This window comes from Scyliorhinus canicula, chromosome 10 (genome assembly GCF_902713615.1).
Source record: "Scyliorhinus canicula chromosome 10, sScyCan1.1, whole genome shotgun sequence".
In the NCBI taxonomy this organism is placed as follows: Eukaryota; Metazoa; Chordata; class Chondrichthyes; order Carcharhiniformes; family Scyliorhinidae; genus Scyliorhinus; species Scyliorhinus canicula.
In genome coordinates, this window is record NC_052155.1 from 131,306,285 (window position 1) to 131,450,463 (window position 144,179).

Here is a 144,179-nt window from a genome sequence, read left to right on the forward strand (position 1 = left end):
GGTGATGTGCTGGAGGAGAAGAATGAACAGCAGTTCTCATGCAAGAGGAGGATGCTGGGGAAGGCGAGAATGGGCAAGACATAGGGCCCAGGCACGCACGGGAGGCCGCACGACATGTGCGCCAGGGTCAACGCACATGGTACGCTCTGATCGTCTCCAGGTTGACCGACCGAAAGGGGAGGGGGGGGGGGGAAACTGGCCAGGGGCATAGTCACTGCATCCCATCCCCCGCCGCACACCCTCTCTGGTCAACCCAGAGCAGCCCAACCCTCATACCTATTTGGCAGAGCATCAAGGCTAGCTGTAACAGTGGTAACAGGTTTGTAATGTGCACAAATATTTACAGAAATGTGCCCTAGCCCCTATAACTAAACAGTGACCTGCACCCGTGCCAACTTACCTAGTGTTGGCATCTCCAGGTTTACCGACCGAAAGGGGGTTGGGAAACTGGCCAGGGGCACAGTCACTGCATCCCATCCCCCGCCGCACACCCTCTCTGGCCTTATGGGCCCTAACGCTATGTCTAGGTGGATCCCCAGACTATAACGGGAATGGAGGCGGCCTGCTGTGATGCCCACCCTGCAATCTGGGTCCCCCCAGCAGGCGTTTTCTGAGGCATCTGGGTCTGGATGGGCACGGCTGCTGCCCGGGTGCTGTCCACCAGATACACCAGGGGCAGGAGGCGGAGGGGAGTCGGAGGTGCTATGGTGTTCCGGCGCCTACCCTGCAGAAGCCACCGGTACGGACCCCATCACCTCCCAATGGCCCCATGGGACGGGGGTGCAAGCTATATCCTGAGGCTCCCCCATCACCTGGCACTGCCAGTCATGGCAGCCCATTTTGGTCTCAACCAAATTCTGCATGCTCGCAGCCTTGGAGCTCAAGGAGTGGATTATCTCCATCTGGGACTGCGCCACATCAGATATTGACTGTGCCACCACCTTCTGGGCCTGTGTCACATCAGTCAGTGACTGCGCCATCTCACTCTAAGACTGGGCCACCTCTCTCTCTGTCTACGCCACGTCAGCCAGTGCCTGGTCAATGCCGCCGACATTCCCAGTCATGGCCCGTTGTGACTGGGCCACGCTCGGAAGTGCCACTGCAATTTCCAGGTGGCTCTCACACATGGTCGCCTGTGAGGCAGCAACCCTGTCCTGACCCTCGGCCAGCACCTGCACAGAATGCCCCAGGCCTTGGACATGCTGATCCATAGCCGCAATCCTTGCCCTCAATGCCTCCACCGCGGACGTCACCCGTACGATGTTGGCCTTGGTAGCACACATGGAGGCACCACCTCCTGCCCTTGCACACAGTTGGACTCCTGCACCTGCAGGTGCTGGATGCCCGCCGACAACCCTCGTCATCCCTCAATCTGTGACTGCATCTCCACAATCAATGGAACTGTCGGTTCCAGAAGCCGGAAACCTGGCTGGATGCCCGCTAGTCCCTGGGGTCGGCCCTCCCTCTGACTGCGTACCCCCTCGGGAGTTCTGACCTCTCCCTGATGTATGAGATCAGCTGTATGGTGCGCACCAGTGTCTCAGAAGCCTCTTCGCTAAAATGCCCAACCAACATGAGTGTCTCTGGGTTGGGGGAGGGTATTGTGACGGAAAATCTGTATCATCCTCGGACTCGAGCTCCAGGGTGTCTTGGGTCTCAGGTCCATGACTCGCTTCCGTACTGCTCCCCTCATCGCTGCTCGGCAGCTGGGGCACTGGCTATGGCATTGGCTGGATGCCAGGGACACCTGATGGACCAGTCCCACCACCAGCAGTGGCACCGGCCATTATGGATGCAAGACCCAGGGCAAGACCATGATTGGACCACAGACCGGGGGGTCATGGCTATGAGGGTGGTGTAGGGTGAGCGTGGGGGTGAGGGTGGTATGGGGTGAAGGTGGGGGTGAGGGTGGTGTAGGCACGAGGGTAGGGGTGAGGGTGGGGTGAGGGTGGGGGTAATGCAGGGATGAGGGTGTGGGGTGAGGATGAGGTGAGGTTGGGTTGAAGGTGAAGGTGGTGTGGGGGTGAGGGTTGTGTGGGGGTGGTGTTTGGAGGGTTGACAGACTTGCCATGATGGGGAACCGCAACTTAGCGGGGTCTCACTTCCTCCCTTTGCCCCGGGCCATTGACCACGTCCAGGGCCCTCGGCTCTGCCAAGGTGAGGCTGCAGCCTGTCAGCCTCCTGAGAGTGAACACGAATTCTGCGAATCCAACGCCATTTCTTATGGAATCGATTGTGTTCCATATGGTGCCGGTGCTAGCCCCTCAACAGTTGCTAAATCAGTCCAGGTACCGCACCAATTTTGCTGCCATGGAACCCCGTGAATGCTGCACTAGCGTCAACACTTAGTCTCAGGAACGGAGAAGCTAACCTGTTCTGTCTACCACACAACTGAGCATTGCTGTGTATGAATTTCAGTGCTGGTGTGATGCCAGATATATGGCCATCTATACCAATGACTGGCTGATTAAATGAAAGATCAGACATTCTTTCAGTTGTTGCCAACAGGCAGATCATACTGCAGCAACCCAAAATAAAATGTTTGCTGTTAGATGTGATTCCATGACTGGGCAGTACTTGCTGAATGATCTTGAGTGTGCTACACGAAGAATTAATTTAAATTAATCAATCAAGATTGTAATGTGCTTCTTTTACTCTTGCTGGAAGCAACATTTGTGTGAATAAAGGAATATGTTCAGGTTGGTGCCTTCTTTGAATTATCTGGGAACTTAGAGAGCCTATAGTTGCCTGTTACTTTCTCCATGCCAGCACCTTAGCCATGCAGGGTCGATGTGCAACTAGTCAGTACACTTTTCTACTGTAGTATAAATTTTTGTGATCATTTGAAATTTGACATTCTTGCATTTGTCCTAATGAGTGCAAGGTGAAAAGCTTCAGCAACCTTTTCAGAATATTTCAAGTTCTGTATTATCAAGTGACTTCTTTACAATCCTTTTTGTTATCCATTCATGGGATATGGAATCCTTGTTACGCTCAGGATTTGTTGTCCATCTTTTATTGTCCGACCTTTCATGAATCACAAGAAATCCCACTCCATAAATGTCCAACCGGCTTATGATCACCAGCAGCGCAACATTTAAGACTGTGTCCACTTTCCTGGTAACAATCACAAAATGTTGATCTTTTGCCAATCTTTCATGCTCCTATTCTTCACACATGCACAGTGATTAAATGTCTGTCTACTAAGGAAAATATCTAGGTCATAACTTCTCCCTTGACCATGATTTCCCACTTGGTTATGACTGCTCTTGTTGATCCATGCTCAATACTATCTATCACTATAATGTTTAACCCGAGGCTTCCTTGTGCAAACTATTGGCACATTCAAGTAATAATTTTATTGCTGAGTGGCTTCTTACAATAAACGTACAAAAACTGTCCTGCATAATTGTAGTTTGCTCTGATGCATAACTTTAATCTATGTTGGGGAAAACAAAGTTATGGTTTGACTTGAGAGAAAGGAGTGCAGCAGGTTCAGAAGGGGATAGGTTAGAGTGGGTGAGAGGAGCAGAGAAATTGAGATGGCCAAGGTCACGGTAACAGTTCTCAATGGAAATATCAATAGTAGGTCGGAGGCCAGAGCGAAGGACCGATTAGCGGGAGAAGACTGGAGGCAGGGAGAAGGATCCTTTGAACAGGAGAGGACACCTGCCCAAAGAAGTGAGCACAGAGCCAAAGGTGATGGACAAAGAAAATCATTGAGCTGAGGACTTAAGGGATGAAACTGAGACCTTTGCTGAGCACAGAACACTCAGTATCAGAGGGGGACTGTCAGAGGGTATGGTGAATACAAGGCAAGAATTGGGGTGAGAAGAAGGGATGTGGTGGTGCTAGATGGACATTAGTATCAATAATTTGCTGGAATGCGCTTTCCTTCAAACCTGAAAGGAAGATTAAGGGGTTAGATGATGAGGCAAATAAAGGAATGGAACTGGGGAGAAGGCCAGAAGGAAGTTCAGCTCTTCCCTGTGATGGGAATTCCATGTCTCTTTTACCATGTTCACTTTCATTGCTTCCCACTTCCCTCTGATGTTTAACAAGGTGTTTGCCAAAACTTGCTTCCACAGCCACATTTCCACCCCAGTGACTGCCTGCATCTCCAACTTACCCTCATGAATTCTAACTGAAGTTGAATCCCTTGTGTTTTGAATCCACACTGGATTACAGGTATGTCAGGGAAATACAACACACCTCGGAGTGCCATGTGCCACCATATGTACACACTCCGGCAACACCCATTCACCACCTCTCAAAGCTGTCCTCATCCATTTCATTCGTCGTCTTATCTGACATCCACCCCAGCAGATCCATCATACCAGCCTGTTCCTGCCCCATAGAAGGTGTTTCTTCCTTGGCTCACACACTCTCCCCTTGTTCAATCTCTTCCCACCTACATCCACGATTCCTCTGATGCCCCACGTCATATCAACAATTTTCAGTTTCCCAGCCCGAACTGCCTCCTCTTCACTGTGGACATCCAATCCCTCTGCACCTCCATCCGCCACCAGAAGAGTTTGAGGGTTCTCCGCATCTTCCTTGAGCAGAGACCCATAAAATCTCCATCTACCATTAATCTCCTCTGCCTAGCTGAACTTCATCTCTCACTCAACAATTTCTCCTTTGCCTCACTTCCTGCAAATAAAAGGTATGCCCATGAGTATCTGTAAGGGCCCAAAATATGCCTGTCATTTTCTGAGGTATGTGGAACATTCCTTATTTGAATCGTACTCAGGCCCTCTCCCACAACTCTTGCTGTTTCCTGCTTTCTTCTGGAACTCAAAAACTTTGCTTCCAATTTCTACTTCTCCTTCACCTTCACATAGTCCACCTCCATTATTTCTCTTCCTTTCCTTGAACTTTCTATCTCTAGTGATAGACTGCCCACCAATATTCATTACAAGCCCAGTGACCCCGACAGCTACCTTGAGCTCCTCACTCCCTGCTTCCTGTGAGGACTCCATCCCATTCTCCCAGTTTTTCTGTCTCCGTCACATTTGTTTTGAAGATGCCACCTTCGAAAACGGCGCTTCTGACATGTCTGCCTTTTTCCTCAAATGATGTTTCCCCTCACTGTGGTTGACAGGGCACTCAACCATGTCCAACCCATCTGCCTCACTTCTGTCCTCACCTCCTCTCCTCCCTCTCAGAACTATGATAGGGATCCTCTTGTCCTCACTTTCCACCCCACCAGTCTCTGCATTCAAAGAATCATCCTCTGCCATACCCGCCAGCTCCAACATGATGCCACCACGAAACACATCTTCCCCTTAACTCCCCATCAGCATTCTGGAGGAACCACTACCTCTGTGATACTCTAATCCACTCCTCAATCACCATGGTAGCTCAGTGATTAGCACTGTTGCTTCACCGCACCAGGGACCTGGGTTTGATTCCCGGCTTGGATCAGTCTGTGCAGATGTTCTCCTTGTATCCTGTATGGGTTTCCTCCAGGCACTCCGGTTCCCCTTCAGTGTACTCGAACAGGCGCCAGAGTGTGGCGAATAGGGAATTTGCACAGTAACTTCATTGCAGTGTTGTCATAAGTAGGCCTAATTATGACAATAATAAAGATTATTATGCCTTTCATCTCCTTCCCATGGCACCTTGCCATGCAAACGCAGAAGGTGCAACACCTGCCTCTTTACCTCCTCCCCCCTTAATGTCCAAGGCTCCAAACACTCCTTTCAGGTGAAGCAACATTTCACTTGCACCTCCTTCAGTTTGATCTACTGTAGTGGTTCCCAAACTTTTATATATCACAGCACAATGTTCTTCAAACTTTTTTTCCGGAGACCCATTTTTACCAACCGGCCAACCTTCGGGACACAACCTGGCCGACCTTTGCGACCCACGCCGGCCGACCTTCATGACCCACCATCTTCTCGTACCTTGTTTGCTACTGACAAAAATGGAGGAAATGGTTTTATGTCCCTTTGGCCCTCGTACACGCTCCTCCAATGGAACCTGTTGGATGAAAGTGAAGCCTTCCAGTGTCAGAAAGCATGGAGTCTCCATCCGTCCAAAGTTCTGCATATTTTTCCTGTAAATTTTTATTAAATAAACCCCCCCCCCCGAACTTGTAAAAGGAAATAAAATGAGTAAAATAAATGAAAAAAATTAATAAACCCCCCAAACTTGTAATAAAATGAATAAAATACCCCCCAAACTTGTAAAAAAAAATGAATAAAATAAATGAAAAAAATTTAAATTAAATGAATAAAATAAATGAATAAATACCACTACAGAACTTGTGAACCTAAACGTTGCAACCGTTTAAAAAAATAGCGGCCGCACTGTGCATTCGTGCCCGATTATCGGCGCGCATGCGCATTCCCGAACATGTTTAAAAAAACGTTGGCCGCATTGCGCATGCGCGCACGATGATTGGCACGCATGCGCAATGTGGCCGATTTTTTTTAACATGTTCGTGGCCATTTTAAAGGCCGCTTGCAGCTGGCATTATTAAAAGCCGGCTGCTGCGCAGGGATTTGCGCGATCAGGCGCGCCGCGGACAACGGCTCCAAGACCCTCCCAACACCCGCCCGCGACCCACCTGCGGGTCGCGCCCCCGACTTTGAAGAACACTGGTATAAAAGGTCAGCCAGTCGGGTACCGAACAGAAGAGACTCGATAGGGATCTACAGAGAAGTGTATGTACCGTAATTGCAAATAAATCAAAGTTCTTTCTTTCACTCAGTGTGGATTCCCCGTGTCCTAATTAAAGTTACTGCCTCCCTCATGGAATTTCTGCCATTCTAATTGGCAATGTGACTGGTTACATAACTTATCTTCCTTGTCATCTGCATTTCATATGCTTCAAGACTAAAACAAAGTAGAAGGATTTACTTATTGAAGGAAATGGGTAACTAAATTAAGGCAGGGTAAAATTTAGTTATCCTCTGCCAAGAGGTGACACACTCCAAGACAGCATGGATTGGAGAATTAGCATTGCAGTATTATGATGTCTCCCTTTGGGAACCCGAGATCATTAAATTTACCTTCAAAACACTGCCAGGTTTAATAGCAAAACAAAAAAAAAAGAATACTTGCGCATGCAGGAACCTTGTTATATTTTGCTTGCACAGCCCTCAAAGGATCAATAAAGTCAGTGCCGCACAATATTTACACCACATTACACCACACACTAAAATCAAAAAGTTGCAGAGGGATTTCAGGAATTGATGAAGTACTTGCCTGTTGCTTTCCAAAGATTTTAGACGAGATCTACCACCTGCGTTACACCCGAAAGCAGTGCAGTGCGGCACAACGCGACCCACCGGTACCGGGAGATCCCTCTTCCAGGGTTATGCGGCACGGTGGCACAGTCGTTAGCACTGCTGCCTCACAGCTCTAGAGACCCGGGTTCAATTCTGGCCTCAGGTGACTGTGTGGAGTTTGCACTTTCTCCCCGTTTCTGCGTGGGTTTCCTCTGAGTGCTCTGGATTCCTCCTATGGCAGGTTAGGTGTATTGGACATGCTAAATTGCCCCTTTGTGTCCAACTGGATTAGGTGGGGTTACTGAGTTACGGGCATAGGATAGAGACGTGGGTTTAGGTAGGGTGCTGTTTCCAAGGGCCGGTGCAGACTCGATGGGCCGAATGGCCTGTCTGCATTGCAGGGATCCTATGATCTACCTGCCTCACTACACTGTGCATGATCTAACACGATCGCATGAGACATCGCAATGTGACTCCTGACCATTGTGGGCAGGATCATGTTTTAGCAAATGTGCTATTAGGGTGAGACAGCTAATCTCACTCTAATATGCATTCCCATGATCTAACCAAGGTATGGGATCTAACCCCCTCAACTTGGAGATCTCGGGCAAGTGCCGTTCAGGCAGATCCGAGGACCCCCTTATTGGTGAGTTGGGGCATGGTGGGGTTCAGGGGGTCGAGAGATCGAGGCACCAATTAAAAAAGGCGAGCAGAGTTCCTCAGTGCAGGAAATAGAACTAACTGCAGCCTCGGCCATACATTCCCCACTGAGGGGAACCAGCTAATCGCGGCCATTATGGGAGTCTATTCCCATTCGGGCAGGTCGTACCCATTATATTGGGCACAATCTAACGGAAAAGTTTCCAAGCGTTATTTGTGGCAGGTATTGCTGGGAGCTTCCTGTTGGCTCTATCGGCGAGTTCCCCACTGCTTTCCAGGCATACTTCGTCACTGTTCTAGGCCCTGGGGAGTTTCTCCTGGGTCAAGCCCACACATTAATTATTTTCATCACTGGGGAGCTAACTCTCTAGCCAGATCGGCTCCTCAATAATCGGGCCACCATTTTGAAACGGTGCCGCAAACTCTAAAAGAGATTGGGGGTCCTCTACACCCACAAACCATGGGCAATGTAACAGCTCACACACATGGGCATTACCCCACACCACCCCCAAGTGGATGACACCCAGCTATGGGGTCATTGATGGTACCTCCTTTTCAGGACTTCCCACACTCCCTTTTGCCCGCCCTCCCCCCTTCGAGAACACCACTCTTCACACTCCCTAACCTTTCAAAAGCCCCTTCATACCGATCCTGCACCCCACCCTTCATACTCCACCGTACTCTCCTTTTATGGACATGGCTCCTCAGACCCTGACCATTTACAGTGTCACCTTGGCACCTGGTCACCCTGGCACTGCTATGCTGATACCCTGGCAGTGCTCCATTAAGCTTTTCAGTGCCACCCAGGCACCTTGGCAGTGGCATGGTGGCAGTGCCAAGGTGTCAGCCTGGCAGTGCCAAAATGCGTGCATTCCAGGAAGAGGGCCAGGGTCACACTGCCCTATCCTTGGCCTCCAATGGCACCGAGACCCACCCATGTGGTGTTCTGCCTGGTTGGGGACTCTCTGGGAGGTCGTTAGAAGGCGGGAGCTTGGTAGAACCTGGATGAGCACGCCCAAGTAGATCTAAAACCGACATTGGGAAAGCCAGGGGAGTCCTCTTCTGGCAACTATCGGCCACATCACACCCCCATTCAAGTGCAACGCAGCTGATAGGTCATGTCCAAAATTTCCTTTTGTCAGAGAGAGGAAGCATCGGTGTCTGCAGGGTTTTCAGGCTTCCCCATGGTGCAGGGTGCTGTTGGTTGCATGCACATTGCTTTGTGGACATTGAATGTGTTCTCTGCCATGTACAGCAACCTAAAAGGATTCCAAAGCTTCAATGTGCAGCTGATGTGTGGCCACAAGCAGAACATCATGCAGGTCAATAAATAGGGCATAATCATCTTAGAAAATCTGTATAGTCCAATATCAAGTGGGGAAAGCAATGTTGAGCCCACTGACCGCAAAGGTGGCTTATTACGCCGCAATGTGTGACACTCAAAGGAAATAATTAGCAAGCACGAGTTCCATGCCATAGTGTTGGTTTGCGGCATCTGATCCACCCACCCCACCATCACCTCACAGTTTCAAGGATCCAGGCGCCATATTTAAAAGCCACCGTCAAATAGAGCTTCAAGTTAGAGGATGTCATGGCTGCCAAACGCAGGTGACATTCTGCACCCAAATTTACAGATGTCTCCCTTGAGCACCTGCCCATGTTCTGGCTGAAGACTTGCAAACAAGGTCACCAATTCAGCATTGATCAGTGCCAATGCCCTGCAGAAGAGGATGAACAATCTCCTTTGTTTTGCCACGGTAAGGCACTCTTCTCATCACTGTTGCTCGTTCTGGGTGAGTGTGCTTAACACTCAATTTGGCTCTGTTTTGTTACTTAGCTTTGGAGTTGCCAGGTATCTTTAAGATACCGCCACAAGTTTCAAGGTCAAGTTCAAAGCAATAAAACCATACACCAATTAGTAAGTTCAAACAAGACACGTTTATTATATTACAGTAATCTACTAATCATGCATATAAACTATAAGACTAGGCTAATCCTACCACTACTAGGCCAAATACTTATCTGGTTAAGGGGACTGCCGGATCAGGGAACAACGGCTTCTAGCTTTGTCCAGGGTCCTGCAGGCTTCCAGTGGTTATGGTCTAAAGGGGTCAGGAGTGTCTATTCCCGTAGCATGCATTGTGACACTTACTTGTTGGCGGCTGCTTTTCCAGACCTCTCCTCCACAAGGTTATTTTGCTGCAACGGTGTTCTGCTGGGAGGGTTAGCTGGTCAAGGAGAGGCTGACAGAGAGAGCTGGTCGAGGAGAGGCTGGCAGAGAGAGCGAGCTGGGGTCGGGGTCTCTGTTTTATACTCCTATCAGGGTCTTGCGCCCACCTGGGCGGACCCTCTATACTCTTGTAATCAATTGGGTCTCTTCCCAATCGATTGATTTGAATTCCCCAATAACAGGACAGTATCTCGATCACTGGGGCCGTTCTTGGGACTCATTGTTTTGAGCTTCTTTGGCGCCGAAAAGTCTAGCCTTCCATTCAATGTATCGGTTAGTGCTAACTTGTGTCTTTTGTGCCTGGGGATCGCCCGGTATCGCCTCATTAATATGCTAACTGTTTCTTTTCATAGCGTTGTCTGGTTTCAGCAACAGCAAAACTGGTTTCTGCAGCAGTCCAAATATTCAAGCACTCTGCAAGCTGCTTGCTTTTTACAACATGTCCAATTTTCCCTGCATTCCTTGCAATCTTCCATTTTGTGTTTGGGCAGTGGTCACCCCTAGGTGGCTACATCACTCACTACTCTTGGACATATCACACATCTATGGCGATCTCACTCAATGCAAACTCTCCGACAAACATCTTCATCTCCCCTGCGGGTGGTGACTCCATCACCTCCCTGGCCCCACTCACCATCCACACATACCAGGCATTCTTAACATCTGTCTTAACACACGTCATGCTTACAATCCATCCATCTTTCTTCATGCAGAGAAGGCTGGTACATAAGAAGAGGGAGAGATCCCAAACAGGTGGAGGAATGCTGGAACTAAAGGTCCACAGACTTTGAGGAGCGATCAATTCAACTAGCCAGCGAGGATGTGGACCGTTCCTGTGCTGATGGAGAGGTTGGCGGTGCTCAACCAAGTGAGGATCCAGCACTGCAGCATCCATCATACTACCATGCTGAGAGTGATGTCTTTAGTGGCCTCTGCCATGCACTAATGACCTCTCCTTTCTTTTGCAGGAACATCTGGTAAGCAGCCGAGAGGGTTCATAACCAAAGTGCTCAACTCCACCACTAACAGCAATACAAAAAATCAATACAATTCACAGAACCCAACATTATAAATCTGAAACAAAAACGGGAAATGCAGAAAGATTTCAGCAGGTCTGGCAACATCTGTGGAAGGGGAAACAGAGTTAGCGTCTCGAGACATTGGCCGCAATTCACCGGGTGTTGCAATTCTCTGGTCCTGTTGGCAGTGCAGGTTTCCCGGCAATGTGGGGTGGCTTCAATGGGAAATCCCATTGACAAGTGGTGGAAATAGAGAATCCCATTGACAGCAAATGATGCATTGCCAAGAAACACGTGGCTGGGCAACCGGAGAATACAGCCATGTATGACTCTTCTTCAGACTAACTGAGCACGGCAGGCGAACTGAAGTGATTTCATTTGCGACAAATCAACTTTTCTCCACATCCAGTTCCAAAGATTTCTGCTGCTGAATACCATACAATTGATCATATTCTGGAGCTGAATTCAAAAAGCTCTGCCCAGCATAAAAACAAGGCAGCGGTGGCCTCAAAGTTAGAATGCTAGCTTTACCATCACATTTTCAGTCCTTTTTTTGTTTACCACCATCTTGTACAGGGCACAAAGTCCATTGGTGAAAACCAACCCCAATCTATATATATATATATACACAAGAATGCAGTTGGCTCTGTTTAAGTCTTAATTATTAGCCTTATTTTCTGTTAACATAGAACATAGAACAGTACAACACAGAACAGGCCCTTCGGCCCTCGATGTTGTGCCGAGCAATGATCACCCTACTCAAACCCACGTATCCACCCTATACCCGTAACCCAACAACCCCCCCCCCCCCCCTTAACCTTTACTTTTAAGGACACTATGGGCAATTTAGCATGGCCAATCCACCTAACCCGCACATCTTTGGACTGTGGGAGGAAACCGGAGCACCCGGGGGAAACCCACGCACACACGGGGAGGACGTGCAGACTCCGCACAGACAGTGACCCAGCCGGGAACCGAACCTTGGACCCTGGAGCTGTGAAGCATTTATGCTAACCACCATGCTACCGTGCTGCCCTATGTTAAGTTCATTCGAGGGCAGAATCACTTTCAAAGTATTGTTTAAATAATATAATTAACCATGTAGAATTTAAATTACTAGGACAGCACGGTAGCCTTGTGGATAGCACAATTGCTTCACAGCTCCAGGGTCCCAGGTTCGATTCCAGCTTGGGTCACTCTCTGTGTGGAGTCTGCACATCCTCCCCGTGTGTGCGTGGGTTTCGTCCGGGTGCTCCGGTTTCCTCCCACAGTCTAAAGATGTGCAGGTTAGGTGGATTGGCCATGATAAATTGCCCTTAGTGTCCAAAACTGCCCTTAGTGTTGGGTGGGGTTACTGGGTTATGGGGATAAGGTGGAGGTGTTGACCTTGGGTGGGGTGCTCTTTCCAAGTGCCGGTGCAGACTCGATGGGCCGAATGACCTCCTTCTGCACTGCAAATTCTATGAAATCTTCCCTAGCAACAAAGTCAAGCCATATTGAAATGAAATGAATGATAATCGATTATTGTCACAAGTAGGCTTCAAATGAAGTTACTGTGAAAAGCCCCTAGTCGCTATGTTCAGGCGGCGGTTCGGGGAGGCTGGTACGGGAATTGAACCGTGCTGCTGGCCTGCCTTGGTCTGCTTTAAAAGCCAGCTATTTAGCCCTGTGCTAAACCAGCCCCTATTGTATGGGTCAGTTGAGAGATTAATAGCCATTTATTTACTTGTACTATGAATTCTTCCACTGAATCAAATTATGAAATCGATAATACTTGCCTTTAAGTAAAAATATCAATATTCCCATACCACAGTAGTCACTGCCAACCTTAAGCTGATAAACCAACACCACAGGCTACTATCAGCTAGAAAGTCCTCTATTCATTATGATGCACTGATTATGCATTAACATGGAGAAATTTCAGTCCCTAATTGGAATGTTTCTTCTGGTTTTGATTTCTTTTTCCAAAATTGCTCCTTGCATGAAGTTGTTGGGAGGCACATTATTGGAGATTTTGCACTTAAGTATAGCTCAGCTTAGGACTTGAGTGATAATTGCCATTTAAAGGTATTTAAGTACTATTCTGTACCTTGCACAGCTGGTGCATTTAGCTGGCAAATTTAAAAGCTGGCAGCGCAGCAACAGCGACAGATGGTTTTGTTTCAGTGACAGCTTCTTTTCTTTTGGAGCACTGTGGGCATTGAGCACCATTAAAGAATAATTTAACAAATGAGAATCACGAGGAACAGCAGAGAAGGCAGTCCAAGAGGAAACAGGTCACAAAGACAGGTTGAAGCGGACAAGGACTGCTTCTTGGAGTTGGGATGCCCAGGTCTCCATAGCAACAGTGTGAGTATTCCAATCGACACTTTCGCTGCGCTTTTCATCTGTGTTTCTGATGTCTCCAGTGCAGATGTATTTTGTGTAATTTGAACCATTGCCGCTCATCCATGACTGTGAGGGAGCTCTACATGAGCAATTCTCCATGTTACAGTCTGTGTTCTATGGAAAGATGTGCTCGTGTAGACAGCTTGTTCAGACATCCTGTGCATAAGAAAACCCGATGTGGGGTTTTAATCCCAGTTGCCGCCTTATACCAATAACCATACAAAGCTACTTCCCAGTCTCTGTCTACTCTCCTGTACACAACAGCACTTGCTCTTCATCTTTATAGGCAGAAAATTACTGTCATTTTGGCTTTGTTTAAAGCTGACAATATTAACTTGGATTTAATAAAAGCAAAATACTGCGGATGTTGGAAATCCAATATAAAAACAGGATATGCTGGACAAACTCTACAGGTCTGGCAACATGTGTGAAGAGAGAAACAGAGTTAAGGTTTTGAGTCAGTATGACCCTTCTTAAGTGAATAAAAAGGGAGAAATGTGTTGGATTATACACTGTCGAAGAGAATGGAGCAGCTGGAGCAAAGTAGAAGGTTGGTGGGAGAGTTTGGACAAAGATGCCTTGGGTACGAGACAGAGGAGGCATTAGTGGCAGCTTTAAAGACTATGGAAGGTGCTGACAGGGGCAGAAAGGTAAGATCGAGAATGTGAATAGGAGAACAAAGATCAGTGCTCATTGAAAGCCAAACTTAAGAACAAGTGAAAGATGTCCCGCGGGAAAGGGGAGTTTGTTGGGAAAATGAATTTTGGGGGGTAAAAAAAGGGTCAACATGGAGGAGAAGGGTAAAACTCTAAAGCTGTTGTACTCTATATTGGAGCCAGAAGGATTCCGAATTGGAAGATGAGGTTCTGTTCCTCCAAATGGCTTTGGGCATCATTGGAACATTGCAGCAGGCCAAGGACAGGTGTATGGATATGAGAGCAAACTGCTGAATTGAAAGAGCAAGCAACAGGAAGGTTGGAGTCATGCTTTGCAGACTGAGTGAAGGTGTTCCGCAAAGCGGTCGTCCAGTGTCCACAATGAGATCAGTGAATACAGTAGGCCACATTGAAGGAGATGCAAGTGAAATGTTGCTTCACCTGAAAGGAGTACTTGAGGCCTTGAACATTTAGGAGGGAGGAGGTACAGGGACAGATGTTACACCTTCTGGGATTGCATGGAAAGGTGCCATAGGAAGGGGGTGATGAGTTGGGGCTGATGGAGGAGTGGACCAGGATGTCACTGAGAGCACGGACTCTGAAGAATGCTGACAGGGGGATGGAGGAGAAGATATGTTTCATGGTTGCATCATGTTGCAGTTGGCGGAAATGGTGGAGGATGATCCTTTGAATGCGAAGGCTGGTGGGATAGAAAGTGAGGATAAGGGGGACCCTGTCATGGTTCTGGGAAGGAGAGGAAGGGGTGAGGGAAGAATTTCAGGAAATGGGTTGAACCTGGTTGAGTGCCTTGTCAACCACAGGAGGGAGGAATACAAAACATTGGCTTTGCCATCCTGTTGAACACCTCTCCTATTTTTGGTTCCAAGGAAGTGAAATGAAGTGTAAATCAGGAGCGATGTTCAATGGGTGATGCAGCAGGTCAAAGAAAAACATAAATTTATCTATTTCCTTGTACTCTTATGTTCATCCATTTATGGTGAATGTAGGAATTTCAGCCATTTTGTATTCCAAGGTAAGCAACCACGCATAAGCAGATAAGAGCACAAAAAAATTTATCATTACTCACAGTCAAATCTCCACCACTCCCTGGAAGGTTTCCTTCCCCTACATGCTCCCAGGTCGGGGTTTTATACTATAGAGGTGATATACCATCAATTACAACATGAGTGAGATCAAGTGAATGAAGGCTTTAATACGCAAAGAATGTAGCTAGCCAGAGACCTCAGTACAAACTGAGCGCCGCCCACTGGATGCAACTTTATATACAGCTTCGAGGAGGCGGAGCCAGAGGCGGAACCCACCAGTGTTCCAACCCAAGCCTTAAAGGCATATCACACCAAACCTTAAAGGCATATCACCTGTCTGGTGAATACATTCACCACAAGGGGCTGCACCAATTAAGGGGAAGGCCGAACCCATTACCGGGGAGGTTTATATTCCCCAAAGGGCACGGGAAACTTGATGATTCCTATCCTGTGACCTCCGCTGGGGTTATAACAACTCTTCCCGGCCTCCCAAGTTCCAGAGATGTGTCTATGTCTGTCAAAACCATTCCTGGGCCTCTGGTCTGTTCGTATCGAGGTTGATGCTCTGGCGTAGTTTGTGTCGGCCCGGGGGGGTGTGTCCAGAGTGGAGAATGGTGTCTGTGTGATAAACATTGAGGTGGGGGAGGTGTTGCCGACGCTGGTGCTGGTGCAGATGCCTCGCACGGGGGCAACATGTTAATCTCGGTCTCTGAGTCAGAGATGAGTGGATCCTTGTCTAACATCTCCTCGTCCTCAGTTGGGGGGCTTTTGTCTTTGGCCACAACCGGGATTAGGCCGATGGGGGCGGTAGGGCCAGTGGTGAACCTGGTGGAGCTGGGACCGGGGGGGGGGCTGTTTGCCAGGGGCACCCGGCATGTGCCTCAAAAGGTGATGCACATGGTGATTGGATTTCCACTCGTGCCCTGACCTTGTAGGATACCTGCCTGGTGGCTGTCAAGATGACACTTGGGACCCAACCGGCCCCATTGCCGAATTCTCAGACATACGTGGTGTCGCCCAGTCAGAAAATTGCACTGGTCTTTGATACCCAGGTTCTCCATGCATCCCAACTCCACACCTACCTTCAGACTAAAAGGCTCCTGGAATGGGGCTGAGCCATGGGGGTCTACACTTATTCAGGCTTAGGCCCCCCTGATGGTCTCCATACCTTACTGGAATAGAGTCATAAATTTGGCCAATATGCCTTTGGGGTCATGTGGGTGCATTTGGCAAACCCTCTGCCAATCTAAGCGGAGATGTTGGAGCCAGTCACATCCCAACAGGCTTGGGCCGCGCCCATGTACAATGGCTAGTGGTAAATTTGCTGCCATATTCAACAGGGATGGTGGTCGTGCCCACAATCACAAGAACCCTCCCATGCAGGTCGCTAGCCTTGCATTGGTATCCTGGAGTCAGCGGATGAATCCTGGATCGAATGAGGTTAAAGGTGCATCAACTAATGACAGACATGGCAGCCCCCATATTGAGTTCCATGTGCGTCATGTGGCCATTCACCTGGAGCAAGATTTTGGATGGGTGCAGTTCTGGGTGCCACCACACAATGTCATTGTTGGTACTGGTCATCATTATCCTCCATGTAGTAGGTCCTGTCATGGGCGGGGTGGCCATGTCTTGTGGTGCAACGGGTGGGTGTTTCCTTGCGGGGCCTTCTGTGCCCCTATTCCCTGCCTCCTACTGCTATTGCTGCAGGCCGATAATTGTAATCCCAAGTCCTCCTGGTAAGGGGGAAGGTTCGGCAATGTTCCTGGGGCCTATTCCAGCATTTCGCCCATTTCCTGAAGGTGTCCCAATGCTGGGTAATGGGTTCTTCGCTCCTAGCGAGCTGCACATAGGGCCTGTTTTGGTGCCCGAAACTGACCACTGCCATCCCCTGGAGTTCTTGTACTCCTTGTTCAGTACTTTCCCGGATACTGCAATTTCTACAGTTTTGTGGAGGTGTAAATGGGCTTCAGTTAGTCGTGTTCATTGCGTGGCAGGATCACGGATCCCACATAGTAACCGGTCATGTAGTGCTTCACCCAGATTTGGGCTAAATTCACCAGTCCCAGCTAGTTTCCTGAGGTGAGTCAGAAATTCACTGATGCTTTCACCTTGGGCCTGGGCAGCCATGTGGAACTAGAAATGGTGCACTACCAGTGGCAGTTTCGGGTCAAAATGTACCACTACCAGGGAGGCAAAAGAGCAGGTGCCCGGAGGGTCCAGGTGATTTAGGATTTGTATAATGCGATGCATGGGCCCCCCACAAGCTCTCAGCAAGGATACACTTTGGCGCTCGTTGCCTATAATTGTGTTCATGCGGAGGAAGAATTGCATCCTCTCTATGTATAGCCCCCAGTCATCTGTACCTGCATTGAATGGTTCTAACTTCCTGATATGCGGCTTGATGATGGTTTCCAGTGGGGCCTAATGAATTCTAAACAAAGTAGACGGGCGCGTAGCAACCAGTGGCGACAGCAGCTCCACTGAATACTCATCATCAGTGTTAGATCTGAGGTAAGCAGTTAAACATAAGCAGTAGGTTAGAGCACAAAGACGTTTATTATTACTTACAGTCAAATCACCACCACTCCCCGGAAGGTCTCCTTTCCCGACCTGTTACACCTGTTAAGGGGAAGCCCTGCCCCTTTACCAGGGAAGTTCATATTTTACAGAGGGCATGGGAAACCTCCTGGTTCCTATCCTGTGATCTCTGCTGGGGTTATAACAGTATGTGACTGCTACAGTCATGTTTTTAAGAATCTTAGTTTGAAAGCCAGCTAGGCGTGTTGGAGACAGAGGTGCAATTAGAGCATCATAAATGTTTGAGCTAATGGACTTTTCATTATATTAAGAGGGGTCCTTGAAGAATAGTTAATTAGAAAAGTTAATGGGAGGAGCCAAGGGTTGAAGCAGTCAGGTGTTGAGGTTTTCAGAGTTAGTTTTTGGCTGGAAGGTGAGCTAAAAAGGTTTTTGAAGAATACAGTCAAAGGTTTTACATAGTACTGACACGGTGTCAAGTCTCTTTTCTTTCAAGAAGTCTTAAAAGATTTCTCTTTCTCAAAATGGAGTGTCGAAGACATCTCTGTAAAGCAAGAATTCCTGAGACTGCTAACTATTTAAAAATGAATTGCGACTTGAGATAGTTTTGCTGTTTGAGGAGAAGTAAAGATAGCAGTTAAGGGTTATGGTGTCACTGTATTGTTAACATTGTTCAAGGGGTAATTGTGAGCTATTTTCTTGTGTGATGTTGAAGATATTTTATTCTGTGTTTGTAATAAAGTTTGTTTTGATATCCCATATCCCTATTTTGTGCGAAATCACTCCTGGAGCGAGGCATCCTTTCCTCAGTCTTACAAAACATATGTAAAATGTTGGGGTTTCTGTCCTAACCACTGTTGGGGTCTGATCCAGGATCGTAATATATTGTGAAAAAATAAATTGAGCAAGCTTCCGATTAGAGTCATAGAATTTACAGTGCAGAAGGAGACCATTTGGCCCATTGAGTCTGCACGGCCCTTGGAAAGGGCAGCCTACTTAAAACCACACCTCCACCCTATTCCCATAATCCAGTAATCCCATATACCCTTTTTGGACACTAAGGACAATTTAGCATGGCCAATCCACCTAACCTGCACATCTTTTAACTATGGGGGGGAAACCGGAGCAACCGGAGGAAACCCACGCAGAAACAAAGAGAATGTGCAGACTCCGCACAGATAGTGACCCAAGCCAGGAATCGAACCTGGGACCCTGGAGCTGTGAAGCAACAATGCTAGCCACTTTGCTTCCGTGCCATCCAACCATTCAGTCTACCCGTCTTGGACCAATTGTACTCACGGTTCAGGTCATTTTGACTTTGGGTAATAGTATAAAATGCATGATATAAAGTTAACTGCTACATTGCTCTTGATGATTATTTTAATTTCAATTGAGGAGTCAGAAGTTGAAGTCTTGTGATCTGAAAGGAGCCCTCAAGTCTCGACTCTATCTTGGGAATTCCCTGTGGCCTCTGTTTTAGATAGAGTACAGTCCAACTCCAATCATGGGCAGTGATGCAGCAGGGCTTTGGATGGGTAGAGGAATGGGACAAGGAATGGAAATCCAAAGTCCAGCTTTTTCAATGTCCTTGGCTTCTCTGAGGTTGAGAGCATACTTGGCAGCTGGCCACTTCAGTACTGATGCGGGAACTACTGGTGAGTCCAGACTACTGGTGAGTCCAGGCACAGTTAATGGACTTGACGTTTGAAGAAAAAGCATTGCATGTTTTTAAAAGAGTTTTCAGTGTGGTTTCCTTACAAAGGGAGATACAGGAGACACCAGCCTCTGGCCTCCTCAATGTGACAAGTGCTAAGTTGCATGGGCAGTTGTCATTGCTCTGTAAATGGACATTCTGCAGTGCAAAACTTTAGGCTAGTCCATGGCAGAGCATCCATGTGGTTACAATTCCAACATATCTGTCTAGGTCACTGGCCCATCCATTTTCAATTCTGAAGGTTTTGGGGGAAATTGAAATGACTGCACCAAAACACTTACCAAATCCAGAACTATGAAACCCGATTTGAACTGAAGAGAACAATGTATTAGTTGCCTCTAGCTTTGCTAAAACAGAAAATATTAATTTCCAAGTGTGAGTTTTCTTTGCATTACAACTACTGACTATTATTCAATTTTGTATAAAGGTGCTAAAGCTATGATTGGCTTGGCTTATTCAATGTAATTGCAGGAACTTCATAGGTGAAAATGTCTTTGTAATACAATAATTGTTTTTGTGTTCTTCATTTTTTTGTTCCCAAAGGCAAAGTGATTATAGTTCTTTAAAAAATATGAAGTGCACATTAGCATAGAGTGAAAACCCTTTGGTTCAGCAGCCTAACCTAATTTCTAAATCAGTATGACTCTTCACAGCTACTCTGAAGGAGAGTTAAACAGCCTTGAAATGTTAACTCTCATCACAGATGCTGCCAGGCCTGTTTTTTCTGCTTTTTGTTTCAGTTTTCCAGCATCCGCAGTGCATTTCATTTTATCCAAACATAGTTCATGGAATATGCCACCCGAAAATTCCTCCACTGATCACAACAGAATTTCCTGAGTCAGGAGGAGCTTTCAATTCCAATTGTAACAGCAGTTGCCTGCATCACTTTAGACACTTGAGGCCGTGTTTTCATGGAGGAGGCGGGAATCAGGCGGCGAGTTTTGTTCTCAGTTGGGAAACCTAACCGGGAATGGTTTGCCGTTTTCATCGAGCCGGAACTAATTGGGAAGGTGATGCGCCTGCCAGCCAAATAATATCTGGGACGAGGGCAGGATTGGGAATGGAGGTGGACACCAAGTAAACAGTCCACATTTCTGCTACGACTGTGCAACCATGTCTGTGGCTGCCATCTGTGAAGAAAAATGAAAAACATATTGCACCTTCAAATTGGCCAGGACAGCTGGAACCCAAAGAGTAAAGCGTTAACTCTAATAATAGCTACTGAGCAGATGGGTAAGGAGACGATTGAGTGTGAAGCATCTCAGAGAGTAGCCCCAGCTGTGTCTTGGTCTTACTTTGTAAACAGTCAGTGTGCAAATATATGTGTTTTCAACAAATTATCCATGCGTCCAGCAAGATCTCGTCTGGAGAAAGAAAATAATATGTTCTGAGATAAAACAAGATAGGGTAGGGACATTTGAGTGTTATTAAAATCTAATTACCGTGCCATCGATTTTCATCAAAATATTAACTGTTTTAAATCACTTGCAACTTTTCCAATGCTGCCAACCCTGTTCCCAACAGGTTGGTTATGTTTGGCTTTCTGCAATAAACAATGGCTACCCTTCCTTATGAAAATCTCCTTATGAAAAGGCGACCCCCTTAATGAGCTGCTTAATGACATAAATGTACCCTGTTAATGAATGGGGGAGGGGGACTTCACTTTCCCGCCGTTTCCCCGCCCATGAGAATGTTGGCAGGTTTGGAAATGAAGGCAGTGGGTTAGCACACAGGCTGCCGGCACCATTTTCTTCTGACGTCTGTTTCTGCGACAACCTGACTTTAAGTGCTGAAAAATCCAGCCCAGAGCAAAGGAGGTAAAATGGAGAATAAGGGGACCAAGATGAGTGGAAAAATTATCATAACCTTTGGGGAGCCAGACCAGATGCTAGGTTGACTAATATCATATTTTATTTTTGGGGGGGGGGGCTAATCAACATGTTAAAGGTACCTAATGCCAGAAATTCAGTGCTGGGGTGAATGCCGGGCTAGCTTGGGAGCAGGCATTGACTGCTTTTCAAATATTAAAAGCTTTTAAAATATTTAAAGCAGCAATTTGTACCACCAAATGCAGCCGTTTACCTTAAAGGAGCCTTATCAGTTTACATGTTATACTCACAGCAGACTGGTCCTCTGGGATCACTTGGAAACATATGCTGTAATGTGATAGCACTGAAGAAAATGTCTTTAGTACCTTAAATGTCACATCAAAGAATTGTGCATCAGGCTTGGGCTGCTAACTGTCGAGGTGACTCCCTTAAGGTAAATGATTGCATTTGGTAGAGCAAATTGTTGCTGTGAATATTTTAAAAGGTGTAACTATTTGAAAAGTAGTTGATGGTCTGTGTCCAATCTACCCAAGCCTTCTTCCCACTACTAAAATTGTGACATTAGGCCCCAAGGCATGTAAATTAGGAACAACATACCGATTGAAGGACCCCATTCGAGAAATTAGTCAACCTGCCAACTAACCGGGCTACCCAAAGATAATGACAATATCATAATTTATTTTGGTTTATTTTATCAATTAAGTGCAGAAAGGTGGCAAGCAATGACTACTTCTAACATGGGAGCCTAACTACCAACCCTTGACATTCAATGGCATTACCATCATTCAACCCTCATTGTGGGCAGCATTGTAGCACAAGTGGATAGTACTGTGGCTTCACAGTGCCAGGGTCCCAAGGTTCGATTCCCCACTGGGCCACTGTCTGTGCGGAGTCTGCACGTTCACCCTGTGTCTGCGTGGGTTTCCTCTGGGGGCTCTGGTTTCCTCCCACAGTCCAAAGACGTGCAGGTTAGGTGGATTGGCCATGCTAAATTGCCCTTAGTGACCCAAAAAAAAGGTTAGGAGGGTTACGGGGATAGGGCTTAAGTGAGGGCTTAAGTGGGTCGGTGCAGACTCGATAGGCCGAATGGCCTCCTTCTGCACTATGTGTTCTATGTTCTATCAGATAAGGATTATTTGTGGTAGCTTTAGACAATACTCAGGGGACTTCCAGTCGAACTGAACAAGAGTGTATTGGTAACAAGTAAAAGTAAACTATACTCAGCCCTCGCAGTCACTAAACAGGTCTTCACTCTCTGGGCGGGATTCTCTAAAAATGGGGCTATGTCCTCATGCCGGCAGGAAAACCGGCACCAATGACTCCGGCGTCAATGGCCTCCAAAAGGAGGAATTCTCACCTTTCTAGGGGGCTAGGTTGCCGCCGGAGTCGTCCCCACTGCTCCAGCCGGCGGCGAAGGGCCGGCATGAGTTTGTGCATGTGTGGAATGACTGACGTGATCTCGCGCATGCAGGACGGGCCGGGGTATTTCCGTGCATGCGCGGGGGTTCACTTCTCCGCGCCTGTCCCCGGTTAATATGGTGGAGCCCTACAGGGCCCCAGCGCAGAGGAAAGAAGGCCCCCACGGACCCAGCCCACCCGTAGATCAGTAGGCTCCGATCGTGGGCCAGGCCACCGTGCTGCCCCCTGCTCCCCCCCCCCCCCCCCCCCCCCAACAGGGTCGGATCTCGCCGCCTCCCCCCAGGTCGGCGGGACTGGGCAAGACGACGGCCCATCGGGGCCCTGAGAATTGCCGGAGGGGCTGCTGTCAATGGCCCCCGGCCGGCGTGGCAGGGATCCCGCCGGCCCCCAAATAACAGCGCCGGAGAATAGGGAAGCTGGTATCGGGGTGGGATTCGCACCTCCCCTCAGGGATTCTCCGACCCGGCGCAGGGTCGGAGAATCCCGGCCTCTTTCTCCAGGTGCACTCTGCTCAGGACCCCACTCCTCTCATATTTTCCCAATTGGTTAGATTATCCCGCGCGATAGCCCCCTAGCTGGACACATGGACCACGAGGGCCTTCCTCTTGAAGGGGCCATGCTACCAATGTTAGGGGCCATGCTGGGGGGCATTTCACAGTAAGTTCATTTGAAGCCTACTTGTGACAATAAGCAATTATTGTTATTGTTACCATTGATCAGAAACTTAACTGGATCAGTCAGGTAAATACTGGGGCTACAACATAAGGGCTGCGATTCTCCCAAAAAGGATCAAAGAGCACATTTAGCTGCATGTTTCCCAGTGCTTGTAGCTGAGGCCACACAAAACCCTGCTTTGTACAGTGGGGAGCTCTGCTCACCGGAACCCCCGATTGTAGCAAGAGATCAGAACGCTATTTTTAAATGGCATCCCGACCTCTGAGGTCTCCAAAATGAGCCCCGACCTCCCAGCCCAAATGCAGTGTCCCTTCCAGCTGGCAGTGCCACCTGGGCACCTTGGAAGTGCCAGATGGTACCTGGGTGGCACTGCCAGGGTGCCAAGTTGGCACTGCCAGGTGTCCAGGTGGCAGAGTAGCAGAATACATTCCTGTCCAAAGGGCATGCAGCTGAGGGCCTCCGAACCATTTGGAGTCCCATGAGTGACGTTCTGTCTGGTCCCCATTTGTGCGGACCAGCAGCAAACGGTGCTCACCCAAGGTCTCTGAGGCAAAGGGATTGAACCCCAAAGCCTCAGGAACCTCAGGAATCTGAACATTGGAGTGAGGCTTGCTGCCTTGCTCTAATATGTTCTAAGGGGCTGGTTTAGCTCACTGGGCTAAATCGCTGGCTTTTAAAGCAGACCAAGGCAGGCCAGCAGCATGGTTCAATTCCCATACCAGCCTCCCCGAACAGGCGCCGGAATGTGGCGACTAGGGGCTTTTCACAGTAACTTCATTGAAGCCTACTCGTGACAATAAGTGATTTTCATTTTTTCATTTTTTTTCATATGTAGGTTTGCCAAAAAGTAATCCCGCCCATCGTGGGCAGGATTCACATTGCAACGTCTCGCAAGATCGTGTTGAATCTTCCGAGGCGTGTCGAGCCAGAAAGATCCCGGGAGTGGGATCTCCCAGCTTTCAATGGCCACGCTGCACTGCGGCGAGCTGCTTTCCAGGCGCAGCATGGCCGTTGGATTGCGCCCAAGGTCAGTGTTTGGATAATCATCATTGAGTGGCTCGCCTTCTGATTCCCCAAAGGTTTTCCAACATCTACAAGACACGTGTCAGGAGTGTGCTGGAATGCTTTCCACTTTCCTGGATAAGCGCCGGTCCAACAATGCTGAAAGCTCAACTCCATCCAGAACAAAAGCCCACTTGACTACCACCCCATCCATCACATTGAACATTCACTCCAGCATGCCCCAGTGCACAGTGACAGCAGTGTGTATAATTTACAAGAAGCACTGGAGTAACACATACCATAGCACTTCTCAAGCCAATAACTTCTATCAACGAAAATGTCAGAGGCTGCAGATACATTGATATACAAACCACCTTCAAATCAAAACCTTCCAAAGTAATACATTCCTTCACTCTAAATCAACACTCTGGAACCTTGCTGACACCACTGTTAAGGTTCACATACCAGACAGACGCATGATTCAAAAAGTGCAAGTAGGGATGATGAATAAAGATTGGTCTTGCCAGCAGTGCTCACAAGGCAAAATAAAGTGGTTGGACCACGAAAAATTAACTCACCAAATGAACATAAGAACTAGGATCAGGAGTAGACCATCTGGCCTCTCAAGTCTGCCCGCCATTTGATCATGGCTGATCTTTTTGTGAACTCTTCTCCACTAAGCCACCCCCTCAACATAACCGTAATTCCTTTACTGTTTAAAACAAATCTATCTATCTTTGCCTTAAAAACATTCAACGAGGTAGCCTCAACTGCTTCACTGGGCAGGGAATTCCACAGATTCACAACCCTTTGGGTGAAGAAGTTCCTCCTCAACTTAGTCCTAAATCTGCTCCCCCTTATTTTGAGGCTATGCCCTCTAGTTCTAGTTTTGCATACCAGTGGAAATAACCTCCCCGTTCTTACCTATTCCCTTCACAATTTTATATGTTTCTATCGGAAGCCCCTCTCCTTCTACTAAATTCCAATGAGTATAGTCCCTTTCTACTCAGTCTCTCCTCATAAGACAATCCTCACAACTCCAGAAACAACCCGGTGAATCTCGTCTGCACACCCTCCAGTGCCAGTATATCCTTTCTCAAGTAGGGAGACCAAAACTCCACACGGTACTCCAGGTGTGTGTGGTATTGTCATAAATGTAAGAACTAAGGATATTTAGCATGTCAGCTACGACTCTCACCAACTTTTACAGATGCATCACAGAAAGCATTCTTTCTGGTTGTATCACAGCTTGGTATGGATCCTGCTTTGCCCAAGACAGCAGGAAACTGCAAAAGGTCATGAATGTAGCCCAGTCCATCACGCAAACTAGCCTCCCATCAATTGACTGTCTACAATTCCCTCTGCCTCGGAAAGGCAGCCAGCACAATTACGGATCCCACGCACCCTGGACATATTCTCTTCCACCTTCTTCTGTCAGGAAAAAGATACAAAAGTTTGCGGTCATGTACCAACCGACTCAAGAACAGCTTCTTCCCCTCTGCCATCAGGCTTTTGAATGGACCTACCTCATATTAACTTGATCTTTTCTCTATACCCTAGCCATGACTGCGACATTACATTCTGCAGCCTCTCCTTCCTTCCGTATTTACGATACGCATTTTCTGTATAGCATGCAAGAAACCATGGGCACGATTCTCTGCTCCGATGGCAGAGTGTTAGCGCCGACGTTAAAACGGGAGTGTTTCACTCCGCAGTTGGTGCCCGTTCCAGGACCCCATTCTGAACCGTACAAGGGGGCTAGCAGGGGCGCGGCGGGAGGTGCAGGGACATGGCGTCAGAGCAGCATCGGAGACGCAATGCCACGAAATCGACATGGTGCCACGTCGCACATAAGATGACGCAAGGGCACAGGCTGCCGATGGAGCAACATGGCGTCACGGACATTAGCGCCCCGGTTCACCGACCACGGCCTGGAGACGCTCCTGGATGCCCTCGAGGAGAGGAGGGGGCATCTGCAACCTGTACCTGGCCATAGGGTCCCACCCAACGTGGCCCGGCGTTTGTGGAGGGAGGTGGGCGCGTCGTCAGTGCCATTGTGTTGACACCCAGGACTGGCGAGCAGTGTTGCAAAATGCTCAAGGACCTACTCGGGGCAGCCAGGGTGAGTACCCAGCAATGTGCCCATGGCAGCAACTCCCCTACCACCCACATGTGTGACACCCACCCCCTCCCCAGGGGGGGCGGTACAACCACAGCCGTAATCCGCATGGCTGCAGCTACCCATGCAAGCCACGTTGGCCGTGTGCCCTGTGCACCCAGGCCAACATAGATCCAACTGCATGCCATTGGACTGTCTAACAATGCTGTCATTCCCCCCCCCCCCCCCAGGAGAAGAGCGCCCATTACCAGAGGGGGTGAACCTGACTTGCGGCCGCTCACCGTGCACGAGCAAAAGGCTCTGGACATAGCTGGTGCACCCGAGGACCAGGAGAATGCCCATGCCGAGATCGGGGGCACGCCACCGCGAGAGATCCCCCTCCCCTGCCTGGCCTCTTTCCCCCCAGCGCCCTCTCCCCTCAGCACTCTCCCTTCAGCCCTCTCCCACTCCCATCAGCACTCTCCCCTCAACCTGCACCACGAACCACACCCCCTTCCACCCGCCTAAACATGATGGTATATTGTGTGTCGCATGGCCACGTGGTGATCGACCCGGAGCACCTGGCAGACACTGCCCGCATCCAGCGTCTGGATGGCCAGCCGACGCAGCTCAACCACTAACCAGGCAGACACTACCCGCATTGTTGCTCGTTCTGGTGAGTGTGCTTTACACTCAATTGGCTCTGTTTTATTCCTAAGCTCTAGAGTCACCAGGAATCTTTATGATACCGCCACGAGGTTCAAGTTCAAGTTCAGATCAATTACTCAATACACCAGTTAGTAAGTTCAAACAAGACACGTTTATTATTATACAGTTATTTACTACTCATGCACATAATACTAAGACTAAACTGTTCCTACCACTACTAGGCCAATACTTATCTGGAATAAGGAAACTGCCGGATCAGGGAACAATGGCCTCTTGCTTTGTCCTGGATCTGCAGGCTTCCAGTTGGTGTGGACTAAAGGGGTCAGGAGTGTCTACTCTCGTAGCGTGCGTTGTATGACACTTACTTGTCAGTGTAGCAATTGGCCAGGCCTCTCCTTCTCTCGTCCAAGTTCCTGGAGAGCTGCTGCAAAGATGTTCTGCTGGGAGGGCCAGCTAAGAGCGAGGAGGGCTGGCTAAGAGCGAGAGCTGGGGTCAGGGTCTCTGTCTTATACTGTTTTGGGTTTCGCGCCCATCTGGGCGGATCCTCTATAAACTTGCAATCGATTGGGTCTCTTCCCAATTGATTGATTTGAATTTCCCCAATAACGGGGCTGTTCCTCGATCACTGGGCGGTTCTTGGGGCTGTTTGTATCTTATTGTCCGGGACTCCTGCTGGCGCCGAAGAGTATAGCTTGGCCTTTGTTATTCTTAATTGTGTCCATTGTTCCCGGGAATCACCGGGAATCGCTCAATTAATATGCAAAGCTTGTTAGTTTCTATGCTGTCTGGTTTCTTTACAGACAGAATCCAGAGAGAGGTTCTGCAACCTGCTTGCCTCTCTGTCATTGTCCAATTTTCCCTGCATGCAACTCAATGTTCCATTTTATGTCGGGAAGTGGCCAGCTTCGGTGGCTACAGCATCCAGCGTCTGGACGGCCAGCCGACGCATATCAACCATCAACTGCGGGGTAGCATGGTGGTTAGCATAAATGCTTCACAGCTTCAGGGTCCCAGGTTCGATTCCCGGCTGGGTCACTGTCTGTGTGGAGTCTGCACGTCCTCCCCGTGTGTGCGTGGGTTTCCTCCGGGTGCTCCGGTTTCCTCCCACAGTCCAAAGATGTGCGGGTTAGGTGGATTGGCCATGCTAAATTGCCCGTAGTGTCCTAATAAAAGTAAGGTTAGGGGGGGGGTTGTTGGGTTACGGTTATAGGGTGGATACGTGGGTTTGAGTAGGGTGATCATGGCTCGGCACAGCATTGAGGGCCGAAGGGCCTGTTCTGTGCTGTACTGTTCTATGTTAACCAGGCGCATCAGGCTTGCATCGCCCCGGCCAGCGCCTGGGCGGCCAGCCCACAGAGACTCTAGCAGCGATGGGGAGGGCAGCTCCAACAACAGCCCTCCGGCCCAGAACAGTGACGGCACGACGACCCAGGACACCAGCACACAGGGGACAGACAGACACGTCACGACGACCCAGGACACCAGCACACAGGGGACAGACAGACACGACACAACGACACAAGACACAAGCACACAGGGGACACGCAGACACGACACGACGATACAGGTCACAAGCACACAGGGGCCACACAGACATGACACGAATGACACAGGACACTAGCACTCAGAGCTCAGATAGACATGAAAGAACACAACACGACACCACCACAGAGGGGATGGACATACAGGACATGGCACCCCAGGAGACCCCCGACTGCAGGTCCGATGAAGACACTGAGGTTGCATCACAGCTGTCCTCTTCACCCTCTGCCACCACAGATACTCTCACCTCGATTGGCCATTTTAGTTGTGAGGCTTCTGGGACACTAACTGGTGCGCACCACACAGCCACTCCGGTACAGCAGGTGACGGTCGGAGGGCAGCCCAGCTCCGGCAAACGCCTGCAGCCCAGACGGGTTTCGGATTCCTGGAGATCCCCCGCCCACCCATAGACCCGATGCAGTCAGGGACCCAGGGGCGTGAGAATGTGTTTGCCGGTTTCCAGCACCTGCAGTTGCAAGTGCAGGAGTGCACCCGCGTCCAGGAGCAGGAAATGGTACAAGTCATGAGTGCCACACAGGCCAACACCGCATGGGTGGCGTCCGCAGTGGAGACAATGGTGACAACGGTGTCGGGCACGGGTCTGAGTTTGCAAGGCCTGGGGCTAACTGCATGAGGCCTCCACAGCCCAGGACAGGGCTTCCCTCTCACAGGCAGCCATGAGCCAGAGCCAGCTGAACATCGCAGAGGTGCTCAATAACCTGGCGCGGTCTCAGCAGGCCATCGCTGAGAGCATCAGCACCATTGCCCGGGTGATGGACGGCATTGTACAGAGCCAAACAGGGATGGCCAACTCCCTGAGCTCCATGGCTGCGAACGACCAGACCCTGGTCGATACCAGCGCGGGCCTCCAGGACTGGCAGCATCAGGTGATGGTGGTGCCCCGGGTGCTGGATCCTTTCACACTCCCAGCCCAAGGAGAGCCCCGGGGGCGACCGGGCAGCCCGAGGGGGGAGGAGGAGGTGCTGGGGCCCGTTTCGGCTCCTGCTGCAGGGGGGGTGCCGGAACCCCGTGATGCACGATCAATAACTACTGAAACGAAGATGTTGTCCGATTTGAAGGCTTTAATCGACAAGATGTTTCCCCAGCAGCTCGAGTACAGAAAGAGGTCGGCTGCTGGGAAACGCGGGTTCTTATACCCCGCCTCACTGGGAGGAGCTACCTTGCGTTCCGACCAGTGAAATGCAAACATTTGGGCCAATGAGCAGCGAGCCTTTTCCACCAATGGTAGCTCACACTCCCAGGTACTGTAGTACCTCTAGTCATACTACCACACCCCGCGCCACCTCGGACTCCCCCTCTGCCGTATCTGGTGGGCAGCGGGCAGAATAGGGTGGCACTACGCCTCCCAATTGCCCGAGATGCAGCCTGGCCCATCCAGGCCGGGTCACCCCAGGAAACGGCCGCCAAAGGGGACCCTAGTCACATAGCAGGAATCACAGGAGTCCACCTCCAGTTCTGCTTTACCATCTAGGGAAACACCGAGATGTAGTCATAGGGCCCGTAAGGCCAGAAAGGTAGACACTGATTAATAAGTTGGCGCGGGTGCAGGGCACAGAATAGTTCAATGGGCTATGGCACATGTACAGGATGTTATTAAACACATTCCACACCTATGTGAGCTGCCTCTGTACTCTGCCCGATCCGTGCGGGGGTGGGGCGGGGACTGTGTGCCAGTGTGTGTGAGGGGTACTATGATAGAAGTTGAGCTCCAGTGCGTGTGACGGGCAGCCCCGCACCCCCTCCTTACCCCCCCCCCCCCCCCCCAATGGTTCTCCCACGGCAACCCGCCCTCAGCCATACACAGGGCAATGGAATGCAGTGTCTGGGCCGCCTGCAGGGTCCACCCAGGTGGAGGGTCTTGATGTGGCCATGAATCAGACATTGTTGAATGATGTATGGCTCAGAGACCATCGCAGGGCGGGCTGTCATCATCCTCCATACCTTGTACCAGACCCGCTTTCACTATCAACAGTGTGCCCCCATTCCGGTGTGCCGCAGGTGAATGTGTCATGGAGGGGTGGTATACGAGTGGGTGATGTGGTGGTGGGGGAGGTGAGAGTATGTGGTGGTGGGGAAATTGAGGGTGGTCGGTGGTGGGGGAGGTGCCGAACTCTGCTGTCTGTGCCCATCACTACTGACCCCCATCGTGGTCGCTGAAACGTGCAGCTACCAGCAACACCCATGCCTGCTGGCCAAGGCGGCGGCGCTGGGCAGCCTCCTGTTGCCGTCCATCCCCCATGTCCCATGCATCTGCTTCCCCCTCGCCAACCCCCTCAACTGGAGAAGTGTTCCCCTCATCCTGACCGCCCTCGTCCTCCAGCACATCGCCCCTCTGCTGGGCTATGTTGAGCAGGACGCAGCAGACTACGGCGATGCGGCCGACCCTCTCTGACGGGTACTGCGAACGGGTTGGGTGGATAGCCGCGTGCCTGCCGCCATGGGGTCTGGCTGTTGGATCTGCTCTGCTATGGCGGGCTGTGGCCGCCTGCAGCCTTTGTCGCCACATCACGAAGATATTGAGGGGGAGGAGGAGGGTGTGCCATGTCCTTCGAAGACCTCCCGGACAGGGTGTGCAGGATGAGACACCGGATGAGCCGGGAAACCGTCGCCCACATCTGCCACCTGATGGCACACCTGGCACCACATGGGACCGGGGGTGGACATGCCCTCCCAGTGGCCATCAAGGTAACGGTCGTCCTCAACGTCTTCGTGATGGGGTCATTCCAGTCGCCAAGTGGGGACCTGGCCGGGCATCTCCCAGCCATCGGTGCACAGGTGCATCCGGGCCATCACCGACGCGCTGTACGACACCGCGACTGGTACATACGGTCCCTGTGGACCGCGTCCACCAGGATGCCCACGCATCAGGCCCGGATAATCCCTGCTCCATTGGAGAATCGCCGCTATGGCCGTTTTCAACAATTCTCCGTGCGGCCGGGCACCATGCGCAGCCGCCCGTTTTGATACGCTTTGGAGAATGGTGTCCCGGCATCGGAGCGGCGTCGCGCGATTCACGCGGCACCATGGCGATTCCCCGACCCGGTGGGAGGTTTGAGAATCCCGCCCAGTACTTTTCACTGCCAACTAATACCTGTGACAATAATAAATCAAATCAAACTGCAAGGGTTAATGAAATGTATAACTCAACCACTAGAGGTAGGTAGATGTACAAGTACATAAGACATTGATGCTGAGCCGTAGGGGAGAGAAGTGAAGGAGATAGCTAGAGTACAGAGAGAAGGAAAGATTTTGCGTGTGAATCTCCGAGCCCCCTGCCGGGTCGGAGAGTCCCCGGGGAGCGGCGTTAATGCCGCTCTGATGCTGGCTGCCATATTCTCCAGCATCGGTTTTCGGGTGGGTGCCGGATTCACACCATGCTGGTCGGGTCCCTTTGGCAGCCCCCCCCCCCCCCCACCCCGGCTCTTCTCTGGGCCCTGATGGACCGAGCAGCCGCCTGTTTTTGGCCAGGGCCGCCAGCGTGAATTGGACATGGTCCCACATGGCGGGACCGGGCATGCATGTTGGCTGGTGCGGTCCTCAGGGGTTGGTGGTGGGGTGGGTGAGGGGGCCATGGTGCCCTGGCCTGCTATTGGGGCCCACCGATCTGCAGGCAAGCCTGTGCCGTGGGGACACTTCTTCGTTCCGCGCCGGCCACTGTAGAGCTCCGCGCCGGCCACTGTAGAGCTCCACCATGGCCGCTGCCAAGAAGACACCACCCCTCTACGCATGCGCCAGAATACGCAGTCCGGTCTGCGCATGTGCGGAACCACGCCGGCGGTTCTGCGCATGTGCTAACTCGCACAGTCCTGTTGTTGAAAACTCACTACTGTTCTTAAAATTCCCCCTATACCAAAAAGGGCCGACATTCTAAATGGTGAACAGGGATTCTCACTCCCTGACTCCGATGCAGGCTTCGGTGGGTGCTATTCAGGTCAAACTATATTTTCAAGTTATCCACTGGTATAACCCATACCTTCACCGAAGATTTCATCTACTTACCACTTAGTAGCATCGATCCTGGGTCCCGCATTGCTAAGTAAGTAAAGTAGACTTAGGAATTTAACCACTGTTTCAGGTTAAATTAAGTTATTTTATTATTATATTTTTTTCTTTTAAAAGCTGCAATCACTTTCTTTACAGAAACGTAAAAAGATTTTGCTTCTGGATCCTGCTGGTTGGTTGAAGGGACCCTCAGGCCCACCTTGACAATCAATCTTCTTTAAAGTCTGGTCTTCTTTAGATGTATTCGCTGGTTAGCTCGGTTGCTGTGTCATGTCGATCCCATGTACTGAGCTATGAGAGTTGGCTCTGCTGGCTATCTCTGAGCTGACTCTGACGGGGGGGCGGGGGGAGAGGTCAGACCCCCGTAGACTCACAATGGGAAGCGCATGCATAAATTTTTAAATAAATTTAAAACCCCCATCGTGGATCTAATTAAGACAACCCACAGAAACTTACCAGGAACTTACAAGGTCTTGCTGTCTGCACCCCGTCTGCCGCACGTGCTTGCACCCTGCGCTGCATGTCAGTTTCAAAGGCAAGGCTGTGTGAGCTGCTCCTCTCTCACTGAATCTCAGTGAGAGAGGAGCAGCCGGCAGTGTCAATTTCAGCCGGTAGTGTCAATTTCAGCGGCCGGCTCACTTTAATCTGGAGAGGGAAGCTGACAGTTGGGGTCCATAAGCCCCCCCGCCGTATATCGCGAACCGCGGTATTGCGGAGCGCGGTATAACAAGGGACTACTGTATTATCTAGGAGGAAGTGTCGAAGACAAATTAGTACTGTTAATAAATTTATAGTTTTGTTCAAGTTAAAGCTATTTTGTGGTCTATGTGAACACTACGCCAACCATCCTGAATTTAGCAACACCACAGTGTGGCCTAACCAGCACCCTATACAGCTGCATCATAATGCTCCCTGTTTTTAAACTCCATCCCTCTGGCAATGAAGGACAAAATTCAGTTTGTCTTCTTAATTACCTGCCTGCACCTGCAAACCAATTTTTTGTAATTCACGGACAAGGACACCCAGGTCCCTTTGCTCATAAACATGCTGCAATTTCTTACCATTTAAATAATCCACTTTGCTGTGACACTGTTCCTTTTTTGCTTTTGTGTTGTTCTTATGATTATTAAAATTCCTTTGGATTCTTATAGTGATATAGGGCAAAGTGTTCAAGAAGAAATATTGGATGCTTGTAATAAGAGGACAGCAATAATCATGGGTGACTTTAATCGACATTTATACTGGAAGAATCAGATTGACAGTAGTAGCTTGAATGAAGAGTTGTTGGGATGCTTTCAGGGTAGTTTCTTGGAACAGCACAACCAGAGAGCAGGTTACTTAGTATTGCGTAATACGACAGGATTGATTAATGACCGCAGAGTAAAAGCATCCATAGAATCATTACAGTGCAGAAGGAGACCATTTGGTCCATCGGGTCTGCACTGAACCTCCACCTAGGTCCACTCCCCTGTAATCCCATGCATTTATCATGGCCAAGGAATATGAAACACTCAGAGGAAACTCACAGTCACCCAAAGCTGGAATCGAACCTGGATCCATAGCACTGTGAAGTGGCAGTGCTAACCCCTGTGCCAGTGTTCCCTGAGGTAGCAGTAACCACAATATGACTGAATTTTACATCCAGTTTGAAAGTGAGAAGCACGAGTCTAAGGTTAGATTTTAAACTTAATTAAGGACAATTCTGTGGACATAAAAGCTGAGATAGGTGAGATGAACTGCAATACTAGGATAGATCAACAGAGAAGCAGTAGCAGGCATTTTAAGGGCTATTTCAGAACACTCAGAATAAGTATATTCCTGCTGTAAAGAAATTTGAAAGGGAGGAGCCACCATTGATAGTTAACTAAAGAAGTTAAGGAAAACATCAAAGTTAAGCAAAAAGCATGTAACCGCACAAAATAAGTCGTCGGTCAGATGATTGGTCAGAGAATGACTAAACGGTTAATCAGAAGAAAGAAATTAGAGTATGAAAATAAGCGAGCTAGGAATATAAAAACAAATAGCAAGAGTTTCTACAGGTATTTAAACAGGAAAAGCGTAAGTAAATTGAGCTCTGGAGAGTGAGAATGGGGAGTTAATGGCACATAATAAGGAAATGATAGATTAAATGAGCAGATACTTTGTTTTTGTATTCACTATCGAGTATACAAGAAACACACCAGTAACAGCAGTAAATTGGGAGGTGGAGTGGAGGAAGGAACTTCGTGAAATTATAATCACTAAGAGAATCATACTGAGCAAATTGATGGAACTGCAAGCCAACACGTCTCCGGATCCTGATGGATTTCATCCTCTGGTCTTAAAAGAGGTGGCTAATGAGGTTGTAGCTGTGTGGTGTTAATTTTCCAAAATTAGTTGATTTCTGGAAAGATTCTAAAGTCGCAAATGTGACACCTCTATTCAAGAAGAGAGGGAGGCAGAAAACAGGAAACCATAGGGCAGTTAGCTTGATGTCTGGCATGGGGAAGGGTTCAAATTGATCATTAAAGAGGTAACAGCTGGGCAGTTAGACAAACTCAAATTAATTGGGAGGAATCAGCATGGTTTTATGAAAGGGAACTCCTGTTTAACCAATTTACTAGAGATCTTTGAAGAGTAATATGTGCTGTGAGGGTGCCTATAGATGTATGGTACGTGTATTTCCTGAAAGCACATGATAAGATACCATACCTAAGGTTATTTAAAAAATAAGAGCTCATGGTGTAGGGGCCTGGATTGCAGATTGGCTGGATGGCAGAAAATAGAGAGTATACATAAGTGGATAATTGTCTGATTGACAGGATATCATGAGTGGAGTCTCGTATGGGTCCGTACTGGGGCCTCAACCTTTTACAATTTATATCAATGACTTGGATAAGAGGAACAAAGGCATGGGAGTTAAATTAGCAGATGACACAAAGATAGATAGGAAAGTATGTTGTGAAGAAGGCATATGGAGTTTGCAGATGGATATAGGTAGGTTGAGTTAGTGGACACAAATCTGGCAGATGAAGTATACTGTGGAAAAGTGTGAAATTGTTCACTTTGACAGGAAGACTATAAAAGCAGAGTATTGATTCAATGGAGAATGGCTGAAGTATGGTGAGGTGCAGAGGGATTTAGGTGTTTTAGTGCATGAGTAACAAAACGTTAGTACATTGGCACAGCACGTAATCAAGAAGGCTAATGGAATTCTGTCCTTTACTATGAGAGGAATTAAACATAAAAGTAAAGATGTTATGCTTCAGTTACACAGGACATTGGTGAGACCACATCTCAAATACTGTCAACTTATTTAAGGGAGGGTTGCCTCAGAAGGCAGTGAAAGTGGAATCACCTGAATATTTTTAAGGCAGGGCAGCACGGTGGCGGTGGGTTAGCCCTGCTGCCTCACAACGTCGAGGTCCCAGGTTCGATCCCGGCCTGTGTCACTGTCCGTGTGGAGTTTGCACATTCGCCCCGTGTTTGCGTGGGTTTTGCCCCCACAGCCCAAAGATGTGCAGGGTAGGTGGATTGGCCACGCTAAATTGCCCCTTAATTGGAAAAAATTAATTGGGTACTCTAAATTTATTTTACAAAAAGACAGGGTTATATATATATATATTCTTGTTGGGCAAGGGCGTTAAATGTTATTATGGGTAGATGGGGAATATGGAGCTCAACACAAACAGGTCAGCCATGACCTTATTGAACGATGGAACAGGTTTGAGGGTCCAAATGGCCGACTCATTTTGGTAGATCCGATTCAGGTGGGAGCTATAAACTAAATGGCAGAAGCATAGGCACACGGGAGAGATCTCGGCATGCAGGTCCACAGTGCCATAAAAGTGGCAGCACAGGTGGAAATTGTGGTAAAGAAAACATATGGCATTCTGGCCTTCATAGGATGGGGTATCGAGTATCAAAGCTCGCAAATTATTTCTCAGTTATATAGAATGCTGGTGAGGCCACATTTTGAATACTGTGTCCAATTCTGGTCACCGCACTACTAGAAGGACGTGGACGCTTTGGAGAGCGTACAGAAAAGGTTTACCAGGACGTTGCCCGGTACGAGGAGAGATTGAATGAACTGGGATTGTTCTCCCTAGAAAGACAGAGGCTGAGGGGGCGACCTGAGAGAAGTTTATAAAATTATGTGGGGTATAGATAGGGTTAACAGTTGGAGGCTTTTTCCCAGGACGTAAATGACAATTACAGGGGGCCACAAGTTCAAGGTGAGAGGGAATAGGATCAGTGGAGATGTGCGGGGGAAGTTTTTTTACACAGAGTGGTGGTGGCCTGGAATGTACTGCCAAGTGAGGTGGTTGAGGCAGATACATTAGCAACCTTTAAGACTTATCTGGATAGACACATGAACAGATGTTTGGTCCAGATAGGACACATGATAGGCTCAGGTTTGGAGGGTTGAAGGGCCTGTTCCTGTGAAATTTCTTTGTTCTTTGTATTCATGTTCCTGTTTTGTATGCTTTTATGGTTCAGATTGTACTCAACACTCACTTGTCAGGTTGCAAAAAAAGTTTAAATCTGCTTACAAACAGTATGAGCAGAGCCAGAATGCAATGCTGATTGATTGAACAAAGAAAATGCATGGTAGTTTATTGGTTTATATCTTCAATCACCACTGGAATATATTAAAACTATTTGTATTTGTTTCAGGTACATCTGATTTAAAATACCAATTCAAGCAAGGCAGTTTACAAAAAAAATACCTGTAACAGTGTCAGAATTATTTAAATATTGACCAAGGCAGGGTTTTCCTTGTGACCTCCCAAGAGCATCTAGAATCATAGAATTTACAGTGCAAAAGGAGGCCATTCGGTCCATCGAGTCTGCACCGGCTCTTGGAAAGAACACCCTACTTAAGCCCCACACTTCCACCCTATCCCCATAACCCAGTAACCTCACCTGACCTTTATTTGGACCCCAAGGGGCAATTTATCATGGCCAATCCACATAACCAGCAAAATCTTTGGATTGTGGGAGGTAACTGAAGCATCCAAAGGAAACCCACATAGACAAGGGGAGAATGCGGAAACTCCACACAGTCACCTGAAACTGGAACTGAACCTGGGTCCCTCAAGCTGTGAGGCAGTAGTGCTAACCACTGTGCTGCATCAAGGAACCTCAAGCATTTTCAAGGTGTCGACACTTTTCTCGCTCTTTCTACATATCAATCTGGTAATAATAGAACATAAGAACTAGGAGCAGGAGTAGGCCATCTGGCCCCTCGAGCCTGCTCCGCCATTCAATGAGATCATGGCTGATCTTTTGTGGACTCAGCTCCACTTTCCGGCCTGAACACCATATCCCTTAATCCCTTTATTCTTCAAAAAACTATCTATCTTTACCTTAAAAAAATGTAATGAAGGAGCCTCAACTGCTTCACTGGGCAAGGAATTCCATAGATTCACCACCCTTTGGGTGAAGAAGTTCCTCCTAAACTCAGTCCTAAATCTACTTCCCCTTATTTTGAGGCTATGTACCCTAGTTCTGCTTTCACCTGCCAGTGGAAACAGCCTGCCCGCATCTATCCTATCTATTCCCTTCATAATTTTAAATGTTTCGATAAGATCCCCCCTCATCCTTCTAAATTCCAATGAGTACAGTCCCAGTCTACTCAACCTCTCCTCATAATCCAACCCCTTCAGCTCTGGGATTAACCTAGTGAATCTCCTCTGCACACCCTCCAGCGCCAGTACGTCCTTTCTCAAGTAAGGAGACCAAAACTGAACACACTACTCCAGGTGTGGCCTCACTAACACCTTATACAATTTCAACATAACCTCCCTAGTCTTAAACTCCATCCCTCTAGCAATGAAGGACAAAATTCCATTTGCCTTCTTAATCACCTGTTGCACCTGTAAACCAACCTTCTGTGACTCATGCACTAGCACACCCAGGTCTCTCTGAACAGCAGCATGCTTTAATATTTTATCGTTTAAATAATAATCCCATTTGCTGTTATTCCTACCAAAATGGATAACCTCACATTTGTCAACATTGTATTCCATCTGCCAGACCCTTGCCCATTCACTTAACCTATCCAAATCCCTCTGCAGACTTCCAGTATCCTCTGCACTTTTCGCTTTACCACTCGTCTTAGTGTCATCTGCAAACTTGGACACATTGCCCTTGGTCCCCAACTCCAAATCATCTATGTAAATTGTGAACAATTGTGGGCCCAACACAGATCCCTGAGGGACACCACTAGCTACTGATTGCCAACCAGAGAAACACCCATTAATCCCCACTCTATGCTTTCTATTAATTAACCAATCCTCTATCCATGCTACTACTTTACCCTTAATGCCATGCATCTTTATCTTGTGCAGCAACCTTTTGTGTGGCACCTTGTCAAAGGCTTTCTGGAAATCCAGATATACCACATCCATCGGCTCCGCATTATCTACTGCACTGGTAATGTCCTCAAAAAATTCCACTAAATTAGTTAGGCATGACCTGCCCTTTATGAACCCATGCTGTGTCTGCCCAATGGGACAATTTCAATCCAGATGCCTCGCTATTTCTTCCTTGATGATAGATTCCAGCATCTTCCCTACTACCGAAGTTAAGCTCACTGGCCTATAATTTCCTGCTTTCTGCCTACCTCCTTTTTTAAACAGTGGCGTCACGTTTGCTAATTTCCAATTCACCGGGACCACCCCAGAGTCTAGTGAATTTTGATAAATCATCACTAGTGCATCTGCAATTTCCCTAGCCATCTCTTTTAGCACTCTGGGATGCATTCCATCAGGGCCAGGAGACTTGTCGACCTGTTTTTTTGTCATTTTTAATGGGAGGAATTATGCTGGAAAGCAGATTTTAATATCAAACACACGCATATCTTTTCTCCCTTACACACACACTCACGTCTCTTTCTCACAAACATTTACACTCATGCTCACGTCTCTCTTTCTTACATTCACAAAGACGCCCATGTCCGTCTGTCACATTTACACTCGCATCCTCACACATGCACCTCTCGTCAAGGCTCGACGCTCACCATACTTTCCCAAGGCCCGCAAGCATCCCCACGCCCAGACCCCTCACCTCCTTCCCTGGGGCACATTCACTGCTTTCCCGGGGCCTGAACCCCACTCGCTCCTTTCCCGAGGCCTGAACCCCACTCACTGCTTTCCCGAGGCCTGAACCCCACTCACTGCTTTCCCGAGGCCTGAACCCCACTCGCTGCTTTCCCGAGGCCTGAACCCAACTCGCTGCTTTCCCGAGGCCTGAACCCCACTCACTGCTTTCCCGTGGCCTGAACCCCACTCGCTGCTTTCCCGGAGCCTGAACCCCACTCACTGCTTTCCCGAGGCCTGAACCCCACTTGGCTGCTTTCCCGAGGCCTGAACCCCACTCGCTGCTTTCCCGAGTTCTGAACCCCACTCAATGCTTTCCAGAGGCCTGAACCCCACTCAATGCTTTCCCGAGGCCAGAACCCCACTCACTGCTTTCCCGAGGCCAGAACCCCACTCACTGCTTTCCCGAGGCCAGAACCCCACTCACTGCTTTCCCGAGACCTGAACCCCACTCGCTGCTTTCCCGAGGCCTGAACCCCACTCGCTGCTTTCCCGAGGCCTGAACCCCACTCAGCTGAACCCCACTCGCTGCTTTCCCGAGGCCTGAACCCCACTCAGCTGAACCCCACTCGCAGATTTCCCGAGGCCTGAACCCCACTCACTGCTTTCCCGAGGCCTGAACCCCACTCGCTGCTTTCCCGAGGTCTGAACCCAACTCAGCTGAACCCCACTCGCTGCTTTCCCGAGGCCTGAACCCCAGTCGCTGCTTTCCCGAGGCCTGAACCCCACTCGCTGCTTTCCCGAGGCCTGAACCACACTCACTGCTTTCCCGAGGCCTGAACCCCACTCACTGCTTTCCCGAGGCCTGAACCCCACTTAGCTGAAACCCACTCGCTGATTTCCCGAGGCCAGAACCCTACTCGCTGCTTTCCGGAGGCCTGAACCCCACTCACTGCTTTCCCCAGGCCTGAACCCCACTCACTGCTTTCCCCAGGCCTGAACCCCACTCGCTGCTTTCCCGAGGCCTGAACCCCACTCGCTGCTTTCCCCAGGCCTGAACCCCACTCGCTGCTTTCCCCAGGCCTGAACCCCACTCGCTGCTTTCCCGAGGCCTGAACCCCACTCGCTGCTTTCCCGAGGCCTGAACCCCACTCGCTGCTTTCCCGAGTCCTGAACCCCACTCGCTGCTTTCCTGAGGCCTGAACCCCAATCGCTGATTTCCCGAGGCCTGAACCCAACTCAGCTGAACCCCACTCGCTGCTTTCCCGGGGCCTGAACCCCACTCACTGCTTTCCCGAGGCCTGAACCCCACTCACTGCTTTCCCGAGGCCTGAACCCCACTTGGCTGAACCTCCCTCGCTGCTTTCCCGAGGCCTGAACCCAACTCAGCTGAACCCCACTCGCTGCTTTCCCGAGGCCTGAACCCCACTCACTGCTTTCCCGAGGCCTGAACCCCACTCGCTGCTTTCCTGAGGCCTGAACCCCACTTGGCTGAACCCCACTCGCTGCTTTCCCGAGGCCTGAACCCCACTCGCTGCTTTCCCGATGCCTGAACCCCACTCGCTGCTTTCCCGAGGCCTGAACCCAACTCAGCTAACCACACTCGCTGCTTTTCCGAGGCCTGAACCCCACTCACTGCTTTCCCGAGGCCTGAACCCCACTCGCTGCTTTCCCGAGGCCTGAACCCAACTCAGCTGAACCCCACTCGCTGCTTTCCCGAGGCCTGAACCGCACTCACTGCTTTCCCGAGGCCTGAACCCCACTCGCTGCTTTCCTGAGGCCTGAATCCCACTTGGCTAAACCCCACTCGCTGCTTTCCCGAGGCCTGAACCCCACTCGCTGCTTTCCCGATGCCTGAACCCCCTCGCTGCTTTCCCGAGGCCTGAACCCAACTCAGCTAACCCCACTCGCTGCTTTCCCGAGGCCTGAACCCCACTCACTGCTTTCCCGAGGCCTGAACCCCACTCACTGCTTTCCCGAGGCCTGAACCCCACTCACAGCTTTCCCGAGGCCTGAACCCCACTTGGCTGAACCCCACTCGCTGATTTCCCGAGGCCTGAACCCCACTTGGCTGAACCCCACTCGCTGATTTCCCGAGGCCAGAACCCTACTCGCTGCTTTCCCGAGGCCTGAACCCCACTCACTGCTTTCCCCAGGCCTGAACCCCACTCACTGCTTTCCCCAGGCCTGAACCCCACTCGCTGCTTTCCCCAGGCCTGAACCCCACTCGCTGCTTTCCCGAGGCCTGAACCCCACTCGCTGCTTTTCCGAGGCCTGAACCCCACTTGCTGCTTTCCCGAGGCCTGAACCCCACTCGCTGCTTTCCCGAGGCCTGAACCCCACTCGCTGCTTTCCCGAGGCCTGAACCCCTCTCGCTGCTTTCCCGAGGCCTGAACCCCACTCGCTGCTTTCCCGAGGCCTGAACTCCACTCGCTGCTTTCCCGAGGCCTGAACCCAACTCAGCTGAACCCCACTCGCTGCTTTCCCGGGGCCTGAACCCCACTCACTGCTTTCCCGAGGCCTGAACACCACTCACTGCTTTCCCGAGGCCTGAACACCACTCGCTGCTTTCCCGAGGCCTGAACCCAACTCAGCTGAACCCCACTCGCTGCTTTCCCGAGGCCTGAACCCCACTCACTGCTTTCCCGAGGCCTGAACCCCACTCGGCTTTCCTGAGGCCTGAACCCCACTTGGCTGAACCCCACTCGCTGCTTTCCCGAGGCCTGAACCCCACTCGCTGCTTTCCCGAGGCCTGAACCCCACTCGCTGCTTTCCCGAGGCCTGAACCCAACTCAGCTGAACCCCACTCGCTGCTTTCCCGAGGCCTGAACCCCACTCACTGCTTTCCCGAGGCCTGAACCCCACTCGCTGCTTTCCTGAGGCCTGAACCCCACTTGGCTGAACCCCACTCGCTGCTTTCCCGAGGCCTGAACCCCACTCGCTGCTTTCCCGATGCCTGAACCCCACTCGCTGCTTTCCCGAGGCCTGAACCCAACTCAGCTAACCCCACTCGCTGCTTTCCTGAGGCCTGAACCCCACTCACTGCTTTCCCGAGGCCTGAACCCCACTCACTGCTTTCCCGAGGCCTGAACCCCACTCACTGCTTTCCCGAGGCCTGAACCCCACTTGGCTGAACCCCACTCGCTGATTTCCCGAGGCCTGAACCCCACTTGGCTGAACCCCACTCGCTGATTTCCCGAGGCCAGAACCCTACTCACTGCTTTCCCGAGGCCTGAACCCCACTCGCTGCTTTCCCGATGCCTGAACCCCACTCGCTGCTTTCCCGAGGCCTGAACCCAACTCAGCTAACCCCACTCGCTGCTTTCCCGAGGCCTGAACCCCACTCACTGCTTTCCCGAGGCCTGAACCCCACTCACTGCTTTCCCAAGGCCTGAACCCCACTCACTGCTTTCCCGAGGCCTGAACCCCACTTGGCTGAACCCCACTCGCTGATTTCCCGAGGCCTGAACCCCACTTGGCTGAACCCCACTCGCTGATTTCCCGAGGCCAGAACCCTACTCACTGCTTTCCCGAGGCCTGAACCCCACTCGCTGCTTTCCTGAGGCCTGAACCCCACTTGGCTGAACCCCACTCGCTGCTTTCCCGAGGCCTGAACCCCACTCGCTGCTTTCCCGATGCCTGAACCCCACTCGCTGCTTTCCCGAGGCCTGAACCCAACTCAGCTAACCCCACTCGCTGCTTTCCCGAGGCCTGAACCCCACTCACTGCTTTCCCGAGGCCTGAACCCCACTCACTGCTTTCCCGAGGCCTGAACCCCACTCACTGCTTTCCCGAGGCCTGAACCCCACTTGGCTGAACCCCACTCGCTGATTTCCCGAGGCCTGAACCCCACTTGGCTGAACCCCACTCGCTGATTTCCCGAGGCCAGAACCCTACTCGCTGCTTTCCCGAGGCCTGAACCCCACTCACTGCTTTCCCAGGCCTGAACCCCACTCACTGCTTTCCCCAGGCCTGAACCCCACTCGCTGCTTTCCCCAGGCCTGAACCCCACTCGCTGCTTTCCCGAGGCCTGAACCCCACTCGCTGCTTTCCCGAGGCCTGAACCCCACTCGCTGCTTTCCCGAGGCCTGAACCCCACTCGCTGCTTTCCCGAGGCCTGAACCCCACTCGCTGCTTTCCCGATGCCTGAACCCCACTCGCTGCTTTCCCGAGGCCTGAACTCCACTCGCTGCTTTCCCGAGGCCTGAACCCCACTCACTGCTTTCCCGAGGCCTGAACCCCACTCACTGCTTTCCCGAGGCCTGAACCACACTCACTGCTTTCGAGGCCTGAACCCCACTTGGCTGAACCCCACGCGCTGATTCCCGAGGCCTGAACCCCACTTGGCTGAACCCACTCGCTGATTTCCCGAGGCCAGAACCCTACTCGCTGCTTTCCCGAGGCCTGAACCCCCTCATGCTTTCCCAGGCCTGAACCCCACTCACTGCTTTCCCCAGGCCTGAACCCCACTCGCTGCTTTCCCAGGCCTGAACCCCACTCGCTGCTTTCTGAGGCCTCAACCCCACTCGGCTTTCCCGAGGCCTGAAACCCACTCGCTGCTTTCCCGAGGCCTGAACCCCACTCGCTGCTTCCGAGGCCTGAACCCCACTCGCTGCTTTCCCGAGGCCTGAACCCCACTCGCTGCTTTCCCGAGGCCTGAACTCCACTCGCTGCTTTCCCGAGGCCTGAACCCAACTCAGCTGAACCCCACTCGCTGCTTTCCCGGGGCCTGAACCCCACTCACTGCTTTCCCGAGGCCTGAACCCAACTCAGCTAACCCCACTCGCTGCTTTCCCGAGGCCTGAACCCCACTCACTGCTTTCCCGAGGCCTGAACCCCACTCACTGCTTTCCCAAGGCCTGAACCCCACTCACTGCTTTCCCGAGGCCTGAACCCCACTTGGCTGAACCCCACTCGCTGATTTCCCGAGGCCTGAACCCCACTTGGCTGAACCCCACTCGCTGATTTCCCGAGGCCAGAACCCTACTCACTGCTTTCCCGAGGCCTGAACCCCACTCGCTGCTTTCCTGAGGCCTGAACCCCACTTGGCTGAACCCCACTCGCTGCTTTCCCGAGGCCTGAACCCCACTCGCTGCTTTCCCGATGCCTGAACCCCCTCGCTGCTTTCCCGAGGCCTGAACCCAACTCAGCTAACCCCACTCGCTGCTTTCCCGAGGCCTGAACCCCACTCACTGCTTTCCCGAGGCCTGAACCCCACTCACTGCTTTCCCGAGGCCTGAACCCCACTCACTGCTTTCCCGAGGCCTGAACCCAACTTGGCTAAACCCCACTCGCTGATTTCCCGAGGCCTGAACCCCACTTGGCTGAACCCCACTCGCTGATTTCCCGAGGCCAGAACCCTACTCGCTGCTTTCCCGAGGCCTGAACCCCACTCACTGCTTTCCCCAGGCCTGAACCCCACTCACTGCTTTCCCCAGGCCTGAACCCCACTCGCTGCTTTCCCCAGGCCTGAACCCCACTCGCTGCTTTCCCGAGGCCTGAACCCCACTCGCTGCTTTCCCGAGGCCTGAACCCCACTCGCTGCTTTCCCGAGGCCTGAACCCCACTCGCTGCTTTCCCGAGGCCTGAACCCCACTCGCTGCTTTCCCGAGGCCTGAACCCCACTCGCTGCTTTCCCGAGGCCTGAACCCCACTCGCTGCTTTCCCGAGGCCTGAACTCCACTCGCTGCTTTCCCGAGGCCTGAACCCAACTCAGCTGAACCCCACTCGCTGCTTTCCCGGGGCCTGAACCCCACTCACTGCTTTCCCGAGGCCTGAACACCACTCACTGCTTTCCCGAGGCCTGAACCCCACTTGGCTGAACCTCCCTCGCTGCTTTCCCGAGGCCTGAACCCAACTCGGCTGAACCCCACTCGCTGCTTTCCCGAGGCCTGAACCCCACTCACTGCTTTCCCGAGGCCTGAACCCCACTCGCTGCTTTCCTGAGGCCTGAACCCCACTTGGCTGAACCCCACTCGCTGCTTTCCCGAGGCCTGAACCCCACTCGCTGCTTTCCCGATGCCTGAATCCCACTCGCTGCTTTCCCGAGGCCTGAACCCAACTCAGCTAACCCCACTCGCTGCTTTCCCGAGGCCTGAACCCCACTCACTGCTTTCCCGAGGCCTGAACCCCACTCGCTGCTTTCCCGAGGCCTGAACCCAACTCAGCTGAACCCCACTCGCTGCTTTCCCGATGCCTGAACCCCCTCGCTGCTTTCCCGAGGCCTGAACCCAACTCAGCTAACCCCACTCGCTGCTTTCCCGAGGCCTGAACCCCACTCACTGCTTTCCCGAGGCCTGAACCCCACTCACTGCTTTCCCGAGGCCTGAACCCCACTCACAGCTTTCCCGAGGCCTGAACCCCACTTGGCTGAACCCCACTCGCTGATTTCCCGAGGCCTGAACCCCACTTGGCTGCTTTCCCGAGGCCTGAACCCCACTCACTGCTTTCCCCAGGCCTGAACCCCACTCACTGCTTTCCCCAGGCCTGAACCCCACTCGCTGCTTTCCCCAGGCCTGAACCCCACTCGCTGCTTTCCCGAGGCCTGAACCCCACTCGCTGCTTTTCCGAGGCCTGAACCCCACTTGCTGCTTTCCGAGGCCTGAACCCCACTCGCTGCTTTCCCGAGGCCTGAACCCCACTCGCTGCTTTCCCGAGGCCTGAACCCCACTCGCTGCTTTCCCGAGGCCTGAACCCCACTCGCTGCTTTCCCGAGGCCTGAACTCCACTCGCTGCTTTCCCGAGGCCTGAACCCAACTCAGCTGAACCCCACTCGCTGCTTTCCCGGGGCCTGAACCCCACCCACTGCTTTCCCGAGGCCTGAACCCAACTCAGCTAACCCCACTCGCTGCTTTCCCGAGGCCTGAACCCCACTCACTGCTTTCCCGAGGCCTGAACCCCACTCACTGCTTTCCCAAGGCCTGAACCCCACTCACTGCTTTCCCGAGGCCTGAACCCCACTTGGCTGAACCCCACTCGCTGATTTCCCGAGGCCTGAACCCCACTTGGCTGAACCCCACTCGCTGATTTCCCGAGGCCAGAACCCTACTCACTGCTTTCCCGAGGCCTGAACCCCACTCGCTGCTTTCCTGAGGCCTGAACCCCACTTGGCTGAACCCCACTCGCTGCTTTCCCGAGGCCTGAACCCCACTCGCTGCTTTCCCGAGGCCTGAACCCCCTCGCTGCTTCCCGAGGCCTGAACCCAACTCAGCTAACCCCACTCGCTGCTTTCCCGAGGCCTGAACCCCACTCACTGCTTTCCCGAGGCCTGAACCCCACTCACTGCTTTCCCGAGGCCTGAACCCCACTCACTGCTTTCCTGAGGCCTGAACCCAACTTGGCTAAACCCCACTCGCTGATTTCCCGAGGCCTGAACCCCACTTGGCTGAACCCCACTCGCTGATTTCCCGAGGCCAGAACCCTACTCGCTGCTTTCCCGAGGCCTGAACCCCACTCACTGCTTTCCCCAGGCCTGAACCCCACTCACTGCTTTCCCCAGGCCTGAACCCCACTCGCTGCTTTCCCCAGGCCTGAACCCCACTCGCTGCTTTCCCGAGGCCTGAACCCCACTCGCTGCTGTCCCGAGGCCTGAACCCCACTCGCTGCTTTCCCGAGGCCTGAACCCCACTCGCTGCTTTCCCGAGGCCTGAACCCCACTCGCTGCTTTCCCGAGGCCTGAACCCCACTCGCTGCTTTCCCGAGGCCTGAACCCCACTCGCTGCTTTCCCGAGGCCTGAACTCCACTCGCTGCTTTCCCGAGGCCTGAACCCAACTCAGCTGAACCCCGCCTCGCTGCTTTCCCGGGGCCTGAACCCCACTCACTGCTTTCCCGAGGCCTGAACACCACTCACTGCTTTCCCGAGGCCTGAACCCCACTTGGCTGAACCTCCCTCGCTGCTTTCCCGAGGCCTGAACCCAACTCGGCTGAACCCCACTCGCTGCTTTCCCGAGGCCTGAACCCCACTCGCTGCTTTCCCGAGGCCTGAACCCACTCGCTGCTTTCCTGAGGCCTGAACCCCACTTGGCTGAACCCCACTCGCTGCTTTCCCGAGGCCTGAACCCCACTCGCTGCTTTCCCCGATGCCTGAATCCCACTCGCTGCTTCCCGAGGCCTGAACCCAACTCAGCTAACCCCACTCGCTGCTTTCCCGAGGCCTGAACCCCACTCACTGCTTTCCCGAGGCCTGAACCCCACTCGCTGCTTTCCCGAGGCCTGAACCCAACTCAGCTGAACCCCACTCGCTGCTTTCCCGAGGCCTGAACCCCACTCGCTGCTTTCCCGAGGCCTGAACCCCACTCACTGCTTTCCCGAGGCCTGAACCCCACTCACTGCTTTCCCGAGGCCTGAATCCCACTCACTGCTTTCCCGAGTTCTGAACCTCACTTGGCTGCTTTCCTGACCCGAACCCCACTCACTATTTTCTCTAAGAAGTATTCAGCTCGCGAGTATAACAGTTTGATGTTCTTAAACTTCACAGCTGAGTATTACAAAACCCTGGCCGATGAATTCAGCCACACAGTCAAATATTGATTGGTTCCATACTTCAACAGGGATATTAAAGTACATGTGAAAGTGAGGACATTTTTATAAGCATATTACCACAACTGAGAGGGTGCAACTATTGGAGAAGATTAAGCAGGCTGGAACTCTTTCTTTGAAAGAGTAAGTGTAACCCTGGTAGCTGATTTAAAAAATAGGAGTGGAATGGTGATTGGGTCAGCATTTATTTTCCATTCGGTATTTCCATTTAGGAAGTAGTGGTGAGATGCCTTCTTGAACCCCTGCAGTCCACATGTTGTAGGTGCACCCACAGTGCTGTTCAGGGGAATTTCAGGATTTTGATCCATTGACACTGAAGTAATGCTGATATATTTGCAAGTCAGGATGGGGAGTGGCTTGCAGGGGAACCTCTAGGTGGTCCTGTTGCGATGTGTCTGCCGCCCTTGTCCTTCTCGATGGTAGCAATCATGGCTTTGGAAGGCGCTATCCAAGGAGTCTTGGTGAGTTCCTGAGATGCATCTTGTAGATGGTACACACAGGGGTCATGGGGTAAAAGGTAACTCAGAGAGTTGAAGGGTTTAAAATTCATATGCAGGAAGTAATGGATAGGCTATCTGTACTTAACGTTGATAAGGCATGGGGACCAGATGCGATGCATTCCAAGGATACTGCGGGAAGTGAGACTGAAAGTTGCGAACGCATGAGCCATTATTTTCCAGTCTTCTTTCGACTCTGGGTTGGTGCCAGAGGATTAGAGGATTGCAAATGTTACATGTTTGGTTCATAGCAAATGCTGTGGAGATAAGCCAGCAACTATAGGCCAGTTGGTTTAATTTCAGTGATGGGGAAGCTTCTGGAAACATTAATTCAGGACAAAATTAATAGTCACTTGGGCAAATATGGGTTAATCAAGGAAAGCCAGCATGGACTTTTTAAGAGCAAATCATGTTTAACTAACTTGTTGGAGTTTATGTAAAGATTACAGAGAGGATAAATGAGGGTGAGTCTGTTGATGTGATGTACAGAGACTTCCAAAAGACATTTGATGCAATGCTGCACAACAGACATGTGATCAAAATTATATCTCATGGATTAAAAGGAACATCGAACATACAGTGCAGAAGGAGGCCATTCGACTTATCGAGTCTGCACCTAGCCACTTCAGCCCTCACTTCCACCCTATCCCGTAACCCAATAAGCCCCCCTAACCTTTTTGGTCACTGAGGGCAATTTATCATGGCCAGTCCACCTAACCTGCACGTCTTTGGACTGTGGGGGGAAACCCACACACACACGGGGAGAACGTGCAGATTCCACACAGACAGTGACCCAGCAGGGAATTGAATCTGGGACCCTGGCACTGTGAAGCCACAATGCTATCCACTTGTGCTACCATGCTGGGACAGCGCAACATGGATACAAAATTGGCTGAGTGACATGGAACGGAACGTAATAGTTAATGGATGATTTTTGGACTGGGAGATGGTTTATAATGGAGTTTCCCAGGGGTGGGGATCCTTGCTCCTCCTAATTTATTCATGTTAATGACCTAGGTCTTGGTGTACAGGGCACAATTTCAAAATTTGCTGATATGAAACTTGGAAGTATTATCAACTGTGAGGCTAGTGTCGAATTTCAAAATTCAAAAAGACAAGTTGGTAGAATGAGTGAAGAAATGGCAGGTGAAATTCAATGCAGATAGGTGTGAAGTGATTCATTTTGGTTGGAAAAAGGAGGAGACTCAATATAAAATAAAGGATACAATTCCAAATGGCTGTCGGAGCAGAGGGATCTGGGTGCATACGTGCGTGAATCATTGGAATTGGCAAGGCAGGTTAAGGAAGTGGTTAATAAAGTGTAGTGTCTGATAGGCTTTATTAATATAGGCATAAAGTACAAAAGCAAGGAAGGTATGTTAAACTTGGGTAAAATACCGGCCCAGGCTCAAAAGGATTATTGAGTCCAGTTGTGCATGCCGGATTTTAGGAAAGATGTGAAGGCATTAGAAAGAGTGCAGAAAAGATTCACGGAAATGGTTGAGGAACTTCTATTTTTCCTGGAAAATGGAAAGTTGAGAGCATGTTTAATAAGAGGTATTCAAAACCATGAGAGGTTTGGATAGAGTGCATTAGAAAAAAAAGACGATTCCCATTGGTGGAACGGCCAAATTTGAAAGGTCACAGATTTAAGGTAATTGATAAAAGAAGCGATGATGACATGAGGAGAAACCTATTCACGCAGTGAATGTTAAAATCCGGAATGAGCTTCCTGAGGGTTTGGTGAAGGCATGTTCAATCAGCTTTTAAGAGGGAATTGGATTATTATCTGAATAGAAAGACCATGGGCTGGAATCTCTGATTGTGAGGTTATGTCACCACGTCGGCATGGGAACGGTGGCGTTTTACGCCTGGAAATTCGGCGCAAAATGGCAACCAATCCTCCGTGTAGCTAGGCGCAGGCATGTCGGAGTGTAGAGCACCCAGCTCTAGCTGCCGATATGGCCCAGAGAATTTCTGGGTCCGTGGCTGCCCATGCACACGGCGGCAGCCTGTAGTGGCTGTGCTGTGCAACATGGCGTCGGCCACTCGCGGACCCAGCCTGCAAAATAGTGCCCCCCCCTTTGGCTGGCTTGTGATCCCCAGACCGTCCCCCCAATAGTGCCCCCAGCCCTTGATAAAGTCCCCCCTGCCTGCAGATCAGCCCCACTCCCCCTCAACTGTGACGGTGCTGGACTGAGTCCGCAGCCGCCATGCCGAGTTCCCGGCGGGTGACACCAATGCCGTCGGGACCTCAGCCGGTCAGGGCGGAGTATCGGGCGGTGGGCCACAGGCAATGTCCTGAAGGCGGTGGTATGGCGCTTTGGAGGAGGCAGAGCATTGCGAAAGTGACGCCGCCCCCGATTCGGTCGTGAATGGAGATTCTCCAGCCGTTCGCCTAAAGCGATTTCGCCGACCGGAGAATTCCGCACCATGTGAAGTTACGGAGAGAAGGTACTGGAATGACATTTGGTGAATTATTCATTCGGAGAGCCTGTCCAGACATAGCATGCTGAAGTGTTTTCTTCTGTGTCGTAGCAATTCGGTAATTCTATATCAGGACATGGAGTAGGTGCAGCAGATAATCTTAAAATACATATGAAGGAAAAGGGAATAGAGAGATAATCTGCCTGTACTGTCAATGGAACACCATGTAAATATTCAAACTATTAACAGAAGTAATTGATCTAAATCCAAGGAACGTTTTCTTTCTCTAACCTTTCCTTAGATCAAACTCCAGTTCATTTTTTATTTAAATTTAAATTATTAAATCTAATTTCACAACTAGGTTGGTGAAGGTCTCATTTATTGAAATATTCAATGCAGACTCATGTGATAATTGAAGAAAATGTGAATGAACTCAAACGGAAAATTATATATATTAGGTAGCCCTTATGAGGCCCATGGAGATACACTAATCAATCTTCCCGGGGGACTTGTGGATGAGGTTTTTCCCTGCTAATGGGCAGAGGACGGCCAGCTGGGGTTCGTTACCTTACTCTATAAAAGCCGGCCCAGACTGGTGCCGCTATTCTGGTAGCCCCAACTGGGACTTATTGTGGGTACGCTGCCATAATGGCCAGTTTCTTTGACCTAAGTAAACTTCCATTTATGAACCTTCTCCAGCCTCCTGGGTCTTCATACTTGCGAGATGGTCAAACAATGATTGGGATTCTGGGCATCTGAGCCACATCGGAATACTGCTGTACAGGAATGAGGACAGAGGAGTGTTGAAAATGCCGCTCTTCGGGGAATCAGAGGCTATATGCTGAGCGAATGAGGTAATTCTTCCAAGCGAATTGTATCGGCGGAGAGGACCGACATGCGGGGCCCCAACCTTTGGCATAATCAAGAACCGCAGTTACCCCCCAGCCCTCCACTCAAAGTCCTTCGATGGCGTTGGTGCTGAATCATTACAGGCGAGATTCAGCGCACGTGAAACTAAGTCCTGTTTTGGGCACGTTTGGTTGGGTGTTCCTCAGCAGCTGCACCGCTGAGATTCACTGGGCTATTCACCAGCACTTTGCCATTTTTGGGGGGCCTTGGGGAGTCTCTTCCTGCTGAGGCCACTCTTTGGTTGATTTCCTGCAGGAACGTCTCCTTGCAGATCGGGTCGTCATTTGGAAAGGCAGCCCCAATCTCTGCACAATCCTTTCGGGCCTCCCCTGCTTTCTGGACTGCCCCTCTTCACCCCTCGAAACCATCTCAAGGCCTTTGGAACCCCCTCTCTAATGGGCAAGGCCCCCAGATCTAACCCATGGCAGTGCCAACCTGGCATTTTGACAGTGCCCTGGGCACCTTGGAAATGTGACATGGTCACATCAGCAGTGCCAGGGTGGCATTGCCAGGGTGCCTGAGTGACAGTATGGCAGTGCCAAGGTACCCATGTGCCAGGGCGAGTGCGAGGGTACTTCTCAACACTGATCCTGATCGCCCGGGGGTTTCTAATGGCCTGTGAGACCCCCTCCCCTGCCGAGGTGCCGTAACACCTGGACCACATTTGTGGAAACCAGAGCTAAACGGGTCTCGCAGGTGTGGCCACTGACCCCCAGGCGCCGGGCGAAAGTGGCATTCAGGTTTTTAAATGAGCCTTTGGTGCATTTAAATATGCTGATCTGTATTATGCACAGCACGATTGGCCAGTGCGAAGCATGATCTGGGACTCTCGTTGAGGAATTGAAAAAATGAATGTGATATAAAATAGGATTATTGGTTCGAATAATGTAGACATGAGCCAGTCTGATTGTAGTGAGTTCACAAACAAAGGACAAAGGGATTCAGAAAGCATGGCCAGGAAGGGGGGAGGGGAGCCTCGTGGAGGGGTCCACCTCCACCACTGTAAAAAGATCGGTCACTAACCTGCCTCCCTTCACCAGCGCTGTTTTACAGGTGTGGAGCATGATGGGTTGGCTACGTACCGCCTGTGTAATCTTCGGCCTTGCCTCGCTTGGAGTGACATCGGCGGCGGAAATGGGAAAGGGAAATATCATCTACATCTGTAACCCGAACCAAACTACAAGGACATTTCACTTATGATGAGGTGATGTTCTTCGCTGCCTCCATATACGAGGACATGGTATCGACTCATGGAAGGTCATCAGGTTAACGGACAATGCAGGACTCAATGAAGCAATTGCACTGGTCCCGGCGATGGGAAGGGAACATTACATGGACATTGCCTTGTTTTTGGAGTACATGTAAATCAGACCGTGCGGAGAGGGTAGGAAGAGGTTGTGAGAGAGAGAGGAGGACTAGAGAGAGGACGGAGTGTGTGAGAAGGGGGGTACAACTAGAATGTAGGTTATCAAGAGATATACTTAATTCATTTAGGAACCAGAATGAGGGAAACCTGGGCAGTATGAATCTCTTCTACCAGATCTACCACCACTTGTATGGTCAGAGACGGGTTGTCTGCTACCCGAACCCTGCATCGGTGTCTAGGTTATTTTCTGTTTCACCGCTTTGGGGCACTCCCCAAACAGTGGTTCATTGTCAGCATTCCGACCCACCGCCCGAGCAAGTCACTCTTCCTTACGATCCGGGTTCAGCACCACCGGCTATTTGCCTTCCCCTTCCTCGGGATAATTCCCACTCACAGTATGATAAGCTTCAACGGTGGAGGGCGTACATACCCAGCCACTTCACTCCCAATAGAGACTCCCGGTCGTACGAGAATTGATTCAGCAGTGAGGGGTATGGCTGTTTTCTGGTAGAGGTGGAAACGAATATAGCGTGTTTGTTCCCCACCTGTACGGACAGGAGGTGTCACATCACTCGGGCGTCCGGCCAATGCATCTGTTACAACACCACCTGCGTTCCATTGAACGCCGGCCTCCAGCTCCTTTGTGGCTGGGCGAATGTCTCTCATATCACGGCAGCACGGTAACATGGTGGTTAGCATAAATGCTTCACAGCTCCAGGGTCCCAGGTTCGATTCCAGGCTGGGTCACTGTCTGTGCGGAGTCTGCACGTCCTCCCCGTGTGTGCGTGGGTTTCCTCCGGGTGCTCCGGTTTCCTCCCACAGTCCAAAGATGTGCGGGTTAGGTGGATTGGCCATGCTAAATTGCCCGTAGTGTCCTTAAAAGTAAGGTTAAGGGGGGGTTGTTGGGTTACGGGTATAGGGTGGATACGTGGGTTTGAGTAGGATGATCATTGCTCGGCACAACATTGAGGGCCGAAGGGCCTGTTCTGTGCTGTACTGTTCTATTCTATAATCACTCTTGGGACTGTGGCTTTCCTCATTGCTAGGAGGCCTGAATGGGTGTTCCAAAGCTGGATAAACTGGGCTACTGGGGGATCCCTGCTCAACCGATATATACTGATTGTGATTCTAGCCTGTACACTGAGCAAGGATACTACTTTTATTTTAATGGCACAGCGACCAATGTTTTGTCACCCCCATTTCCCCACCAAATTGCTATCGGGACTCTAGTCCCTACCACAGTCCCCTGCCCCTCTGCGTGGATACTACACAATCAGTTGGGCAGTCTCAGCCGAATTCTGCGAGAACTGGAAAAAAACCTCAGGTTCTAGCACCCAACCGGGGCACTCAGCCGGATGGGGAATTCTGAGTGTCTTGACACTGGGAGGTGTGGGGGGTTTCTTGGCGGTCAGTGATAGGAATTATTTTATTTGTGGCCTTACCATCCTGGGAAACAAAACCTTGGGAGCCCTTGGGGCAATAACCAACGAATTGTCTCAGCTGCGGTTATTTGCCATTGCAGAACCGGTATGCTCTTGACTATCTTCTGGCCCGTGAGGGTGGGGTATGCGCCATAGTGCAGGGCAAGTGTATCATGGGAGTTCAAGACCTGACCGCGAACATCACTAAATTTATGGATCGCATACGGGATCACCTGGATGGTATGCAGGACCCTGGGTCTTGGGGTAACTGGGGATTCGGAGGTTGGAAGGGCTGGTTGATTAATATGGCCATGTATTTAGCAGTGGCACTCGGCTGCATCTTTGTGGGCCTGGCCATCCTTAAATGCGTGATGGGTAAAATGTAGGGTGCACTGGGTAAAATGCAGGGTGCACTGGAACAGATAGACGCCCCTAGAATCTTGGCTGTTAGGATCCACGAGGGTGCAGCGGATGATGGGGTGCTGCAACAAGAATTGGAAATGCAGCGACGAATCTTCTTAGATGAGGGGCCGTAGCTACGGATTGGACCGATAGGTTATCATGAAATGATAAAAGGAGGGAATTGAACAAACAAATGTGATATAAAATAGGATTATTAGTTAGATTAATGCAGATGTGAGCCAGTCTGATAGCAGTGAGTTCACAAACAAAGGACAAAGGGATTCAGAAAGCATGGCCAGGAAGGGGGGAGGGGAGCCTCGTGGAGGATGGGGAAAAGAATGCTGTGTAACAAGAGGCCCAGGGTTGAGGAATGCGAAGTGAGCCAATCAGGATATGTGGCCAGGTCAGGAGGTGTAGAGGATGACCTATGGGAATCTTGTATGTGAAACTTGATGCCATTTGAATGATATTTGCAGAGATTTCTTTGTCTCCGATTTCACCCGGTCCTGGGGCTTCAGAAGACTGCCTGTGTGTTCTGAATCTCTGTGGAGCGAGTCAGCCTTGCAAGTTGGTTAAAAATAAATAATACTATACCTACAAATCCATCTCGAGTTTTATTGAGGCCAGACTGACGGGTAAAGAACTCAATATTGTCATCGTGATATTTGTCCATTTTGCCCAGCCCTGTGCCAGATGTAATGCGGTGGCTGAATCACACCCTATGACCTAAAACCATCAGTGGTTCATGCAAAGGTATCGGTTTAACATGGCTGTGTGAACCCCCGGGGAAGTCGGTGACAAACATTCTGAGATGGCGTCAAAGGCTGGCAGAACGTGGTGTGTTTACTAACATCCTTTACGGAAGGAAATCTTACCTGGTCTGGCCAACATGTGACTCCAGATCCATATTAACGTGGTTGACTCTTAATTGACCTCAGGGCAGTTAGGGATGGGGAACAAATGCTGGCCCAGCCTGCGATGTCCACGTCCCATGAACAAATTTTTTTTTAAATGTTGCTGACACCCCTTCTTGAATCTTACTCCTGTGGCCCATAATTTGCAGGGCTCAGGGAGAAACTTGTCCAGAGGCTCGATATCTGGCTGGGGCCCAACTGAGCCCTGGGACACAGCAGACGTCCGACCACTGTCTCCCTTGAATGTTCCTGCCTCCACCTGATGTGCCTCAGCAGCTGTGCAGTGCTTACCAGATTGAGCACCAGACGCCTATCCACTAATGTCACCCACCTGCGGTGTGTGTGTCTCAATGCTGGTGACAAGGTGTGGGTGATAGCTGTGATGCATTGGGGATGTTTACCTCGTAGCTCTCCTCTGAGGTGCTCTTTTGGCTGAGGGGGGGGGGGGGGGGGGGGGGGGGTGGGGGACTCTGGAGGTCCTGGTCTCATCAGATGGTAATCCTGCAAGACAATGGACATGGGTTCAGTGAAATGTAAGGATTATTTGTGGGACATCAACAACTCACTTGAGACAGGTCACCTGCATGACGGGGCAGTGTATCCTCACAGGGCCGAAGTCTCGCAGTTGTGGGATTCCTCACCCTCCCTCCTGTCTTCGCTCTTTCCCTCTTTACTCCTATGGGGCCAAAGGGAAAACATTATGAGCCTCACACTTGATGGGTCAGGAGATCTATAGCAGTTGGCATGTATGGACTCCACACCTAGATATGAAGGGGTTGTTATGGTGAGCGCCGTGGGGTTCTGCGCAACAAGCTTGAGTTTGGGAGGGTGCGAGGTGTCAGCCAGTGGATGTGGGGTTTGGCGATGGAGGGGTTTGGGAAGTGAAGTGTGGCAAGTGGAGCTAATGCCAGGAGAGGGGTGTTAACTTACCCTTGTAGATCATAAGAGATCATTCAACTTCTTCCTACTTTGGGCGGCCATCCTCCTGGTATTGCTGCCTACACCAACCGCAGGTGGCAGTGGTCACAGTGTTGTTCATTCTCCTACCCCCTCGGGGGGCACAGGATGCCCCTCCTCTCTGCTACAACCTCCAGAACTCTGGACAGGTCCCCAAATCGAAGGGCAGGTCTCTGTGCTGCCATCCTCCTGGTTTGACTGGGAGTGAGTGCTGAGGGACCATTTAAATGATGTTCGCAGCTGAGGCGCAAGTGATCCGAGTCAGATGTCTGGGGACTCAGGCATGACGTATTTCACGTGGGGGTTTGTTTATTTGCACTAAGTGTGGATGAATAGTCATCTCAATAGCACGTTTAAGCCATCGTGAAATGCCCATGAATCTTCTCCAAAATGACACCGAGTCATTTTTCGGGTGAGTCATTCCCATGGTCTCCTGGGCAAGTCCGAGATTCATACACTCATGCTGTGTGATAGAAATGGTGCTAGGTTGACCGCGGGGCCAGAAAAAAATTGCCTGAGCCTTAAGAGAGAGTTAGCTGATTGTCTCAAAAGTGAAGTTAATACTCTGGCAGGAGCTGTGTGCCAAAGAGAGTTTCAGCAGCAACTAGTGCATGTGTTATTTGTGTGAACTCAAATCCGCTAATCCCCTGTTTCATCTGCTGTGGAGCTGTGCATCCAGGGAGTTCAAGGAGGTTTCCCAGCATCAGGTGGTCCTGAGATTCAGCTTGGCCACGCCCATCTCAATGATCAGAGTGCTGATACAACTATGAGGCTTTCCAGGTGGCCAGGGTGCATGGAGTCTACGAGGAATCTAATGAAGAAAGAAAATTCTATTTGTTTCAGGTTAATATTCAGCTCACAATCAAGAATGGTAATTCTATGCATAATATCTGGAGTAAGACAGTTTATTAGTACTGATGTAATCTCCCTTGAGAGATATTCTGTTAATCTTCCATGAAAAAGGTACAATGAAACATGATAAAACAATTGTTTTAGGGAGGTCAGGGGATCTGCAATTTTATTATTTCATCCCTTAACAAATCTTTCTAATCAGAATATTGAAGAAGTTTTAATGGCATCAGGTGATAACAGACAAAGAAACAAAAGCAAGTAGTGTTATAAAGCTGAAGATTTTTCTTACCTTACTTGTCAAAAGTAAAATTCTGCAGATATCGGTGCTAGTGATCAAGATTATACAAGGGTTTAGTGTAAAATGTGAAATATGTACAGAGTATAAGAGGTGCTGCCACACCCTATCGTAAGTCTTTTGTGGCAGACGACTTTAAAAGGGTTACCATGGCTCTGAAGATATGCGATAAAGACAGAAATATTTTCATTTTACACTTTATAAATGTGGCAACCAGATCTTTCTACAGTAATACATGGCAAGGACAAAAGACTGTTTGTAGATAAAGTTTTGGAGAAATGAGTAGGGACTGACAATGCAGGGGAATTTGCGATGAATTTAGAGACAAATGAAGACATGAACATTATAGTCATGAATACGGCAGCTAAAAGTTCCTTCTGTGAAAAGATGAAATATTGCATGAAGTCTTAGCAGATCAGTCAAACTGCAGGTTGACAATAGATTGGATCATGCAAAGAATTTGCATTATATGGTTGGAAGGTATAATCTCTATCAATTGGTCTATGACAGGAATCCCAAATTACCTTATGTGCTGGGAGATAGTCTCACTTCCTTACAGGGGACGGCAATTAGTTTCATTTTTTATGTACATTTGAGTACTTTTCATGCAGGGAGAAGGACTTTAATCGAGGCTAAAGTCTTGAAGTAAATTCAGAGAGCTTGAAGGCATTGTGTGAGACCCTCTGAGGTAGGCATTAATATGGGGATATGGTGTAAAACCAAAGAAAGGGCCAAAAGGAATGGAAAGTTCCTGCTATGGCCGTAAGGTACAACAATGGTTGTTCAACATGGTAATTAAATTATTACATTTCATTTCTTATAGTTATTCCTTATAATTAATCAGGATTGATTATAAACTCTCAGATTCTGATCAGCTGATAGAGGGCATGAGACTCCCTGAACCTCATATACTTACAGTAAGAAATCTTACACCAGATTAAAGTACAACAGGTATATTTGGAATCACTAACTTTCAGAACATGGCTCATTCATCAGGTAAGTGATGAAGGAGTGACCCTCCAAAAGCTAATGATTCCAAATAAACTGTTGGAATTTAACCTGGTGCTGTAAGACTTCTTGAAATGAAAATCGCTTATTGTCACGAGTAGGCTTCAATGAAGTTACTGTGAAAAGCCCCCAGTCGCCACATTCCGGCGCCTGTTCGGGGAGGCTGTTACAGGAATCAAACCGTGCTGCTGGCCTGCTTACTGTGCCCACCTCAATCCAATGCCGGCATCTCCACCACATATACTTAGGCATTGTATGATGACAATCCCGAAGAACAGAGCTATCAAATTCAAAGGCCAATTGCCTCAATTGGGTACTTTGGTGACGCACAATCCAGAAGGATGCAGAGAATGGAGGGATGTGACGATAATGGAAAGTGCAAGAAAAGGCACTTGTACGTTTAAATATTGGTGAAATGGTCAGGATGATAGCCAAGAAGTGAGGTCTATGGGCTGGCAGAATGGGGTGAAAAAATGTGAAGGGAGAAAGTGCAGCACAAATTTTAATAGTGGGTCTGAGAGTGACTCTTGTGTTAGAAAAGGGGCACACGCTGGAGGAGAAATTTCCAACTGCACGTGAGAGATGACATTGTTGCATTTCTGAGAGACACTGGAGTGCAAATGGAGGTTACATCTTGAATAAATTACACAATGAAAGGAGGGTTACAGAACAGTCTCGAGAGAGGACTGGAAGCAGATGTCCCTATTTCCATTAAGTTTTGATGGCTGTCAATTGACTTGAAGATTAACAATAGGAGAGGCAAAACGAAAGGAATTATGTAGTTGAAATGAATTATCACCTTATTTTGAAGTATCAGATGAGGAACAGGCAGCTGGGATGCTTAATTGGATTTGTAAAGAAAAGTATTTTTGCATGTGGGGGTTAGAAGGCTAATCCGAGGCTAGTTGCTTGGGGTTTTGAAGAGCACCTGGGTGATGCAAATGTTAATAGCAGCCTCTCCCGAGGTGAGAAAAGTAATCCTGAAAGTCTTGCTAGCTCATGGTGCAGTATATCAATTGATTTAAAAACACGTTTCTGCAGGGTGCAAAATTTCAGAGGGAGAATTCAGAATGGTCTTGGCCTTTGTCACCTACACCTAGGCCCGATGTACAGTGATAGTTGGCAGCCTCCTTCCCATCCCAGGGTACAGGGTGGCCCAACTCCCTTCCATGACACTCAGCATGGTCTCGAGCTCTGCATCTACCAAACAGGGGGCCGCTCTTTGGGGTGCCATCTTCTTGGCTGGAATGAATGTGTGTGGGGAGAAGAGTGCTTCTATGCGGCTGCAGCTTGTCAGCCTCTCGAGTGCCGATCGCGACCCTGTTGAATCGGACGCTGTTTTGCATTGGAATTGAAATTGTAGTTGGTGCTAGCCCATTAACGGATTCTGAATTGCTCCGGGACCGGTGTCGCTTTTGGGATCATTGAACAATCCTCAAAGTGTGCTACGAGTTACCCTGACAACCACTTTAAAATTGTCAGTTGGACTCATAGTACACTGGGATCTTCATATAATTGATTGGGTTGGATCTTAGTTTATTGTCACGTGAACAGTGGTACACTGAAAAGTATTGTTCTGCGTACAGTCCAGTCAGATTGTTCCGTACATGAAAAAACATAGGACATTCATAAATACACAATGTAAGTCCATAGACATAGACATCAGGTGTAGCATACGGAATGAAGTACTACTCAGCAGAGAAGTTGTGTGGAGAGATCAGTTCAGTCCGTAAGAGGGTCATTCAGAGGTCTGGTAACAGCGGATCAGAAGCTCTTTTTGAATCTATTAGTGTGTGTTCTCAGACTTTTGTATCCCCTACCCGATGGAAGAGAAAATAACCCAGATGAGAGAGGTTTTTGATTATGCTGCCTGCTTTCCCAAGACAGAGTCAATGAATGGGAGGCAGTTTTGTGTGATGGACTGGGCTGTGTTCACGATTCTCTGTAGTTTCTTGCAGTCTTGGGCTGAGCAGTTGCCATAACAGGCTGGGATTGAAAGAATAAAATCACAGGCAATGACAGAAATATTAAAGAATTACTTTGCTTCAGTATTTACCGGGGAAATAGATCAGGTGGATGAGATATTGGAAGATGAGATTAGAAATAAAGTCTCAGCATTTAAAATAAAGAGTGGAAAAAATATGAAATGCGCCAATTAAATTCAGAGAATCAAGTCCCTGGCCTGAACTGATTACAGCATAGAAGGGGGCCAATTATGCCTGTGCTGGATCTTCTTCACCACAGCCTTGGCAAATCGCTTCCCATTCAAGTGTTCATTCAATTATCTTTTGTAAATCACCATTGAATCTGCTTCCACCACCCTTTCAGAACATGCATTCCCAGGCATAATAGCTAATTAGATAAGATTTACTTTCTTCACCTCGCCTCTGGTCCTTTCGTTAAATACCTTGAGCGGGATTCTCCATCGGTGGGATCCTCCGCTTTGCCGTCAGGGCACTCACGCCCACGGATTTCCCAACGGCGTGATGGAGTCCACAATGGGAAACTCCATTGGCCGGCTGATCCTTCTGACAGCGGGGGTGTGCCATGCCAGAAAACTGGTCTGGCAGGACGGAGAATCCTGCCCATTAAACCTATGTCCTCTAGTCCACAAACCCTTTTGATAATAGAAATAGCTTCCCATGTAAATGCTTCCCATATAAGTTACTAAAATATAGAAGCAGAAAAAGGCCATTTGGCCCATCGGGTCTGCTCCACTATTCGATCATGGCTGAACTCATCCTGGCCTTAACTCCACTGTCCTACCTGTTTTCAACCGTTAGCAACTGAAAATCTGTCTATCTCCTCCTTAAATTTACTCACAATCTCAGCATCCACCACACTCTGGGGTAGCGAATTCCACAGATCACAACCCTGTGGGAGAATTAGTTTCTCCTCAACTTTGTTTCCTACCTCTTATCCTAAGACTATAGCCTCTCGTTTTAGAATGCCCCACAAGAGAAAACATCCGCTCCACATCTACTTTATCTACAACTTTTATCATCTTGTATATCTCAATTTGATCTCCCCTCATTCTTCTAAACTCTAGAGAGTATAGGCCGAAACTGTTCAATATCTCTTCACACAAACAGCCCTTCATCTCTGGAATCAATCTAGTGAACCTCCTCTGAACTCTCTCCAATGCCACTTCATTTCTCCTCAAATAAGGGGACCAAAACTGCATAATTCTTCAAGTGTGATCTCACCAATATCTTGTATAGTTGCAACAACACTTTCTTATCTTTATACTCTATTCCTTTCGCTATGAATGCCAACATTCCATTTGCTTCCATTATTTTCTGCTGTACTTGCATGCTCGCTTTCTGTGACTCATGAATGAGGGCTCCCAGATCCCTCGACTATGGAGCACCCAAAGTCTCTCCCCATTTAGATAATAAGTTGCCTTCCTATTTTACAACCAAAATGCATAGCCTCACACTCATCCATGTTAAACTCTATTTAACAGATTTTGGCCCACTCTCCTAACCTATCTATATCCATTTGTAAGGTTCTTACTTCCTCACTGCAGCTTACTGTCCACCTATTTTTGTGTCATCTGCAAAGTTGGCTATAGAACTTTCTATCCCTGTATCAAAGTCATTTATATAGATTGTAAATAGTTGCGGCCCAAGGACCAAACCCTGCAGCACCCCACAAGTTACATCTTGCCATTGAAAAAGACCCATTTATCCTGACTCTCTGTCTTCTGTCCATCAACCAGTCTTCGATCTGAGCTAATAAATTACCCCTAATCCCATGTTATCTAACCATGTGAATTAAGCTCCTATGCGGCACTTTATCAAATGCCTTCTTGAAGTCCAGATATACTACATCTACAGGATCCCCATTATCCACTTTGCTTGTTACATCTTCGAAGAACTCTAGCAAATGAGTCAAACATGATTTACCCTTTTCCGTCATTACTGTGTCATAACCTTTTAAGATTTTGAATGCCTCGATCAAAACTCACCGTGGCCTTCTCTACTCTAAGGAAAATAAACCTAATTTCAGCAAAAGTCTTTCATCCCTGATACCATTCCACTAAATCTCTTTTTACCCTCTCTGAGGCCTTGGCATCTGTCCTGTCGTGTTCAGATTGTCTATAATACTCCACCTGGTAACGAACCAATATTTTATCAAAAATTACTGGAATGATTTAGGGAGAAAATACCTCAGTTCCATGGAAATATTAGAAGAATGAATATGATTCTCCTTAGAATAGTTTTGATCTGTCAAGCTGTAATAGGGTGTCACAAAAACAGAAGTTGGCCTCAGTTAATTGTAATCTGTCTCAATGATTCCGAAGAGGTGAGCAAGTGTAAGGCATCCAAACTCACTGATGATACAAAGCTAGTTTAAAGAGTAGGCTGGACTTTATCCATAGCTCTTAGGCAAAACAAGTATTCAAGTATCCAGGGTCTTGGTGAAAATAAATATTCCTCGAGTTCTCTCTAATCCTTCTATCAATTATTATAGAATAGGATCCCTACAGAGCAGAATGAGGCCATTCAGCCCATCGGGTCTGCACCATCCCTCCGCAGAGCACTCGACCTAGGTCCACTCCCCCGCCAACCCCACCCTATACCCGTAACCTAACATGCACATCTTTGGATACTAAGAGGCAATTTAGCCTAACCTGCGTATCTTTGGACTGTGGGAGGAAACCCGAGTATCTGGATGAAACCCACACAGGCATGGGGAGAACATGCACACTCCACAGTCACCCGAGGCCGGAATTGAACCCAGGTCCCTGGTGCTGTGAGACAGCAGTACTAACCACCATGCCATTTACTTCAAGTCTATGCCCCCCAGGTTATTGACCTCTCTGCTAATAGAAATAGGTCCATCTTATCCACTCTCCTGTGTTGTAGCTACACCACGTTGACACCTCATTTTGTGGTGTGCCTGATGTTGCTCCTGGCATGGTCTCTGCATTCTTCATTGAACCAGGGTTGATCCCCTGGTTTGCTGGTAACGGTAGAGTGGTGGCTATGTCACTCTACCATTACTTTTGAGTTGCTAGATCTGCTCAATGTCTATCCTATTTAGCACAAAAATAGTACCACACAACACGATGGACGGTATCCTCAATGTGAAAGCAGAACTTTTGTCTTCACAAAGACTGTGCGGTGGTAACTTCTACCAATACTGTCATGGACAGATGCATCTGCAGCAGGCGGATTGGTGAGGATGAGGTCAAGCGAGAGTGTGGTGCAATATGTTTGAGTGATGCATCGGTTACAGTTGGATAGTTGGCACTGTGTCAAGCTTTGAGATGTGAGTGTGTGGTTCTAGACGTGTGTACAAGGATGAGATGAGGTGCTGAGTATAAATTCTGGGCTATACATGATGGATACTGGTGGTTGGTGGTGTATTTTCGACCTCACACAAACAGAAAGACGATTGGTAACTTAATACGGTGAGTTCTCAGAGATGAAACAAGATAGGCGGAATTCTCTATCCAGCGATGACAAAATTGTCAATGCGATTGGGCGGAGAATCACGCATGAACCAAAATTCGTGGCTGGTGCTGATCGGCTGACGGAATTCTCCGGGCCTCCTGCGATGCTCTGTCTTCGCCAGGAGGAATTACTGACAACGAAGTTCACTTGTGGTTTTAAAAATCGGGACACAGGCACCATGGCTGCTGAGAAAGAAATGTTCCAGAGACACGACTGTGGGCTGCTGGTCTGTCGCTGGCAGGCCTGGCTGGGTGGGGGGGGGGGGGGGGGGGGGGGTGGCTGAAGGGCATCTGCCAGGGCATCTGCGGCTCTCATTTCGACCAGGGTTTCCATGCTTGCAGCCATGGAGCACAGGGGCTAGGCCACCTCCCTCTGGGACTGTGATGCATCACTGAATGACTGTGCCTCCTCACTCTGGGACTGGCTCAGGTCATGCAATGCTTGGGCAATGCTGTCGATGCCCGCAGCCATCACCCGTTATGACTGGGCCAAGCTCCGGAGTGCCACTGCAATGATCAGATGGCCCTGGTACATAGCTGCCTGTGATAGGGCAACCCTGTCCTGTGCCTCGGCCATCGCACATACAGAGTGCCCCAGGCCTTGGACAATCTGACCCATGGCCAATAGCTTTGCCTCCAAGGCCTCCACAGTGGACGCCACCCATGCCGTGTTGGCTTGGGTGGCACGCTTGGTCGGCACAGCCTCCTGCCATTGCAGAAATGTGGACTCCTCCATTTGCACCTGCAGGCGCTGGATGGTTGCTGACATCCCCTCATGTAGTCCCCGGCTTTGTGTCTGCATCTCCATTATCGATGGGACTGCCCTTTCCAGAAGTCTGAAACCCATCTGGATGGCAGCTAGTCCCTGGGGTCAGGCCACCCCTCCCTGACTGTCCATCCATAGGGATCCCTACCTCCACTTGATGTACTGGAGCACCTGTGTGGTGGCACCAGATAGTGCCCCAGAAGCCTCTTCACTATAATGCCCAACCGAGGTGTGTCCCTGGGTTGGTTAAAGGTGTTGCTGACACCTAGTGCCTTAAAGTCCATGTTGTTCTCGGGCTGTCGTTTGGGCGGCTTTGTTAACCTTTGTTATCCGTTGCCAACTCCTCGCTGGCGAGTTGGGGTGATGGACAGTGTGGGGGGGTGTGGGTGGTGTGGGGAGGTGGGGCGATGTGGCGGTGGTGCGGTGGGAGGGAGTGCTGATGGGTGGTTGAGGAGGTGGTTAAGTGGAGCTGGGGAGGTTTGGATGTAGTGTGGGTCAGGTGGGGTGGTGAGGGGGATGTGGGCATTGTTCCACACATGCCATAGGGATACCGAAACTCAGCGGGAGCTCTCTTGTTTTCCCATGCCAACCTCCACCTCGGTGCCTGCCCTCGCTCCAGGTCCAGTGCCCGCTGCTTTGCGATGTTGTGTCTCTCTCTTTCACTCGTGCTCGCGCTCTCCAGCTTCTTCTCCTCAGGCTTGGGGGAGAGACAGAAAGCGCACAATGTTAGGCAGTCAGACTTGTGCAGCAGAGTTGGAGTTGGGGTGCAGCTGGTGTCCTTTGTGGCCAGCGCACGCGGCCATGGTGGGCAGTATGTGTGCTGGCATATGGTGCAGGATATGCAGCATGCACACTGCTTGCAGGTGTGCGTGTGGAACGGTGGTTTGTGCCAGGGGCACGGTGCTAGTTACTCACCCTGGCCATCCTGAGGAGGTCGAGCAGCTTCTTCCTGCACTGCTGTCCAGTTCTGGCAATGGGGCTGATGACGCTCATGGCCTCTGCCACCTGAGCCCAGGCCGGTATATGGCAGCTGTGGCATCCTCCTTCCCACCCCGGGAAACAGGGTGGCGCACCTTGCCTCCACGGCACCCAGCAGAGTCTCCAGCTCTCCATCTGCAAACCAGGGTGCCACCCTCCATGCTGCATTCGTATTGGCTGGGATGAGTGTGCGTGGGGTGTGGAATGCTAATATGCAGCTGAAGCCTGTCAGCCCCTCGAGTAGCATTCCCAACCCTGCAAATCGGACACCGTTTTTCATTGGAATCAATCAAATTCTGCATGGAGCAAGTGCTAGCACATTGACAGCATAGTGATTAGCACAATTGCTTCACAGCTCCAGGATCCCAGGTTCAATTCCCGGCTGGGTCACTTCTGTGCTGTGTCTGCACGTTCTCCCCGTGTCTGAGTGGGTTTCCTCCGGGAGCTCCGGTTTCCTCCCACAGTCCAAAGGTGTGCGGGTTAGGTGGATTGGCCGTGCTAAATTGCCCTTAGTGCCCAAAAAGGCTAAGTAGGAGTTGCTGTATTGCGGGAATAGGTTAGATACGTGGGTTTGAGTGGGTTGCTCTTTGTAAAGGCCGGTGCAGACTCGATGGGCCAAATGGCCTCCTTCTGCACTGTAAATTCTTTGAAATTCTATGACAGATCATGAATTGCTCCGGGACCAGCTGCAATTTAGTTGCCGTAGAAGTCCACCCATCCAGTCCCGGCGTTAGCACATAGTTTCTAAAACTGAGAATTCTAAAACTGAGAATCCCGCTCTATGTATTTTTTCATTAAACTGAGAATCCCGCTCTATGTATTTTTTCATTGAACAAGTTTCACTACTTGTTCTGCCACTTTAAAGACTTACGTATGTCAATCCCTAGATCCCTCTGTTCCAGATCACCCCTTAAAATTGCACCATTTATTTTAAATTTTTTCTCCTCATTCTTCCTATCAAAATGACTTGTACATTTTGTGCATCAAATCTTATCGGCCACATATGTGCCTATTTCATCAATCTATCCCTGTCTTCTTGTTACTATTCTCCTCATTATTTCTTGCATTCTCAGGTTTTCTGTCATCTGCAAACTTTGAAATAGTGTCCTATTTTGCTAACAAAACTATTGTATGGCATGTGGTATTTATCAGATGTCTATTGAAAGCTCAGGTACACAAGAAGGAACACAATGTCCTGATCCACCTTGTCTGCTACTTCATGAAAATAACTCAAAAGTTAGTCAAACAAGACTTGTCGTCATCAACTCTGTTTTTGTTTAATAATGATTTCAAGGGATGTGGGCATTGCTGGAGTTCCAACATTAATTGTCCCTTCCTAACTGGCCCTGAGAAGGTGAAGGAGAGCCACTTTCTTGAACTGCTGCAGTCCAATTGTTAGTTGGAAGTGCTTTTTGAAGGAACCCTGTTGAGTTGCCGCTGCAACAAAGTGTCAGCGGTGGAGGAGGGAATGATATTTAAGCTTATGGATGGGGTGCCTGGATAATATAGAGTTTCTTGCGTGTTGTTGAGGCTGGAAAGCCACAGGGTTGGATTCTCTGCTGTCGAGATTCCCCGTTACCTTGGCAGCGCACTCATGCCCGGGGATTTTCCGGTGGCGTGGGGCTGCCCACAAGGGGTAAACCCATTGGCTAGTTGGTGCGACAGGAGAATCCCGCCAACTAACTTTTATATTTATTTTTCAAACATGTTGAGCACTAAAAACGGCACGGGCGGGATTCTCCGACCCCCCTTCGGAGATTCAGCAGGGCGGGAATCGCTCCGCGCCGGTCGGGCCCCCCCCCCCACCCCCCGGCGATTCTCTGGCCCACGATGGGCTGAAGTCCCGCCGCTGTCAAGCCTCTCCCGCCGGCGTGGATCAAGCCACCTAGTTTACCGGCGGCAGCAGGCGGCGCGGGCGGGCTCCAGGGTCCTAGGGGGGCGCGAAGCGATCTGGCCTGGGGGGTGCCCCCACGGTGGCCTGGCCCGCGATCAGGGCCCACCAATCAGTGACCCCCTCCCCTGCGCATGGGCGGGGATGACGTCAGCAGCCGTTGACGCTCCAGCGCATGCGCGGACTTCCGCCGGTCGCCGAAGTCCCTTCGGCTCTGGCTAGCATGGCACCAAAGGCCTTCCACGCCAGCCGGCGGACCGCCAACCACTCCGGCGTGGGCCTAGCCCCTCAATGTTAGGGCTTGGCCACGAAAGGTGTGGAGACTTACGCACCTTTGGTGCAGCCCGACGCCGGAGTGGTTCACACCACTCCATCACACGGGGACTCCCTGCCCCGCCGGGTAGGGGAGAATCCCGGCCCAGATCTCTGAGCCAGGATTCTCCAAGCCTCCGCGCCGAAATCGCTCTCAGAGCGGGGGTGGAGAATGGAGTCTCAGACCTGTAATGCCGGGATACGATTCTCCACGGACCGGAGAATCGCTGCCAGCCACGCGGGTGCGGTCGACTCGGCGCCAGTCGGGGGCCGTTGAAAAAGACCCCTGTGACAATTCTCCGCGATCGACTGGCCGAGTTCCACTGCCGTGGTTCCAACCTGGCTCCACCCGGCGGGAGCTCGGACTCGTGGCCATCCTGGTGGGGGGTCAGGGAGATCAGACTCCGAGGGGGGCCTCCATGATGGACAGGCCCGCGATTGGGGGCTACCAATCGGCGGGCGCGAGCGATCCGGGGGTCGCCTATCTTCTTCTGCACTGCCCGCTGTGTGACTCCGCCATGTTGCAAGGGGGCCGGCGCGTTATCGGCCGCTGCGTGCATGTGCGGACCCACGGCCAGAAGTGCAGGGCCCCGTATCGGCACACGGGGCCCTGCTATCCCTCTTAAAACCAGACTTTTTGAAGTCTGGAGTGATTCGTGCCCGTTTTCCGGTGGGCGTGGGGGCATAGCCCCATTTTTGGAGAATCCCGGCCCAGGTCTCTGTATCCCATAATATGAAGAGTAGACAACCTGATGTATGCACTTCATCATGCGTCTGCCATTGCATTATTGATCCTTGTCTAAAGAGTTATATTGCTACAAGCTGATAAGCATCTCCAAACGGGCAGCACGGTAGCACAGTGGTTAGCACTGTGGTTTTACAGCGTCAGGGTCCCAGGTTCGATTCCTGGCTGGGTCACTATCTGTGTGGAGTCTGCACGTTCTCCCTGTGTTCGGATGGGTTTCCCCCGTTTTCCTCCACTAGTCCCGAAAGACGTGCTGCTAAGTAATTTGGACATTCTGAATTCTCCATCTGTGTACCCGAACAGGTGCTGGAATGTGACGAATAGGGGCTTTTCGCAGTAACTTCATTGCAATGTAAGCCTACTTGTGACAATAAAGATTATTAAATTAAATTAAACATACAACTGCTCCGGGCCAATATACCCCAATGTGATTCACATTCATGGATATAAATAGCAAGTTATGAAAAAATAAATGTGAATTTTAGTTATTTTCATAAATTCTTTTGAAAAGATAGGTTCTAATTCAACAAGGGTAATCATGAGTAATCTTCCATTAAACAAAAAAAAAACCACAAGGGAAGCACTGATACAGCATTGGACGGTATACGGCTCAATCATTTTTTTTGATGATTCTTCACTTTTATTGTACTTTAAACGGCTCCCATGCTATTATCGTCCTTCATTTAACCCTCTAGCCATTCCATTTGGCAAATTGTCCACGTTTTTACCTGGATGAGTAAAAACATATGGCTGGCTAATGTTTTAAATAAAAAGTGATTGTGATTGATCAACGGTGTTTGCTTTTTGGCAATGGGAGCACACACTCCATCCTCTCAATGTCTTATAGCATTTATACTGTGAGATACAATTGCAGAAATGCTGAAAGTGAAAGTGCAGAAGTAAAATAATTTTTCTGAGAATATATTTTTCGGTTAAAGTGAAAATAACTGACTTATAACACATCACTCCTCATTACCCTCCTGCATATTCCTTCTGAACCTGACTGTTGGTCCTCACAACTTTCTGCTGTAAAATCAAACTGCTTGCCTATGTCTGCTTGGGTGGAATTTAGTGCTCCTCCACCTCAAATCCTGAGCAAATTTGGTGGTGGGGGGGTCGGGGTCGGGCTGTGGGCTGTGTGGCTAAGTGGAAAGGTGTGGGGCGAATATTCCACTGTCTTCTGATTAAATGTGGACCTGGGAGGCTTGTTGGTGCTCTTCCTGTCCAAATACCAAATGAAGCCCTTAGGTCTTCGTCGTTGACAAATTGAAATCAATATTTGCATTGTTTTGTGATATTAGAATTTTTTTTAAGCAATTGAAATGTCTACCTTGAATATTGAGTGTTTCCATTCATTTTTCAAATTCCTTCTTGTCGGTAAATGTTGCAATTACTTTTCTAAAAGTGACTTTTCTGTTAAGGTGAACGATTTTTACTTTTATTTATTCCTTGCGGATTGAGGATCCCTCTCACCCAAATATATGACCCTCAGAGGAACATGATTAGAATTAAGAAGCACAAAGTACTCCCAGTTGGCAATTTGATAAGTTTCTGTTTTTTATTTGCTGCCACCCACTCAGCAAGATTTTTTGAAACAGTGATCAAAGCTGTGCAATTTAAATGGCATCATTTTATCTCAAAAGAGAAACACTTCGGGCTGCATTTTAATATGCAGACATGTTGGCAGTGAGGCAGCCTGATGATGTGTGGGAAACTTGGAAATATTTGAAGCATGTCTCAGTGACTTTTGAATAAAGCCTGTATTAATATATGATTTCCTGGGGTTTTCCAACCAATTAGCACCAGTTTGCGGGATGAGATCTGAATGCCAGTTTTGAAAAGGACACTTCAAACATGCAATTTGAAGCAGTGGGAAGGATCTTAGTTGCTTTCAGGAATATTGGTGTTCGTGACATTGGGAGACTCATCCAGATTCGACACGTTAACTCTCCTTTCTCTCCACAGATGCTGTCAGACCTGCTGAAATTGTCCAGTATTTTCTGTCCTTGTTTCAGATTCCTGCATCCGCACTGATTTGCTTTTATCGTCTATGTCAGTATTCTCTTAAATACAGAATATCACATAGATACATAGAAGATAGGAGCAGGAGGAAGCCTTTTGGTGCTTTGAGCCTGCTCCCCCATTCATCACGATCATGGCTGATCATCAACTCAATAGCCTAATCCTACTTTCTCCCCATAGCCTCATGGAAATAATAAAACATGCTTAACTCTATTTTTTCAGGTTCATTGTTACATCGTAAATGTACATTATACTGATTAACTGAACACTTTTGACCACAAGTTCACAACCATATATCTCTGCCATCATATAATTGAATACTGTTGTGGCTCGAGGCAATACTAGTGAGGCTTCCAGTATAACTGAACAAGGGGGCTGTTCTAATATGGCAAATGCCATTTGTTCGGACAAAGTGCTCAAACCGTTCTCTACCTTGAAATGCGCACTCCTCATGTTTCAGTCCAATCCCCGTATTTCTAAATATTCTCAGCACCTTTATAAGGCTTCTAAGTAAACCACAACCTTCAGGATGCCCTGGAACAGATTCTCCATTGTACTTTAGAATATCCCATAGGCCGAGAAGATGCCAATGGGTAATCTGGGGCGAAATTCTCCGCACCCGCGGAAAATCGTAAAACCGTCATAAAAATCGGGAGCGTTTTACGACGGTCGCGAAGGCTTCATTTCCCGACGGATTCACTTCCTGGAAATGGGCTAGTAGTCAATTACGTGCGTGATGATGATGGAACGCGGCGACGACACGATCACGCCCACGTGACGCCGCCCAACGCCGTAAAAAGGCGCGGGCGACCACAGAATCTGTCGGGGAGGATGTCGGAGCCGAGGAGAGCTGCTCCTCGCTTTGTTGATGCTGACGTCGAGGTACTGCTCGATGCCGTGGAGCAGAGGAGGGGCATCATCCGCCCGCGGAGAGGGCATCGACAACCTGCCAGCGCGGTACGCCAGGCCTGACGTGACGTGGCTGCTGCCGTCAGTGCTGTGGGGCAGACCCCTCGCTCAGCTGAGCAATGTAGGAAGAAGCTACACGACCTCACCAGGTCTGCCAGGGTAAGTGCCATGAGGGTGCCCCCTAGTCACAACCATCCCTCCCCCTTAACTTAAGCCCCCCCCCCCCCCCCCCCCCCCCCCCCCCCCCCCCCCCCCCCCGGCACGGGAGGGGGGGGGGGAGGGGGATTGGGGCAGAGTTATTTGAGGATGGTTCACAAAGTTGTCGCAGACCCAGCGCTCTGGCCCCGAGGAGAGATGCAATCGTCTTATGACAACTTGACCCCCCCCCAAACTGTGCCAGTATCTGAACGGACTGCTGATACCTTCCGTTTTGTAATGATCTACCTATGTTCCCTCCCCCAACAGGCCAAGGCCGCTCACAACCACCGTGAGCGGCACAAGACTGGAGGGGGTTCGCCCAACCTACACCCCCTCAGCACCTTTGAGCAGAGGGCCCTGGACCTTGTTGGGGGGTCTGCCACCCGCGATATCGCGCTATGCGAGGTTGGCGGAACTGCAGCAAGTGAGACGACCCTCCCTGACAAACACTCACCCCTCCCCCATCCTCTGTCCCTTCACACACCCTGCCCACTGGGACACATCCCCATCCTCTGTCCCTTCACACACCCTGCCCACTGGGACACCTCCCCCATCCTCTGTCCCTTCACACACCCTGCCCACTGGGACACCTCCCCCATCCTCTGTCCCTTCACACACCCTGCCCACTGGGACCGTCCAGCGGCCTGCCGAGCAAATCGAAATAACCCGTCTCATTCTCTTCCCTAGGACGTGATGCCGAACGACCAGGGCCGTCTGCCTCCAGATGGAGACAGGAATCTGCCGCCACCTCACCCGGGGCCTCACAACAGAGGGTGCCCGATCAGCGGGCAGCCCCATCCGCCCCAACCCAATCTGCGGACCTTGACGCACAGAGAGTTCGAAGTCCACAACCACCAGAAATGGCCTGGGACAACTCTCCTGACGCTGAGCAGCCCCACACCCTGGAGGAGGCCCTAAACATTGAGAGCGTCGGGCTTGCGGCACTGCTTTCTCCCACCACATCCATCATCCCAGAGACACACACCCCGGCGGGCCTATTTAGTGATGAGTCTCCTGGGGCACAGTCTGGTTGGCACATCACAGCTGAGCAGGTACAGCAGGTGGAGGTCGGAGCAACAGAGGGCCCGGACTCGCGGAGGCCAGACCAGGCCCAGGATGCAGCTGGCTCCCAGACGTTTTCTGAGTTCCTGGAGTTTATCAACCCACCCGCACAGCCGATGCCTCAGGAAACCCAGAGAAACAATGACGGGAGGAGGGCTGCCTTCCTGGCTCTGCAGACGCTGTTAGAGGAGTCGAACCGCGTCCAAGAGCAGGGAGTGGTGCCGCTCATGGCAGAGACCCAGTCCGACACCGCACGGGTGGCATCCACGGTGGAGGCAATGGGTCAGGTTATGCAAGACGTTGGGGTTAATGTGCACGCGTCATCCTCAGCCCTGGACAGGGTTGCCCTCTCACAGGCAGCAATGTGCCAGAGCCAAAACGACATTGCCGGCGCCCTGCGGGCCATGGCCGAGTCTCAGCAGGTCATGGCCCAGTCGCAGCACGCCATGGCACAGTCCCAGCAGTCGATAGCACAGTCCCAGCAGTCGGTCGCGGAGACCATCAACCGCCTGACACATGTGCTGGATGGCGTCGTGCACACACAGGTTGAGGTCGCACAGTCCCTGGTGGGAATGTCTAACTCCCTGGACTCCGTCTCTGCAAATCTTCGGATCCTGGTGGATACCGTTGCAGGCCTCCAGGACTGGCAGCGCCAGGTGTCGGTGGTGCGACGGGGCACCTCCCCGCTCGCACCTCTGTCCCAAAGTGAGGTCCGGGGGCCACCGGGCTCCCTGAGGGAGGAGGAGGTTTCGGGGTCCGTCCCATTAAGGCCATCACGGGACGTCCCGGAATTCTCGGCCTCCCCCCGTCCCATCCCTGGTGCATCGGGTGGGCAGCAGGCAGAGCAGGGTGGCACAATGTCACCCGAGACGCCCGCAGAGCAGCCTGGCCCATCAAGGCCGGGTCGCCCCAGGAAACGCTTAGCCAAGGAGAAACGAGTTGAGGGGGGCGATTCACAGCAATCCTCCTCCACTCCTGCTGTATCATCTGGGGAGTCACTTAGACGTAGTGGTAGGGCCCGTAAGGCAACTAAGATAGACACTGAGTAAGTTGGCACGGGTGAAGGGCACAGTTTAGTTGTAGGGGCTAGGGCACCTGTAAATAATTGTTAATATTAAACGCACTGTTCCACCTTACTTGTAATACCGTGTGATTGTTCCACAGCCACAGGAATCGTGATGGTGACCGAGTGTCGCTGGGGTTGACGGGTGGTGAAACCTCGGTGCCGGGTGTGCAGTCCCTGCCCCTACCCCCTCCCACAGCTAGCCCACGCGGGCACGTGATGGAGTGTCAGTGACGAACTCAGCGACCACCAAGGTGGATGGTTCAGCTATTGCCATGGGTCAGACTCTCTCTAACGATTCTGAGCTCACAGCTCTTCGCAGAGCGGGCTGTCATCATTCCACATGGCACTGATCACACCCGCTGACACAGCCATCAATGTTGTGCCATACCGTCTGGACCCAGTGATGAGCGTGATGTCGAAGTGGAGCAGTGTACACTGAGAGGGAGTTGGGGGGGGGGGGGGGGGGGGGGGGGGGGGGGGGGGGTTGTGGTGGTGGCAGTTGTGTGGTGACCCTCTGCATGACTAGCAATGCAGGTGGTGGTTTGGTGTTCATCGGGGACGTCACATGCGATGCGTGAACCGTGCTGCCACCAGGGCGTCGCGTGCCCGCCGTCCTTGCCGGGTCCGTCGTGCCGCCTCCTGGACATCACCAGCACCTGGGTCGTGTCTGCGTTCTGCGCCCACCACTCCGCCAGCCTCCTCCTCCTCCTCCTCCTCCCTCGCCTCCTCCTCCTCCTCCTCCTCCTCTGTGCTGGCACCACTGCCACTAGCTTCTCCCTCCGCCTCCTGCAGCAGGTCATCTCCCCTCTGCATCGCGATGTTGTGCAGCGCACAGCAGACCACTACAATGCGAGCGACCCTGTCGGCCTGGTACTGCAGGGCCCCTCCGGAGCGGTCCAGGCACCTGAATTTCATCTTCAGGAGGCCAAGGCAGCGCTCCACCACACCCCTGGTTGCTGCATGGGCCTCGTTGTATCGTGTTTCCGCATTGGTCTGAGGCCTCCGTATAGGCGTCATCAGCCAAGACCTCAGCGGATAACCCCTGTCGCCTAGCAACCAGCCCCTCAGCCGGGGGGGGACGTCCCTCAAACATCGCAGGGATGAACGACTGCGCCAGTATGTAGGAGTCATGCACACTCCCTGGGAACCTTGCACAGACGTTCATGATCCTCATGTGGGGGTCCCATACCACCTGGACATTAATGGAGTATGTCCCCCTTCTGTTTGTGAACACTTCCTTGTCCACAGCAGGCGGGCGCATGGGGACGTGAACACAGTCGATTGACCCCTGAACCCTCGGTATCCCGGCCACACTGGCAAATCCACGAGCTCGTGAGTCTTGACTTGCTTGGTCCTCGGGAAAGGTGATGTAGCGGTCCGCGATGGCATAGAGGGCGTCGGTCACATCCCGGATGCACCTGTGCACCGATGACTGGGAGATCCCAGAGACGTCCCCGCTCGGAGACTGGAAGGAGCCGGTAGCATAGAAGTTCAGAGCGACCGTCACCTTGATGGCAACCGGGATCGCGTGTCCTCCCCCCGTTCCACGTGGGGCGAGGTGCGACAGGAGTTGGCAGATATGTATCACCGTCTGCCTACTCAGCCGGAGTCTTCTCCTGCAGGTGATGTCCGTCATTGTTAGGAAAGAGACCCGTACACCCTCGGCTTTGGGCGTCGCCTCTGGAGCCGTGGCTGCACCCTCACTCTCTCCTCTTCCTCTTCCTCCTCCTCCTCCCCCCCATGCTGCTCGACGACTGGCAACTCCTCGGCCCTTCCCTCTGCTGCTGCAGCTGGCCCTGCATCCACTGCGGGTTGTGGGTGTGGATGCTGCTGCATCTCCAAATCCAGTAGAGCGGCCCCAACCGCTGCGCAGAACATAGCCGTTCTGTTCCCATACATCGTGCTAACCTACAGAAGGGTGGTGGGGGGCAGAGAAACGGGACATGTTAGACGGAGGTTAGTCAACACCTCGCCAGCCGCCTGCCACGGGATACCAGTGTGTCCCGGTGGCCTGGTCGCGCTGCTGACACGCGGGCAGCCTAACCCCTGGTCACTTTCTGCATCCAACGGCCAGTAAACTATGGCCTCCTCACGGGTGCGTCAGTGGCCTGTGTCCGGAAGCCACAGGGGAACCAGCGGCCGTGTCCTCGTGACCGGCACACCATGGCATGCTGGTAGACATTTTGTTACGGGGTTGGACGGCTCACTCTCTACCTAACCCCCCCCTCCGTCGCCCCCCACTGCCTCCCCGTCGCCCCCTACTGCCCCCTCCGTCTCCCCCACTGCCTCCCCCGTCACCCCCCCACTGCCTCCCCCGTCGCCCCCCACTGCCCCCTCCGTCTCCCCCACTGCCCCCTCCGTCTCCCCCACTGCCCCCTCCGTCGCCCCCACTGCCCCCTCCGTCTCCCCCACTGCCTCCCCGTCACCCCCCCACTGCCTCCCCCGTCGCCCCCCACTGCCCCCTCCGTCTCCCCCACTGCCCCTCCGTCTCCCCCACTGCCCCCTCCGTCTCCCCCACTGCCCCCTCCATCTCCCCCACTGCCCCCTCCGTCTCCCCCACTGCCCCCTCCGTCTCCCCCACTGCCTCCCCCGTCGCCCCCACTGCCTCCCCCGTTGCCCCCAGTCCCCCCGCTCTGGACCCCCTCCCGTTCTCAGGGATGCCTTCCCCGTTGTGGCCAGACTCGAGCGGTGCGCTGAGCGGTGCGCTGAGCGGTGCGCAGAGTGGTGCCCTGACCTCCTCCAAGCTGTCGTCAGCCAGGCCGACTGGTTGACGAATTTAAAAAGCAGGTGTGTTTCATGACGTGCAAACAGGGCGCCATGACGTCGGGACTTCGGCCCATCCGGGCCGGTGAATAGCGAGGGGGGCTATCAGTGGCGATTCTGGTCGTGTCAGGGGCGAGAAGGAGGCGTTTGTCGGGAATGGCGACTCCGACATTTTGCAGGGTTCGGAGAATAGCGGGAGGGCATCGGAACAGCGTCGCCGTAAAAATTCCCGACGCCCGCTATTCTCCGAACCGTCGTGAGTCCGGAGAATCGCGCCCCTGGTGTATTTAAACATGAATTTGTGCATGTTAATTGTTGCAAACTTCCAGGAACCTTCATCCAGTTCTAACTATAAACAGCATGACTGAGACTGAGTTTGGTGTAAGTGAGGACCCCCACCAAATTCACATAAAGGTTTTCAGTTTGTGGAAGTGGGTATCTGTCTACTTGTGCTGCCTTGTTTATCGGAAGCTTATAATCCCTGCATATTCTAATCGATCGGTCTGGTTTCAGCACAGGGACAATGGGGGCTGCTTCTTCAGAAAACCTCACAGGTCTGATAATTCCCAGTTCTTCCAGTTGTTTAGGTCAGGCTTCCACTTTTTGTTGTAAGGCATCAGGGGCAGGTCTCGCCCTGAAAAACTTTGCTGTGGAATCAGGTTGATGTCAATTTTGGCCTTTACACCCCTTATTTGAACCAATGCTTTCCGGAATACGTCTTTATATTTATATAAGACATGCTGGAAAACACTATCTGAAATTTTGATGATCTTCAACCAGTTCAACTTGATTTAGCGCAGTCATTCGCATTCCATGGGACTTGGCCAATGTCCTTCAACAACGATCATAGGATGCTGGGCATCCTGTTGCTGATATGACACTGGTGTTGCGGTTGTCACCAAAGATTTTAGGGTTTCCCATGTATGTGATGTCAACTTAGCCCGTGTGCTACTTAGGTTCAAAGACTAAACTCCTTCTCAAAGATATTTGAATGTTTGTTCGCCCACAACCATGGCCGATGTACCGGTGTCAACCTTCATCATTAGTGCTCTTCCATTTACTGTGAGGCCAACCTCAATTGTGGCACTTTTGCTCACGTTCATCATGTTTAATCTGTATATTTCAGGCTCTTCATCTGAATTCCTCTCCAGTTTGTTCACTGGAGTCATGACTTGCTTTTTTGGATGATGCATTATCGGGAATTGAACCGAACTGCCCTGATCATAGCCCCCATGGCAGCAACTAGGGCTGCAAGGTGGCAAAGTGGTTAACACTGCTGACTCACGGCGCCGAGGTCCCAGGTTCAATCCCGGATCTGGGTCACTGTCCGTGTGGAGTTTTCACATTCTCCTTGTGTTTGCATGGGTTTTGCCCCACAACCCAAAGATGTGCAAGCTCGGTGGATTGGCCACACTAAATTGCCCCTTAATTGTAAAAAAATAATTGGGTACTCTTGTAGCCACCTGGGGTGACCACTGCCCAACACAAAATGGAAGATTGCAAGGAATGCAGGGAAAATGGACATGTTGCAAAAGCAAGCAGCTTGCAAAACGCTTGTGTATTCTGACTACTGCAGAAACCAGTTCTGAATGCTGCAGAAACCAGACAGCACTGTGAAAGAAAACAAGTTAGCATACTAATGAGGCGATACCGGGCGATCCCCAGGTACAATGGAAACAAGTTAACACAAATCTATACATTAATAGAAGGCCAGACTTTTCGGCGTCAAAGGAAGTCCAAAACAATAAGTCCCAAGAACCGCCCAGTGATCGAGGAACTGCCCCGTTATTGGGGAATTCAAATCAATCGATTGGGAAGAGACCCAATCGATTGCGAGTGAATAGAGGGTCCGCCCAGACCCTGAGAGAGGTATAAAACAGAGACCCCGACCCCAGCTCGCTCTCTCTGCCAGCCTCTCCTTGACCAGCCAGCCCTCCCAGCAGAACACCATTGCAGCAGAAGAACCTTGAGGAGGAGAGGCCTGGACAGTAGCCGCCAACACGCAAGTGTCATACAACGCACGCTATGAGATCAGACACTCCTGACCCCCTTTAGTCCATAACTACTGGAAGCCTGCGGACCCAGGACAAAGCTAGAGGCCGTTGTTCCCTGATCTGGCAGTCCCCTTATCCAGATAAGTATTTGGCCTATTAGTGGTAGGATTAGCCTAGTCTTATAGTTTTATATGCATGATTAGTAGATTATTGTAATATAATAAACGTGTCTTGTTTGAACTTACTAACTGGTGTATAGATTTATTGCTTTGAACTTGAACTTGAAACTTGTGGTGGTATCTTAACGATAGCTGGCGACTCCAAAGCTAAGGAACGAAACAGAGCCAAATTGAGCGTTAAGCACACTCACCCAGAACGAGCAACACTCTAAATTTTAAAAAAAAATTGGCAGCAACTGGTCCTGAAGCCACGAGGAGGCAGGCCCCACAAGCCAAGTATTTCATGGTGCTGGACATCAGCAATGGCTTCTGGTCCAATCCCCTAGGCCGGTAATGCCAGTATAACTTTGTTTTCACAATTCGGGGGCAACAATATACTTGGAGGTGCCTGTTACACAACTTCCATAGCTCACCCTCCATGTTCAATCAAAGACTAGCAAAGTGTCTAGAAGGGTTTTCAAAACGTGAATGGCTGGTTCAGCATGTGGACAATTACCTCCTCCAGACTGAAACCAGGGTGGACCATTCTTAACTGCTAAAAGAATTGCTGAACCTTCTCACAACACGATGCCTGAAAGTCAACCTCAAGAAAGTCCATATTATGAGATCACAGGTCTCATACTTGGGAACAGTAGTGGCCTAGGGGAAGCACGAAATAGAAAGGAAGCGAATCGAGTCAGTAGCATGCCTTCCCCTGCCCAAGGACATGAGCTCGTTGCTTTCCTTTCTAGGCTTGTTGATGACCCCAACAGTTTTGTCACTAAAGCCGGCCCCTTTCAGACCTCTTAAAAAGGAATGCCCGATGGGAATTGACCGAGCACCACTCAGAAGCTGTCTTGGAGCTAAAACAGGGCCCAGCACAGACCCCAGTACTACAAATACCAACCCAAACCTCCCTTTTGCACTGGAAGTAGTGACCACGGTCAGTACACATGCTGCGGTACTTCTGCAAGAACACCACGCAAGACTCGGACAGGAGGCCTACGCCTTTCAACTCAAGTCGAACGGGGAGCCTGCATAATTAGAACTCCATCCAATATCTTAAAAATTAACTCAATCAACCACCATTGCGCACTGCCTGCAATGTATACCACCTACAAGATACACAGCAACAACTCTCCAAGACTCCTTCAACAACACATTTCAAACCAATGATCTCTACTATCTAGAAGGACAAGGGCAGCAGTAGTATTGGAAAACCACTACCAACAAGTTCCCTCCAAGTCGCACACCACCCTGTTTTGGAACATAGAACATTACAGCGCAGTACAGGCCCTTCGGCCCTCGATGTTGTGCCACCTGTGAAACCCCTCTAAAACCCATCTACACTGTTCCCTTATCGTCCATATGTCTGTCCAATGACCATTTGAATGCCCTTAGTGTTGGCGAGTCCACTACTGTTGCAGGTAGGGCATTCCACACCCTTACTACTCTCTGAGTAAAGAACCTACCTCTGACATCTGTCATATATCTATCTCCCCTCAATTTAAAGCTATGTCCCCTCATGCTAGACATGACCATCCGAGGAAAAAGGTTCTCACTGTCCACCCTATCTAATCCTCTGATCATCTTGTATGCCTCAATTAAGTCACCTCTTAACCTTCTCTCCAACGAAAACAGCCTGAAGTCCCTCAGCCTTTCCTCATAAGATCTTCTCTCCATACCAGGCAACATCCTGGTAAATCTCCTCTGCACCCTTTCCAATGCTTCCACATCCTTCCTATAATGTGGCGACCAGAACTGCACGCAATAGTCCAAATGCGGCCGCACCAGAGTTTTGTACAGCTGCAACATGACCTCATGGCTCTGAAACTCAATCCCTCTACCAATAAAAGCTAACACACCGTACGCCTTCTTAACAACCCTCTGAACCTGGGTGGCAACTTTCAGGGATCTATGTACATGGACACCGAGATCTCTCTGTTCATCCACACTACCAAGAATCTTCCCATTAGCCCAGTACTCTGTCTTCCTGTTATTCCTTCCAAAATGAATAACCTCACACTTTTCTACATTAAACTCCATTTGCCACCTGTCAGCCCAGCTCTGCAGCTTATCTATGTCCCTCTGTAACTTGTAACATCCTTCCGCACTGTCCACAACTCCACCGACTTTAGTGTCATCTGCAAATTTACTCACCCATCCTTCTACGCCCTCCTCCAGGTCATTTATAAAAATGACAAACAGCAGTGGCCCCAAAACAGATCATTGTGGTACACCACTAGTAACTGAACTCGAGGGTGACTATTTCCCATCAACCACCACCTTCTGTCTTCTTACAGCGAGCCAATTTCTGACCCAAACTGCTAAATCACCCTGAATCCCATGCCTCCGTATTTTCTGCAATAGTCTACCATGGGGAACTTTATCGAACGCTTTACTGAAATCCATATACACCACATCAACTGCTTTACCCTCATCCACCTGTTTGGTCACCTTCTCAAAGAACTCAATAAGGTTTGTGAGGCACGACCTACCCTTCACAAAACCATGTTGACTATCTCTAATCAAATTATTCCTTTCCAGATGATTATACATCCTATCTCTTATAAACCTTTCCAATACTCTGCCCACAACAGAAGTAAGGCTCACTGGTCTATAGTTACCGGGGTTGTCTCTACTCCCCTTCTTAAACAAGGGGACAACATTTGCTATCCTCCAGTCTTCTGGCACTATTCCTGTCGACAAAGATGACTTAAAGATCAAAGCCAAAGGCTCAGCAATCTACTCCCTAGCTTTCCATTTGGAAGCATATCATTGTTCCTTCACTGTGGCTGAGCCAAAATCCTAGAATTGCCTTCATAATAGCACTGTGGGTGTACCTACATCACATGGTCTGCAGTAATTCAAAAAGGTAGCTCACCACCACCATCTCAAGGGAAATTGAGAATGGACAATAGATGCTAGCATAGTCAATGACAAGCACATCTCATCAAAGGATCAATTTTTAAAAATGTTCCATCTGGACCATTTTGTACAATAGATATTATTTGAGATGTGGGCATGGCTGGCAAGTCCAGTATTTGTCACTCATCCCTCATTTCCTTTGAACTGTGTGGTCTGCTTGGCCATTTAAGAGGACAATTAAGAGTCAACCACATTGCTGAGAGTCTGAAGTCACATGTAGGCCAGATCAGGTACAGATAGTAGATTTCCTCACCTGAAGAACATTAGTGAACGAGATGGGGGGGGGGGGGGGGGGGGGGGGGGGCTGGATTCCCCATGGTTGGGGGAGGCCGATCAGAGGACGGGGGAGCCTCATATGGGACAGGGCTATTTTGGGCAGTCCGGGTCGGGCGCGCGGCCGTTTGGGGGCACTATTTAGGAGGTCCAGCTCTGTGGTTTGAGTCCGCCATGGAGCACGGCGTGGCCGCTGGAGGCTGCCGCCATGCGCATGCGTGGCCTCTGACCCGGAGATGCGGTGGCCCAGCCCATATCTGCAGCTAAAGATGCTAGATTCCCGATGGGTCCTTGCTAGCCCCCTGCAGGGCGATAAATATGCCTTTTCACGGCAGTTTTTCTGGCATTTACGATGGCATGGAGACGTAGTCCCTGAAACGGAGAATCCAGCCTGGGTTTTTACAGCAACCAATGATAGTTTCAATATTGCCATTACTACGACAAGCTTTCAATTCAAGATTTATTCATTACATTTAAATTACACCAGCTGCCACGGTGGGATTTGAACCCATGTCCCAGAGCAAGAGCCTGAGCCCCATGGACTATTAGTCCAATGATATCATCACTATGCCACTATCTCCCCACATTACTTAATTTCCTGAGGGAAGAAAATACACATAAGTAACATTTCTAAAAAGATAGCTATGAATTGCTGATCTCTGAAAGCAATCAATTGAAACTCTGGGGCATCAATTGAATAATACAAATTATAGTATTAAGCTTTGGGTCATAGGTGCAACTTCAGCAGCACAGGTAGCATGATTTTTTTTCTTGATTTTTTTCATGGGATGTGGGAAGCATAATTGCCCATCCCGAATTGAGTGTCTCACCTTCAGAGGCCAGTTAAGAATCAACTACATCAGGGCAGCACGGTAGTGCAGTAGGTTAGCAATGCTGCCTCGCGCGCCGAGGTCCCAGGTTCGATCCCGACTCTGGGTCACTGTCCATGTGGAGTTTGCACATTCTCCCCGTGTTTACATGGGTTTCACCCCCACAGCCCAAAGATGTGCAGGTTAGGTGGATTGGCCACGCTAAATTGCCCCTTAATTGGAAAAAATTAATTAGGTATTCTAAATTTATTTTAAAAAAGAATCAACTACATTGCTGTGGGTCTGGAGTCACATGTAGACCAGACCAGGTCAGGATGGCAGATTTCCTTCCCTATGGGGCATAAGTGAACTAGATGGGTTTTCACAGCAATCCACAATGGTTTCATGGTCATCATTAGTCTTTTGATTCCAGATTTTTATTGATCTCAAATTATACCATCTGCTGTGGTGATGCTTGTCATAGAGTCAGAGAGTTATATATCACAGAAAGGGGCCCTTCTATCCATTATGCCTGTCATCAAGCACCTATTCATTTTCCAGCACTTGGTCCGTAACTTTGTATGCTATAGTGATGCACAATCAATTATTGTGAAAGCGAGATTAGAGCATAATGGAAGGATTTATTAGACAAGATGTGTTCCCCAGCAGCTCGTAACAGAAAATGGCTGCAGCCGGGGATGAACACTTCTTCATACCATCCACTGGGCGGAGTCAGCAGACGGGGATTTACCCACGTATCTATAATACAGTAGTACCTCCAACACAGGTACCGTAATACATATAATACGGTCTACCACATTTAGTATTTCAAATATTCATATAAATGCTTCTTAAATGTTGTGCATGTTCCCGCTTCTACCACCCTTTCAGGCAGTAAATTCCAGATCCCCACCACCCTCTGGGTGAAAATATTTTTCCTTAAATCTCCTACTACCTTAAATTCATGCCCGTGGTTATTGATCCATCTACTACTGGTTATTGATCCCTCTACTGGGCAGCACGGTAGCATGGTGGTTAGCATAAATGCTTCACAGCTCCAGGGTCCCAGGTTCGATTCCTGGCTGGGTCACTGTCTGTGTGGAGTCTGCACGTCCTCCCCGTGTGTGCGTGGGTTTCCTCCGGGTGCTCCGGTTTTCTCCCACAGTCCAAAGATGTGCCGGTTAGGTGGATTGGCCATGATAAATTGCCCTTAGTGTCCTAAAAAATAATGTTAATGGGGGGGGTTGTTCGGTTAAGGGTATGGGGTGGATACGTGGGTTTGAGTAGGGTGATCATTGCTCAGCACAACATTGAGGGCCGAAGGGCCTGTTCTCTGCTGTACTGTTCTATGTACTAAAGGGAAATGTTTCTTCCTATCTATGCCCCTCATAATTTTGTACATCTCAATTAATTTCCCTCCGCGGCCTCTCCGATCTAAGGAAAACAACGTCAGCTGAGCCAGCCTCTCTTCATAGCTGAAATGCTCCAGCCCAGGCAACATCCTGGTGAATCTCCTCTGCACCCTTTCTAATGCAATAACATCCTTCCTATAGTGCAGTGACCAGAATTGCACAGATCACTCTAGCTGTGGCCTAACAAGCATTTTATATCGCTTAACATAACTGCCCTGCTCTTATGTTCTATGCCTCGGCTAATAAAGGCAAGTATCCCATATGCCTTCTTATACAACAATACAACATTCAAGACTCCAGTGGACCTATCAGGCATGTTTGTTAAACATAAAGGATTCCACTCAAGAAATGTGCCATTGATATGCGATTGCCGCAAAAGGATGCTGCAGGTGTATTGGAGGATTCCAGTAAGCTTCCTTTTGTCGTCTCAGTTGTTGAAAATCTTCGCACCTCCAGATAGTCTCAGTGGAAGGCTTCTGGGTGACCAGGAGTTCCCACTGAAAACCTGGCTGATGATACCATTGGCTTGCTCAACATGTAGCTCAGGTGCTAGGATAGTTCTGGACATGCCTTTAAAATGGGACAGAATGGGTCTCCCGCACAGTGTTGATGTTCTTCACCCTGCACATCCTGCTTTTCAAAGAGGAATAGAACAGGCAACAGAGGAAATTGAGGTGTGACCACCTTCTTCAGACAAGAAGGACGAAAGGCAGATGACCTGATGGAACACCCCATCCATATTGTCCTATGAAATCCTTTTGCATAGATCTGCATGTCAGAGAAACCTGCAACTTGCTCATTGAACTGAGGATAGTGTCTACATCACTCCCCTGTCAATCACACAGATGCAGACACCACCATTTACCCACAAAAACTCTCTGATGTGAGTAACCTTCAACACGTTACCTTGCATTGACAAGCTAGTCTCATGCCATTCCACTAATTTACTGAATTTGTGGCCAATCTGGGGTTAGACTCCTCCCAGTTAAGAAGACATTGTCCTGTGAAAGAGAAGATTGTCATTTCTCAGTAACATTGGAATATCTATGGGTATTGCTGTGCACCCAAAGCCCGTTTCAGCAGCATCTTTATTGTTCTTCCACATGGTGCTACCTCTTCATCTGGAGCAACTGTGGAAGCAGCCCTCTTGATTCTTTGTACCAATGAATAAAATGCCGATGATGCATATCCTCTGGCTACAGGCTGGCCCATCTGCATCTTTGTATGGGTGGCCTCGATCATCGGGTCTGGACACAGTGGCTCTGTTAGATGAGCCAAGGGGCTGTGTCTAGACTGGAGGTGGGGGAGGGAAGTCTAGAGGAGGAACTCTGATTGCCATCATCCCGACCAACCTTTGTCCTTTCAGTGTCCACCTGGCAATTAAGAGCGGGTGATCACCTAGCTGCATTTCCTGCCATCACTGCCACTAATCAATCAATACTTTCAAGGTTACCAATATAGTTGAGGAGGCCACTTATTAGCCTGCCATATATGACTTTCCATGATGGTGGCCACTCTTTCAATAGAGAAGGAGGTCATACACTTTGATTTTATTTCGTCCAATGGTCAATGTGAAACTGTCAAACCTTACATGCTTCTGATTGAGTTGCTGGCCAATCCAATCAGGCATTGACTGGGTATGTTCCTCTAAGAAGTTCAAACAAATAAATTATTCCAAGTTTATTAATGGTTTGGTTAATATTATTTTAAAAATCACTGGAAAAAATCCATACATCCCAGAATTAACTCACTCAGAATTGGGGTGTTCCTGATTTGTTATTAAAATGAGAAGCCTCATGGACACCTATTTCCACACCACCATTCCTTGTGCCCACACTAGCCTCTTGTTTCTTCATCTAATGTTCAGTAAAATGGTGTTGCATTTTTATTAATTCCTGTTGTGTTTGGCCTTCTATACCTTGCAAATGAATTCAACAAACTCCTTGACTTGTCCAAATCCAGGATCTTTATTGAGTCTCGAGTGGTAAGATAGCAATCTGTTACAGAGCATGTTTATCATGAAATCTTTTTATACTCCTCTGGAACTACACCTAGCACTGACCGTTCACCTGTATGTCTTACTTTCATCTCCTGCAACCATCTCATGATGGCCGGAGGTGTCTCCACTTGAGATCACATGGTGTATCTGCACCGCCACCTGCTGGTTGGAGGTTGCACACAATCCATCGGTAATATTACTTACAGGCATATCACCACAGTTCCTTGTCGGAAAACCTGCAGGGATTCTTGGACTGCAGCTTGGGGTGTTGATTGCTATTCCAGCTGTGTCACAGCAGCAAAAATCCATATATAAGGAACAGAACCTTTAAAATGACATAAAAGCCAATTACTGCGGATGCTGGAATCCGAAACAAAAACAGGAAAGGCTGGATGATCTCAGCAGGTCTGACAACATCTGAGGACAGGGACCGGAACTAAAGTTTTGAGCCTGGATGACTCATTGTTAAAGCTTTATAAGAAACGTTAGCTCTGTTTTCTTTCCACAAATGTTGTCAGACTTTCTGAGATGGTACAGCATTTTCTGGTTTTGTTTGCTTGAAATTAACATGCTGACCATCAGCATGCAAATCATAACTTCTGGGATGCCTAATTTAAATGAAAAAAATACTCTGCCATCAACAGCTGACGGCATAAAAATAAAATGAACCTGATATTTTTTAAATGACCATCTTCTTGGGCCACCATCAGTCCATAAGACTATAAGGCATAGGAGCAGAAGTAGGCCACTCGGCCCATCGAGTGTGCTCCGCACTCTATCTCCTCACTTCATCCAGTAAAACATCTCCATTAGTGCTTGAACATAGGAATTAGGAGCAGAAGTAGGCAATTCAGCCCTGTTCCCCATATCCCTTTGACCTTTTTTTTAAAATCAGAAATATATCTTATCTCCCTCTTGAAATCATTTAATGATTTGGACTCCTCCGCACTATGGGGCAGTGAGTTCCACAAATTCACCACCCTCTGCAATAAGTAGTGCCTCCTCATCTCCGTTTTAAATCTACTGCCTCTCAACCTATATCTGTGACCTCTGATTCTAGATTTCCCCACAAAGGGGAACATTTGGTCAACATTTACTTTATCAATCCCTCTTAATATTTTATGTACCTTGATCAGATCCCCTCTCATCCTTCTAAACTCCAGCGAGTATAAGCCCAAACTGTTCAATCTCTACTCTTACGTCAACCCTTTCATCCCCGGAATCAATCTGGTGAACCTTCTCTGAACTGCCTCCAATGCCACCACATCCTTCCTCAAATATACAGACCAAAACTGGACACAAAACTCCAGATGTGGTCTCACCAACACCCTATAGAATAGCAACAATACTTCTCTATTTTTATATTCCAGTCCTTTTGCAATAAACGCTAGAATTCCATTTGCCTTTCTTATTACATTTTGTACCTGCACACAGACTTTTTGTGATTCCTTACTTGAGAAAGGACGTACTGGCACTGGAGGGTGTGCAGAGGAGATTCACTAGGTTAATCCCAGAGCTGAAGGGGTTGGATTATGAGGAGAGGTTGAGTAGACTGGGACTGTACTCGTTGGAATTTAGAAGGATGAGGGGGGATCTTATAGAAACATTTAAAATTATGAAGGGTATAGATAGGATAGATGCGGGCAGGTTGTTTCCACTGGCGGGTGACAGCAGAACTAGGGGGCATAGCCTCAAAATAAGGGGAAGTAGATTTAGGACTGAGTTTAGGAGGAACTTCTTGACCCAAAGGGTTGTGAATCTATGGAATTCCTTGCCCAGTGAAGCAGTTGAGGCTCCTTCATTACATGTTTTTAAGGTAAAGATAGATAGTTTTTTGAAGAATAAAGGGATTAAGGGTTATGGTGTTCGGGCCGGAAAGTGGAGCTGAGTCCACAAAAGATCAGCCATGATCTAATTGAATGGCGGAGCAGGCTAGAGGGGCCAGATGGCCTACTCCTGCTCCTAGTTCTTATGTTCTTATGTTCTTATGTTCTTATGAACAAAGACACCCAGATCCCTCTGCCCAGACGTATTTTGAATGTGCTTTCCATTTAGATGATAATTTGCCTGACTATTTTTTCAGCCAAAATAGATAACCACACACTTATCCACATTAAACTCCATCTGCCAAATTTTGGACCAATCTCCTAGCCTATCTATATCCATTTGTAAAATCTGTATCTCTTCTTCACTGCCTGCTTTCCAACCTAATTTAGTATCAGCCCAAAATGCTGCTGTATTACACTCTGTCCTTGCCTGCAGATCATTTATATAGATTGTAAACAGTTGTGGTACAAGGACTGAACCCTGCGGCACCCCACTAATTACAGTTCACCAGCCAGAGAAGGACCCATTTAACTCAACCCTCTGCTTTCTGTCAGTCAGCCAACACTCAATCTAATCTAGTATTCTATCCCCACCCCCCTGCAATCTCATCTGAATCAATTTGTGGCACCTTGTCAAACACTTTCTGGATGTTTAGATATACCACATCCACAGGTTCCCCATTATCCACCTTGCTGATTACGTCCCCAAAGAACTCAAGCAAGTAATAATAATTTTTATTAGTGTCACAAGTAGGCTTATATTAACATTACAATGAAGTTACTATGAAAACCCCCTAGTCGCCACACTCTGGCATCAGTTCGGGTACACTGAGGGAGAATGCAGAATGTCCAATTCACCTAACAAGCACATCTTTCGGGATTTGGTCAAATATGACTTACCATTCATAAAACTATAAAACCATGCTGACAATGGTAACTTTGCCTTTCCAAATGTTCAGTCAACTCCTCCTTAATGATTGATTCCAGCAATTTTCCCACCACAGAGGTCAAGCTTACCTACTTTATGCCTCTCTCCCTTTTTTGAATATGGGAGTTACATTATCGTGTTTCCAATCCATCGATACCTTTCTAGAATCCAGGGAATTTTGAAATATCATAACCAATGCATCCACTACCTCTGCTGACATCTCCTTGGGTGCAGGCCATCAGATCCCAGAGACATATCTGCCTTTCACCCTATTAGTTTATTCAATAGCTTCTCCCTGGTGATAGTTATTGCGTTACGTTCCTCTGCTTTAACTACAGTTCTTGGAATTTTTTAATCATCCCTACCGTGAAAACGGAGGCAAAATATTGATTCAGTGCCTCCACCATCTCAGTGTTCCCATTATTACCTCACCAGTTTTGTCCTTTAAGGGCCAATATTTACTTTAGCTATTCTCTTCCTCTTTATATACTGATAGAAGCTCTTGGTATCAGTGTTTATGTTTTCTGCTAGTTTCCTTTCATAGTTCATCTCAGATTTTCTAATTCTATTTTTAATAGCTTTTTACTGACCCCTAAAGTGTTCCCAAGCCTCCAGTTTACCATTAGCTTTTGTAGTAGGTATGCTCTAGTTTTTGCCCTTATGTCTTCCTTAACTTCCTTGTTTAGCCATGGAACATTTTTCTCCCTTTTACAATTCCTTTTCCTCTCAGGACTAATAATAATAATCTTTATTATTGTCACAAAGTAGGCTTACATTAAAACTTCAATGAAGCTACTGTGAAAATCCCCTAGTCACCATATTCTGGCATCTGTTCAGGTACACAGAGAGAAAATTCAGAATGTCCAATTCACCTAAACGCACGTCTTTCGGGACATGCGGGAGGAAATAGAAGCAGCCGGAGGAAACTCACGCAGACACGGGGAGAACATGCAGACTCTGCACAGAGTGACCCAAGTGGGAATGAAACCCGGGACCGTGGTGCTGTGCAGCAACAATGCTAACCATTGTGCTACCTTGCCACCCAAAATATACTTTAATTGAGAGGTATTTAATATCCCCCTGAAATTGTTCAACAACCTCCCCACAATTGTTTGTGCCCAATCTACTTGGGCCAAGTCTTTCATGAAGCCTGTAAAATTACCTCTGCCTAGCTTTAAAACTCGAGAATGGCACAGTCCTCTCTCGCTCAATCTGAACTTGAAATTCTAGCATGCTGTGATCACTCCTTCCAAGAGCATCCTTAAGGACAAGAATATTTATCAACCCTTCTTCATTACATAATACTAAATCCAAAATAGCCTGCTCCCAGGTTGGCTCCATGACACATTGCTCGAAGAAACATTCCCTCATGCACTGTATGAAATTTCCCCTGAGGCTACCCTTTCCAATTTGACTAATCCAGTCAATACGCATGTTAAAATCACCCATACTGTTTTGCCCTTCTCACAATCCCTCATTATTTCTTGGTTTATGCTATGCCCCACTTTGAAAGTATTGCTCAGGGGCCTGTAAATAACTCTTACAAATGAGTTTTTTCCCTTGTTTTTATTTCCACCCATATCGATTCAACATCTTAGCCCTTAGTGCCAATATTACTTCTGAATACATCCTTAATGTCATCTTTAACCAATAAAGCAACTCTACCTCCTGTTCAATCCTGTCTATCCTTTCAGAATACTGAGTGCCCTTGAACATTTAACTCCAAATTCCGATCACCCTGCAACCACCTTTCTGTGATCCCCACCAGATCATCCCCATTTGTCTCTATTTGTGCTGTCCATCCTCTTCATTATCACGATGGCCAGCAGGAAGTCCCAGTGGTTTATAACTGTCCTCAAGGGGGAGTTGATTTTTGAGGATTCAGGAGATGATTAGTATTATACCTTTGAGACATGCAGATGTGTCTCAGGTTCTATGTATGAACATGACTTTATTACAAAAACTTTTAAAAATATCTACAAGCATATATTTCTATTGGGCTTTCAGTTCCTCTTTCTCTGTAACCATATCCAATAGCTTGACTCACAGAACACAGCATAGAGCAGCCCAGTCAATGGGTGTATCTCAGCATAACCAAATAACGAACATTTGAACATGTTTTTCTCCTTGTAAAACTGAAGGACCTTAGTTTAAGCAAAACAAAACAACAAACGTATGTACATGGAGTCACCTTTTAAAGGGTTAAGCGTATCTATTATCTCTAAGTACAGAAATAAATAAATTATTAGGACTGAAAATGAAAATTAAATGAAAATCGCTTATTGTCACAAGTAGGCTTCAATGAAGTTACTGTGAAAAGCCCCTAGTCGCCACATTCCGGCGCCTGTCCGGGGAGGCTGGTACGGAAATCGAACCGTGCTGCTGGCCTGCTTGGTCTGCTTTAAAAGCCAGCGATTTAGCCGAGTGAGCTAAACCAGCCCCTCATTTTAAGATACACGAGCTGTGACCCTTATCAATGAAGTTGTTTTAATGCAGGAGTAACTGTCAGCCAAAGTTACTATTCACTATGTCCGTCTTTCATGTTCATATTGGGTTATACTTTTTGAAGGAGAAACTAATTATACTTCACAAACTTTTGCTGTGAATCATGAACACCTTTTCAACTTGAGCTTCTCAAAGAGCAGAACCTGGATTGTCATGTGGATAGATATTAATGGCAGTAAAGTTCAACAAGTGATCTGCATTGTTGACATTGAATCATATTTTATACGTGTTTAAGTTTTGCTGCTTTTCAGTTGTGCGATTGATGGATGAGAAGGAACACTGCACTGAACTGAAAAGCCACAATAATCATTAATTGCCTGTCCAGCCCTGAAATGCGAGGCAAACATAAAGCTGAATTCATGACTCTCTTAAGGGCAAAACTCCAAATGAATGTATGAAAAATAAAAAGCTTGTTATAAATAAGTATTTGACTGTGATGATGAGATCCTATTTTTATTGTCCCTTAACACTATAGGTACGCTGGCAGTTTTACCACATGGATGAAGAGTCACTATTAACAATACTTTTCAGCATAATCAGAAGGTAAGTTTTATCTGGAAGGTGATGAGCATGAACATTGTAAAATCGAGTTTTGATTGTTCAATTCAGGCTGTGAATATCAGTCTCCTTTCTTTCCTCAAATTTACCAATATCGACAGGCTCTTCTCTGCATGCACTGAGCTCCCATGTAGAGCACATGATAAATGTTTTCAATAAATGACTATAGAAACATAGAAACATCGAAAATAGGAGCAGGAGTAGGCCATTCTGCCCTTCAAACCTGCTCTGTCATGGCTGATCCTCCATCTCCAAGCCATGCTCCAGCGCTCTCCCCATACCCCTTGACACCTTTAAAGACTGGAAATCTATTTACTTCTTTAAAAACATTCAGTGATTTGGCCTCCATAGACTTCTGTGCTAGATAATACCACAGGTTCACCATTGTCTGAGTGAATACATTTCTCCTCATCTCAGTCCTAAATGTCCTTCCCTGTATCCTAAGACTGTGATCCATTGTTCAAGACTCTCCAGCCAGAGGAAGCAACATCCCTGCATCCAGTCGGTACAACCCTGTCAGAATTTTATACTTTTCAATTAGATCCCCTCTCATTCTTCTAAATTCTAGTGAATACAGATCCAGTCTCACCTCATACGGCAATCCTGCCATCCTGGGAATCAGTCTGATGAACCTTTGCTGCATTCACTCCATAGAAACATAGGTCGGTAAGTTTAGTGTTACTGTAGCAGTGATGGAAAACATGCTGTGTATATGACTAAAATAACAACAGAAAATGTTGGAAAACAAAGCAAGTCAGGCACCATCTGTGGAGATATATAACTTTAACCCTTCTGTTCAATGGCCCTTCATTAATATAATTTGTATTTCTTACAGTGGTGCAATTTCTTGCTATCAATGTATGAAGAATGTACTTTCAATCCCAGGCTTAAGCTCATCACATGTGATTTTAGAGGCAAGAGTACCTGGGGCAGTTGCCTTCAACAGAACTAATGGAGCCTTTTAGAATGGAGGCATCCCTTGTTTAATGGCAGCTAATTCCTGTGAGAGGCCTACTGGAGGCTACACCTTTTGAAATAGACTCAAAATTGTGGAGGCAAAGCACATCTGAAGACAGTGGTCATAAGATCTCTATAAATTGGTCTTCAGTCCTCATCTATACATTCAAAGTGAATTTCTGTGACCTGCCATGTTTCCACAAGCATCTTTCTTGAACACAAGAACAGGGGTAGGCCATTCAGCCGTCAATCCTGCTCCTCCATTCAATTAAATCACGTCTCATCATCTACTTCAACATCACTTTCACGCATATCTCCATATTCCTTGATGTCGAGTCTCAAGATATCTATTGATTTCTGTTTTGAACATGCCCAGCGAGTGAGCTTCCACAGCACGCTGGGGTCGAGCATTTCATAGATTCAGCACCATCTGATTGAAGAAAAGTCTCTTCACCTTTGGTCTTAAATGGCCTATCTCATATCCTGGGATTATGTTCTTGGGTTTTAGAGTCACCAACCAGGGGAAACATCCAGCCTCTCATGCACTTCAAGAATTTTGTAAGCGCCAATCTTTGAAACTATAGGAAATACAGACCTTGTCTCCCCAATCTCTCCACATAAAACAATCCCACCATCCCTGGGATTAATCTGGTGAGCCTCCATTGCACTCCCTCTATGAGGGAACACTGATTGAATGGCTTGCCTTGCTGGCAGTGGTCCTTCGACTATTTTAAATGTTTTCTTCGAGGCAAACATACCAATCACGCCACAAGTATTTTTGTGAAACGATAATGTGGGATATCTATTTGAAGATAAGACTATATACAAATAATGCTAACTAAGAGGTTAATTATATGTATCTGACTTAGGTTGTTGCTGCTTACAGACTGAATGCAATGCATGGGATGAATACATTGCATCTGTCCAGGTAATAGTGATTAGCAGCAGTGTAAGATACAATTCCTTAAAGGTATCTTTACCTCATATCACAAGAAATAAGTTCTGGGAGGGGAGTTGGGGACTTGGAAAAGGAAAGGAGACAATTGTGGCCAGCAGTTGCTGGTCAGAATACTGTAACCCAAGATTTATTCTGCCATAATAAAAGCAAAATACTGCAGATGTAGGAAGTATGAAGTAAAAACAGAAAATGCTGGACAGACTCAGCAGGCCTATCAGCATCTGTGGAGAGAAAAACAGAGTTAGTGTTTCAAATCTAATATGGCTCTTCTTCAGAACTGAAGATGGGTACAAACATAATGGGTTAGATATTTGGAGAAGGGAGTGGAGGAGGTGAAACTAAGGTCAGGGATCGGTCAGAGCAAAGGAGAGATTGACAAAGATGTCATAGACGCAAAACAAAGGGAGCGTTGATGAGAGTATTAAGTTCAAAGAGATGATGAGAGTGGCATAAAGGTGGGATGGGAGAATGTGTTAATAGGTGAACAAAGATCAGTGCTCAATGAAAGCAAAACTGAAATACAAATGTCAGTTGACCTTGCAGGACAGGGATCGTTTACATCGGGACACGCCAAGGCAATATTTGGAGTCATGGGGACACACAAAGGAAGCAAAAACCAAAAAAGAGTCAAGATGCAGGGGAATGCTTACAGTCTAAAACTGCTGAATTCCAATGTTGAGTCCAGAAGGCTGTCTAATTGTAAGATGAGGTGTTATTCCTCCAGTTGGCATTCAGTTTCACTGGACAATTGCAGCAGTCCACGGGCAGATATGTAGGAAAGATGCTGAGTTGAGATTGCCACTGGCATGAAGGTTGGGGTTATGCTTGCAGACTGAGCAAAAATGTTCCGCAAAATGGTCACCCACTCTGCATATTGTCCCCCCCCCCCAAGTGTAGAGGAGACTCCTTTTGGAGCAGAGAACACAGTAGACCTAATTGAAGGAGATGCAAGTGAAATACTGCTTCACCTGAAAGGAATGTTTGGGTCCTTTGGTCAGTGAGGAGGTCAGGTGTTGCCCCTTCTGCATTTACATGGGAAGGTACCATGGGAAGTGGATGAAGGGTTGGAGATGATGGAGGAGTGGACCAAGGTGTCACACAGGGAGAAGTCCCTGCAGAATGCTGGCAGGGGGGTGAGGGGACAAAGTGTTCAAGGGTAGCATCATGCTGGAATTGGTGGAAATGGAGGAGGGTGACCCTTTGAATCTGGAGGTGGTGGAGTGAAAAGAGAAGACAAGAGGGGCCCTGGCATGGTTCTGTTAGGGAATGCTAGGGATGAGGGCAGAGGTTCAGGAGATGGGGTGGACATGGTTGAGTGCCCTGTTAACCGCAGAGTGGGGAAACTTGGTTGAGGAAAAAGGCATTCAAAGGTGGCATCACCGGAACAGATGTGGCGGAGAAACTGGGAGAATTATTCAGCCACTCTTGTGTATCAAAACAATCCGGGTAAATTTCTCTAAGGGAACATAGGTTTTAACCTTATATAAGCCAAGACAAGAAACATTTCAATAGCACCATGCATTATGCTTAAGGTTTGTCACTCCACTCTATGGAATTTGATTCTCCTAAATGCTGATAAGAATGAATCCTGTCTTTCTGGCTTATGAGCCTCTCCATTCACCTGAGGAAGGAGCTGCGCTCCGAAAGCTCGTGTTTGAAACAAACCTGTTGGACTTTAACCTGGTGTTGTAAGACTTCTTTCTGGCTTATGTAAGTGCATTATGCTTTCTATGTTGCATGTAATGATGATGTTGGATTACAAACATTTCCTCACATTTCATCCACCACAGCAGATGTCCATTTCTGGCATGAACAGGATTCTGCTGAAAAATTGTGGTCAGATTTCATAGTAAATACAACCTCAAATAAATATGTGACCAACTTCTGTTGCATGCAAAAGAATCTTCGGCATTCTTTTTCAATTGCTAGATTAATTATGGCGGCAGCTTGTGACACAGTTACACAATTGTAAATTTTTGCTGGGACATTAGCAAAGAAATGTCTAGTATGTAAATATGACGTTTCTCTACTATTTTAATGGAGGCATTAGCCTGTTTATTTTTTAACTTCAGATTGTCGCACATTAGCAATTCAATTACTCATCTTCAATAGAAATTACTTTAGATTCTATCTTCCATTTTCCATCTGATTTACTTTAGTTTTATGCTTCCATCCATTCCCTGCTAATGTTATTAATCCCTGTTGGACAAACATGCCATGTAAATAAGCTACAGGATTGCTTCTCCGCTCCAGGATTTCGCATATTTTCCCAAATGTTATCTCCTTTTCTCTCTCTTCTTCGAAAGAACCATTTTTCCCTGAGGTAGGCTCCCATAGGTACCAATACCATTAGTCCCCTGAGGTAACCCCATTCCACATACGATGCTTAATTGAAAGGAGAAACAGGTGCTCTGAGTGTTGGCAAATCAGACCTTTACCCAGCCTCATCGTTGTCCAATATTCAGGAATGCACACTTTTCAAAACAAGTGACATTTCTCCTCATGCGAAGAATGCAAAATCCCTCATTACTGTTCTGGCTGAGAATAGCCAATTCAGCTTGGGCAGCCGATCGGGAGTCACTAACTCTTTCATTTAGCTTCCTTTGGTGTGCCATCTCCTTTCTCAAACCAGTGGCGGGATTCTCCCATCAGGCGGCTAAGTGTCGATGCCGGTGTAAAAACGGGAGTGTTTTACTCCGGCGTCGGAGCCCGTTCCGGGACCCTATTCTCCAGCCCACAAGGGGCTAGCATGGCACTGGAGCAGCCCATGCCTCTCCAGCTGGCGATCTCGGCATGAACCCGGCGCCGCGGGGTCCGCGCATGCACAGTTGGGACGGCGCTAACTAGCACATGCGCAGTGGCCTTCTTCTCCGTGCCAGCCCCAACACCAAATGGTGCAGGGCTACAGGAGCTGGCGCGGAGGAAAGGAGGTCAACAGCCAGAGAGGTCGACCCGCCGATCGGTGGGCCCTAATTGCGCGCCAGGCCACTACGGAGGCCGCCCCTGGGGTCGGACACCCTCTCCCCCCGCCCCACAGGCCACCTCTGGACCCTTCAACGCCGAGATCCCTGCGGCTCAGAGGATGTTAGAATGGCGCCGGCGGCACTCAGATTTTTGTGACGGCCATTCGGGCCGGAGAATCGGCGTGCCGACCAATGCCGACCCGGGCTGGAGAGTCGGCGCATACCCTGACCAGCACTGCGCCAACCATGTCTGCGCCAATGGCGCCAATTCTCCGCTCTGCAGAGAATTGCGTCCCGATGTCGGGGCGACGTGGCGCCATTCGTGCCGCGCCAACTCTCTGACCCGGCGGTGGTGGGGGGGGGGGGGGGGGGGGGGTGTGTGGTGGTCGGAGAATTCCACCCCAGATTCCTTTAACATTCCCCCCTGGCAATACAATCTATACAATCTCATAAAATGATCTCCTACATATGGAGGTAAAATGACATATTAATGGGCAGCAATGTTTCCATGTGCTGCTTAACCACATACAAGTATTAAAATTTTCCTCTACTGTGACATATGAGGATTCATTATCTAACCTCAGGAATTTGCCTATTTGGACCTAATATGGGAAATTGAGGTGCACTTCACAAATGATTTTCTGATAATTAATTTAATTGGTCTGACAATCGCTCAAACCTAATTTTCTGATATGCGCTTCCAATGGGTGAAAGTTCTTACTCTAAACAGAGATTGAAAATCATCTCTGTTAAGTAATTTAATTATTAGCTCATTTCCAAGCCTATTACTAATAATTAACTGTCATTACTAGATATTTCACACACCCAGGCTACCCTGATCAATTAGATGGGTTCGCTCGCGCAAAAAGGTCATTCCTTATTTGTTTGAATTGATGGTCCTGTGTTTTGACATTTCTACTGAAAAATCTGATTTAGTACAGATCTGTCAGCTTGTAAACAAAAATGCTTTATTTCCACTGGCTGCATCAAGGAATGATTACTTGTTCAGAGAACACAGCAATCTCATAGCACTAGTTCCAATGGCAATTTCTTATCATTACATCAAAAAGATTTCAGTTTTGTGCCCATCATATGGACACAGATTAATATTTTCATTAAAGCTCAATGATTGGTTTCACAGGGTCTCCAGCTTAAGCATTTTTGTTAACTTTGACTTTTTTTTCATCTTCTGTTACCATCTAAGCTCCTCCTTTCCTCTGTTCTAATTTTATTTGTTTGGTTATGTCATGAATAATATATTGAAAATGTTTAATTTGCTGAGGGGTTTTTGGAGTTAATTTGAGGAATATTTGATTATGGTCTGGCAGATTTTGGGCTAGAAATTGGCTCCCATTGCGTCCATTGGAGTTGTTCCAACGGATCAGTTCTGAGACACATGCCTTTGAGGGGGCCAATGCCTGTCACATGCCTAGGAAGTGCAAAATGGAATGGTTGCCTGGATACCGCTGCCAGCCCTCAATCACCCCACTCATATATTTTATTTTATTTTCTCCTTAAAGCCAATGAGGGCGACTGCCAGTGAGGCAAGTCACAAAAATTTCAAATGACCACATGGATTAGCGTTCACTTTGCCCATATTAATATAATGAGGCCAGAACCCAATTTCTGTTGATCTGCAGGACTTCTGGATTGGCGTAAGTTGGATTCATGTCAGAATTAATGGTAGGGTTCTTGGCAATGTGGAGGAGCAGAGAGATCTTGGGGTCTATGTTCATTGTTCTTTGAAAGTTGCCACTCAAGTGGATAGAGCTGTGAAGAAGGCCTATGGTGTGCTAGCGTTCATTAGCAGAGGGATTGAATTTAAGAGCCGTGAGGTGATGATGCAGCTGTACAAAACCTTGGTCAGGCCACATTTGGAGTACTGTGTGCAGTTCTGGTCACCTCATTTTAGGAAGGATGTGGAAGCTTTGGAAAAGGTGCAGAGGAGATTTACCAGGATGTTGCCTGGAATGGAGAGTAGGTCATACGAGGAAAGATTGAGGGTGCTGGGCCTTTTCTCATTGGAACGGAGAAGGATGAGGGGCGACTTGATAGAGGTTTATAAGATGATCAGGGGAATAGATAGAGTAGATAGTCAGAGACTTTTTCCCCGGGTGGAACACACCATTACAAGGGGACATAAATTTAAGATAAATGGTGGAAGATATAGAGGGGATGTCAGAGGTAGGTTCTTTACCCAGAGAGTAGTGGGGGCATGGAATGCACTGCCTGTGGTAGTAGTTGAGTCGGAAAATTTATGGACCTTCAAACGGCTATTGGATAGGTACTTGGATTAGGGTAGAATAAGGGAGTGTAGGTTAACTTCTTAAGGGCAGCACGGTAGCATTGTGGATAGCACAATTGCTTCACAGCTCCAGGGTCCCAAGTTCGATTTCGACTTGGGTCACTGTCTGTGTGGAGTCTGCACATCCTCCCCGTGACTGCGTGGGTTTCCTCCGGGTACTCCGGTTTCCTCCCACAGTCCAAAGATGTGCAGGTTGGGTGGATTGGCCATGACAAATTGTCCAAAATTCTATGATTAACCTAGGACAAAAGTTCGGCGCAACATCGTGGGCCGAAGGGCCTGTTCTGTGCTGTATTTCTCTATCTATCTAATTAATTTCTCATTTTTTACAGATTCTTACAGGCCTCATGATTCCAGGCTCACAGAAGGTTTGATACTGAATTGATCAAGAGGAGATAAGCAGTTTGGATTGTCAAAGATTCCATTTTATTTGTTGGATAAAACTATGGGAACCAAGAACAATTATTGATAATCAGGCATCCCATTGCAAGAGTATCAGATTTTCAGACATCAAAGAAATGGATTCTCCATTTCTTTTTTTTAAATTTAGAGTACCCAATTCATTTTTTCCAATTAAGAGGCATTTTAGTGTGGCCAATCCACCTACCCTTCACATCTTTGGGTTGTGGGGGTGAATCCCATGCAAACACGGGGAGAATGTGCAAACTCCACTGTGGTAAACCACTGTTGCACCTATATTCGGTAAGACCTGTACTACAGGTACGTCGGTAGTCCCTGCCTGCTGGCTTCGCCCAGTAGGCAGAGTATAAATGCTTGTGTCCTCCATGCTGCAGCCATTTCGCCAGCTGCTGTGGGAGGCCACACATCTCAGAGCAATAAAGTCTCAGTTGTATCCAACTCTCGTCTTTGTGCAATTGATCGTGCATCAATTTATTGCTCTACGATTTTCAGAAGATGGATCTCCGTATCAAACTGGATCGCCTGCAGCTGGATCCGCAATCAAGCAATGCCAAAGAGGACTTTCAGCACTGGCTAGCTTGTTTCAAGATGTGCATCAACTTGGCGCCAAGCCCTGTTCCGGAGGCTCAGAAAATACAGCTACTGTACTCGAGGTTGAGATCCAACGTCTTTCCGCTGATCCAGGACGCGCCAAAGTACGCCGAAGCCATGACACTACTTAAAGAAAATTATGCCCAGAAGACGAATACCCTCTTCGCCATGCACGTGCTCGCCACTCGCTCTCAACTCCCTGGTGAGTCCATAGAAGACTTCTAGCGGGCCTTAATCCCACTAGTCCAGCACTGCAACTGTCAAGCCATTACGGCCGCTGTACATGCTAACCTCATTATGCGGGATGCTTTTGTTACAGGGGCTGGGTCGGACCTCATACGCCAGAGACCTTTAGAAGGGGCCAAGCTCGATCTCGCAGAGACAAAGAAGCTAGCGCTCTCTATGACGATCGCCTCGTGTAATATTCAGGCCTGCACCCCCAGCCGCGCAGCCCACCCCTCCTACGCATCGTGGACCCCACAGACGGCCGCCCCAGTGGGTGCCTCACCCAGCCAATACGCCTGTGCCACGTGCCAGCCAGCGAACCTGGGTGTCCCTGATGTTACTTTTGCGGCCAGCAGAAACACTCCCACCAACAATGCCCGGCCCGCGCTGCCCTTTGTAAGGCTTGCGGTAAGAAGGGGCACTTCGCCGCGGTGTGCCAGGCCCGTGCAGCCGCCGCTATCGCCCCCCACACCCCTCGTTTATGGACTATGGGTGCCGCCATCCTCGCCTCCCCGGACCACGTGAGGCCAGAGAGCGCCGCCATCTTCTCCCCCTCAGACCATGCGCGGCCAGTGGACACCGCCCTTGTCCTCCGCAATCTCCCCTCAGACCACACGTGGCCAGTGGGCGCCGCATCTTCTCCGCCTCAGATCAGGCGCTGCCAGTGGCCGCCGCCATCTTCCCCTCCATGCGACACGTGCGGCCCATGGGCGCTGCCATCTTTCTCAACCCCCGCCACATGTGGCCCATGGGCGCCGCCATTTTGTCCTCCCCAAGAACTTCAGGTGCCGCCATCCTGTCTCCCCCATGGCACATGGGCACCACCAGCGTTCCAGGACCCGTGCCCCTCGGGCACCCCATCATCCGACACCAGCGACGATCAATCATGACTCGCCTCAGTGACCATCGAGCAATCTCATCCGCACAACTTGGTAAGCCATTGCTCACTTGCGGTACCCCCCACCAACCAAAGAATCTCCCTGGCCTCCGGATCCCATTCCGTGGTGATCCGAGTGTACTGTACGGTCACACTCACGGTCCATAGCGTAGAATTCAGTGGCTTCCACCTCTACGTCCTCCCTAATCTGTGCGCTGCCCTACTACTCGGCCTGGACTTCCAGTTCCAGTGTAACTTCCAGAGCCTAACCCTGAAATTCGGCAGGCCCCTACCATCCTTATTGTCTGCGGCCACACGACTAAAGATTGATCCACCTTCCCTCTTCGTAAATCTAACCCCGCATTGCAAATCCATCGCCACCAGGAGCAGACAGTACAGCACCCAGGACAAGAACTTCATCAGGTCCGAGGTCCAGCGGCTGCTTCGGGAAGGCATCATCGAGGCCAGCAACAGCCCTTGGAGAGCCCAAGTGGTAGCAGTTAAAACTGGGGAGAAACACAGAATGGTCGTGGACTACAGCCAGACCATCAATCGGTACACGCAGTTCGACGCGTACCCCCTCCCATCGAGTATACGAAATAAGTTGGGGAATTGGCAGCATAGGTTGGTACCTGGGACTTGGAAGATCTAACTCAAGAGCAGACTATATGGTCAATGGAAGAGTCCTGGGGAAAATTGATGTACAGAGAGATCAGGGAGTTCAGGTCCATTGTACCCTGAAGGTGGCAACGCAGGTCGATAGAGTGGTCAAGAAGGCATACAGCATGCTTGCCTTCACCGGACGGGGTATTGAGTACAAGAGTCGGCAGGTCATGTTCCAGTTGTATAGGACTTTGGTTAGGCCACATTTGGAATACTGTGTGCAGTTCTGGTCGCCACATTACCAGTATGCCTATGTGGCGTACCCCGACGTCCGCCAGGATACTGTCTCTTTCAGGGACCTGGCACCAGCAGGTTCCACACACACACACACCCCTCCGGCCCGGCGCCACCGTCCCCTCCCCCGGCGCTCCCAGCAGCAACCCCCCCCCCAGGACCATCCGCCCTCCCCCTGCCCATGCCCGAGGATGAAGAGGATTCCGGCAGACTCCCAGAGTCACCGAAGATCAGACCAGCATCAGCATCGCCACCACCACTGCATCGCTCCCAGCGGCGCATCAAGGCCCCGGACCGGTTAAATCTCTAACTGGTCCACTGGACTTCAAAAGACATTTTTTTTCTCTCCAATATTGTAAATGCATAACTCATTTGTTGTATATAGTTCTCCACCACCCCCGCCGGACTCAATTTTAACAGGGGGTGAATGTGGTAAACCACTGTTGCACCTATATTAGGTGATGTATGGTAGGACCTGTACTACAGGTACGTCGGTAGTCCCTGCCTGCGGAGTATAAATATGTGTGTCCTCCGTGCAGCAGCCATAGCGACTGGTTTAGCTCACTGGGCTAACCCGCTGGCTTTTAAAGCAGACCAAGCAGGCCAGCAGCACGGTTCGATGCCCATAGCAGCCTCCCCGGACAGGCGCTGGAATGTGGGGACTAGGGGCGTTTCACAGTAGCTTCATTCAAGCCTACTCGTGACAATAAGTGATTTTAATTTCATTTTGCTAGCTGCTGTGGGAGGCCACACATCTCAGAGCAATAAAGCCTCAGTTGTACCCAACTCTCGTCTTTGTGCAATTGATCGTGCATCATCCACACAAACAGTGATCCAGGGACCTGGGACCTCAGCGCCGTGAGGCAGCAATGCTCTTCACTGTGCCACTGTGCTGTCCTGGAATTCTCCATTTCTGAGACTAAGTGTTGATGCCGACGCAGAATTAAACAAAAGAAGAAAATGCTGGACAATCTCAGCTGGTTTAACAGCATCTGCGGAGAGAGACTGGAGCTAACGTTTCAAGTCTGGATGAGTTATTGATGAAGGATTACACTAGGATTGTCCAGCATGTGGGCTGCAGGCCTCTATTCGGCACATGGATCCAATGTCAAAATGTCAGGTAGTGGAGTTGAAGACTCTGCAAGGAGCTGCTGCTCCTGTTTCTCTTCCATGTTTCCTGCTGACAGATTCTCAGCAGCAAACGTGGGCGGGAATGAATCTGTGATTGGAGGCCAGCCTCCTTCAGCTTGAGGTCTGAAAAACGGGCCTGATAGCAGCAGTGAGTCATTTTGGGTGAAAGGGAGGTTTTCAAGGAGCAGAGAAGTGCGAGAGTGACTGCCAGATGGGAAGAGAAAGTGACTGACAAGCAGAGATGAGCGTGACTGATGAACAGGCAGGGAAAATGACTGATGAACAGGCGGGGAGAGTGACTGATGAACAGGCGGGGAGCGTGACTGATGAACAGGCGGGAAGAGTGACTGATGCACAGGCGGGGAGAGTGACTGATGAACAGGCAGGAAGAGTGACTGATGAACAGGCAGGAAGAGTGACTGATGAACAGGCGGGAAGAGTGACTGATGAACAGGCAGGAAGAGTGACTGATGAACAGGCATGGAGAGTGACTGATGAACAGGCAGGGAGAGTTATTGATGAACAGACGGGGAGCATGTCTGATGAACGGACGGGGAGCATGACTGAAGAACAGGCGGGCAGAGTGACTGATGAACAAGCGGGGAGAGTGACTGATGAACAGGCGGGGAGAGTGACTGATAAACAGACGGGGAGCATGACTGATAAACAGACGGTGAGTATGACTTATGAAAAGACAGGGAGAGTGACTGAAGAACAGGCAGGGAAAGTGACTGATGAACAGGCAGGGAAAGTGACTGATGAACAGGCAGGGAAAGTGACTGATGAACAGGCATGGAAAGTGACTGATGAACAGGCATGGAAAGTGACTGATGAACAGGCAGGAAGAGTGACTGATGAACAGGCGGGAAGAGTGACTGATGAACAAGTGGGGAGAGTAACTGATGAACTGGCAGGGAAAGTGACTGATGAACAGGCATGGAGAGTGACTGATGAACAGGCGGGGAGAGTTATTGATGAACAGACAGGGAGCATGTCTGATGAACGGACGGGGAGCATGACTGAAGAACAGGCGGGCAGAGTGACTGATGAACAAGCGGGGAGAGTGACTGATGAACAGGCGGGGAGAGTGACTGATAAACAGACGGGGAGCATGACTGATAAACAGACGGTGAGTATGACTTATGAAAAGACAGGGAGAGTGACTGATGAACAGGCAGGGAAAGTGACTGATGAACAGGCAGGGAAAGTGACTGATGAACAGGCAGGGAAAGGGACTGATGAACAGGCTTGGAGAGTGACCAATGAACAGGCGGGGAGAATGACTGATAAACAGACGGGGAGCGAGACTGATAAACAGACGGGGAGTGAGACTGATAAACAGACGGGGAGTGAGACTGATAAACAGACGGGGAGCGAGACTGATAAACAGACGGGGAGCGAGACTGATAAACAGACGGGGAGTATGACTGATGAAAAGGCAGGGAGCGTGAGAAATAAACAGGCGGGGAGAGTGAGTGGTGAACAGGCGGGGAGAGTGAGTGGTGAACAGACAGGGAGAGTGACTAATGAACAGACGGGGAGTGTGACTGATGAACAAACGGGGAGCGTGACTGATGAGCAGGTGGGGCGAGTGACTGAACAGGCGGGGAGAGTGACTGACGAACAGGCGAGAATGACTAACGAACAGGCGAGAGTGACTGACGAACAGGCGAGAGTGACTGACAAACAGGCGGGCAGAGTGACTGATGAACATGCGGGGAGTGTGACTGATGAACAGGCGGGCAGAGTGACTGATAAACAGGCGGGCAGAGTGACTGATGAAGAAGCGGGGAGAGTAAATGATGAACAGGCAGGAAGAGTGACTGATGAACAGGCGGGGAGAGTGACTGATAAACAGACGGGGAGCGTGGCTGATAAACAGACAGGGAGCATGATTGATGAAAAGGCGGGGAGAGTAACTAATGAACAGGCAGGGAAAGTGACTGATGAACAGGCTTGGAGAGTGACCAATGAACAGGTGGGGTGAGTGACTGATAAACAGGCGGGGAGAGTGACCGATGAACAGGTAGGGAGAGTGACTGATGAACGGAGGAAGGAAATGTGACTGATGAACAGTCAGGGAGATTGACTGATGAACATGTGGGGAGAGTGACGATGAAAAGGCGGGGAGCGTGACTAATGAACAGGCGGCGGGAGAGTGACTTATAAATGGGCGGGGAGCGTGACTAATGAACAGGCGGCGGGAGAGTGACTGATAAACGGGCGGTGAGCGTGACTGATAAACTAGCGAGGAGCGTGACTGATGAAAAGGTGGCGAGCGTGACTGATGAACAGGTGGCAGAGCGACATATGAACAGGCCGGTAGAGTGAATGATTTACAGGCCAGGGAGTGCCTGATGAACAGGCAGGGAGAGTGACTGATGAACAGGTAGGGAGAGTGACCAATGCAAAGGCGGGGAGAGTGACTGATGAACAGGCAGGGAGAGTGACGGATGAACAGGTAGGGAGAGTGACCAATGCAAAGGCGGGGAGAGTGACTGATGAACAGGCGGGGAGAGTGACTGATAATCGGATGGTGAGCGTGACTGATGAAAAGGCGGCGAGCATGACTGATGAATAGGCGGGGAGCGTGACCGATGAACAGGAGGGCAGAGTGACCGATGAACAGGGGGGCAGAGTGATGGATGGACAGACGGTGTGAGTGACTGATGAACAGGCAGGGAGACTGACTGATGAACAGGCAGGGAGACTGACTGATGAACAGGCGGGGAGAGTGACTGATGAACAGGCGGGGAGAGTGACTGGTGAACAGGGGGGCAGAGTGACTGATGAACAGGCGGGGTGCGTGACTGATGAACAGGTGGGGAGAATGGCCGTGAACAGGGGGAGGGGTAAGAGTAAATGATGAACAGGCGAGGAGTGTGACTGGTGAACAGGTGGGGAGAGTGACTGACGAACAGGCAAGAGTGACTGACGCACAGGCGAGAGTGACTGACGAACAGGCGAGAGTGACTGACGAACAGGCGAGAGTGACTGACGAACTTGCGAGAGTGATTGACGAACAGGCGAGAGTGACTGATGAACAGGCGGGGAGAGTTACTGATGAACAGGCGGGGAGAGTGACTGATGAACAGGCGGGGAGAGTGACTGATGAACAGGCGGGGAGAGTGACTGATGAACAGGCGGGCAGAGTGACTGATGAACAGGCGGGGAGAGTGACTGATGAACAGGCAGGGAGATTGACTGATGAACAGGTGGGGAGAGTGACCGATGAACGGTGAGGGGGGGGATCGGGGAATGTGACTCTGATGAACAGGCAGGGAGAGTGACTGATGAAAAGGCAGGGAGAGTGACTGATGAACATGTGAGGAGAGTGACTGATAAATAGGCGTGGTGAGTGACTGATGAACAGGTGAGAAAGTGACTGGTAAACAGGCGGGGAGCGTGAATGCTGAACAGACGGGGAGAGTGCCTGATGAACAGACGGGGAGCGTGAGAGATAAACAATCGTGGAGAGTGACTGATGAACAAGCGGTGAGAGTGACTGATGAACAGTCTGGGAGCGTGAGAGATAAACAGGCAGGGAGCATGAGAGATAAACAGGCGGGGAGAGTGAGTGATGAACAGGTAGGGCGAGTGACTGATGAACAGGTGGGGTGAGTGACTAATGAACATGCGGGGAGCATGACTGACGAACAGGCGAGAGTGACTGACGAACAGACGGGAGTGACTGACGAACAGACGAGAGTGACTGATGAACAGACGAGAGTGACTGACGAACAGGCAAGAGTGACTGACGAGCAGGTGGGGAGAGTGGCTGATGAACAGGCGGGGAGTGTGACTGATGAACAGGCAGGGAGAGTGACCGATGAACAGGCGGGGAGCATGACTGACGAACAGGCGAGAGTGACTGACGAACAGGCGAGATTGACTGACGAACAGATGGGAGTGACTGACGAACAGACAAGAGTGACTGATGAACAGACGAGAGTGACTGACGAACAGGCAAGAGTGACTGACGAGCAGGTGGGGAGAGTGGCTGATGAACAGGCAGGGAGTGTGACTGATGAACAGGCAAGGAGAGTGACCGATGAACAGGCGGGCAGAGTGACTGACGAACAGGCGAGAGTGACTGACAAACAGGTGGGGAGAGTGAGTGATGAACAGGCGGGGAGTGTGACAGAGGAACAGGCATGGAGAGTGACTGATGAACAGGCGGGGGTTGAGTGACTGGCAAGTTAGGAGAGAGAGAAAATACTGGGTGGGGAGAGAATGTCTATATGTCATTACATGCTGCCAATAAAGTCACAAATATTGCAATTGCGGATTATCATGGCTGGCAATGCATGCACCCACCTTCAACAATATTGAGTCCACTTTGAACAGGGATCTCAGTATGGTAGTCACCACAGATGTATATATTGTATATATAGGTGCTTTATGGTAAGGCCCCTGTACTACAGGTATGGGGGTAGATATTTTACATAGAATTTACAGTGCAGAAGGAGGCCATTCGGCCCATCGAGTCTGCACCGGCTCCTGGAAAGAGCACCCTACCCAAGGTTAACACCTCCACCCTATCCCATAACCCAGTAACCCCACTCAACACTAAGGGCAATTTTGGACACTAAGGGCAATTTATCATGGCCAATCCACCTAACCTGCAAATCTTTGGACTGTGGGAGGAAACCGGAGCACCCGGAGGAAACCCACGCACACACGGGGAGGATGTGCAGACTCCGCACAGACAGTGACTGGCTCTGACCAGTAGGCGGAGTATAAATCTGTGTGTTCCCCATAAAGCAGCCATTTCGTCAGCTGCTGTAGGAGGCCACACATCTCAATGTAATAAAGCCTCGATTACATCCTACTCTCATCTTTGCGTAATTGATAGTGCATCATAGAACATAAGAACATAGAACATTACAGCGCAGTACAGGCCCTTCGGCCCTCGATGTTGCGCCGACCTGTGAAACCACTCTATAGCCCATCTACACTATTCCCTTATCATCCATATGTCTATCCAATGACCATTTGAATGCCCTTAGTGTTGGCGAGTCCACTACTGTTGCAGGCAGGGCATTCCATGCCCTTACTACTCTCTAAGTAAAGAACCTACCTCGGACATCGGTCCTATATCTATCTCCCCTCAATTTAAAGCTATGTCCCCTCGTGCTAGCCATCACAATCCGAGGAAAAAGGCATCATGTCTGAGTACTTCCAGAAATGGAGGTTCAGAAAAACTACAAAACAATGGCCATCATCGTTCTTCTTAAAAACAGAAATGCTAAACATACTATGAACAAGACCTTCTGCGGCAACTTTGTACAACATGACCCCAGTCCAACTTATCTTGAAATGATGCTGAATTTTCTTTTCTACTATTTTTATAAAATAAATTTAGAGGACCCAATTCTTTTTTTTTCCAAGTAAGGGGCAATTTATTGTAGCCAATCCACCTGCAATTTCAACCCTGAAGAAAGTTGGAAAATAAAGACATTACAAACAAACACCTTGCGAAAGACCCAACACTGAAGATCCCTGGTTTTGACCTCCCACAGAGCTCATGGGCATCCCTATGCCGCATGCATACAAACCACAGTGGATGCAGATATCCAAATCACAAATAGAAAATTAAAAACTCTCCTGTGTGCAACTGTGGTCACCCAGGACAGACCATGAAACACATAATTACTCAATCTCCGATTTATAAATACAAGACAAGTATGCCAGCGATACACACCGCCACTCCTGACATAATAACCTGGCATGACCAATTTAATGTGAAATGATAGTTTTTGCTCCATACCCAGCCATACGAGAGAAGACAGCACTGCAGGAATCATTTGTGTTACCCCTACATTATCCCTGGCAACAGGGCTTGAGAAATTGCAGAGCAATTCACATTCAAAGGCTTTGCAAAACACATTTCATTTGCAATGATCCTCATGCCACTGTTAACTATATTTCAGAGGGGCTAGGGAAACCTTTATTGAAGATTTAGCATGTAGGAGAAGCACAGAGCAGTGTGAGTGTATGAGCAGCATTATATGTATTTCACATCTTTGGATAAAGTTGTACAAAACAGAATTATACTTGAAACAGAAGAATCATAAAATACATTTGGGTAAAAATGAACAAAGGATTGAATATTTGATGTTCTTAAACTGGCCTGCAATATGTAAACTACTTTCTAAATGAAAATTATATTGTTAGAGAAATATAAAATAGATAAATCAAAAGTGCAAAAGAAAGAGCAATATATAAATCTACCCAATCGGTAGATTCTTCTATATTTCTGATTACTTTTAATTTTGTCATTCTGTCTAGCTCCTTTTTGAGGCAATGCTGAAGAGGTGCAAGTCCTCTTCTTGGTGCACCTATCACAGGTTTTGCATCCTATTTGAGTGGTACTTTTAGGTGAATGATGGTGTACCAAAACCCGTGAACACAACACTGTTGATAATGTTCTCAGAATCGCTGGAGTGTTGATCCAATCCTTTGTGGATGCTGATGTGTTATCGGTGTTGGTCTAACATCGACTGCAACTAGATGCAGTAAAACGAGAAACAGGCTTCAGACATAGGAGATGGTCCAACACTGTTATATTGAACCTGTTGATTGCTGTACATAACCTGCTGTGGGTTGACACTCTATTAACCTAACTGATAACCTCCTACTGGCTTGACCAGACTAGCTCTCTATCACATGGTGATGATGTTCATTGGCCTGTGCACTGCGACTATCTCCCTAGCCGTGTCCTGTGAGAGAGGGAGAGCCTTAATGCCCTGTGGGCTTTATAGTGGTGGTGTCCTGCCTGGCGATTGGTTGTTCTGTGTCGTGTGTGTTCATTGGTTATCCTGTGTGTCAGTCACTGCCTGTCTGCATCTCATGATACACATGAGTGGATATTATGACATCTCCCCCTTTTAAAATAAATTTTGGAACATGGCTGTATATGCATGCTTAACTATGTGCAAGTGGGGAATGAATGAACATATGTACATGGGAAGGTGTCTAACGTGCAGACACAGAGCGGTGTGTAACGTGCAGACACAGAGCAAACTGAACAAAATTTACAAGATTTAAGTCTATAGATTCAGTCTTTGTGGTGGGCGACAAATTATCGTCGATTGCCGCAGAGGTGGGGGGGGGGGGGGGGGAAGCCGGCACCTGGACGGGCGGGATGGTTGCCATCCTGGTGGCCTAGTGGACAGGTGGGATCGCTGCCAGATCGGTAGCCTTGTGGTGCAAGATGTCCGGAGGAGGCACGATGACGTGCGGAGAAGTGCGGTCGGGTGATGGGCAGGGAACTTTACGCAGCGCACTCCTGTTGCGCCGTAAAATGGAGCCATCAGCCATTTGGACAATGAAAGGCCTGGGAGCAGCCTGTCTGATGACAACAGCTGGGGCTGATCAACCTCCCTCAGGCAACTGAACGCGAACAACATCGTCTGGAGCCAGCGCAGGCAGATCCGTGGCATGAGCATCATACGTGATCTTTTGCTGGTCCCTGGATCGCTGCACCTTCTGCAGCACCCGTGAGGTGGTCAAGGTCTGGAATATGGATGGCTGAAACAGTCGTCCTCAGGTTGCGGTTTATGAGCAACTGCGCCGGAGGCAAACCAGTCGACAGAGGGGTTACCCTGTATGCCAATAGCGCCAGGTTGAAATCCGAGGCTGAGTCAGCAGCCTTGACCAGCAACCGCTTGACAATATGGACCCCTTTCTCGGCCTTCCCGTTTGATTGTGGATAATGGGGACTACATGTGATGTGACTAAAGTGGCAGGATCGTGCAAAGTCGGACCACTCTTGGCTGTAGAAACATGGACCGTTGTCACTCATTACCATGAGTGGTATCCCATGCCTGGTAAACGTCTCTTTGCAGGCTTTGATGACGGACTTGGACATGATGTCTGACAGTTTCACCACTTCCAGGTAGCTGGAGAAGTAGTCGACCAGGAGCACATAATCACGGCCATTGGCGCGAAAGAGGTCTATCTCTACCTTGGATCACGGAGAGGTCACGATCTCGTGCTGTTGCAGCGTTTCCTTGGGACGAGCTGGTTGAAACTTCTGGCATGTTGTGCAATTGAGGACTGTGTTGGCAATGTCCTGGCTGATGCCAGGCCAGTAAACTGCCTGACGACACTTCTCGACCCCCAGGTGACCCTCATGGATCTGTCTGAGCACCATGTTTTGCATGCTTTGAGGAATGACGATTCTATCTAGTTAAAAAAGGATTCCCTCAACAACCGTCAGCTCGTCCTTAAAGTTGAAGAACTGGGGGCACTGCCCCTTTTGCCAGCCATGGGCGAGGTGCTGCATCACGCACTGCAGTAGGGGATCTTTGGCGTTCACACGGCGTGATGACGGATCGGGATAGGGCATCCGCGACGATCAGTTCCTTACCCGGTGTGTAGACGAGTTCGAAGTCATATCGGCGGAGACGAAGAAGAATTCGTTGCAGCCGAGGTATATTGTCATTCAAATCCTTCTGGATTATGTGGACTAAAGCCCTGCGGTCTGTTTCCACTGTGAACTTTGGCAGGCCGTATATGTCGTCATGAAACTTGACTATTCCTGTCAGGAGACCCAAGCACTCCTTTTCGACCTGGGCATACCGTTGTTTGGTCAGAGTCATGGCCCTGGAGGCGTATGCCACTGGAGCCCAGGACGAGGAGTCGTCTCACTGGAGGAGCACCGCCCCAATGCCGTCCTGGCTTGCGTCTGTGGATATGTTGGTATCCTTGGTTGGGTCAAAGAATGCCAGTATTGGGGCTGTGGTGAGCTTTGCCTTCAGCTCAAGCCACTCCGCTTGATGTGCGGGAAGCCACTGGAACACTGTCGACTTTTTTACGAGATGCCGGAGGGCTGTGGTGTGGAATTTCCCGAGAAAATTCACCATCCCAAGGAAACGGAGGACCGCCTTTTTGTCGTCTGGGGTCTTCATGGCATTGATTGCCAGCACCTTGTCAGCGTCAGGTTTCACACCCTGCTGTGAAATGTGGTCACCCAGAAACTTGATAGCGGACCTACCAAATAAGCATTTGGTCCTGTTGAGCTGGAGGCCGTTTTCATGTATCCTCTGGAAAACCTGTTTGAGGCGAGCAATGTGATCCTCGGGTGTCGTGGACCAGATGATCACGTCGTTCACATAGACTCGCACCCCTTCGATGCCCTCCATCATTTGCTCCATTTTCGATGAAATACTTCGGAAGCTGATATGATACCAAAAGGCATGCAGTTGTAGCAATACCTCCCGAATGGAGTGTTAAACCTGCACAGCTTCCGACTGGACTCATCCAGCTGTATCTGCCAGAACCCACGTGAGGCGTCCAGCTTGGTAAAGAATTTGGCATGAGCCATCTCACAGGTTAACTCTTCACGCTTTGGGATCGGGTAGTGCTCGCGCATGATGTTCAAATTCAGGTCTTTGGGATCAATGCAAATGCGGAGTTCACCAGAGGGCTTCTTGACGCAGACCATGGAGCTGGCCCAGTCTGTTGGTTCCGTGGCCTTTCAGTTGATACCATAATCTTGGAGCTCTCTTAGCTGCGATTTCAGACGATCCTTGAGAGGAGCCGGCACCCGGCGAGGTGCATGGACTACTGGGATGGCATTCGGTTTGTGCAATATCTTGTAACGATATGGGAGCGTGCCCATTCCATCAAACACGTTGTGGTATTGCGTGAGAATGTCATCTATCTCAGCCTGGAGATTTACATTGGGCAAGGCAGTCGCCGGTGTCAAGGACATGGCGTGGACGCGCTGGACCAGATTTAAGAGTTTGCATGCGCGAGCACTGAGCAGGGATGCCTTGTCAGGTCGGACAATCTCGAATCATAACGTCGTTTTGATTGCCTTGTGAGATTAACCTAGCTGACACGATCCAGTGGCAGCTATAGCATTGCCATTGTAGTCACGGAGCTGGTAGGCTGGTGGAAGAATGCTAGGTTGGTCTTGGATGCTGTCGAGGTCTGACTGTGATATGAGGTTTGCAGATGCGCCAGTGTCCAATTTAAATCGGATGAGAGACTGGTTAACTGTGACAACAGCATACCACTCGTCATCAGGATCCACAATGAGGATTGAAAGGCGGTTTGCAGGCACGGTGGAGGCCAGCTCGCGCGTGCTGATTATGCCCACTCGTTATGGAAACTCGAGGCAGTCAGCATTGGGATCCGTTGGGCTGTCGGGATCTGAATCCTGCATGCCTTGTTGTATGCAGCGGACACGTCTGCGCTGCTGCTGGGATCGCTGGCTGTTGGCCAGTTGAGCGGACCTGCATAAGGCCGCGTAATGCCCAGCTTTCCACACTGTAGACATTGCCTTCCTTTGGCTGGACATTGCCACTTTAAAGGGGTGGAGCCACAATTTGGACACGTCATGACGCTGACATCAGCGCGTTCCGTGCGCCATCGCGCATGCGCAGTGCGGTCGGCCGACATTCGAACATGCGCATCGGGGTCTTCGGCCTCGTCGTCCACCCGGTCGTGGCACGCATGCGTAGGGACCTGGAAAAAGTGCACAAAATGGCCACTCTCCTCGATGCTCAGGCCTTGCATTTTTGCGATGGCCTGCAACCTTTCTTCCTCGTGGGAGACTAGTTTTGCATTTTTTGCCGCCCTGACGCGGGAGTAATGATTCCTGGCATGCTCATGGACAACACACATTTCGATGGCGATGGAGAGGGTCAACTGTTTGACTTTGAGGAGCTGCTCCTGCAGGGAGTCGGACTGGACCCCGAAAATGATCTGATCCCGGATCATGGAATCAGCCGTCGAGTCATAATTACATGACTGCGCCAGGATGCGGAGATGGGTCAAGAAGGACTGAAAAGGTTCATCCTTACCCTGAAGCCTCTGTTGGAAAATGGACCGTTCAAAGCTCTCATTCACCTCAATATCGCAGTGGTTGTCGAATTTCAGCAGAACCGCCTTGAACTTCATCTTGTCTTCGCCAGCGGCAAATGTGAGCGAGTTATAGATGTGGATGGCGTGGTCCCCAGCAGTCGACAGGAACAGTGCGATCTTTCGGGCATCCGATGCTGCCTCGAGATCGGAAGCCTCGATAAACAGGAGGAACTTCTGTTTGAAGACTTTCCAGTTGGCGCCGAGGTTGCCGGAGATCCGGAGTTGCGGAGGAGGTTGGATCTTTTCCATGCCACTGGGTGGCTGCGTGCTGGTCATTGCAGATTCACTCGAGATAGATTTGTCAGAGTTAATAGCTCTCTGGTACCATGATGTGTTATCTGTGTTGGTCTTACATCGACTGCAACTGGATGCAGTAAAATGAGAAACAGGCTTTCGACACAGGAGATGGTCCAACACTATTTTATTGAACATGTTGATTGCTGTACATAATCTGCTATGGGTTGACACTCTATTAACCTAACTGATAACCTCCTACTGGCTTGACCAGACTAGCTCTCTATCACATGGTGATGATGTTCATTGGCCTGTGCACTGCGACTATCTCCCTAGCCGTGTCCTGTGAGCGAGAGAGAGCCTTAATGCCCTGTGGGCTTTATAGTTGTGGTGTCCTGTCTGGTGATTGGTTGTTCTGTGTTGTGTGTGTTCATTGGTTATCCTGTGTGTCAATCACTGCCTATCTGCATCTCATGATATGGATGAGTGGATATTATGACAGATGCTATATACCAACTGCACTAGATCAAATTCTTCACAGGACTGATCACCTAATAATGAATCCAAACCCTCGGATACAACACAGAATGGGACAGAATAATTGTGTTCTTCACCATTACACTCAGGTCACAAGAAACCATAACATTTAATGCATCTATAGAATGCATCGATATAATGCATCTATATAATGGTTCACATTATAATCTCTCAGAGATATTTTGTGATTTTTTTCTAACTGGCTGAATTTTCAATTTTTTAAAATAAGTCATGCTGATTAAATTGGCTTTGGCACCAGTGTCTAGCTTCAATTGGACCCTACCATTCACTTCAAATTGTAGCAGCCATTTGTCCTCATCAACGGCATTGATGTTAAATGCAGTGTCAGTTTGCATTTTTTAAATGCTGGAGAATTCTTTGATGTCTCCAAAAAATTATACTTCCCTGTTATTACTCCAATAAACTATGATGTTTCATCCTGAAGACTGTGTCTTCCACTGTGCTGACTGACCTGGGGTTGAGCTTAAAGAGACAATTCTGAGCAAAATGATTTTTTTTTCTTTGCATCTGGAACAAAACTTGCCAAACACTGGACACTTCCTTAATTTGTGCCTTTGACCACATCTTTTGCAAATAAATACTTTGTCCTGATCTTTAACTTGTTTGTTGGTGTGCAAGGAGCTGCAAAAACATTCCCACCTTCTTTTGGAAGTTTCCCGCCTTTTGGAAAAAGGGCGGCAACCAGAGTGCTTTCCTGCAAGAAGACACCGCCATTACTAAGAAACATTTCAGAATTCTGTTTCTCTAACTCGTGAGCCTGACAAATCTTAACTGTTTGTTCCAAAGACAGATCCAATTCCCTCAGCAACCGTTCCCTCAGCTTATTTTAATTCACATCAAACACAATCTGCTCGCAAATCATTGAAGATTCCACCACAGAAAAATTATAGGTTTCAGTTTCTAAGCTGCCATCAGTGATGAAATTATCTATGGACTCTTCTGTCTTCTGTAAACGTAAACACATAGTGCTCATAGATGTCATTCTTTCTGGGGGTGCAATGCGCATCAAATCTTCGAATTACTTGGTTAAAATTTTAAAATCTCACTACCTTCATTGGTTGCAAATATAAATGTATTAAACACAGCAATTGCTTCGGGCCCTGCTGTTGTTAGGAGCATCGTTCTCTTACATGAATCTGATTGATCTCCTAAATTTACTGCAATAAGAAATGATTTAATTGTTGTTTAGAAACACGCCAGTTGCTGTCTAAATTATCATGAAATCTGAGACTCATTGGTGGCTTCAACGATTCCATGTTGTTAATTCTAGCAGTGTGCAAAACTTTCAAATCTCTGCGGCCCTCATGGCAGGCTGATTGCCCTTTACCATGTAATGTTCTTGACAGATGGCCTGATTTATATTACAAGAACATTTGTACCCAAAGCTATAAACTATTTATTAACATTGAATAGGTCAACTATTTACAAAATAACAGATGAATAGCAGTATGATCAAGCACAAGCAACCTCTCTCTTCCAGCTCTTCAGTCAATCTGAGGTCATTTGACTCCAACATTCACTTATATACTAATGAGACTCTCCAGTGGTCAGTCGGTGAATTACAACACAACAGTGATATCACTACACTGCCAAGTTAAGTCTTGAAGAATAATGTTTCAGTTTTGGCAAATGTTACTTGCCTTCGGATAGCTCCAAGTTGAAAAACAATTGTGGACAAAATATCGGGAGTGGGTCTTCTTTCTTTTGAGGCTAATTAAGCAGCCAGTTGCCAAGAAACACACCATGTCAACATACTTATACCTCATTAATGCACACAAACCCTGGCAGAATTACTTGTATATACCACCAAAGAGGTGTTTTCAGTTCTTAATGCAGTCAGCAGGAAGATCTTTTTTCATGCCAAGATTGTCACATTGATGCACAACTGAAGAAAAAATTACTATTTAGCAGCTGGAAGTTAAAGGAACACAATACACATTAATAGACATGCATACAACCTATAACTAACCTCAGTGTCAGTAAGTGACTTTACATTATGCAGCTGGATTATTTAGTAATGATTTGTAGTGAGAACAGGCCCAGCAGATGTGAGTTGCTTATTCCACTGAAAATATGGGTATGTGAGAGATGCAATGAAATAGCTGAAGGTCTGTGGGCAACATACCTATGTACATCCTATATCTTGATTAGGCTGACAAGGAGTACTTTGTGTTAGGCGTACATGGTTTATGTACCTGACAAATAATACAGTTAAGTAGACTTAGCTTGACAGATTCCTAGAGATGTAAACCACCTTCTTCCACATAATTCGGATGGTGTATGCAGTAGTATGCCTATTTGTCACTGCCTTCTGCACTGATATGCACTTGGGAGGGTGGAAGGAATGCTACAAAACAAGCTGTTACAACCCCCAAAGGGGCTCGCGCCTGCATTATATTAGATTCCCCTCCTACACCTTGGAATATGAACTCCCCAAGTGATTAGGGGGCGGATATTTCTCCCCATTGGAGGGTCCCCACAGGGTATAAACCCAGCCTGGGAGCAGGTCGAGGAAGAGGCTCCTGAGGTGGAGTGGAGAGTGAGAGAGTATTGTATTGAGGAATAAACCTAGTTTTAGCCTATCTGTCTGGTTACATGTGAAGTCCTTACCTTCAGTCACAACCCAAGCACAACCTCTTTCAGGAGGTACAACAGAAATGTATCCCAAGGAAGAGGAAACATGCTAAGGGGAGGACAAGGCATCCATGGCTGACGAGGGGAGTCAATGACAGCATAAAAGCTAAAGAAAAAACATACAAAGTGGCGAGGATTAGTGGAAAGCCAGAGGATTGGGAAGCCTTCAAAAGCGAGCAGAGGACAACTAAAAAAGCAATAAGGGGGGAGAAGATGCAGTATGAGTGCAAGCCAGTTAGTAATACAAAGGAAGATAGGAAGAGTTTTTTTCAATATAAAAAAGGTAAGAGAGAGGCAAAAATAAACATTGGACCACTGGAAAATATGGCTGGAGAAGTAATAATAGGAAACAAAGAAATGGCAGACAAACTGAATAGTTACTTTGCATCAGTCTTTACGGTGGAAGACAACAGTGGGATCCAGAGCTCCAGGAGAATCAGGGTGCAGAGGTGAGAGCAGTGAACATTATTAAGGAGAAAGTTCTAGGGAAACTGAAAGGTCTGAAGGTGGATAAATCACCTGGACCGGATGGACTACACCCCAGGGTTCTAAAAGAGATAGCTCAGGAGATTGTGGATACATTGGTGATGATCTTTCAGGAATCACTGGAGGTAGGAAGGGTCCCAGAGGAATGAAAAGTGGCAAATGTAACACGCCTGTTAAAGAAGGGAGGGAGGCAGAAGACAGGAAATTATAGGCCGGTTAGCCTGACTCTGGTCATTGGTAAGATTTTAGAGTCCATTATTAAAGATGAGTTTGTGGAGTACTTGGAAGTGCATGGTAAAATAGGACTGAGTCAGCATGGCTTTGTCAAGGGGATGTCATGTCTGACAAATCTGTTCGAGTTCTTTGAGGAAGTAACAAGGAAGTTAGACAAAGGAGAACCAGTGGACATGATTTATTTTGATTTCCAGAAGGCCTTCGACATGTGTCGCACAGGAGACTGTTAAGAGTCCATGGTGTTAAGGGGTAAGATCCTGGCATGAATAGAGGATTAGTTGACTGGAAGAAGAGAGAGTGGGGTAAAGGGTTCTTTTTCAGGATGGCAGTGGGTGACTAGTGGTGTACCTCAGGGGTTGGTGCTGTGACCACAACTTTTCACAATATACATTAATGATCTGGAGTAAGGAACTGAATGGACTGTTGCTAAGTTTGCAGATGATACAAAGATCTGTAGAGGGACAGGTAGTGTTGCAGAAGGAGGCGGGCTTCCTCAATACTATTGAAGGACTTGGACAGGCTAGGAGAGTGGGCAAAGACATGGCATATGGAAGACAATGTGGAGAAGTGTGAGGTTATGCACTTTGGAAGGAGAAATGGAGGCATAGACTATTTTCTAAATGAGAAGGTGCTTAAGAAATCAGAAGCACAAAGGGACTTGGAAGTCCTTGTTCACGATTCTCTTGAGGTTAGCGTGCAGGTTCAGTCGGCAGTTCAGAAGGCAAATGCAATGTTAGCATTCATGTCGAGAAGGCTAGAACACAAGACCAGGTATGTACTTCTGAGGCTGTATAAGGCTCTGGTCAGACACCATTTGGAGTATTATGAGCAGTTTTGGGCCCCTTATCTGAGGAAGGATGTGCTGGCCTTGGAAAGGGTCCAGAGGAGGTTCACAAGAATGGTCCCTGGAATGAAGAGCTTGTCGTATGAGAAACAGTTGAGGACTCTGGGTCTGTACTCGTTGGAGTTTAGGAGAATGAGGGGGGATCTTATTGAAACTTACAGGATACAGTGTGGCCTGGATAGAGTGAACGGGGAGAGGATGTTTTCACTTGTAGGAAAAACTAGAACCAGAGGACACTATCTCAGACTAAAGGGACAAACCTTTAAAACGGAGATGAGGTGGAATTTCTCCAGCCGCAAAAGGCTGTGGAGGCTAAATCACTGAGTGTCTGAGACAGAGATAGATAGGTTTTTGATCAATAAGGGGATCAGGGGTTATGCGAAGAAGGCAGGAAAATAGGGATGAGAAAAATATTGGCCATGATTGAATTGCGGAGCAGACACAATGGGGTGAGTGGCTTAATTCTGCTTCTATATCTTATGGTATTAACACCCACTTCATTTCACCTGCACGCCAATTTTGCCAGCCATTAAACAATGTGTTGTGCATACTTCCCCACTTATTCAGAGAGTGGAACCCCATGGTGAGATTGGTGGTGGGGGGCATGTAATTGGGTGGGTGGTTGGTGCCCATCACATTCCAGTCTCCACCACAATTAAGTCGGGGCAGGCAGGGTTTAGGACTTCCTTCCCACCTCACTGCAAATTGAGGCCCTTTAATCCCTACTTATGGGCCTCATCCATCCATTGAGGGTAGTAAACTAGCCGCGATGGGGGGACTTGCTATACCGGAAGTATGGAGAGTGTTATATAAGTGGGTTATTGTAGTTCTGTGCAACGTCTCTTTAAGAATCAAGTCATATGACATGCATGACATAATTTGGCTTCTTTGTGAGCTTTTGAGAAGTCTTGTGCTAAATCTTGTACAGTAAAGACTTATTCAATAAACCTCTGTTGATCTTGCATTAAACCCACGTGGATCTGCAATGGTTTTATTTGTATTGTTAGTCTAAAGATAGAACAGCTTACAAAAAAGAAAACTGGCAACAAGATAAAGGAAAATAAGAATTTTTCTTCAAAAACCATCAGAGAGATGCAGCTTTCACAGATTGATAACTTCCAACTTCCAAGGCTGTGTACTTAGCCTCCTACTTTACTCCCTATACACGCACGACTGTGTGACAAAATTTGGCTCCAACTCCATCTACTAGTTTGCTGATGATACGACAATAGTGGGACGGATCTCGAATAACGACGAGTCAGAATACAGGAGGGAAATAGAGAACCTAGTGGAGTGGTGCAGCGACAACAATCTCTCCCTCAATGCCAGCAAAACTAAAGAGCTGGTAATTGACTTCAGGAAACCAAATACTGTACACACCCCTGTCAGCATCAACGGGGCCGAGGTGGAGATGGTTAGCAGTTTCAAATTCCGAGGGGTGCACATCTCCGAAAATCTGTCCTGGTCCACCCATGGTGGCACTACCACCAAGAAAGCGCAACAGCGCCTATACTTCCTCAGGAAACTCAGGAAATTCGGCATGTCCACATGAACTCTTACCAACTTTTACAGATGCACCATAGAAAACATCCTATCTGGCTGCATCACAGCATGGTATGGCAACTGCTCGGCCCAGGACCACAAGAAACTTCAGAGAGTCGTGAACACCGCCCAGTCCATCACATGAACCTGCTTCCCATTCATTGATTCCATGTACACCTCCCGCTGCCTGGGGAAAGCGGGCAGCATAATCAAAGACCCCTCCCACCCGGTTTACTCACTCTTCCAACTTTTTCCATCGGGCAGGAGATACAGAAGTCTGAGAACACGCACAAACAGATTGAAAAACATTTCTTCCCCATTGTTCCCAGACTCCTAAATGACCCTCTTATGGACTGACCTCATTAACACTACACCCTTGTATGCTTCATCCGATGCATGTGCTTATGTAGTTACATTGTGTACCTTGTGGTGCCCTATTATGAATTTTATTTTATTCCCTTTTCTTTCCATGTACTTAATGATCCGTTGAGCTGCTCGCAGAAAAATACTTTTCACTGTACCTCGGTACACGTGACAATAAACAAATTCAATCCAATCCAATCCAAACAGATCAATCGATCAGCATATTAATAGAAGGTCAAAAATTGCTGACATCAGAACTGGTAAGGTTTTGGGGCAAAATTTCAAAGGAAGGGTCCATACTGATTTTAAGCGGGCAATCTAAGGTGTCAGGCTGTGGGGCTCACCACGTGTAGTACAGGAAGACATGAAGGTAGAATGAGGAGAGAACAAAAGATCATAACTTGCATCACAAGTTAAGGCTGTTAAAAAATGGGAATCCATCTTGAATGAACGAGACCACTGAATTAAGTGAAGGGGTGAGCATTCTGATAACATGAACAATTGTGGCAAGATGGCCTCTTTTTATAAGGACTCAGAGAACTGGAAATCATATTCAGGGCGATTCACAGAGTTTTTTTATTGTATATTAGCCAATGTAATTTTGGAACAGATAAGGTCCTTGTATTCCTAAGTACAGTTGGAAGTAAAATTTTTAATTTTTTAAGAAGTCTAATTTGTCCAGTGAACCCCAGCGGCAAGGCATATCAAGAATTGGTTAAAATAAAAAAATATTATTTAGTAAAGCTGTTGCTTATTGCCAATATGTTTTGATTTCATCAGAGGAATCAGCAAGAAGGGGACAATATCATGCAGTTCATTAAAACCCTCAAAGTGACTTGCAGAGTTTGCGAGTTTGTCAACTTGTTAAATGATGCAAATAGAGATAGGTTAGCGTGTGGTTTGAAACTTAATCACCTGCCTCGGAAACCAGCAGATGTGATCTTCAGGATCTATTCTGAAGAGATTGTGCCACTGAGAGGTTACATCATAGTATGTATAGAAAACTACAAAATCACCATTCCATGTGATGCAAGGTAGTTTTCCAACTCTCTTTGACTGGTCTTGGCTGGAAATTATTAAACTGAATTGGAGTACTGTCAGCAGTTCAATTGATTCAAATTCAGACTTACAAACAAAGAACAAAGAAAAGTACAGCACAGGAACAGGCCCTTCGGCCCTCCAAGCCTGTGCTGACCATGCTGCCCATCTAAACTAAAATCTTGCACACTTCCTGTGTCTGTAGCCCTCTATTCCCATCCTATTCATATATTTCTCAAGCTCTTGAAAAGTCACTATCGTCCCTGCTTCCACCACCTCCTCCAGCAGCGAGTTCCAGGCACCCACTACCCTCTGCGTAAAAAACTTGCCTCGTACATCTCCTCTAAACCTTTCCCCTCGCACCTTAAACCTATGCCCCCTAGTAATTGACCCCTCTACTCTGGGAAAAAGCCTCTGACTATCTCTCTTAATTTTGTAGACCTCTATCAGGTCACCCCTTAACCCCCGTCGTTCCAGTGAGAACAAACCAAGTTTATTCAACCACTCCTCATAACTAATGCCCTCCATACCAGGCAACCTCCTGGTAAATCTCTTCTGCACCCTCTCTAAAGCCTCCACATCCTTCTGGTAGTGTGGCGACCAGAATTGAACACTCTACTCCAAGTGTGGCCTAGCTAATGTTCTATACAGCTGCAACATGACTTGCCAATTTTTATACTCGATGCCCCGGCCAATGAAGGCAATCATGCCGTATGCCTTCTTGACTACCTTCTCCACCTGTGTTGCCCCTTTCAGTGACCTGTGGACCTGTATACCTAGATCCCTCTGACTGTCAATACTCTTGAGGGTTCTACCAATCACTGTATATTCCCTACCTGCATTAGACCTTCCAAGATGTATTACCTCACATTTGTCCGGATTAAACTCCATTTACCATCTCTCTGCCCAAGTCTCCAAACAATCTAAATCCTGCTGTATCCTCTGACAGTCCTCATCGCTATCCGCAATTCCACCAACCTTTGTGTCATCTGCAAACTTACAAATCAGACCATCATGAAAATATACAGCAGCATTTTTGAAGATACACCGGGGTCCATGAAAGGTGTACAAGTGTCAAGAAGATTAAGGAAATTAGATAGTGAAATGTCTCTAGTCTAGAGCTATACCCTTTGCAATACATCCAAAAGTGCAATTGGAAATCCTGAGACTTGTAGAAACAGGAGTCTTAGAACCCATCACTACGAGTGACTGGGCAATCCCTACTGTACCTGTCATGAAACAGGATGGTGCAGTTTGTTTGTGCAGAGATTTTCAGACCAGTTCTATGGGCGGACCAATGCCCGCTAACATTGATTGAAGGTTTGTTTGCATGCCTAGCAGGAGGACAGAGGTTCAGCAGGATTGACCTATTACAGGTCTACCAGCAAATCATGGCAGCTGAGTCTCAGCACCTGTTCGGCATCATCACTCACAATGGCCTTTTCTACAAGAGATTGCCTTTTGGAATAACATCAGCACCAGCTTTACTCCAACAATCAATGGACCAGATATTTAGTGGCTTAGAAGGGGTGCAGTGTTACCAAGATGATAACTGGAAAAAGTGAAAAGGACACTTGCAACACATGGAAGCTACACTGAAATGACTTTAAATGTATGGGTTCGTGTCAGGAAAGATAAATGTGATTTCTCCCAGACATCCAAATAACACCTTGAACATGTAATTGACAGTAAGAGTCTGCATAAGGCAATTTAAAAAATGGAAGCTATGATGGCAGCTCCATGACCAATGAATGTCACTCAATGTAGGCCGTTCCTAGGGTGAATCAACTACTTTGGAAAATTTGTCCAAAACTGGCAACACGTTGAGACCATTATATACACTGTTGTGAGCAAAATGGGCATGCCAATGGAGACCAGAATCTGAAAAAGCAGACCAATCTGAAGCACTGAAAAGTCAGAAGTGTTGGTACATTTAAATTTGAAGTTGCCAGCCTGGATTCTCCGCCACCCGCCGCTGGTAGTGAGGATCCCGTACAGAGAGTTAAGTTCAGCCAATTTCCAGCTAAGCATGAAGGAGGGTGATTGGAGTGTATTTAAATCTCTGAAGTGGTTGATGTGTGTAAACATTGTGGTCAGAGCACTGCAGAGTTACTGACCCATGAAGTAAGATGAAGGAAGCAAGGCTCACAACTGTGTGTGTGTTTGTGTGTGGAAGCTGTCAATCATAGCCCACTAAGAGAAATGAATGAATGGCTTGCAGCTCAAGAATATGAGGGGTTTAAACACAGGTCACTGCTTTATCTTTCCGGGAATTAAGACATGGTGCTTCCTGTGTCTGACCCAGCAGTTATATGCCAGGTGAGTGTTAGTGATTTTTTTTCACTGCCTCTGTCTGGACTGTTCTCTTACTTCCAGGCAGGAGTCCCATTTCTGGGGTGCTTCCTGACAGAGGCCTCATTTCTGGGGCATCTGTGATGCGGGTCTCCCTTTTTAGGGGTCTCGATAGCAGGTCCCCATATATAAGAGTCTCTGATTGGGGGGGGGGGGTGCTGAACAGCTCACCCCAAACTCAGGAGAGAGGGAGGGGACCCAGAAATTCTGGGGCTGCGGAGCTGATTTGCAGGGCCAGGGTGGAGTGGGGGGGGGGGGGGGGGGGGGGGGCAGCCGTGGGACCTCACTATCGGACCGCCCACTCAAAATGGAAGCCTGAAAGCAGGAATCGCTTGTAAACCTCACCGTGCATAAATTTGCATGGCAAAGTGAGTTGCTTCCTGATATGCGCTTGCTCTGGTCATCTGCAATTCACCTCTGTCAGGACAACATAGTCTCCCAAAAGGAGAATCTCGCCCACCATTGCAACTTGCCTCTGATGCTTCACCATACAATGTTGGAGCGATGGTATCACTTATATGGCCTTCAGGGGAATATCTTTTGCATCTTGTGCTTTAACAAGTGCAGAATCCAATTACGCTCAGTTGGAGAAGAAAGCACTGGGTATTGATTTACATACACTTTAGCAATACCTGTATGGTCGTACTTCACATTGCTGATGGACTACAGGCCCTTAACAGCTATTATTTGGCCACACAAATGTATCCCTTTGTTAGCTGAACGTAGACTTCAATGATGGTCATTAATGTGATCTGCACATTCCTACGAGATCGAATACCATCAATCTAAAAACCATGCTAATGCAGATGCATTATCACGCTTACCTTTATCAGCTGGTCAGATACCACTCAGTCATGGTAATTTTATTTACTGTTCACAGATTGAGACTGTTCCAGTGACTGCAGCTCAAGTGCAAAGACATACTAGAAGTGATCCTGTGATGGGGAAGATGCTGGAAATAGTATTAAAGGGGAGGATAGCAGGAAAAGATCCTGAATTAAAACCGTATATTTCCAGGAAACTAAAATTAACAGCACAGGGTGGATGTCTGTTGTAAGGGATGAAAGTCATTATTCCATCAAATTTACGACAAAACATTTTCGAGCAGTTACACAAAGGAGACCCAGGTATAGTCCGAATGAAGGAACAAGCATGGAGCTACTTTTGGTGCCGAGGAATTGAGGCCCAAATAGAAGGAATAGGTGGACTGCGCCAGTCATGTGCACGGGTATGGAACTCACTGCCATTGTCTCTATTGAATCCATGGGAATCACCTAAAATGCCGTGGCAATATCTATATATTGACTTTGCTAGTCAATTCGAGGGCACATGTTTATGGCCATTGTCGATGCAATTTAAAGCAGCCTGAGGTGGTCTTAATGAAGTCAACCACTGCAGAACAAATCATTGAGAAATTCGACAAGATCTTTGCAGTTTTTGGATAACTAGAGCAGATTGGGAGCAACAAAAGACCACATTTTACAGCTCAAGAGTTTGAAGAGTAATTAAATATGGAGGGAGTTCAACATATTAAAAGTCAGCACCTTAACACCCATTCAGGAATGGTTTAGCCAAAAGGTTTGTCCAGTCTTTGAAGCAGGCTCTGAAAACTTCCAAGGATCAAGGTTCACTTCATCGCCATGTGAACAAGTTTTGACCAATATATCAAAAAGCAACACATTCGCAAGCTTTGCTATTGATGAAAAGGAAGCGGAGGACTGCCCTTGACTTACTTACCAGAGGAGACATCTGACATAGCAGAGCAAAACTAACAGTTACAGATCTTGACATGAGAAAGTATCTCAAGGAAATGCTCAGCTCAGGTGTTAGCGTGAAGCCCCACCTCGAGCAAGAAGTAGGTCCCTGCAACTGTATTGGTTCAGATGGGTCCAATATCCTACATGGTCCAAACGACAGACATACCCGTGTGGAGGCACCATGCGGATCAATTATTGCCAACACGTTAGTGTGCCAGTTCCTGAACTTCCTCAAGAGGTAACGGTCTCTGTTCGATCTGATTGCAACTTCTTGTTCATCTGCAGAAGAAGAGGTTGCATCAGAAGTGCCTGCTATTACGAGTTTTCCCTTGAGTAAAGAGACGGTAACACCTTCCAGAGTAGAGACATCTACTGGAGAACCTGAAAATACATCTAAGGTTGAGAATGACAAAGTCCCAGAAGTGTGAAGGCAACCAGTGAGAAATAGATGCCCACCTAATCGTCTATCTGACTGACTGTGTAATAATAGGATGCCTGCACTTGTTTATATATGTAAATTACTCTGTTAAAATATAAGTTAATTGATGTGTTGGACCTTAGAAGTAAAGGGGGAAGGACGTTTTTCATGTGGGTTATTGTAGTTGTGTGTAATATCTCTTTAAGAGCCGAGTCACGTGACATGTGTGACATTTGTGACATCACTCGGCTACTTCACAGGCTTTTGGAAAGTCTAGTGCCAAAACTTGTACAGTAAAGACCTATTGAATAAACCTTGCATTAAACCCATGTGCTTCGGCAATCTATTTCTTTGGTACTGTTAGTCTATAGATACAACAATGAGAAAACCCTGACATCTCTCATTATAGAATTATAGAAAGCAAAGAGTTGGGATAAATGGGTGTTTCTCTGGTTGGCAATCAGTAGCTAGTGGTGTCCCTCAGGGATCCGTGTTGGGCCCACAATTGTTCACAATTTACATTGATGATTTGGAGTTGGGGACCAAGGGCAATGTGTCCAAGTTTGCAGATGACACTAAGATGAGTGGTAAAGCGAAAAGTGCAGAGGATACTGGAAGTCTGCAGAGGGATTTGGATAGGTTAAGTGAATGGGCTCGGGTCTGGCAGATGGAATACAATGTTGACAAATGTGAGGTTATCCATTTTGGTAGGAATAACAGCAAACGGGATTATTATTTAAACGATAAAATATTAAAGCATGCCGCTGTTCAGAGAGACTTGGGTGTGCTAGTGCATGAATCACAGAAGGTTGGTTTACAAGTGCAACAGGTGATTAAGAAGGCAAATGGAATTTTGTCCTTCATTGCTAGAGGGATGGAGTTTAAGACTAGGGAGGTTATGTTGCAATTGTATAAGGTGTTAGTGCGGCCACACCTGGAGTATTGTGTTCAGTTTTGGTCTCCTTACTTGAGAAAGGACGTACTGGCGCTGGAGGGTGTGCAGAGGAGATTCACTAGGTTAATCCCAGAGCTGAAGGGGTTGGATTATGAGGAGAGGTTGAGTAGACTGGGACTGTACTCGTTGGAATTTAGAAGGATGAGGGGGGATCTTATAGAAACATTTAAAATTATGAAGGGAATAGATAGGATAGATGCGGGCAGGTTGTTTCCACTGGCGGGTGACAGCAGAACTAGGGGGCATAGCCTCAAAATAAGGGGAAGTAGATTTAGGACTGAGTTTAGGAGGAACTTCTTGACCCAAAGGGTTGTGAATCTATGGAATTCCTTGCCCAGTGAAGCAGTTGAGGCTCCTTCATTACATGTTTTTAAGGTAAAGATAGATAGTTTTTTGAAGAATAAAGGGATTAAGGGTTATGGTGTTCGGGCCGGAAAGTGGAGCTGAGTCCACAAAAGATCAGCCATGATCAAATTGAATGGCGGAGCAGGCTCGAGGGGCCAGATGGCCTATTCCTGCTCCTAGTTCTTATGTTCTTATGTTCTTATGTTCTTATGTCTCACATTCAAGGTGGACATGTGGAGGGATTTCTTCTCTCAATGGGTCAGTAATCTTTCAAAATAACAAACCCAGAGAGCACAGAGGCTGGGTAATTGAAGATATTCAAGGCTCACCATCCAAGGGGCAGACGAGGGCTTCAACAAAGCGTGATGGCTATTCATCAGCCTTTGCAAGACCTGTTTGAAACCAATAGTTACTAGGAAGAAAGGGAGGGGGACTGAGGAGAGGAGACAAGAGCGCACGTAATGGAGAGGCGCAGAGGGGGAGAGGAAGGAAGGCAAGGGAGGGAACCCTGGGGTGTAGCAGGGAGAGTCACAGGGAAAAAGGGAGGAGGAGAGGGGGCAGGGAACCCACAAAGACAACAACAGGAACCGCAAAAGGAAGGAGGGCAGTACAGCAATAAGACGCCCAGGGTGAAAGGTGGTGCCAGAAAGGAGCCAGACTATCAACCTGAGGGGGTGGGAGGTGCAAATGGAAGGAATGTATGTAAAATTTGTAAATAGGAAAGGTCATACTATGTAAATATTAGGTGCACGATATGTTACACTGTAAAATTAGAAAATGCCAATACAAATACTTTAAAAAAAGATGTTCAAGGCTGAGTGAGACAGGTTTTTGATCGACAAGGGAGGTAGACGAGGGAGGCAAGGAGGTGGAGTTAACGCCACAAACAGATCCATGATCTCAATGTATGGTGGAGCAGGCTTGAGGGACCAAGTACCTTCTGGTCTGATATCTGACGTTCTCATGTTCGGTGCTAGCGCTACTTTCCACGAATAAACGATCTACGGGAGTCTCAGAGCGGGTTTACAATGGTTTATTCAGCATATACAGGGAGAGATAATTCAACAAGCAAGCTCATTGACCCAACTTTGTTGTTTACAAAAAGCGATACATATTTATACCTTTTTTAACACATGCACAGTATTTGTTTAAATCTTTAATCTGGTATTGCATGCAAACAAGCACTTACACCGACACCCTTGCAGGCACTTCTAGCTTATCTTGGAATTGTCTATTGTGCCGATCTGCAACTATCACCTTCTGTTCCCAAACTTGTTAGTTTGCAATGTTTACACAAAACGCAGCTGCAGATTCTGCTGACTTGTGGTTTCAGGTTGACAAAGGTCAGTTTACAAATAATTTAGAATCGTTGTTACAATCTGTAAGCCCTTTGCTGCTATTTTAGAAATACACAAACCTAATTCTTAATTATTGGTACAAAACCTTAGATCATGCTAAAACCTTAACCTTTATCAATCATTTCCCCGTAACAGCGTACTGCCACCCCTCCACACTCCTCTAATATTTGCATTCTTTAAGTGTACACCTTCCTTGCAATTTGATCTGCTAACCATATCTGCACTGCTGTGAAATCTCAAGCTCTGTTCCAAGCAGTAAGGCCTCCACAAACATTATTTTGGCAATGTACAGTTAACTTACAGTACAGGTGTTGTTAGTTAATTTGCCTTGGCAGTAGTTCTTTGCCCAAAAAAGAGAAAAGCTGTCATAGCTATGAAGAAGCTGACTGATTAGTAGTTTCATGTTACTGAGCTCTGTCAAAACAACACAGCCAGGGAACAGCTACCTTACTTGCTCCTGCTGCTAATTTGTTTGTTCATATGTTTATACAGCTGCTGGCGATGTTTGATGGAGACAGGGATTGGGAGAGAACGCTAGAGAGCTAAAATGCTCTGTTCTCTTGTCTACTGGGAAACTTCGCAAAACTTTCAGCTTTCCAGCTGAGGAGAAAGTTGATACTGGAATTGTTATCTTCTTCCTCTACCACTATGGTAATATATTCTTTTGAAATGGGTGCTGAACTTTTGTAGTACAAGTAAATGGCATCAAGCCTTAATGTGAGCATTATGTGTGAAAAGTTCATTTTTAGCATTGCTGTGGGTCTGACCTTGTGTACCTTTGTATTTGCATATTTAGTGAAAAGCATAGACTCTAAAACATGTGAATTGTCTCTGGACATTGATTTATACACTGCAAAAATAAGTTCCTGCTATTGAATGGCATATGTATGGTAACAAACGCATTTCTGCTAGCTAAGCTTCTTTGCAAATTATGATTTTTATTTTTCTGATTGTTACAATCCTAGCTAATGTTATAACAGGATGTGAAATTCCCTGCATGGAACCCTGGCACCAAAGAGCATAACTTTTGCTTTAAAATAAAATCAAACATGGAGGAAAAGAGTCACAGGATCGCTAATTAATTTTAACAACAAAAAAAAATTAAACATGAAAAAATGGATTATAATTCAGTACTACTTTAAACCTTTCTCAGGTTTTAAGATCAACATGGATGAAAGTATATTTGAACCTCCAATGGTTTAGTTGACAAAAAGGCCCTTTAAGGCACATTGATTGATTGTAGTCAAGTACACACTCTGCCCTGAAGTCCAGTTAATATCTGTGGATTTCTTCCTCAGAATCTCCCAAGATAATTGCCATATGAGTTTCCAAACTCCACTCCCAAATCATGCCTTAAAACCTCCTTGCATAATCATACTTTCCGTTTGTAGTTTGCATTCCAAATTCCAGTTCACGTTCTCCAAATGACTCTTCTGAACAGAGCTTCCATTCTACTTCTACCAGTGAATCCATTCCAGGTTTCACATCGCCCCTTTTAGGATTTCTTTATCACGATTGACTTCCACGGTGAACACCAACAGCTAATCTTGTCTTCCCAATTGTGTAATACCACTGTATATATATGTGTGTGCCTCTATTAGGGGATGTACAATAGTACCGGCTATTACAGGTTTGTCGGTAAGCCCCTGCATAGTTTGTCGGTAAACCCCAGCCGGCTAGCTCCGCCCACAGGAACAGTATAAATATCTATGAGGTCTCCTGAGCTGCCATTTTACAACTCCACTTGAGGTAATAACATCCCACGGTAATAACGCCTCTTTTGTACTGTTTCGTGTTTCTGTGTGCAATTGTTAGAGCAACACCAATTACTTCAAGGCTTATTTTGTAGGCTGTAGTAAGACATTTCAAACCTTAAGATTACTTTATAAACCTTTAGGAATACTTTATAAATGTGTGGGATTACTTTAGAAACCTTTGGAAACTTAGTTTCTCACCAGCCGATCAGCTTCTCAGCTTTGTCTGTGCTGCCCATAACATTATCCTGTTGTATTTCCAGGTTTCTGGAACCAAACATCCTTTAGTTCCTCCAGATCTTGCTTTCTTGTGTTTTACTGCTTTGAGCAAAACTATGAGAACTGCCTTCTCACTCTCTCAATGTCCCCAACTACTGTTAGCTAAACTGTGGGAGATGTTCCCTCTCCAGTGGTCTATCTGCACTCTGCTGTAGCTTCCAGCTAAAATGAAAGAACAAAGGAAAGTTTTTATTTCCCTTACATGGGCCTTTTGGTGTCAAGCAACTATATATGAAAATGAAATGAAAATCGTTATTGTCACAAGTAGACTTCAAATGAAGTTACTGTGAAAAGCCCCTAGTCGCCACATTCCGGTGCCTGTTCGGGGAGGCTGGTATGGGAATTGAACCGTGCTGCTGGCCTGCCTTGGTCTGCTTTCAAAGCCAGCGATTTAGCCCTGTGCTAAACCAGCCCCTTTTATTCTCTTTACGCCACAGTTCCCTCTACCACAGTTTGAACTTAACCAATGCCCCACATGTAAAAACACCCTTTGTCCAACAGTAATCTAATTATTGGTCTCTTCCAGGCACAAAAACATTACTTTAAATGCATCTCAAGTCTTTCTTATTTATAATGTTTACCAATACAAATAATAATCCCTTAAAACTACCTTTAGCTATGTTAAGCTCTGGGACATTGGAAACTATTTGATACCATCCCTGAAAAATATTATTATGTGAAATGCTGGAGAGTCGATATTAGCAGCCAAGGAGAACATAACAGCTGAGAATAGTCCTATCCTCAGCTGACGTTTATGTGCACAACCATTACTAGAGGGGTTGATGTATGGTAATCAGGAGTGTGAACTATGTTTGATTTTATTTTAAAAACTATGAATGCTACACTTGAGTTTTTGATCCCAATTTATGAATGCCAGTCAATGGCAGAAATCATCAGAACTGAGATAAATATTTGTATCTTGTTGAGGGACCCAGTATACATAATCCCATCCAGTGAAATTGGTTGAGTGACAGGAAGCAGAGAGCAGTGGTTAATGGATGTCTCTCGGTCTGGATGTTAGTTTGTAATAGAGCTCCCCAGGACTCGGTGTTGGGACCTTTGCTTTTCCTGATGTATAAGAATCAAAGAAGCATAGAATCATAGAATTTACAGTGCAGAAGAGGCCATTTGGCCCATCGAGTCTGAACCGGCTCTTGGGAAGAGGACCCTACTAAAGCCCACACCTCCACCCTATCCCGTAAGGGCAAGTTAGCATGGCCAATCCACTTAACCTGCACATTTTTGGACTGTGGGAAGAAACTGGAACACCTGGAGGAAACCCATACTGACACGGGGAGAACGTGCAGACGCCACACAGACAGTGACCCAAGCCAGGAATCGAACCTGGGACCCTGGAAATATGAAGCAACTGTGCTACCCACTGTGCTACCGTGCTACCCTCTCATAATGGCCTTTTGTGACACAGGGAACAATTTCAAAATTTGCAGATGAAATGAAACTTGGAAGCATTGTGAACTGTGATATCGAACTTCAAAAGAACATAGACAGGTTGGTGGACTGGGTGGACAGGTGGCAGATTGTCATAATATACACCAGTATATCATGGTGCAGACATACACACTGATGGACATACAATAGGACCAATCAACATGCATAACACCGCAGCCAATCACCAGTTAGAGCACACTCACTATAAAGACTGAGGGCATCAGTTTTCCCACTCATTCAAGATGCAGCCTTTCAGAAGTACAAAAGCTTATAGTTTACAGCACAGATTCTCACCATGTGCTGAATGATCAGACTAGTTAGGACAGGCACAGGTCTTTAGTTAATCTAACATCATGTTAACCCACAGTAAGAGTATGTTCAACAGTTTATAGTTTAATAAAATAGTGTTGTACTATTTTAAGTGTTGGTGGCCTGTATGTGTTTCACGGATCCAGAGCACCCAACACATCATGGTACCAGTAGTTGATGTTACAACTTCTTAGACCTACCTGCAAATGATCTGCCTTCCACCAGCATACAGCCATCCTGCAAAATGGACAGTGTCCGCCCGCCGCCGCCGCTCCGCATCACCGGCACCCTGGGGTCCAACTGGAAGATCTTCAAACAACGCTTCCAGCCATATGTTGAGGCCACAGACCTGGAAGCTGCTTCAGACGCTAAGAAGGTTGCTCTCTTCCTCTCCACAGCCGGGGACCACACTATCCACATCTTCAATTCTCTCACCTTCGCCGATGGTGAAGATAAATCTAAATTCAAGACGGTCCTCCTCGAGTTTGACAGTCACTGCAACATCGAGGTGAATGAAAGCTTCGAGCGCTATATCTTCCAGCAGCGCTTACAGGGTAAGGACGAGCCTTTCCAATCCTTCATCATCCACCTCGGTATCCTTGTGCAGTCCTGCAACTACGGGTCCACCTCCGACTCCATGATACGCGACCAGATAGTTTTCGGTGTTCAGTCGGACCCCCTTCGCCAGCAGCTCCTTAATGTCAAGCAACTCACCCTAGCGATTCCCATTGAGACCTGCGTGCTCCACGAACACGCCACTAGTCGGTATTCCCACATCCAGGCGGCTGAAACGGCGCAGCGAGCTCCCCACGAGGCAGATCGGGTCAAAGACATCAAACCACTCCAGGGCCTCAGCCTGGATGAGGGCGGCCATTTCGCGCACTTTTCGAGGACTCCCGCGCTTGGGCGCACCGAACGAGGGGATGGCAATGTCGACGAACGTAATGCGCAGGCGCGCACTACGTCTGATTGCACCGCGCATGCGCGGTGGCGCAACGAACGCACTGACGCAACAGCGTGCAGCAACTGTGGCGCTGCTCATTTAAAGCGGCAGTGTCCTGCCAAATCCCGACGATTCTTGCAGTGTGGCAAACTTGGCCACTATGCTGCTTTATGCAGATCAACTCAGCCTGCTAGCTTTCGTCGCTCCAGCCAGTCTCGCAGGGGTGTCCGGGCCATTCAACCCACAGTCACCGAGCCTGATCCAGACCTGCCCACTGAATTGACAGCGACGACCCGCAGGTGCCTTTTCAAGTCAGCATCATAACAAAGAACAGGATGTCTCCAAAGCACAGAACCAAGGCCATTCCGATACACAACATCGATCCGGATGATGAGTGGTGTGCCATCCTTACGGTCAACCGGTCCCAAATACGATTCAGCCTGGACACCGGTACCTCCGCCAACCTCATTGCGCGGTCCAACCTCCAAAGCCTTCGGGTCAGACCAGCCATCCTGCCATCTGCCTGCCAATTACTTGATTACAATGGAAATGCCATTGCTGCCAGTGGCTCATGCCAACTGGAAGTGATGCATCGGTCACACAAAGCCAACTTGCCGTTCGAAATCGTAGGTTCCTCGAAAGCCTCCTTGCTTGGCGTGCAGGCATGCAAGCTGTTGAACCTGGTGCAGAGGGTTCACTCTCTCTCTCCTGTTGATGCGTCTGCCTTTCCAGACACAAACTTCAGGGCGCAACTCAACGGCATTATCTAACAGTATCACGACGTCTTCGAGGGCATGGGCACTCTCCCGTATACCTACAAGATTCTATTAAAGCCGAACGCCACGCCTGTGGTACACGCACCTCGCAGGGTCCCAGCTCCCCTTAAGGATCGCCTCAAGCAACAGCTCCAAGACCTCCAGGACCAAGGAGTGATCTCGAGGGTCACGGAACCAACCGACTGGGTCAGTTCCATGTTATGTGTAACGAAGCCTTCCGGCGAATTGAGAATTTGTATCGATACCAAGGATCTTAATCGCAATATCATGAGGGAGCACTACCCAATTCCCAAGCGTGAAGAGCTCACATGTGTAATGCCTCACGCCAAGCTCTTTACCAAGCTCAACGCCTCGCGTGAAGAGCTCACATGTGTAATGCCTCACGCCAAGCTCTTTACCAAGCTCATCGCCTCAAAAGGATTCTGGCAAATCCAACTAGAGGGGCTGTTTAGCACAGGGCTAAATCGCTGTCTTTGAAAGCAGACCAAGGCAGGCCAGCAGCACGTTTCGATTCCCATAACAGCCTCCCTGAACAGGCGCCGGAATGTGGCAACTAGGGGCTTTTCACAGTAACTTCATTTGAAGCCTACTCGTGACAATAAGTGATTTTCATTTTCATTTCATTTAGAGGAATCTAGCAGAAATCTATGCACGTTCAATACCCCCTTTGGAAGATATTGCTACAACAAAATGCCGTTTGGGATCATCTCGACATCCGAGGTGTTTCATAGGATCATGGAACAAATGGTGGAAGGGGTTGAAGGTGTTCGCGTCTATGTCGATGACATAATCATCTGGTCCACCACCCCACAGGAGCACTTTAATTGCCTCCAGCGCGTTTTCAGACGCATACACGACTATGGCCTCCTCCTCAATAGAGCTAAATGCTCTTTCGGTCAGACAGATATCAAATTCCTAGGTGACCACATCTCCCATTTGGGTGAGTGGCTAGATGCAGACAAGGTAGTTGCCATCACAGCTATGAGAACGCCAGAAGACAAGAAAGCGGTCCTCCAGTTCTTGGGAATGGTAAATTTTTTAGGGAAGTTCATACCTAACCTCGCCTCTCATACCACGGCTCTCAGGAACCTGGTCAGGAAGATGACGGACTTCCAGTGGCTCCCTGCCCACGAGCGAGAATGGAGGGAACTCAAGGCCAAACTGACCACGGCCCCAGTTCTGGCCTTCTTTGATCCAGCAAAGGAGACAAAAATCTCTACGGATGCCAGTCAGTCTGGCATTGGAGCCGTGCTTTTGCAACGTGGTGAGGCCTCGTCATGGGCCCCTGTTCCGTATGTGTCAAGGGCAATGACCCCCATGGAGCAGCGCTATGCGCAGATAGAAAAGGAGTGCCTGGGCCTTCTGACCGGTGTTGTGAAGTTTCACGATGATGTCCATGGGCTTCCCCAATTTACTGTCGAGACTGACCATCGCCCACTCGTCAATATAATACAGAAGGACTTGAACGACATGATGCCTCGCCTCCAGTGCATTCTGCTCAAGCACCGGCGATATGATTTCCAGCTGGTGTGCACGCCAGGCAAGGACCTTATCGTTGCGGACACCCTCTCCAGGTCAGTCAACACTCCGTATAACCCAGAGGGGTTTGTTTGCCAGATCGACGCCCAGGTAGAGTTTGCAGCCTCCCATCTACCTGCACCAGATGAACGCCTGGTCCAACTTCGCTGCAAAACGGCGGCTAACCCCCTGCTACAGCGTGTCATGCGCCACATGACGGACGGGTGGCTCAAGGGCCAATGCCCTCAGTGCTATAACGTAAGAGAAGATCTGGCAGCCGTTGATGGGGTTCTCCTGAAACTGGACCGCATTGTCATCCCACATAGCATGCGCCAGCTTGTCCTACGCCATCTGGGCGTAGAGAAGTGTCGCTGACGGGCCCGTGAGGCTGTGTACTGGCCCGGTATCAATGACGACATTGCCAACACAGTACTCAACTACCCTACCTGCCAGCGTTTTCAGTCGGCCCAATCATGGGAGATTCTGCTGCCCCATGAGTTGGTCACGTTGCCTTGGACCAAGGTGGGCATCGACCTGTTCCACGCATTGGGTAGGACTATGTTCTGATTGGAGACTACTTTTTAAACTATCCGGAGGTGAAAAGATTGCACGACCTCACTTCGTCCGCAGTCATTCGGGCGTGCAAAGAAACATTTGCTCACACGGCATCCCGCTCATGGTGATGTCGGACAATGGCCCCTGATTCACCAGGCAGGAATGGGCCAGCTTCGCCCGGCGGTACAATTTCGCCCATGTGACATCCAGTCCCCTGTATCCCCAGTCCAATGGCAAAGCAGAGAAGGGAGTTCACATAGTCAAGAGGCTCCTATGCAAGGCTGCCGATGCTGGATCTGACTTCCATCTTGCCTTGCTGGCCTATCGCTCCGCCCCGCTGTTCACTGGTCTATCGCCCGCACAGTTATTAATGAATCGCACCCTGAGAACGACGGGGCCTTCGATCCATGTACCAAATCTCGATCATGTTCCGGTTCACACAAAATGCAGATGTCTTGTGCGCAGCACAAGGCGACTCATGATTCCCGTGCTGCTGATCTCCCCGCTCTCACTCCAGATGAAAATGTTCGCGTCCATCTCCCGGATGGTGGCTGGTTTGCAACTGCTGTTGTCCTTAGGCAGGTGGCACCCCGCTCCTTCCTGGTTCGGCTACCAGATGGCTCCATTCTGCGCCACAATCAGCGTGCCCTTCGCCTCGTTCCATGATCGGCATGTGATCCTCCGGAGTTGCATCGCTCCCCTGCTGACCCTGCCATGGACTGTGCAGAGCTTCCGGTCACTCTGCCTCCCCCTGACTGTGATGCAGTCCAGCCTGCTCCTGAACTGGCGGCTCTCGACCCACCCTTGAGGCAGTCAACCAGAATTCGTCGCCCACCTCAGAGACTGAATTTATGAACTTTACAAATTTGTGGACTCTCAGCTGTTTCCCTGCCTTGTTTGATCATTTTCTTGGTGTGTATATAGTATTGTTCTCGTATTTTGTTGCATACTAGTTCTCTGCACCAGGCACCTTCCCTTGTATGTTGCTTAGTTTCCCTGTACATAGTCCTGTAACTATGTCTTCACACCATACATATAGTTAGGAACATTGTCCACATGCACACACACTATGACACATACATACAATTTTTTTTTTTTTAGAAAGGGGGATGTCATAATATACACCAGTATATCATGGTGCAGACACACACACTGATGGACATACAATAGGACCAATCAACATGCATAACACCGCAGCCAATCACCAGTTAGAGCACACTCACTATAAAGACAGAGGGCATCAGTTTTCCCACTCATTTAGGTTGCAGCCTTTCAGAAGTACAAGAGCTTATAGTTTACAGCACAGATTCTCACCACGTGCTGAGTGATCAGACTGGTTAGGACAGGCACAGGTCTTTAGTTAATCTAACATCGTGTTAACCCACAGTAAGAGTATGTTCAACAGTTTATAGTTTAATAAAATAGTATTGTACTATTTTAAGTGTTGGTGGCCTGTATGTGTTTCACGGATCCAGAGCACCCAACACATCACAGATGAAGTTCAAAGTGGAGAAATATGAAGTCATTCATTTTTGTTGGAAGGACATGGAGGGACAAAATAAAATAAGGGGTACAACTCTAAAGAGGGTGCAGTAGCAGAGGGACCTGGGTTTTAGAACATAGAACATAGAACATACAGTGCAGAAGGAGGTCATTCGACCCATCGAGTCTGCACCGACCCACTTAAGCCATCACTTCCTCCCTATCCCCGTAACCAAATAACCCCTCCTAACCTTTTTTGGACACTAAGGGCAATTTAAGGGCAATTTAGCATGGTCAATCCACCTAACCTGCTCGTCTTTGGACTGTGGGAAGAAAGCGGAGCACCCAGCGGAAACCCACGCAGACACGGGGAGAACGAACATTGTCCCAGCGGGGAATCAAACCCGAGACCCTGGCGCTGTGAAGCCACAGTGCTAGTCACTTGTGGTACCGTGCTGCCCATCAATACATAAGTTGAATAATAAGTTATTGAAGGTGGCAGGATAGGCTGAGAGGACAGTTAGTAAAGCATTCAGAATCGTACCTGTGCTTTATTAATTGGGACATAGAGTCCAAGAGCACGGAGGTTATGTTGAACTAGGAAAGACGCTAGTTTAGCTACAGCTTAAGCATTGTGTCCAGTTTCGGTGTCAAAGTTCAGGAAGAATGCTAAAGCACTGGAGAGAGTACAGAAAAGATTCACAAGAAGGGTTCCCGGGATGAAGCTAGATTGGAGAAGTTAGTACTGTTTTCCTTGGAGATAAAGAGACTGAGGTATTCAAAATCATGAAGGGTTTGGAGAGAGTCAATCGGGAGAAACTGTTCCCAATCATGAAATGATCAAGAACAATAGTGCACAGATTTAAAGTAATTGGGAAAAGAATAAACAAACGATAGGAGATAAAGCATTTTCACCCAGTGAGCAGCTGAGGACTGGAACACATTGCCTCAGATTGTGATGGAGGCAGGTTCAGTCAATGCATTCAAAAGGGAATTAGACTGTATGTGAAAAGGAAGAATGTGCAGGGTTACGAAAGGAAGCAACAGAATGGCACCAAGTGAATTGCCTATTCAGAGAGCTAATGCCGACAAAATGGGTTGAATGGCCTCCTAATGCACCGTAACCATTCTGTGAATCTGTGATGATTGATTTTGCTGAAGCTGCAGATCATCAGAAGAGCCACTAGTAACTTCGCCTGAGACAGATTCTAATATGGGTTCACAAAATTAGCTTTGTTGACGTTTCTGTATACATTGTGTTATTTTATCTATTTGGGGTTTTTTAAACCGGAAATTTTTACTTCATATTTACCAATTATATTTATCTTAGTGTCAAATTCTGCCTCTCTGGATGCTCTGCTGAGGTAAGTGTTGAACCTTGGGCGGGAAACAGAAAGTACCATTGCCAGAGGGATTTGTGCCATCTTTGCAGCTCTGTGTGCTAATCACCCCATGATAGACAATGGACGGTCAGGAAGCTCATTCTGTGAGACTATCCAGGGATGTACCTACTATTTTGAGGATCCCTCTGCACTCAGTACTGTGCATGATAGTAAGGCAGAGTCAAGAGTAACCAAACCAACAACAGACCACTAAATTATAAACCCTACCATATATTTTGCATTTTCTGTGTTGCCTGTCTGCCTTATTATCGGGATACATATTCCCTGGCTCCTCTTCAGTGGTACATACTAAATGTTTACCTTGGGGAATTTGCTCTTCCTTTCCAAAGATGAGTTGGAAAATACTGATGTCATTTTGAAATGCTTTTACTCTCAGTTTTAGATGTTGCTTTCTTCCCTAAGCCATTGACAATGCAGCCTCTTCTCTCCAGCAACTGTATCTCAAATTGATGAAATGAACTGCCAACAAAATACTTCAACAAACTGGCACACAAAAAAATATTTCTGAGCAAGAATGCATGTTGGAAAAAAGTGTCCTATCAATAAATGTAAAACTATGTTTGACACAAAAGCAATGTCAAATGATAAACATAAATATTTTAGTCCTATTACTGACTGAGACAATTGTGATGATAATAGGTTAGCTCACTAGTCATCTATCTGAAAATAAAATCGTTTTTGTGCTTTGGTGTCAAATATTTGTTTGATAAAGCTCTCTGAAGTGCCTTGGGATGTTTTACAATGGTACCATCTCCAGGTTCCTCTCTAAGTCACATTCAGCATTTTAACTTGGAAATATATTGTCATTTGTCATTGCCACTCAGTGAAAAACCTGGAACTCATTACCTAACAACATTAACTTATATTTATATAGCATATTTCACCTAATAAAACATCCCAAGAGGTGGTTCACAGGAATATTATAACACAAAAGTGTCTGACCCTCAGGTTGATATGACAGATGACACACTTTTAAGGTATCAAGGCTCACACCGACTTGCCCAGCATTCTCCTATGAAGCAGTCCTTAGGCCAGATAAATATAGAAGCATAGAATGGTTAAACATGGAAGGGAAGCCATTTGGCCTGTTTTGTTTGTGCTAGCTCCCTATCAGTGCTAGTCAGCTTGTCCGACTCCCCAGCATTTCAAAGACAGTCTTGTAATAATTTTCTATTTGAATAATTTTCTATTTTGAAAGCCACACTCTCGAGGACTGCATTCCAGATCCTAAACCCTAATTGCAGACAAATATATTTCCTCATGTTGCCTCCCATTCTTTTACCAATCACTTCAAATCGGTGCTCTCTGGTTCTTGAACCTTCAGCCAATGGGAACAATTTCTCCCAATCTACTCTACCCAGCCCCCCTCATGATTTTGAACACCTCAAAAAAATCTTCTCCCAATCTTCTCTTTTACAAAAAGATCAAGCCCAGCATTGCCAATCACACCTCGTAAATCAGAACAACTTGCAACTTCATTCATTCCTCTGTCTCTGCAGGGACCTCACATCCAAACAGCCAAAGGTCACCCCATGGCATTGTCCTCTTGCCTCACTGTCTCCCTCTACAAATAGTATTCAACCCTCCTCTCCAGACAAGCCATTACGAACATATGCAACCCTCTGATTTCTCTCTTTGCAGGAGACGAGATGACACAACTTTGTAAAAGGCAGAGATCCAAGAGGTTGGAAGGAGTTCTTGCTCCAACAGTCTGTCAACAGCAACCTGCGTAAGAGCCTGCACAAAAATAGCTCAGGCTCTCAAGCAGTTTCAAGAGAGCTGATGCTGATCCTGTAGATTCTGTGTTGGGAATTTTACCTCTTTCCAAATGGATCTCAATATTATTCCCTCAATTGTAGCCACCGAAGTTGGCCATTCCCTCAATACAAAATGGAGGAACGCAAAGCTTGCAGGTTAAAATGGACAAAGTTTGGAGCACAAGCAGGCTGCACCAAGCCAATGTGTATTCTGTCTGCTAAGAGAGCAGACAGCACCGAAACGAACATTCCGCATACTAATGAGGCAATCTCCGGGATAGTTAACATAGTAATGGAACGATCCCAGGGACAATGGACACAAATAGGGAAGTGATTGCAACAGTGTATGGGAAACCAGACACCCCGGCACCAGCGGGGTTCGAAAACAAAGCACCTGAAGGCCCGCCCAGCAACCGAGGGACAGCCTCAGTATCGGGGGGATTCAAATCCCAATTTGAAGAGACCCAATCGATTCCCAGCAGGTAGAGGGTCCGCCCAAAAGGGCGCGAAGCCCTAGGACCTATAAAAGACAGGTCCCAAACTTAGTTCGTTCTTCTTGACCAGCCCTCCTGTCTTGACCAGCCCTCTCGACCAGCTTTTACCGGAGAAGACCTTGACCGAGACCTGTTACTGTATGTGGCGGACCCAGTGGGAGAGATGCCGGGAGTGATGGAGTTGCTAGCTGAGTTTGGGACCTTTTCAGGTTATAAATTAAATTTAGGCAAGAGTGAGGTGTTTGTGGTGCACCCTGGAGACCAGGAGGAAGGAATTGGTAGGCTCCCGCTTAGGCGGGCAGGGGAGAGCTTTAGGTACCTGGGGGTGCAGGTGGCCAGGGACTGGGGGACTCTTCACAAGCATAACTTCACCAGACTTGTAGATCAGATGGAGGAGGAGTTCAAGAGGTGAGACGTGCTGCCATTATCGTTGGCGGGGAGGGTACAGTCCGTCAAAATGACGGTGCTTCCGAGGTTCTTGTTCCTCTTTCAGTGCCTGCCCATCTTTATCCCTAGGGCCTTCTTTAGGAGAGTGACTAGGAGTATTTTGAGCTTTGTGTGGGCACATGGGACTCCGAGAGTGAAGAGGGTGTTCCTGGAGCGAGGGAGGGATAGAGGCGGGCTGGCGCTGCCCAACCTTCTAGGGTACTATTGGGCGGCCAATGTGTCAATGGTGCGTAAATTGGTGATGGAGGGGGGAGGGGCGGCGTGGAAAAGAATGGAGATGGCGTCATGTAGATGTACGTGCCTGGGTGCCATGGTAACAGCGCCGTTGCCTCTCTCCCCTAAGAGGTTTACCACGAGCCTGGTGGTGGCGGCGACCCTAAAAATCTGGGGACAGTGGAGACGGCATCAGGGGGAAACAGGGGGCTCGATGGAGGCTCCACTGGGTGGCAACCATCGGTTCATCCCGGGGAACAGGGATGGGGGATTTAGGGGGTGGCAAAGGGCGGGCATCAGTAAATTGAGGGACCTGTTTATTGGCGGGAGGTTTGCGGGCCTGGGGATAAATTTGGCCTTCCCCAAGGGAACATGTTCAGATACTTGCAGGTAAAGGCGTTTGCTAGGTAGAGGGATTCCCTATGCTGCTCTCGCGGGGGACGATGGACAGAGTGCTTTCGGGGGTGTGGGTCGGAGAGGGGAAGGTGTCTGGCATCTATAAGGTAATGCAGGAGGTGGAGGAGTCGTCAGTGGAGGAGCTGAAGGCTAAATGGGAGGAGGA

The 144,179-nt window shown here is 48.5% G+C and overlaps 1 long non-coding RNA gene across 1 annotated transcript; it reads left to right on the forward strand.

Annotated features, from left to right (window-relative positions):
* Positions 1 to 13,385: 13,385 nt before the first annotated feature.
* LOC119972966 lies at positions 13,386 to 100,577 on the forward strand. The gene is made up of 3 exons (XR_005462201.1): positions 13,386 to 13,496; positions 92,836 to 92,903; positions 100,434 to 100,577. It is a non-coding gene; the product is annotated as an uncharacterized LOC119972966 (long non-coding RNA).
* Positions 100,578 to 144,179: the final 43,602 nt, after the last annotated feature.